Source organism: Vulpes lagopus, chromosome 15 (assembly GCF_018345385.1).
Source record: "Vulpes lagopus strain Blue_001 chromosome 15, ASM1834538v1, whole genome shotgun sequence".
NCBI classification, from domain to species: Eukaryota; Metazoa; Chordata; class Mammalia; order Carnivora; family Canidae; genus Vulpes; species Vulpes lagopus.
The window spans coordinates 8,553,068-8,697,246 of record NC_054838.1 but is presented as its reverse complement, the minus strand read 5'-3'; the positions used below and the strand labels follow the sequence as shown (position 1 = coordinate 8,697,246).

General features: G+C 43.1%; 4 protein-coding genes across 5 annotated transcripts; 1 reads left to right on the top strand and 3 right to left on the bottom strand.

Annotated features, from left to right (window-relative positions):
* Positions 1-11,233: 11,233 nt before the first annotated feature.
* MRGPRX2 (MAS related GPR family member X2) lies at positions 11,234-12,437 on the bottom strand. Its single transcript, XM_041730651.1, has 2 exons — positions 12,382-12,437; positions 11,234-12,248 (listed from the first exon to the last, which is right to left on the bottom strand). The coding sequence occupies exons 1-2, from the start codon at positions 12,435-12,437 to the stop codon at positions 11,234-11,236; spliced, it is 1,071 nt and encodes a 356-aa protein (XP_041586585.1).
* Positions 12,438-14,161: 1,724 nt separating this feature from the next.
* CYSTM1 (cysteine rich transmembrane module containing 1) lies at positions 14,162-14,911 on the bottom strand. Its single transcript, XM_041730245.1, has one exon. It carries the CDS (start codon positions 14,852-14,854, stop codon positions 14,546-14,548), a length of 309 nt encoding a protein of 102 aa, XP_041586179.1. The 5' UTR covers positions 14,855-14,911; the 3' UTR covers positions 14,162-14,545.
* Positions 14,912-59,406: 44,495 nt separating this feature from the next.
* Positions 59,407-108,781, top strand: ZDHHC13 (zinc finger DHHC-type palmitoyltransferase 13). 2 transcript variants are annotated; one of them, XM_041730648.1, is made up of 17 exons: positions 59,407-59,526; positions 74,107-74,252; positions 76,838-76,960; positions 78,822-78,899; positions 80,320-80,464; positions 81,904-81,968; positions 83,486-83,648; positions 84,087-84,212; positions 86,478-86,611; positions 89,850-89,950; positions 95,674-95,798; positions 96,621-96,683; positions 97,388-97,481; positions 99,082-99,165; positions 102,852-103,009; positions 105,558-105,655; positions 108,234-108,781. In XM_041730648.1, the coding sequence occupies exons 1-17, from the start codon at positions 59,500-59,502 to the stop codon at positions 108,370-108,372; spliced, it is 1,869 nt and encodes a 622-aa protein (XP_041586582.1). In that variant the 5' UTR covers positions 59,407-59,499; the 3' UTR covers positions 108,373-108,781. The 2 variants fall into 2 exon arrangements, with proteins under 2 accessions (XP_041586582.1, XP_041586584.1); XM_041730650.1 differs by having other exon boundaries at positions 59,429-59,526; positions 74,112-74,252.
* Positions 108,782-116,767: 7,986 nt separating this feature from the next.
* CSRP3 (cysteine and glycine rich protein 3) lies at positions 116,768-133,900 on the bottom strand. The gene is made up of 6 exons (XM_041730701.1): positions 133,755-133,900; positions 125,195-125,334; positions 121,621-121,789; positions 119,846-119,978; positions 118,595-118,688; positions 116,768-117,096 (listed from the first exon to the last, which is right to left on the bottom strand). Exons 2-6 carry the CDS (start codon positions 125,304-125,306, stop codon positions 117,020-117,022), a joined length of 585 nt encoding a protein of 194 aa, XP_041586635.1. The 5' UTR covers positions 125,307-125,334; positions 133,755-133,900; the 3' UTR covers positions 116,768-117,019.
* Between the last annotated feature and the right edge of the window lie 10,279 nt (positions 133,901-144,179).

Here is a 144,179-nt window from a genome sequence, read left to right as displayed (position 1 = left end):
ATTCATGAGAGACACACACACACACACACACAGAGTGAGAGGCAGAAACACTATCAGAGTGAGATTAAGGCTCCCTGTGAGGACCCTGATGCAGGACTCTATCCCAGGACCCCGGGATCACCACCTGAGCCAAAGGCAGATGCTTAACCACTGAGCCATTCAGGTGCTTCCCAGAATAGCTATATTTCTATTTTTAGTTTATTAGCATCAAGTGGATCAAGTGACTTCTCTTATAAAAAATGTAAAGAGTTCAGCACATATAACATATTCTTCTTCGTACACTCCATGAAATGTTTTTTTTTTAAAGATTTTATTTATTTATTCATGAGAGAAAGAGAGAGAGAGAGGCAGAGACACAGGCAGAGGGAGAAGCAGGCTCCACGCAAGGAGTCCCACGTGGGACTCGATCCCGGCTCCAGGATCACGCCCTGGGCCGAAAGCAGGCGCTAAACCGCTGAGCCACCCAGGCTGCCCTCCATGAAATGTTTTCTTTTTTTTTCATGAAATGTTTTATATTTAGTTTTATTTGGTGCAGATATTAAAAAACTTAAGTCTTACATCCCATATACTTCTTTTTGTGGGCCTCATGCTACAAGTCAAATTAAGCTACATATCTTTTTTAAAAAATATGTCATTTGAATTAGAAACTATTTCAGATATTCAGAAAAATTCTTCAATGGATATATTCAAGCACATATTTGATAAGGATCTTGTTATGGGCTGAACTGTGTCCCCTCCCACCCCCCTCCCCCCGACATTGTGCAGCAATCTGTCTTGCAGTGGGCTCCTTCCTTCCACAGACTGTGAGCTCCTTGAAGATGAGTATGTTGCCTTTGGATCTCCAGTGCCTGGCACAGGGGCTAGAACATAGAAGACGTTCAGTTATTATTTATAGAATCAACAGAAGAATGACTGAGTGACTGCTATGAAAAGCCCACTTAACGATATATTCAAGCCTGCAAGTGGATAGGTTAATTGCGAAGATCTGTTAAATGGCAATGATAAAAAAGGATACATTTGTATAAATATTTTATTTTTACCTAGAAGTTCATTCACCGAAAATGAAGGAGAAGGACTTCCCTTCGAATGTGGATTAGCAAATAGAGTTCTACTGTCTATCTTGCAGAAAGCACATCCATTAAGCATTGTCTGGGATTTGCGGTTGGATTTACTAAAGTGGAGAGCATAACATCTTATGTATAGCATTCCGCCCAAAGATATTTTTCAATATTGCTAGATTTATTTTCAATCTAGTATAGTTGTCAGGCTAATTCAATAACAATAATTTTGAGACTCGCTTTTATTGCCCTTTCAAACATTCATAGTAATTTTCACTGAAATCATATTTCTCCTTTCATTCTCTTATTACATTGATTTACATTGTATTTTGCTAAGTTAGGTAATTACATGAACAAGTCCAACTGGCATAAGAAGGATTGGAAACAGACCCAGTTGGTTCTCATGAAGCAGGTAAATCAGTGCTCCTGTGTCCAGGTGTACTAGAGAATTAGTGAATGGCACCGAGGGCTCAGCATTTACTGGACATGTTCGAGGTAGAATGAACAGGACTGGTTAAAAAGATAGAGTCTGTTAAGCAGAGGCTTATTTAAAAGATTTTTACACAGAAATAGCACAGTGCTTGATAAAGTAGGTTTAAATCATGTTTGTTGAATTTGTGCATAAACAGTTGTGGATGTCAGCTCCCAAAGGTGACATGAGAGACTTTTCTCTCTCCCTGAAGGGAACTCCTGGATGTCCTGCATGACCCACCCCAAGGTGAAACTACAAGGAAAATCATCATCAGCTTTGGGGAGAAGGGGCTCATGAGCAGACACACTTTCCTTCCCTCATTCTTCGCTTCCCAGAGGCAGCAAACAGACCTGCAATGAAAGGGAAGAGCCCTTCAGACTGACCGCCTCCAGAGGACACTTTCTGTTCTCCTGAGCATCTCCCACTGCAGTGGTGCCTGGTGACAGTCTTTTCAAGAAGCTGGACAACACCATGATTTTCAGGGAGGAGTTACTTGAGAAAATAATTGCTAAGCATCTTCACAATTGCAGGACAAACCCCATGCACTAGGGATTCAAAGACCTGCTATCCGTTCTTAAAAGATTTCGCAGTGTGGTGGAGGGGGAGACATACAAATGAATCATCGCGGCACAATGTTGTAAGTGCTATTATAGAGAGATGTCAGGGTCAAGCAAGTTCAGTGTGGGCTGCAGTGGCTAGGCTTAAGCATCCAGGAACTCTGTTTCCTTGCAACCAATAGGAAGAGGAATGCCACTGACAGCAAAAGAATCAGTTGTCTAGGTGAAGGCCAATAGTCTTTGATTCACACACTAGATGAAACTTCTCTATAGACCTCCGGGTGATGGATGGATTTAGCCAAAGCTGTGCAGTTGATGATATCACAAGACTCCCAGGACTGACCGTCATAGGAACCCTCAGTATAAGTCAGTGGCATCATAGTGGCACCTGTCTGGTGCATAGGCTACAGCCATCTCTTCCTACCTCCTCCTGCTACCCTGCACTCTAGCTGAGCCAAACCTATGACCAAGCCCTACTACCATGTTTGGAAATCAAGGAATGCACACAGGATGCACAATCAGCTGGGTGCTGGACAGAGAAGAGCATTGGATCTGGAGTCAGGAGCCAGAGTCCTGAGTACTGAACTGCATTTCAGTAATGATTGATATACGTGGTTGGAAAAATAGAAAACTGTGGTTGGCATCATTTTCATAGCTACCTTGTGCTGTCTCCTGAGTACTCAGTGTTCATTTGTTAGCTCCTCTCTCTGAAGGTAAATCTGAAGGCAGTCTCACTGTGAGGAGACATCTCCTCTCCCCACCATCTCATGGTGGCACCTCCCTGTCTGCTGAGTTCTATGAGGAGTGAGTAACCACTAGCAGAGAATAGTCCAGAGTTCTGTACTGAATCTAAGTTTTTATCAATACGACTGACGTGACTAAGGAAGGATCAGATGTTTTCAATCCTGCTCCTTATGGGGACTGGCCATGAAACTGAGTAAAAAGCCATAGCCAGAACAACTGGTTCAAAACCTTGAGGTTTACAGAGTGTTCCCAAACTTAATATCTGTAAGCTAATACTAAGTGGTTCCCAAGATAATTTCTATTTTGAAATCAATACAGGTTGCAATGGCCAAATTGGCCATTGACTCTACACTGGTTGAGGCCAGAGCTGAATAACCATTTACCAATTCTCAAGGGCAAAAGCCATGGTTTTCTTTATTAGAACCTAAGGCTAGCTGTCACCATGCCATGGACAAGTGCCACCAGATGACTTCTCATAAACTGAACTACCTGGACTATTCTTACGCAGGTGAGAGTATGCTTCAAAGGACATCATTTACCCCAAACCCAGAAAATCCAATGAGGTTAAAAATAGCAGAACTCACTTATTCAAACTTTCTACCTGCAGAGTGTCCTCAGCCATGGGACCAAATGTGAATCTTAGGGGAACATAGTCTGAGGGAAAAATAAGGGTTCTTCTTTTCCTATACTATCAGAAAACAATTATGAACAAGGGTTTTATGATTTTTGGACAGCGATCTCTTCCAATGCAGGGAAAATTTGCCAAAAAGAAAAGAAAAAGAAAAAGAAAGAAAAAGCATTTGATACGGAAGATTCAGAAGATTAATGCTTTCTCTGAGAAAAACTGGAAAAGCCATATTAAAAACCATCAATTTGGGCAGCCCTGGTGGCGCAGTGGTTTAGCGCCGCCTGCAGCCCGGGGTGTGATCCTGGAGACCCGGGATCGAGTCCCACGTCCGGCTCCCTGCATGGAGCCTGCTTCTCTCTCTGCCTGTGTCTCTGCCTCTCTTTTGCTCTAAATAAATAAATAAATAAATAAATAAATAAATAAATAAATCTATCTTAAAAAAAAAACTAAAACCATCAATTTGAAGACTTTGAGGAATCACTGAGGCATTCTGGAGGCACGAGGTTGAGAGAAGAGTGGGTGGTTGCCAAGTCTGACAGGGCAGCGTTGACTCTCAAAGTCATTTCTGAGACTCTTCATCACTGACCTGAATGTACTCCCAGGGGCATCCTCCACTGACATCCCTGGGAAAACAAACAAGACTTGAGGACCTGCTGTATGCTCATGGATTCTCAGGGCCACCCTAAGACATGGAAATTACTGCCTTCATGTTACAGAGGAGAGAATGAAGGTTCACAGAGATTAAGATACATATTGAAGGCCACACAGCTTTGGAGTCTTGGAACCTGAACCCAAACGCAGTTCTCTCCAACTTTGAAGCCTGGGCTCTCTACTGCAACACAGACCTTCTACTGACATGGAAATGTTCTGTGATCCAAATATCCCCACTGACTGCCCTAGGCCATGACATGTCCCCTGGAGGCAGGAGGAGATATATCTGGACAGGCTGTGTGGGATGACAACAGGAATCTGGGCCCAGCATTACTTCTGCTCTGGAACAATGGCTTCTGCGCAGGGCCAGGAAGTCAGAAGGCTTAGGCATGAACAAGGGATAATCTCAGGGACTGAAAGAGAACCACCCATCAAGGAGAGAGGAAATCATGCTTTAGGTCATACTCTGTAGAAGCCTTAACTCAAATTCAACTGATATGGTTCCAGCCTAGGAACAAGCAAGGCCTTGCATTCCTTACCTGAGATAAGGAGCCTAGGACCCCGTCCAGTTTATACTGTCTCTCTGAGCTTGCCCATAGCCCTTTCCCCTTGTCCTAAGATAAGTTCCTGAGTGAGGGGCTGAATTTTGCTTCTTTCAGATGTTGTTTTCACCCCAAAGTGAACACGGATGTGTTACATTGTTTGCTCAATGTGCATGCTCCACCTCTCCTCATGAATAGTCATACATTTCTCAACCCTTTTCATCAATATGCATGTAATCTCCTACCCTGAATTTCCTCTTTAAAAACCTCACTCAAGGGGATCCTAGCTGGCATAGTCAGTTGAGCATTAGACTCTTGATTTTGGCTCAGATCTTGGTCGTGGGGTAGTGGTCTCGGGGTGTGGGATTGGACCCCCTGTAGGTCTTTGTATTGGGCAGGGAGTCTGCTTGGGGTTCTCTCTCTCCCTACTACTCAAGTGTGCATGAGTGCTCTCTCTCTCAAACAAACAAACAAACAAACCTGCTTAATCCTTAGCCCAGAATCTCAGGGATGATCTTGAACATCAGTTCTTGATCTCCCCAGGGTGCTGGCCTCCTGAATAGAGCAACATTTCCTTTTCAACCAACACTTACCTCTTGAGTACTGGCTTTCCAGTGGCAAGCTGCTGACCTTGGATTTTGGTAACAAATCCAGGTAGAGGTCTGTGTCAAGTCCTTACCCTTCCTAAGCCCTGCAGCCCCACGACCAGGGTGGTGTGTCCACTGCATATGGAAGGTAGTGCAGGGAAGAAGCAAGCAACTCTTAGGGACAAATCTAGAATGGCAACTACTTGTGTGTTTTATTAACTAGAATAGGCAAACTGCGTAAACAGCAAGGAAGTGAAGCCCTCCAATATGGAAAAAAGAAGAGTGGGTAGAGGACAGCTTAGAACCAACCACAACACCCAGTAGGCCCTTTTTGCCTCTAAAAAGTCCCCATCAGTCCTGACTGGCCAGGGCTACACAGGGCAGGAGTAACAGCATGGAAGCAGGTGGGCCGCCCTGGGCCACAGAGTTAGCATCGTGGACTGAGTTACCCATCACTCTTAGTTCCTGCAGCCCTAGTTGGCCTGAGGAGATGGAGGAAAACCACAAGCTCCGCTGTCCTCCATCAGGGCACCATGGTGTTTTTACTTACGGAAATGGGCACAGTTTGAAGCTCTAATTTGTTTGTCTTTTTATTTTCTTCATCTCCCTTATTAAACTCAAAGCTTGTAATGCCTAGACCTGCTTAGGTTTCCTAGTTTCATCAAACAAGGTTGATGTTGTTCACTACGATGTCCCCAGCATCCAGTGCATGTCCCTTAGAGACCATCTTTTCTAATATCCTCATTTAACACAGGAAAAAGTTGAGGCTTAAAGATTCAAAGGGATTTTTCTGAGATCACATTGTGAATAGCAGGGCTGATATCAGCCTTGGTTTCCCGGAGTCCTGCCTGAGGCTTTCCCATCATTCTCTGCCACATCAGGCATTATGACAGAAGCTCCTCCCAAGATACCCCATGTGAGCTCAGAATGTGAGACAGATTCAGGGGTATAGAAACTGCTAGTTGATCCAAATATCCATTTCCCTCCTCTTTCACATAAGAATTCTGTGAGTTTTAGACTGGAAAAAGGATCCTAATCCCAGCCCACCTTAATGCTGGATGGCATCATGGAACTTGGCGTTGGCCAATGGGAAGTGAGCAGAAGCAATGTCACCAATTCCTGGGTTGCGTCTTTCCTTTTGCTCACCTCTGGGTGGAAAACTAAAATGTCCAAGAGCCATGTAGAGCCACCTCCAGGGATGCGTAGCATTAAGTGTGGAACACCCTGTGTCTGGTGCCGTGGAGTCACCAGTTCAGTCCTGGTAACTTCTCTCTTGCTTAAGTCACTATTATAATGGGTAGCTTTCTAAAGCAACAAAAATCATAAGGTCAAAGCACTTATAAATACCTATGTACCCCCATCTTCTTAAAAAAAAAGCCAATACATTCCATTCTCAAGTCATCTATGTTGATAATTCCCAAGAGAGATTATTCCCAAGAAGTGACATTAGACAATCAAACTCTGAGGAGTACCACGAGGAATCGATCCAATCACACACAGAGAGAAAGTCCCAGGAAATGCCAACTGTGAGGAGGCTATTAGAAGAGATGGATTTTCTTCATTTGCCATCAAATCTCATTTCCATCTTCTTACCTTCCTCTGCGTCCTCAGAGTCCTCATCCAGGGGCTCCCTCTCTCTCTGTGTTGCTTTCAGCCAAAGGGAGACACAGACTGGAGCTGGAGGGCAGGAGGAGGGCGATTGGGGGTTTGTGGCTTTCTAGCTTTTTCTCTCTGCCAGGCTGTGAGTTAGCAGTGGAGGTGTTACCCTGCCTAAGGGCTTCACCCTGGTCTAATGGCCTTTCCTAGAGCCACAGCTCCAACTACACCTACAGCCACAGCCCTCCCGAGTTCTGGTAACTTGTCTGAGTTCTGATCCCCTTGTCTTTCAAGCCTAGTGATTTTAAGGCTCCTCCTATTACTTTCCTTAGGGGGTGGTGGTCACCATCTCATGTAATCTTCTCTAAATCTGTCCGTATTGGTAGATTGTACCTTAATTAAACTCTTCTGAATTATCCCATTTTAAGCCATCTGTTTTCTGCTGGCATCCTGAGAGATACTGAAAGGAACGTAAATTTCAAAAAGCAAGTAAAACAGATGACTAGGTTATTCACAGCACTTTAGCTTTGGGATGCGTGCATGTTCCCAATCTTGCTCCCTATATTAAGGAAAGCAACAGATTTCTCACCATGACAGCACAATTTGAATTGTTGGGATGGAGGAGCAAAAGGAACAAGGGTCTAAGGGGGAAACAAGGTGGATGTACTAATTCCGATTTCCACAGTTGAGGCTGCCCGGACACAAAGTGGCAGAAGGTCTTTTCCTGCTGGAGCCTCTGAATGCTTCACTCCCAGATCAAGTTACATGGATGTGAACTAGGAGAAAAAGCCTAACAGTGGTTTTAGGAATAAATACTTGACCGAGGTGCCTTTCCTCCATTCTTTTTGCAGGAGGCGACAAGCTGATCTGTGCCGAAGAGAAAGCGGCCTGCGACTGACTGCCACTACGGGACACTTCTCTGCCGTGGAGAGGTGCCAACGGGAGCAGGGGTGAAGCCTGGGGCTGTAGTAAGGCTTATCGAGGTGCCTCGAGGCTTATTGAGGAATCACAGCCCTCGTGATTTCCTGTCCAGGGATCTGCTGGCAAGTGAGAGTGTGGGGTTCTCTGAGTCATGATCGCTCATGAGATCTTTCTCAACATTTGATCTGACTCTACTCCTATCTCTCAACTTCTGCCCATCCCAGCCCATCCGGTGCCCATGCCTACAAGGGAGTGTTGTTTTGTGGCATTTGCTGCCAACTGTGTGCCTGGGTAGCAATGGCAAGCAATATGAGCCTGTGCGAGGAGGTTTCATAACTAAGAATAAAGCATACTCTCCTCACTTGTCATTCAAGGCCCTCCATGGCCCATTCCACACTTTTTCATTGTCATAGTTAGTGACACATGTGGATTTACATTTTCTTTCCAGTTGACATAGAAGTGTGCCAAATAAACCATAAAAGACTTCCTGGATCCTATTCTCCAGAAGCAATGATTTATTTAGGTTTTTCTTCTACATTTCTTCCACATCTTTTATTAATTATAGATTTGATTAGTAAACTAATATTTCTGTGTTTTAACTTATCAGTATTAACAACAGGATCAACCTATTCCTCATATAAGATGTAAAGAATTTAGGACATGGCCAAGAATCTGGAATTATAAGATTGAGAATTTAAAATAACTGTGATTAATATGCTAAGGAATCTAATGGAAAAAGTGGGCAATATGCAAGAGCAGACGAACACTATAAGCAGAAAGATGGAGAGTCTAAGAAAAAGGAAATGCTAAAAATAAAAACATTGTGAAGAATGAAAAACATAAGTGAAGAATGCCCTTGGTGGTCTCATCAGTAGACTAGCTACAGTTTTTCAAAGAATCAGTGAGCCTCAAGATAAGTTACTAGAAACCTCCCAAACTGAAAAGCAAAGAGAAGGAAAGACAAAACACGGAAAGGAGTGTTTGAGAGCTATGGCATGATGACAAAAGGTATAGGATATATAGCATAGGGATCTCAGAAAGAGGAGAAAGAAAGGAATGGAAGATGTATTTGAAATAATAGTGGCCAAGAGCTTTTTAAATTATTTACAGGCACCAAATCACAGATTCGGGAAGCTCAGAGAACCTGAACCAGAATAAATAATAATAATAATTAAAAAAACCTTATTCAATTCATTTCTGGGGCAGAGAAACTACTCTATATGATACTATATATTGTGCATTTGTCAAATCTACTGAGCTATACAAGAAATCCCAAGTCAACTATGGACTTCAGTTTATAATAATGTATCTGTATTGATGCGTCAATTTTAATAAGTGTGCCAAATTAATGGAAGGTTCTAGTGATAGGAGAAACTGTGTGTGTGGGGGGGGGGTATGGGGAGAGGGAGTATATGGGAACCCTCTGTACTTTCTGTGAAAATTTTCCATAAATCTGAAAGTGCTCTAAAATACAAGATTCATTAAAAATGAATAGGCAAGCCACCAACCGGGTGAATATTTATAACACACATAATTAAGGAAAGACTCATTCGGCACAAATAAAAACTCCTACAAATCAATAACAAAAAAGGGAAACACTTAAAAAAAAAAAAGGAAACACTTAATAAAAGTGGGCAAAATTTAGACACTTCAAAAAAAAATACAAGTAGCCAACAAGCACATGGAAAGATGCCAATTTCATAAGTCACTTTGGAAATGCAAATTAAAACACAATGAGCTACCACTTTATACTCATTAGAATGACTAAAATTCAAAGGACTGGCAATGTTTGTTAGGAAGGATTTGGAGCAACTGGTACTTTCAGACATGGCTGGGGGGATGTGCAATAGCACAGTCACTTTAGAAAAGAGCTTAAGAATTTCTCAGAGTCAAGCACACATCTTTCTGTGACCCGGCAATACCACTTCAGGTTATTTATCCGAGAGAAATAAAAACATGTATCCAGAAAAGGATTTGAGTAAGAATGGTCGCGGTAGCTTTATTCAGAATAACCAGTAACGAAATACTACACAGACATCTGTCAATATGAAAGTAAACAGTGGTCCACCCGTATAGTGGAAATAGTACTCAGCTTCATCAAAAGGACAAACTCCTGAGAGTATGCAATGCCGTGGCCTGGGTGAGTCCTAAAAATATTATGCTGAGTGACACCAGGTAGGAACACAAGAATACATTGAGCGACCCTAAGTATATGAAATCAAAGGTCAGGAAAAACTAATCTTTGGGGATAGAAGTAGGAATTTTAATTGCCCCTCGGACAGAAGGAATGGCTGAGAGGGACATGAGAAAACTTTCAGAGGTGATAAAAACTGCTGTGTTTTGCTTGGGGTTTGAGTCACATGGGTGACTCAAATTCATTTCATTCAAATTCAATTCATTGCCAGAACTCGCTGCACTGTACACTTCCGATCTGTGCCATCACTCTCTCCTCACTGTCCCTCAGTTAAAGGACTAAAAAATTATCAGACGAGGCGACACTTAAACTTTACATATTCTTTTTATAGAACATGTCACTTTAGAAAGATTTTTCCATAATCAAATTCACAAAATAAATATTGCAAGCTCTGTGGAGTAAGAGGTAAATCTGACGAAGATCCTGTCCTCGGGGAACACAGAGTCTAGGAAGGCCCATTGGAAATGTGCCATGATGGGTCAGAGAGCTCCAGAGAGGGAGAGCCGGGGCAAAGGCTCAGGGGGCAGGAATGAGAAAGCATGCACATGGGGTACCCCTGGAGGGCGTGGGACAAGAAGTCACAGCAAGACAACCTGCTTCAAACCTTAAGTGCGCTTTGACATCGATTTGTCCGGGTACATAACTCAGCTTTGTGCTTGCACAAACTGGAAATGGTGCAAGGAAGAAACAGACGGTGACTCAAATCTGGTAAATGGATGTTTAGCACAGGCTCGGTTTAAAAATCCATCATTTATTTATGCATTAAGTCATTTATTCAGTAAGCATTCATTAAACTAGGGAGATATTCTAGGGCCTTCCCAAATCAAAGAAGATTACTCTTTGGGGCCAGACTGCACTTTAATTCTTTTAATTTTATGGAGACAGATGACAGGAGGGTGACCACAGACACTTGTGATGGAATGTTCTCCTAATCCGTCCTGAGTGCAGTGACCAAATAAATTTAGACCTTTCCTGCACTGCTTTCAGCCTCCACTGAAGGTGGGATTCTTCAGAAGGGGACCCCAGAGTTGACAAAGCTTGGGATGGTGTGAAGGCCCTGGTCCAGGCGGTCCTTGAGCCGCTGCACTCAGTGCCTGCTTGACGGGTGCTGTCCCAGTCCTCATGCAGAGGATCGTTACCTCAAACTTAAGCTATATCTGAAAACCTTAAGGTCTTAAGATCGGAGTGCCCAGAGGCTGAGAGAAGTCAAGAAAACCCTCCAAACTGATGGGGAGAAAGTTGGCTCTCAAAGCCACCATTTATCCGACGGAGGCGGTTCTGAGTCAGAATACCAGACTGTTTCGCGACATCTCCAGATGTTCCTGAGGGCTGCTGACTTCACTGTCATCCCCTCCGGTTACGTCCTGCAGAGCCCGCTGGAGGACCATCTTGAGGGTCTTCTGTCGCCGTGGCCACCGCTGTCTAAAGGAGCCAACGAAGAAGTAAATGATGGGGTTGGCACAGCTGTTGACAGAGGACAGGACAAGTGCAACCAGATAAAGATGCGAGAGGATGACATGAGACTTCATCTGAATCCAAAATAAGAGGAACCAGTGAATGCCAAAGGGCAGGCCGCAGAGGAGGAAGGCCAGTACCGTAAGGACCACGGTCATGTACAGCCTGGTCAGCGGCACCCGCTGGGAGCCGCACAGTCTGGTCAGCAGGGCCAGGCTGGAGCCAGAGAGAAGCACAAATAAGAAGATGAGCCAGGTGGCGGTGATGAAGTCAAATACCCGACACCAATCATAGTCCAAATTCAGAAACAGGAAGCCACAGTACTGCCCCTCCAGGATGCTGAGCAGCAGAGACAGGGCCCAGAGCAGGGCGCACATCACAGCTGACATGTGTTTTGGGCGGTGGCAGCGGTACCAGATGGGACACAGGGCCGACAGGCAGCGCTCCAGGCTAATGGCACTGAGAATGCTCAGGCTCGCGATGTAGGCCAAGGTCCACACGGTGGTGAAGAAGTTGGGGATCACGAGGGGCATGGAGTGGAAGTTGACGAGTTGCTCCAGGGAATATACGGTCTGGAAGGAGAGGTAGAGGAAGTCGGCTCCTGCCAGGTTGAGGATGTAGACGGAGAAGGCGTTCCTCCGCATGCGGAAGCCCAGGAACCAGAGCACGATCATGTTTCCTGCCAGCCCACCTAGGGCAAACGTGAGGCTCAGCGAGGCCGTGATCACGGTCTGCACGTTGGGGGTTTGCAGAAAGGGCTGGTCACTTGCATTCTTTGGTGTGAAGGTGCTCTCCCAGGCGGGGTCCGTGGGATCAATGCTCAGAAACCCCCCACTGGTATTCCTGGGAACACAAAAGAGACTTGAGCACCTGCTGTGTGCTCACTGATTCTCAGGGCCACCCTGCTACGTGGGGGATTACCGTGTCCACGTTACAGAGGAGGGAAAAGGAGGCTTGCAGAGACTAAGATACTTGCCGAACACCACACTGCTTTGGAGTTCTGGAACCTGGAGTCAGACCTTCTACTGACATGGGGATATTCTAGGGTTCAAACACTTCTTAACCTCCCAGACCATGTCAGATCTGCAGGAGGCAGGAGGAGAAAAGTCTGGACAGGTTATGTGTGGTGATGACGGGACTCTGAGCTCCACATTCATTCTGCCTGGGACTGAGCTTTTCCTTTTAGGGGCCAGGAAGTTGGAAGACCCAGGCCAAGACCTATGGACAATCTCAGTGACTGAAGGTGGTCCATCCACTGCAAAGGAGATCATGAGTTAGGGTTATGAAGAGAATGTGACCTTTTGCAATGACAGGTAGGAGTATGGCCAACCCTCTTGGCCAGAAATGGCCCAGCATGTCAGCTTTATGAGGACAGGAAATACTTTCCTCCTGTCCGTTAGTGTGTCCCCAGTGCCCTGCTCTGTTGCAGGGGAGACACTCTAAGTCACTCTTACAATGGATTTCTTCCTAGAGCAGTCAAAAATCATAAACTTAAAATACTTATAAAATATTTGTGAAAAAAAAAATAAAATAAAATATTTGTGTACCCCACCTTTAAAAAACAAACAAAAAACCCTTCACAAAACTATGTTCCATTCTCAAGGCATTTATTTATTTATTTATTTATTTATTTATTTATTTATGGGGGGGGGGCACCAGCAGAGGGGAGGGGCGGAGGGAGAAGCAGACTCCCTACTGAGCAGGGAGCCTGAAGCAGGGCTCTATCCCAGGACCTTGGGATCATGACCTGAGCGGAGTCAGACACTTAACTAACTGAGCCACCCGGGCGCCCCCATTCTCAAGGCATTTATGATGGTAATGAGAGATCATTCTGAAGTGACACCAGATCCGTGCAGAGGGTCAAATGAACTTCCTGAGGAGTACCATGAGAAATTGATCCAAATACACAGAGAAAATCCCAGAAAATCCCAACTATGAGGAGGGCATAAGAAGAGAGAGATTTGGGGACACCTAGGTAGCTCAGTCGATTAAGTGTCTGCCTTTGGCTCAGGCTGTGATCTTAGGGTTCTCGGTTGGAACCCCGAGTAGGGCTCTCTGCTCAGCCCTTCCCCCGACTTCTCCCTCTACCCTTCCCCCGACTCCTCTCTCTTTCTCTTTCTCAAATAAATAAATAAAATCTTAAAAAGAGAGAGAGAAATGGATTTTGTCCATTTCTCCATCAAATCTCATTTCCATCTTCTTACCCTCCTCTGCATCCTCAGAGTCCTCATCCAGGGGCTCCCTCTCTCTCTGGCTCAGTGTTGCTTTCAGCCAAAGGGAGACACAGACCAGAGCTGGAGGGCAGGAGGAGGGCGATTGGGGGTTTGTGGCTTTCTAGCTTTTTCTCTCTGCCAGGCTGTGAGTTAGCAGTGGAGGCGTTACTCTGCCTAAGGGCTTCACCCCGGTCTAATGGCCTTTCCTACAGCCACAGCTCCAACTACACCTACAGCCACAGCCCTCCTGAGTTCTGGTAACTTCTTCCCCTTCACCCTTCAGGCTGTGTCCCTGGGGTCTTCAGTCAGTACCCTCTACAGATTTCCCTTAGCTCTGCCCATACCTGTGTAACCAGGCCTTTCATTACTCTCCTCAATTATCCCAGTAGACTGTGCCCTATAGATTCTGCTTGGACAATGTCACATACAAGGATACAAAGGGGAGAAAAACCACCTTTGGATAGCAAGCAAATTTGTGGATCCTGATATTATTAAAACAATTTAGCTTTGGAATGTCTTGTCAAGATGCCATCTTGCTCTCTATTTTTTTTTTTTTTGAGGTTCAGACAAATTTATTGAAACATACAGGGTGTAAGCAAATAAATCATTCAGTGGTATTACATTATGTCACTACCGTGAACGTATAATCTTATAAATATATATTTTATAGCTAAGCCTTTGGCCAAAAAAATAAGTCATTTAGCACATTTGTGAAAGGCCAATAAGAAATGGATTTTGAACATTAAAAAGACAGTCACTGAATTAAACGCAGCACAATCCCTGCTAATCTAGAATCCCACTGTGTCGAAGGTAGAAGTATCTGTGCAGAGCTAGTCATTTTCATTTATTTCAGCAATCAGAAGAGATGGGGCAGGCACACCTGTTGAAGGTGGTGGCCGAACTGGCAGGACAGGAAGGCCGAGCTGGTCAAGTGAGCATGTCCCAGAGACAGCAGCAACAGAGTGCAGTCCAGCATGCTGTGAGGCAGGTGGATGGGCCCAGGTCATCCCGTCTTTGGTCTTCCACTACATACACTGTGGTTTTAGGAGGCTCCTGAGGTCCACCCTGCCAGCCATACTGTGGATATCCTTGGTAGGGGTACCCCTGAGGAGGTGGGTAGGGTCCCCCCATAGGTCCTGGAGGGTAGGCCCCTGGTCCCATTGGTTGTGGTGGATAAGGTGGGTACGGGGCTGTTGGACCAGGGCCCGGATATGGTGGAGGGTTCCCTGGGTTCATCAGGGACCTGCAGAATGTATCTCCCCTCCTCTCGAATCCGTACGGCACTGGTTGGGCCTGGACCTCATCTTGCTCTCTAAATTAGAATTAGCAACATACATCTCTCCATAGTTGCGGATTTGAAGTTTGGAGAGAAAGAGGGAGTATACGGAGATAGGAAAGAAGCCAAGAGAGCCTGGTGGACCCTGTGTGGCTCTCCCACAGCCCCAGTTCCCAGCACCCAAAGGCTCCCATGAGGGAGCTTCGTGCCTCTTGATCTGCGGTGGGGTGGCCCTGGCTTCCTGCATGCCCTACCTTAAGATGAATTCACAAGTGTGTGGACTAAGAGGAAGGAATCAAAACTGCCTTTGAAAGAAACTCTTACCTGAGCACCATTCTTCTTGCTGGAGGTAGAGAATAGAGAAGGAAAAGCTTTCCTGAGAACTGAGGAACAGCAGAGAATGCTTCTCTACCCTCTGGAAGGCAAGGGGTCTGCAGCAGCAAGCCTGTAATCTGGTGACCGCCCGGGGCTTATCAAGATGCTGGCCAACCCCTGTGATTTCCTGTCCCCAAAATGCACTGGCACATGAGATCCTGGAGACTTGACAGACAAGAAACTTCATGAGATGTTTCTCATTTGCTGTGACTCCAACCCCTTATCTCGGCCTCTCTACGGTCTACCCCAGCCGGCCCCCGTCCTTGTGAGGAACGGCTGTCCTGGAGCCTTTTGCTGCCCTCTGTGTCTAGGCAGTAAACCAGCCACCAAGCAGCATGAGCTTCCTCCCATAGCTTCAGAATTGTTTGCTTGGCATTCAAGGCCCTGCATGGCCTGGCTCACTGGATCTTTTTAAATTTAAGCACGGAAGCACTGTATGCACATTCATTTTATTTCAAATGACGCTGGGGTGTAGAAAGTGAAATGTGGAGTCTTTCCTAATCTCATTCCCCATTAGCAACCAGTGTTTCTAGTTTCCCTTCTGAGTTCTTGTACGCGCTAATACTATAGCTTTGTATAATAAAGCTACACCTCTGCTCTTGGCTTGCCAATAACAACAGCAGGGAATATCGAGTGCCCTTACAAAAGATAAAAGTCAAGCTTGATCAAGCAATTTCTTGGTGGTTTATTTCTCACTAATGAGGAATACACTAAAGGTTTAGTCTTTGGAGGACCCAACTTTTCATGGGGGCGCTTCTTGTAGATTTCTGACCTTTGCCTTGTCTTAAAACTCCATCTTCTAGAAGCCATAATAGGAAATATGAATCTCCTTCTGAGAGCAGAGGGCATTCCATTAAAGGAAGTAACTTTATCAGCTCTGTGCTTCAGGAAAGTCTCTCAGGCTGCCAAGAGGAGAACATATAGGCTATAAATGAAAATATAAATCTCCGCTCATACTTCTACAATAGAAACAACTGCACAAACACTTTGGTGTATGCACACAAAATATACAACTGTTTCTGCTGCTTTGTAAGGTGTAGTATATTTCCAATTTAATAATTATTAATTATGGAATCTCTTTGATCTCGGGTCCTCATCTGTAACATGAGATGACTCCCAGCTGTGATGAATCTACAGCTAAGAAATCCCTGGGGCCTGTGGAGGCCTCTCTCCTCATGTGCCCTCCTCCACCCCCCTTGGATCTGTTCTGTACCAAGGAGAATGGAGACCTCAAACAGGGCTCTCTCCCAAGGCCAAATCGGATCCCAAAGTGACTCTCATCTATCAGGTCCTTAATGGTTCAAAGAGGCTCCCCTCTTCATCTCTCAGTGTTACACTCATCAGTCTAGGCACCCTCCACACCCCAAAATTTTGTGTTATGAACTCTTTTCAGTAGAGTTGAGCATGCAGGGCAATGTCATTTAGAAAGTCCCTGTAAAGAACGGTTTTGTTGTCTATCGTGTCTGTGTGTGTGGTGTGTGGAAGAGTGTGAGTATGTATGTGTAGCTGATTTCACTATGTGAACTCGCAGTTATATTTTGGGAGGGTGTGGCTCATCCCTGTATCAGAGCCTCTTCTCATTCCATCCCACGCAGGTAGCACCAGAGCTGAAAGCCAAGCACATGCAATGAAACCAAGGTGGGGGGTGTTGTGGGGAGGGATGGCAGGGGGGGGCACATCTTGATGGTATCATCAGAACTCTGAGTCCCACTATGCCTGGAGCCAGGTTGTCTTGCCACCTCTCAGTAGTTGGAACCAATAATGTCTATTTTTGCTAAAAATAATTTAATTTGGTCCTGTTTTTTGCTCACACAGCCACAAATATGCCCATATTAAAGCATTGATCACATAGTACTTTCAGCATCTGAGGACATATTTCTCTCCTATTGCACTGTGAGTGCCTTGAGAATAATGAACCTGTGTTCGAGTCGCAGTGCCGGGGACAGTATCTGACTCAACACTCAGCAAAAAAAAAAAAAAATAATAATAATAATTTAAGTGTATGCATTTGGATCTGCAAGGATGAGTGAATTCGAGACTGAACAAATGACCCGGAGAAGTGAGGATTGCGAAGTCACTCGAGGTGGAGAATTTTAAAGCCCAACTTTGGGGCTTTAAACACTCGCCCATAGAAGAACAAAACAAGATGCAGATAAAAAAATATTTGACAGGGTACAGTCCGCTTTAAAGCGTACACAACATTTAAGAAGCCCAGTTCTTGTGGGAAACAGAACTCATCTGTGGTTGACTTAGATTCTCTTCTCTGTGACGGTCCCATTTGGGAAGCGGCGTTCTGCAGGAATGGGGGAGCAGGCCACTGTGACACAGAGAATCACAGGGGAGTCCAGGAACGTGGGAGCAGAATAAGCTGGAGTTGGGAGTGGGGACAGGACAGTCACCCGGTTACAGGATCCTTTTTACAAAACCCCCACTGAGGGTGGGCCTCACCAATCTCTTGCCTCGTCTCCACCAGGGCTGGAGGACTGTGACTGCAGCGTCAGAACGATGGCGGCCTTATGGTGGCTCAGGGGTGGGGTGCCTGCTGGAGGAAATGGGTCAAGGTCAACCCGAACTGGCTGGATGGAGGACAGAACAGTCCCAAGGCTTCAGAGAGGGAAGAGAAGCCATCGGGGAGAGCAGAGGAGCCGGGAAGGAGGGGCCTCCCCAGTGAGGGCCTGTGCTGCTGTCCTCCACGTCTGGGGGTTCACAGTCCTCGCATAGGGAATCACCCGGCTTCTTAGGCCCTTGATGACAGGCAGCAACTTCATTTTAGAGTCAGGAGCTCCAGGAAGGACTTCCTGCCTGCGGGCAGCTCTGAGCTCACTTTCTACTGGAGTAGAGGAGACGGAAAGCAAAAGCTATTGAATTCTTCCCTTTCCATTCCTCCGCCTCATGAGGTCAAACTGCTCTTGCTCAGACAAGGGCTAGTTCTTCAGAGGATCAGAGGATCATGGAGATAGGAGTCCCGGGCTCCTAGCAGCTGTGTGGTCAGGGAAGCCCGCGGCCGTTTTCGTCTGACTGAGGAAAGCCAACCTCTTTCTCCGTCTGGTTCTGCGGTTCCTTCAGATCTGCTGTCAGGAAACATGAAATATGGGCCTGGGGAAGTTTCTGGAGCTAAAAAAGTTGGGACGGCCAATGCTCTTGTTTTCCTAGTTGATATTTCTTTTTCCTCTAAGGACGGCTCACGTGCACTCACCAAGAGTTTATCTCATGTCTACTTTGTGCCCAGTAGGCCCTGGGAGTAAGAAGGCGGAACGTCAGGAAACTCAAATGGAGGGATAAGGAATGCGACATTCCACGTGGCGCCGCTAGGTGGTAGTCAGTGATTACTGTGGGGATCCTGTAACCCTTGGCTGGCCAGCAGGAGGCCCCGGCCCTGAAGCTGGGGAAGAGGTGCAACCTAAAATTGGAAGAGGGAAGGGGAGCCATGTTATTTCTGGATGGTTATTCATGGAGGGGGGGGGCAGTGTAGGGCAGGGTCTATGAGACCAAGCTCTGGAATGGTCATTCCTGGTCTTAAGTCCCAGTTCCAACAGGATTACTAACGACCTGAACCTTACTAACGGTTAAATTGCTTCATCCCACTAACCCTCAGTTACCTCAGTGAAATGGTGATTGATGTCTGCCCACAGAGTTGCTGTGAGGTGCTAACTCAAAGACACGAGTGAGGGCTTGGCATGTGGGAGGAGCTCTAAGACTGTCAAGAAATGCTCATTGTTGGTCATCAGGATCCTCACGTCCTTCCTTGGAATCCCACAAGCTTGGTCTGAAGCTTGGTCTTGACCTCCCAGTTCCCCAGACCCTCAGGGTCTGAAGCTACTCAGCACACATCGGCCAAGGCGAGCTCTGGGGGACTGGCCCAGGCCCTTCCACCTGCCTTTGTGTGACTGAGGGTGAACCCCATTTCCACTCCTGTCGCTGGCATCTCTCTGAGAGTAGATACCTCATGTAAGCAGGGGCTCTGAACTAATAAAGCCCTATAAAAATGTAAAGGATCATTATGGCTACAATAACTCTCTTAACTCTCACAGGAACGTTTGTTGGGGAGCAAAACAAGGCAAGACTCGCTGCTCTTTAGCTTGCAGCAGACACCAGCTCCTCTCTGTGTCTTTCTGGCTTCAGGGAACCCCAGTGACCTCCATGTCACCCTCTTCTTCCTGGCTGTCACCTGGTGAGGCCTGCTGGTCTGGTTTTCTCCAGCTTCGGCTGCTGGTGTTTGGCCAGGGCGGGGTGGGGAGAGGTGGTGGCATTTTGCCAGGGGGGAACAGGGAGAGGCAGTGGGCCTTGCTGCCAGGGAGTGGGGAGGGTTATGCGTAAACACCCGGGTTGGGTTGGGCAGCCAAGGAGGACAGAGGTCCAGGCCCAGACCTGGCTTCGGTTTAAACCTGCAGCTCCCTGAGGGCTGGGTTGGTCCCAGGCCTTGTTACAGTTGCTGGATGGAGAAGAACCTTGGGGCCTGGGAGTTGACGGATCTCTGTTTTATTTTATTTTTTAAAAGATTTTATTTATTCATTCACGAGAGACACAGAGAGAGGCAGAGACGCAGGCAGAGGGAGAAGTAGGCTCCCTGTAGGGAGACTAATGCGGGACTCGATCCCAGGACTCCAGGATCACGACCTAAGTTGAAGGCAGACGCTCAACCACTGAGCCACCCCGGCATCCCCAGATCTCTGTTTTAAACCAGCTCTTTGTATGAGGCCAAACTTCAGAAAACCGGCGCTGGGGAGCTGGGCACATGCCCGATTTCCAGATAGCTGCACAGTTGGGAGCTACGCTTTGGGAGAATGGAAGGAAGGGGCGAGAGCGGACTATGCTGCAGGATAGAAGGATCGCACGCTGTCTCACATGCCTTTCAAATACTAAACTGCCCCAGCCTCTGTGCCTCTGCGTACAGGCTGCATGGTCTGTGCTCTTCCCCTCCTCTGCCTCCCGGAAGTCTCCTTAGCCTTTGGCCCAGTCAGGTTCCCCTGTTGGAATAGATCCCAGTTCACAGGGGCAATTTCCCGGGGCTGAACCCACAACCCCTGTGGTCTGCCTTATAGGTTTGACACAGCACAGGCTGCTCTATATGGACACTTATGAGCATGTTCTCCAGGTTGGAAACCCTCTGAGAGCAGGGACCCTGTTCGTCATTCATTGGTTCATTCATTCATTTGATCATAACCATGGAGCACCCATTGCCTGGCAGGCCCTGTTTTGGGTGTCAGAATTTGCCCAGGGAGCCTGCCCTGAAATCCAGGTCCTGATTCCTGGCCCAGTGCCCTTTCCAACAGACCCTCTGCTTCCCGCCCACCTCACCTGAAGCCCAGGTTGTACTTTAGGAAGGAGTACTCAGGGCCCCCCTTCCTCTTAGAGCCCTGACAGGTGATCCCCTGTGGCATTTGTGGGCAGGTACGGGTGACTGGGAGGCACCTCCCTGTGACTTCCCTCTTCTTCCCCAAGAGTATCAATCAGGTAACAATAGAAACATGCCCTTCCCTTCACCACCTCTGCAGCCTCACATGGTAGCCCCAGGTAGCAGGCCCAGGCTCCGTGGGTCACATCTGGTCGCCACTCCTGGCCACGTGACCTCAGGCAAGTCTTCCAACCTCTCTCAACCTTGATTTCCTCACATCTAAAAAGGAGGTAATAAGAACACCTTCTCCCTGAGGTGTTGTGAGAATTCCCTGAGCTCCTGCACCTTCAGTAAATGGGATTCTTGTCCTTCCTGCCCCACTCCTCCCACCCCTGAGGCCTGAGGGCTGAAGTCAACTCCCAATCATGGCAAGTTAGCTTCCAATTTAGCAGACTCAGAGCTAGGAAGCCCAGTCTTCCTCTTCTAGCAAGCAGCCCCAGATAGCGTAAGAAGAAAAACGAAATAATAATGACAATTATAACAATAGCAATGTCTATCTTTTTTATGATTCTTATGCTGTGCCAGGTCCTGTTATACATACCCTACATTTATTAACTCATATAATCCTCACTACCACCATATGAAGTGAGTGCCATTACCACCCTTTTTTCCAGATAATTAAACTGGGACACAAAGAGGTTGAGGAATTGCCCAGGATTGCACAGTAGTAGCTGTCAGAAAGCAAGAGGTATTCTGTGCACCTGTTGTACAGCTGGGTTACCACAGTATTGGCTAAATTTAAAAGGTGAGCCTAGGATATGTGAAGTGGGGCATAAAAGATTTCCAGCATACCTAGGAACCTTTCCAAGGATGCCCAGATGCCCTGCGAACCAGGCCTCTGCTGGCTCATCCTCCTACTGGGCCCACCACATACAGTCATGTTTTGTGGGGTGTGGTTTTGTTTTGTTTTGTTTGAGAGAGAGAGAGAGAGCATGTGCCAGGCAGGGAGGGGCAGAAGGAGAGGTAGAAAGAGAAATTTTTTTTTTAAGATTTTTTTACTTATTTATTTAGAGAGAGAGGGGGAGAGGGTGGGGGAAGGGGCAGAGAGACTCTCAAGCAGGCTCCACGTGCAGCACAGAGCCCAACACAGGGCTTGATCCCAGGACCCTGAGATCACAGCCTAAGTGGAAATCAAGAGCCCGACGCTTAACTGATTGACTGAACCACCCAGGTGCTCATGTTTTGTGGGTTTTTTTTTTTTTTTTGAGAGTTAAAAAATGTTTATCTGTGGGACTTCAAGATACTACCTGGGGACGGAAGGAGAGGAGACGCATGGGGACCCTGTCTTCCTTCCCTGGGTTTAGGCCTTTGTTGGAGAGAACCTGTACTTATGTCTCTATGGACTACAACCAGAGATGGATTATCTTCAGAAATATGGAACGTAAATTAACATTTCCTTGAGCATAAGTCCGCCTTTGGCAATGACCCAGAGATTCCCCAATCAACTGGGTAAGAGTAAGATGTCAATTCAGTTTGAGGAAGGCTGGCAAGGGTTCACCATAATGAAGGAACAGACGGGTACTGGTTGGTCATCGATCACTGCTGAGTGGATGAGCTGTGGACGAGAACCAGCCCTGGGCCACAGTACAGGCATGGGGGCGAGGCCTGTTTTGAATTCTGGTTCTGTAGATTTCTAGCCGAATGACAGTAACCCTGAGCCCGTCTCCTCCATCTGTGAGGACAACAGTGCTCTTGGGGACAGGAAAGGCGCTCTGTAAACGGGAATGCGGGTTGTGAAGGCAGAATGGGGGGGATTAGGGCCGCTGCTAGAGACCCCTGCCTCTTAGACTGCGGGTGCCGTCCTGAGACAGGGACTCGTGTGCATTTGGGAGGGGGAGTGTCTGGACACGTCACCTCAACAAGGAGGAGGGCCAGAAGCTGGGAACTGGAGGAGAGAGCCAGGGTACCCCAGAGTGAGGAGAAGTAGCACAAGATGATGAAAAATATTTTTGATAACATTCCCCACTGCAACACAGGGCAGACATGGGCAGCTGGCTTAGTGGCCAGGGATGGGGCGGACAAAGTTCCCAATGTTTTTCTAGTAGAAAATGCTCTGGGGCAGATAGGGATACTGATTTATCATTAGTAGGCATTTTGATCATTTTTTTCAAAACTACCTGTTCATTTTTTACACCGTGATTCCCCCCACCCCTTATCTGTGGGGACACGTTCCAAGATCCCCAGTGGTTGCCTGAAGCTGTAGATGGTACTGAACCCTATACATGCTGTGTTTTTTCCTACACATCCACCGTTACGATGAAGCCCAGTTACAGATTGGGCCTGGTAAGAGTCACAACAACAGTAATACAGTGGAACAATCACGCCACCGCAGAGTGATAAACGTTACGTGAGTGTGGTCTCTCTCTCAAAATATTTTATTGGACCAGACCCCCCACCCCTCTTCTTGTGATGATGCGAGATGATAAAATGCCTATGTGATGGGAGGAAGCGAGGCGAACAATGGGGGCATCGTGAGGTACCGTTAGGCTGCTACTGACCTGATGTCATGGGCAGGGGGGGTGGTTGTCTGCTTCTGGGCCTCGACTGACCCCTGGGTAACTATAACTGTGCAAACCCAGACTGTGGATAAAGGGGGGTTACTGTGGTCTCGTGCTCTTTACTCACTTTTTATTCTTTTATTTCTCCAAACACATTAAATATAATTGTCTTATGTTTTGTATCCCAGTGTCTGACGTCTGTGAGGGCCTGACTCTAAGGTTGGCAGTTCCTGCTGCCTCCCATTCATGGCACTCTGTTGCCTTGTATGCATTGAACTTTCAATTGTGAGCCCCTATTTTTAAAAAAATCTTATAAGAATTCTATATGGCCTGGTTTTGAGGTGCATTCCTGTAGGGAGGATTTTGTGATTGTTTCGGTGGGGCATCAGGACATGCTGATAACAGGCCAGGGCCCGCTTTATTCTATTTTATTCTATTTTATTTTTTGCTTTAGATTTAAATGATCATTTGGGGGGGTTTTATGACCAAGCTACCAGTGTCATTTCAGACTCTCACATCATGCTAGGGTCATCCAGTAGCTCTAAAATCTCAATGACCCTTTTTTTTCCCCCAACTACTCCAAATCAAGGCTGACATAGACACTTCTCTGTTTTCGTTTTTATTTATATTGATCACCATTTTTTTCTCAGCGTATAGACTTTCCTGAGTTCTGGCTTTATGAGGAGGGTTCTCCAGTTTGACCCCCGCCCCCTGCACGGGTACAAGAACTAGTGCCAAGCATCACCTTCCTCTTCCTAGCAAAGTTCTATGCATAACGAGTCTAGGCCACAGGACTGTGCAGAATTTCCTAGACGATATGACCATTTCTTTTCACATGTATCCAGTTGGACTGGCTTCTGTCTTCACTTCTGGCTCCAGGTTTCCCTTCTTTCAAGTCTCTACCATTGGCTGAAAAGCATTTTTTATAAGGATTTTTTTCCTGGGACACCTGGGTGAGTCAGTGGTTGAGCATCTGCCTTTGGCTCAGGTCATGCTCCCAGGGTCCTGGGATCGAGTCCTACATCGGGTTCCCCACAGGGAGCCTGCTTCTCCCTCTGCCTGTGTCTCCGCCTCTCTGTCTCTCATGAATAAATTTTGAAAATCTTAAAGAAAAAAAAAGATTTTTCCCCCAACATTTTGATATGTTTCCTAGACAGAGAGTTTCAGAGTTCCAGCCTCACCTGGAAACTTTTCAGACATGCAGAATTTGGGGCTCCATCTAGATCCACAGAATCAGAATCTGCATGTTCAGCAGACCCCGGGTGACTTACAGGGGTTGAGAAGCATGGCTTTCCTTTATCATATTGCCTAAAACAGGAGTAGAATAGTCACTCCATTAGAAACATTTTTTTAAAAATCGGGATATAATTGACATATAACATTATAATAGTTTTAAGTGTACAACATAATGACTCAATATTTGTATATATTTTTAAGTATCGCCACAGTAAAGCTAGTTAGCATCCATCACCATAGATAGTTTCAAATTTGTGTGTGTGCGATGAGAAATTTTAAGATCTTCTGTCTTAGCAACTTTCAAGTATGCACTACAGGATGACTAAGTGTAGTCACCAAGCTGAACAGGACTAGGATGGGCACTTTGCTCAGATGTTCTAGGATAGTGACAAAACCAAACCTATTCCTTTCTCCTCCATATGTTTCTCCGGTGGCTCAAGTGGAGAGAAAGATTAGGATTTGTGGTGACATCTCTGTCAGCCGCTGCCTTCCTCTGCCCCACAGAGACCCCGAAATGGCAGACTAAGCCCTGGGCAGATCCAAGCAGGGCATGACCGCCCAGAGGATGGCCCCAGAGGTCCGTGCTGTCCTGCTTGCAGGCCCAAGGCCTTGCATTAACTTCATTATGTATTCAGTATCCTTGACTCTTTCAATAAGGTGGCCACTTACTGAGTCCTCATACCGAACCAGGTGCTGGGCTCAGTGTTTGATATGCATCACCTCATTTAATCCCCACAACATCCCTTTGCAGATAATGAGACGGGTAAGGCTCAGGAATACCTGTGCAGGGATGAGACGAAGAGCTTCACTCAGTCCATTGTCTGAGATCACAGGATTGATAAATCTGATAGAGTTTGGATTAGAACCCTGGTCTTTGACACCACAAACCATTCTCTTTCTGCTCCCTTTTGGGCAGTACCCAAAGTGCCTGGCACAAAGTAAGCCCTCATAAATGTCTTAAATATGAATGAATCTTGCCGTATAAAGACTGCTGCTTGTTGAATGCCTACTATGTGTGAACACTTTCTATACGTCAGTTCAAATCCTTATAACAATCCAGAGAGGTATTGATAATTATCTGTTTGAAAGGTAAGAAAATACAGTTCAGAGAGGTGAAGTAAATTTCCCAAAGTCATGCAGCCAATGAGTTGTTGGACTGGGATTTGAATGTAAGCCTTTCCTTCTGATGCTTAGAGCCATGCATTTTTGTTTGCATCATCCCATCCCTCTAACATGGGAAATCTAGTCTTGGGAAGGGGTGTCTCAGGGATGACACGTAACTAATGGTGTCGGAGAGGGGAATATCTGTTCCTGTGACTCCAGAGGGCAGACTCTTGAGCAGTGAGAATTACATGGAGGTAGATGGTGGCCAGAGATAGGGAACATTTAGCAAGTGTCTGACAAAGTGAAGGAGTGTGCACCCCATCACTGGGGGTGTTAGATGACCGTCTTTCCAGAAGGCCCAAACATTATCATTCTCTTGTTCAGCTCTAGAAATCCCTAGAGAGGATGACTCAGAGCCATCCATTCTGAAAGAATAGTACAGAAGAATATAGTCCTGGTTATTCTAGTTTCGAGAAGATATTTGAAAAAGGTTTGATTGATGAGGAAATCATGGGGAGAATGACTCAAGGTCAGCTTCTTTCCTCTTTTGCTGGCCTTACCGAGCAGCCTTTCATAGGGGCCATGTTTCTTCTTCACACACAGAAGTAGAAAATGTGACAACAGGTTTTGATTTTGGGATTCTGGTAGGAAAAAACTTCATTCTCAAATAAATGGAACCTATTATGATTTACAATTGAATCTCAAAGGACTGGTCCCCTAAAGTGCTCTCTTTCAACCAGATAATCTGAGCTTAGTGCTATGAATGCTCTGAACTGTCTTTTGGAGACAGGTACTGAGTCAGTTTTCTTGACGTCCACTGGCCTGGGACTTGCAACTACCTCCTCCATCACTGTGAAAACTTTCTAAATTGTGAATAATACAGTAACGATTTACATTTGTAAAGGGCTGCAAAGTACATCTGTGTTCATGCCACTTGAGCCTCTGAAGATTCATAGATTCATCCCCATGCTACAGACCAGGACCATGAGACTCTGAAGATAGAGAAGTTAAGAAGCTTGACCAAAGGCACATGTTTTCTAAGGAGGTGAATCTAGATTTCTTGATTTTAAATTCAGTTACAGCTACTGTTTTTCTTGAGGAAGGTCATTTAACTTCTTGCATCAGTGCAGATGCTCAAAATAAATAAATATTAGATAAGGAGAAGAGTTTAGTTTTCATAACCTTGAAAACAAAAATGCTTCAATGGATATTTTAGGTTATACCTGTTCCCTGATGTCCTCCATCACTTGTCTCCAGTATCACAGCAGAAAATCCTTTGGGGGCTCCATTGTGGTCATGACAATGGTCATGCTTCTTTTCACAATGGTAGGCAGTGTTCATTGTGGCAGACAGCATGGGTTCAATTCCTGCCCCTTCTTCAGCTACACGGCCTTGGATGACTTAGCTAACCTCTCTGATCCTCAGGTGCACAAAACTAACCTCATGGGGATATCATGGTGATTAAATGAAATAAAGTCCTGGAGAGCTTAGCCCAGTGTTCAGCACGTAATAGGGGCTCATTAAATATAGGCTGAACTTAGGTGTGTAAAGCAAGGACTGTAGGTCAAACCCTAGCAATGCCAAGACTCATTCTTGCAGCGCTCATTCAAGCAGCATTGACTGAATACATGCTCCATGCCAGGTGCTTTGGCATGCATTGCTCATTGGTTCTTCCCAGCAACCCTCTGAGGCAGGTATTATTACCCCATTTTACACATGAGGAAACTGAGGCTCACTCACTAGGCACTGTATCAGAGCTAGGATTTTAACTCAGCTTTGTCTGACTCTTTTGCAATGCTCTACTATGCAATAGAAGGTCACCAGTACGCACAGGTTGGATAAAGTACAACATTGATTAGGAGTGGTGACAGAGGTCCCCTCCACGACCCCAACTGGGGTGTCCAGGGACTGGACTTCCAGAGCTGTGGTTGTGTTACACTTGCTGTGCAACTTTGAGTCAGTCACATCACCCCTCTGGGCCTCACTAGCTTCATCAGCAAACCAAGAAAGTTGGACAGATTATCTGAAAGATCTTTTCCAGCTCTGGACTGCTGCGATGCTCCTCCAATTTCAAAAAAAAGATGCCAGTGCGTGATCCTGGAATGGAAGAAGCATAACAGTGGCCCTTGACATCTCAAATCTGTTTTGCCTTTTGAACCCGTGTGTTTCTGCACAGATTCAGAATCTGCCAGAAGAAAACTCTCTAATTAACCTACAGGGACTAACCCAGCTAGTAATTACCCCTATTATTTTTAATTGTATTTTATAAGGTGCCTTTCATCCAAGATCTCAAAGGGCTTCTCAAACATTCATTAGTGAAGCCCCACCCCCTCCCATGTGGATATGAAAGGCAGGGACTGATTTTAATGTCAGAAAGAAGAGGTGAGGGGCGCCTGGGTGGCTCAATTGGTTGTGTATGACTTCAGCTCAGGTCATGATCCCAGGGGCCTGGGATCCGGCCTTAATGGGGCTCCCTGCTCAGCGGGGAGTCTGCTTCTCCCTCTGGCCCTCCCCCTGCTTGTGCTCCCTCCCTCTCTCTCTCTCTCTCTCTCCCAAATAGATAAATGAAATCTTTAAAAAAAAAAAAAAGAAAGAAAAAGAAGGAAGGAAGGAAGGAAGGAAGGAAGGGAGGGAGGGAGGGAGGAAGGAAGGAAGGAAGGAAGGAAGGAAAAGAAAGAAGAGATGGGGGCAGAGAGAAGGGGACTGAGATCCTGGGAGCAATTTCACCTCTGAGTTCAAAGGAGAGAAGAGACACATGCAAGAGAAATGTTCACTTTCAGAAGGAATTCAAGGGCTATTCAGTGAAGAGCAGATGGATCAGGGAATGTTCCTCCTTCTTAAAAGATCACCTTCTGTCTGTGAGTGCCTAAGAGAGGGCCATTCAATTTGGCTTGGTTCAATTTGATATGCTTCATTTCACTTTAGACTTTTTTATCAGGTGTCCTTTAGGCTGATCCCCAGCACTCAGGCCTGTGCTCAGTGATGGAAGAAGCAAGGTCTCAGAGTGTACCCATTGCAGGTTTGGGCACACTGGTGCAAGCAAGGGGTCCAGGAACCTCCCAGGAGAGCCCTGATTGGCTGCCTTAAATGAATGGCTGAAGCCAAAGCTAAGATGCCCCAGCATGTGGCCAGCTGCTGCCCCAACACCTCCCTGGCAGTTGGAGGAGAGAGGATGAGTCTGGGTCCATATGCTAAGTCCAGGGACCTGACTGATGAATGACATAGAAGAACTGTTTTGAGCAGTTCCCCACGAGGGCCACTCCTCTCCTTTCCTCCGCAGTCCCCTGCACCATAACCAAGCCACTGTGGTACTTGTCCCAAGTTCCTTTCATCCCCATTCCAATGAATAGATAGAAGAGATCACTGCGGATGACAAGAAACTTCACTGTCCCAGGGTTGGGTGAGGGGCCTACAGTCTTTCCTTCTGGTCTGTGAGATCATGGAGGGCAGAACCCTGCCTGCCTGTTCACCAGTTTCCTCACCACATGTTCTGGGCACAGAGAAGTGGATGCTCAGCACATATTTGGTGACCAACAGAGCAGATCATGAAGCTGCCACCCTGTTTCTAGCCTTGCAGGACGGTCAACAGAGGCTAGAGAAGGATGCTTTCCTTCCTCAGCTTGCGGATGGCTAGATCCAAAGGACAGCCAGGGCCACGCGACTCCAATGACTTTAGAAGCCAAAGACAGAAGACACTGTTAAGCTGGGGATAAGGGTGCCAGTGATGCGGTGGCCAAGGACCCCAGAGCAAGATGGTGTGGGAAGCAAGGCACGTGGTATGAGGCATCAAGGAGGAGGACTGACCTGGCTGCTGGGAGCATGGGAATCCTTTAGCACGAAGGTGGAGACTTACAGGGAAGGATTCAGATTTTTCACTGATGGGAGCTTCAAGGGCCCATGAGGGTACTCTCAGGATGATACAACCTGGAGGGATATGAATGACCTGAGAGAAGGAGGACGCATGGCCTTGCTCACAAGGAGCCAGCAGTTTGTTGTAGAGATTAGACTTATACACAAGAGCTATTAGAGAACAATGCAAAGAGATTTATCACTGACTAGATTGGGAGTTTCCCATGTTGAGAGAGAGTCTTATTCATGGCCATATTTCTTGTTGGGCCTGCTGAAATTGTAGGTACTTTTTACTGCTCCAGATACACTTGATGATTAGTTGTTACATTGGATGGCATGAAAGGTTACATGGCCTAGATCAGAAAAGGAAGGAACCTGGAGGCCAAGATGCCGGGGAAGGCTTCAAGAGGGAGGAGGAGCCATGGTGGTTACTCATAAATGATGAGTGAAAACAATAGCCGCCCACCTTGTCAAAGGGCTTTCCCATTCCATGAAGCCTGTGCGGTGAGGACAATCAGGGGAGCATAGTTATCTAGTGAGAGGGCATATTCCTGGGTTTTGCCGGCCCAGTGTCCATTCCCTTCTCTTCTGGGAATGCCACCTTGTTTTCTCTCTCAGTCTGTGTGTTTCATTGGAGCTGCCATCACCTCTAGACTCAGACCCAGCGAATCAGAGAGCTGCAGCCTCCTGGCCACAGAATTTGCTCAGGGATGACTAGATGACTCAGCATGGGCCAGTGAGAACCCTCTTAAGGACTTCTTGTAGAACTCTTGGGGGAATGGCACTCTTTCCTTTGGGATTGTAAAGCTAGAAGAATATAAGCATGAAGCTGCTGATTGTGAAACTGGCTACCAGGTGGGGGAAAGACCATTTAAAGTTGAAGCTCAAACACAAGAAACCAGAGCTGCAAAACAAGTGGGACATTGCTACTCTTGATAATTTCTCAGATATGTAAGTCAGCACATTTCTTTTCAAAAATTTCCTCTTGGGATCCCTGGGTGGCGCAGCGGTTTAGCACCTGCCTTTGGCCCAGGGCACGGTCCTGGAGACCCAGGATCGAATCCCACGTCAGGCTCCCGGTGCATGGAGCCTGCTTCTCCCTCTGCCTATGTCTCTGCCTCTCTCTCTCTCTCTCTCTCTCTCTCTCTCTGTGACTATCATAAAAAAAAATTCCTCTTAAACTACTTAGATTAAGTTTTCTGTCACTTGTAACTGAAAAAATTCTGGCTCATATGCCTATCTGGTGAGTAATATTGTGAACAAGATCCTGGGTCTTCTCAACCATCATCCATCAATCTATCACCCATCCATTATCCATCATCCACCCATAACCCATCCATCCATCCATCCATCCATCCATCCATTCATCTATCATCAGTCTATCCATCCATCCATCCATGATCCATCCATCCATCAATCCATCCAATACACATACATTTAATAAATAAAGCAGTTGCACCATGTATTTTAGATGAATTAACAGATGGCTAATTATCATGATATATTTGATGACAAAGATACATCCACCTCCCTTTAATCCTACTGGAGATTGGTCAACAAAGTACAAACCAAGTTTTGAACTCAGAACTTGGAATTCAGTCTGGAACTCAGTCCCCCAAGGCAATGCTGAATTTCATTAGTGTCATCAGCACATGGACAGACATGACCCTTCTTTTGCTAAACAGGATTCAGTCACGCTGGTGGCACAGCCCAAACAAGAAAGTCCAGAGTGTCATTGACAAGCATGTGGATTTTCCTGTTGGAGCTGTTGGAAATACTCTGAGCTCTGTGGTGATGTCATTGTGAATTGCCAAAGAGGGCTTACTTACTCTAGCCTCACTTTTGTTCCTTGTATCACAGAGGCCACATTGAACACAGAGCTGCCCAAGAACCATGGAGGCAAGTGCCAACTCTTTCAGGATGATTCTGTAGCTTTCAAGAGTCAGAACACATATAAATACGTCAATCTTCTATCTTGACCTCCCATTTTCCAAGAAAAACCAACTCAGAGAAGAAAGCGTGTGTCAAAAACACAAGGGCACATAAGGAATTACAAGGAGAGACTAGATCCAAACTCCTGACCCTCGATCTGGTTCTTTTTCTGTGATGCCACTCTCCCTCCTTGGGGCACATTCCAAAGCAGATAGAGTTTGTTTCCAGGGGCTCATTTTTCCTCTTTGATCAGTTACTGGCATTGGTAGGTCAAGAAATACTTCAGGCACTGGGCCATATTGCAAAGATTTTTTTCACATTGTCTCCTATTATCTGCTTGTGGGTCACATGGCACATAAAGATGGATGGACACGGTGGTCACAGAATTGGTGGAAAGGGCTCTTAGTAGTTGGGTTGCCCAACCTCCTCCTGATATTGAGACTTCCTCTATAGCCCCTGGTGATGCACCTGCTAGATGTGTAGGTGGTGGAGTTGAAGAGGTTATGCTTTTAGTCCTCTCAGAAGAGAGTCAGAAGACTCCTCCAAGATGTCAATCCATCAATGGCCTCTTCTACCCTTCTCCAAAATCTTTAGTCCCTCTCCTTCACTCCTTCCTCTTGGATAACAAATATTTTGGCTCTCTCTCCTTCTCTTTTTCCTAAAATGAAGAAACCAATAAACAAGCAGTAATTCTTCTTTCAATGTTGTCACATGCATAGAGACCTTCTTATCTTTCTCTGTGCTTCCACTAAATTTCTTGACTCCTTTATGCTTGCTGTCCACACTTCATGACTCCCCCACTTCTTAACTTTTGGCTGCCTGATTCTTTCAGAAGACACCAATGACATCTTAATTATGAAGTTTGGTACCTTAAAAAAGAGTTTGTTTGTTTATTTATTTATTTATTTATTTGAGAGAGAGAGAACATGAGCAGGAGGGGCAGAAGGAGAGGGAGAGAGAATCCTTAGCAGACTTTTTGCAGAACCTGACTCAGGGCTTGATCTCACCACCTGAGATCAGACCTGAGCCAAAATCAAGAGTCAGACACCTAATCAACTGTGCAACCCAGCTGTTCGTGGTGTTTTTTTTAACCTAAAATTTTATATTTCCTTTGCATTATTTGAAATGTTGGCCACCCAGTACTCAATCTCCCTTAATACGATGTTGACCTGATTCTCTTTCTTCCCTTTTTACATTATTCTGCTTCTTCTGATTATATCTCTGTTTTCACTTCCTTGGCTCATTTGTTTTAAGTTCATCTCTGGGCAATCTTGTCCATCCATTGATAGCTCAACACATAATTGAGTGCAAGGTGCTGTGCCAGGAAATGGAGATTCAGAGATGGATTGCAATCATTCTTGGTCTCAGTGAGGCTACTTTCTATTGATGCAGACAGATAAGTTCATCTCAACACCAGGTGATGACAATTGCTGGACCAGGATTTTGGAGATCACCTTGTCAATTCTCACATTTTACAGAAGGGGAAACTGAGACATAAGGAGAGGAAATCAGTTGCTTGTGGTTCTACAGAAAACTTGCAGAACAGCTAAGGAAAGGCCTGAAGTCTCTTAAATTATATCTTTGTCAGAGAATGGCTAAAGGTGACTTTTCTAGTGAAGTTGTAAGGTATTAGGATACAGAATGGTATTAGGAGTTTGCTCTGAAATACAAATGCATTTCACTGAGATTTTCCTACAACCCCAGACTGATCATTGGTGCCTGTATCTTCTTTCAAATACTCTGGCAAGAAGCCATATGGTAGAGATCTTACAATTGGGATTTCTATATGGAAGGAAAGAAAAGCAATACTTACTGAACTTAATATAAGCCACAAAACTAAGGTATAAAAATGACTCACATCCATCTTGAAGCAAAACCAGAATTAGAACTCAGATATCCTGTCCTCATCTACTGTTCTTTTCATGAAGCTAACAGCTATAAGTTGACTGCCTGGGCTAGAATGCTGGGCTATCACCTGCCCAGGAAAGAGAGGGAAATGACTGCCTGTGGGCCTTCTGAGTGTGGGAACCACTTGCATACCCATTGCATGCATTTGGGTAAGAACTTGCCCTCATCTTTGTCTTCAGACAGAGATAACATCGTGGGCATCCAACCTGTAAAGTTGCACAGGATTCTATGCTAGGAAAGGCCTCATGTTTGGTTTAGTGTTGCCACCTTGAAATTCTTAATAATTTGTAAGCAAAGGGGTCCCACATATGGGTCTCCTTCATATGTATAGTTCACTGTTCTCTCTGTCTTTATCCCCGTAGGAAGGGCCATTGGAAAAATTACCTGAAGACAATCTTCTAGGCCAGCTAGGTGCTTCTCTGTATTCCCTGGACTACTTCATGGAGGGGTTTTATCTTCCCCAGATATCATGAAGCTTTGTCCTCCTGGGTCACAGCAGAGTATGCATTCATCTATCCAGCTTCACCAGATCAGAAACCAAACCATCAGCCACTTCAAACATCTCCATCTCTGGTTCAAGAGCCTTTGGCAGATACCGTCCTAGAGGAAACCCAGCTTCTATAGCTGGCATCTCAACATGGTTCCAGCTTACTTTTGCAGGATTTTCTCTCAATGTTCACATACATAGTCTGTACTTAGACCACTGTATGTTTTTTCCCCCAGGTCCATCTTAGATACTTTGACCTCTGCATTTCTCCTTTCCATCCTAGTGCACTGCCTTATTTTTATCATCAGTTGATTTTTCTTCTGTCCATTAAGACCTAGCTGTGGCCCCATCTCCTCTGTAAAAGGTCTTCTCTGACTGCCCATTCTGTATCCTCTTTCCCTACAAAGCTGTGTGGTTCCTGAAGTCAGAGCTGGTGTCCCACATCTGTTTTCCTCACTAAGCCACACATCCAAATGCGGTCAGTGAATTGTTGCTGGTGTCTTGTTTTCTCAGGAGAGGAGAAAAGGCAGGAAATCCATTTCCAGGTAAGGTTGGGTCATGTGCTCCCAGACCCAGTTTGCCTGCTGTTGGAGGTGAGCCAGTGAGGGGCTCATTAAACCTGTTCCCCAGCTGAGGCTCTGAGCTGAGCTGGCCCCAATGCCCATGGTGACCACAGATCTCACCAGGGGATATCAGCTCAAATGTCCAAGGAAGGGAGGCAACTTTCCCTACAAGGGCAGAAGTATGTGGGGATGGCAGGGGTAGAGTGTCCAGGCTCCAGAAGGCAATGCTTACTGTTTTCTGGCTGACCAGACTCTACCCAGAGTGTAGACACCACATGATTAGATAAAAGGCCAGAGGTGGAAGGATTACCAGGAAGAGGAAGGGTTGAGAACCACTGCCAAATGGGAAGCGGTTGTAAGAACTAGGCACGATTTCTCTTCTTCTAGAAGAATAGAAATCTTGAGGGGTGCCTGGATGGCTCAGCCGGTCAAATGTCTGCCTTTGGCTCAGGTCATGGTCCCAGGGGCCTGGTATCAAGGCCTGTGTCAGGCAAGCTACTCAGCGAGGAATCTGCTTCTCCCTCTCTCTCAACCCTTCCACCCCCACTTGTGCTCTCTTTCTCTCTCATTCTATCTCAAATAAATAAATAAATAAATAAATAAATAAATAAATAAATAAAATCTTTTAAAAAGGAAAGAAAAGAAAGCTTGAGAGAATGTGACCCACATCTTTAAAATGGTCAAAGGCTAACATTGACTAGTGAAGATGGACTCCTTCTGTGTGGCCCCTCAGGGCTGAAGTAGGGCCAGGACAGGAAAGTTATAGGGAAGCAGAGTCCTGCTCATGGAAGAGGCTCAAGGGGGAGGGAATAATAAGTTCGCTCTCCCTGCTCGGAGTGCCCACATAAAGTTTCCTCCCCAACTGATCTTCAACTCAGCCACTTACCTCTGTTTTTCCATACAACTCTTTCCCCTCATTTCTCAGAGTGATCTTTAAATCTTCATCTCCAGCCCTTAAGCCTCAGATCCTACTCTGATGTAAACACGTGGAACATTCTCCACTGCCCCCATTCTGGTCTCATCACCTCTTCCAACAGTCTTCTAACCAATGCCTCAGTCAGCTACCTGCCTCCATGTTGTCAGAGTGTGACTTCTAAATTACAGATGTACATCCCTTACTCCCCTGTTATACTCCTTCCGGTGGATTCCTGGTATGAATGAAATGAAATGACTGGATCCCTTACTATGACTTGGAAAGCCCTTCGTGGTCTGACATAGCAACTTCATCCCTTGCGCTTTCCCCTTGCACTTTACACATTAGCAATACTGGATGCTTTGGATCCATGCCCCAGCACACTCATTCCCACCTCTGGGCCTTTGCATGTGCTGCTCCTCCTCACCTGGAAGACTCTTCTTTATTCCTACCAACCCCCCCTCCCCCCCTCCCAGGTCTAGGTTAGATGTTTCTGCCACATATTACCTCTGCATCCTTCCACTAGCTTTTGGCATACAGAATTGTGTATGTATAATCACCTATACTCCCCTCCTCTTCCCCACCTGAGGGAGGGAACCATATCTGTTTTGTTCACTCTGCATCTTTCTTGTCTAGTTCCTAACACATAGTAGCTGCTCTGTCCGTATATATTTGTTGAATGAAGGGTCATCCTTTCCAAGAGACTATAGAAGGGATTTCCTACTTTGGGCCTTTTCCACCTCTGGGACCATGTTTCTATAAGACACGCCCTTTCCTGTCCTTACACATAATATGTTATCATGTGCAACAGGAATTTGCAAACAGGAATGCTTACTTCCTGCTTCAAACAGAAACATGCCCCAGGCTGTGATGCAAGAGGCAGCAGGACTCTCCTCAGGGATCCAGTATGAACGGCATTTAGTTGCACAACATGGTTTCTGAAGACTCACTGGTGAAGTGTTTGGCTTCTATAGCATCAAGCTCATTGGGGTAATTAATCTTCTGCAAGAGATTATGTTCAGATATTCCACCTCCTTGGATATCGTCTTTACTTCTATGACTCCAGAATCTAGTGCTGTTATCTCACTTGATAGAAACAAATAGAACATTAATAGCTGATAAAATGAACCTTGACCTACACCTCACACCTTGTACAAAATAAACTCAGAGTGGATCACAGGCCTAAGTGTAAAATGTAACACCGTAACACTCTTAGAAGAGAACATAGGAACAAAATCTTCATGAGCTGATAGAAGAGGTCCGAGATGCATGGCCCATGAAAGAAAAGAATAAGTAACTGGACTTTATTAGAATTCAAACCCTTTGCTTTGTGAAAGATTTGGTTGAGACATGAGATGATAAGTATCTACTGGGAGAAAACACCTGCAAATTACTTATCTGACAAAAAACTAGTTTTCAGAATAAAGATCTTTCTCAACTCAATGGTAAGAAAATAATCCAATCAGAAAATGAGCAAAGGACTTGGACCCTTCACTAGAGAAGATCTATAGATGGCTAATAAACACATGAAAAGATCTTCAACATCACTGATTATCCAGGAAATGCAAATTAAAGCCACAATAAGATTCTACTACATACCCATTAGAATGGCTAAAATAAAGAATACTGATAAAACAAATGCTGGCAAGGATGTGGAGAAACCAGATCTTGCCTATGTCCTTGGTGGGCATGTAAAAATGGTATAGCCACTCAGGAAGTAGGCAATTTCTTTAAAAGTTTAACATATACTTGCTATATGACCTATGATTCCCAATCCTGGACATTTCAGAGCCATTAGAACTTATAGTCACACAAAATGTTCATAGCGCATTTTTTCCAGACAAACCTGTTTCAGATAAAATGTTCACAGAATGTGTTCACACACAATGTCTTACCCACAAACGGTCATAGCAGCTTTATCTGCAGTAGCCACAAACTGGAAACAAGCCAGGTGGCCTTCAAGGGGGTGAAGGTTAAACACCTTGTGGCACCTCCACACCCTGGAACCCTCCCCAGAAATAAAAAGGAATGAGTTATTGATACATGCAACCACCTGGATATATCTTAAAGGTGTTCTGCTGAGTGGAAAGAGCCAATCTTAAAAGGTTAGATATTGTATAATTTCATTTATAAAACACTCTCAGATTGTGGAGAAGAGATAAGTGGGTGCCAGGGGCTTGGGATGGGATGAGGAATATGACCATTAGGGGAAACATTAAACAGCTGTTTTGTGGCGAGGGGCAGTTCTGGGTCTTGCTTTGGCAGTTGTTCTACAAATTATACAAATGCAAAGACAGATCAAAAGAAAGGTGCATTGCAGAAACTGAAGCTATCATGCCAGTCGCTTGGTCGTGCTTTACAGGCATGTAAAATGTCACCACAGCAGGTAGTTGGGTGATGGGTATGTGAGACCTCTCTGTACTATTTTTGGAACTTCTTGTGAGTCTGTAACTATTTCAAAATAAAAAAGTGAAAAACGGACTGGGAAGGAAGAGGCAAAGGAACCTCATACTTACTAAATATCTAGCTTGTACTAAGTGGTTTTAGCTTACTCATTTATCCGACGCATCTATATACCGATACAAAGGTAAGCACGTGGTAACTGACTTTTTGATATTTGCCGTCTAGCTCAGGAAGATGGAGTGACTTGTCTAAGATCACACACTGGTAAGTGATGGAATTGGAATCAAACCTACGGCCACTGACTTCAAAGCCGATGTTGCCTCCAAAATTTTTTAAGTACGATGTGGCCATCGTGTTTACGTTATTGGTTTTGCCACTTACCAAAAAAACTAGCTTCAAAGCAATTATATTGGGAGGTGACTATGAACCAAATCTTTAGAGGATGTTTTTACTCTATTGGAGGATTTGCCACAGGGTTTCCTCATTAAAAAGACACTGAGTTATAGAGAAATTTATTTATGTCATCCTTTTTGTTGTGTTAAGACAAAACAGAGAGAAAGAAAGAAGTTCGAAATAAAAGGGTGGGGGGTAGTTAAACTTTCCTTTCTCCTCCCAGGAAGTTCCTTTGGGGATTCTGTTCTCAGTTCTGGGCTCCTCTGACCTGGATGGTTCTCGGGAGGTGATGGCTTTTCTGTTTCAGCTCCGAGATGTAGGGGGCAGGTAGCTGGGTCCATCAGAGAGGGTAGAGGCTTTGAGCAACCAAAGTAAGAGGAGTGTTGGCCCAGCCTGGGGGAGCTGGGAATACAGGATCGGGATAACTGGAAGGCTGGGAAGCCCTCACACCCCCTCTCCCCACCTCCCTGGAGGTAGCAGGATTTTTAACAGTGAGGAGGGCTACAGGGCTGCCCAAGTACTAATCACAGGACACTATACCCTTAGAGCCACATGAGGCCCAGTGGCCAAGAGTGCCTGAGATGGTACCAGTGCCACTAGTAAAGCCACTGCCCTGAAATGCACCACACACACACTGGCTTGGTCATCAGCGTCTGCATGGCTGTGTGAGAATCAAGCTGCCTCCTCAGAATTCCTGGACTGTGCAAGTTCAAAATGCATGTATGGTCACAAGCAACAGGGCACAACCTGATTCTATCTCCTGACTCTGCCAACCAGGCAGTGGGAGCTGAGCAAGAGTTAGGTTGATTCAGAAAGATTTCAGAAAGATTTAAAAAGACTCAAGTGTTTGAGTCTAATGGGTTACATTGATTTTATGTGTGTGCATAGGATAGAGAGAGGGTGCGTGCCCTTCATGCATTTGACTCAGCATTTGCTCTGCGTGTCAACTCCAGGGACATAAAGTTACATAAAATGACATATTGACTGAATTTTAGCATAAGTGCCCTCCAACACCCCCTCTATTTGAATTGGTTTTAAAAATCTGTGTTAAAGAACTCATGTGTGGTAGAGCCAGGATTTGAATCTCAGTCTGGCTCACCCCAAAGCCCATTGCTCAGCATCAGAGTGAAGTTAACTCACCTAATAGTGCCTGGAATGGGATTGCAATTGCAGCTCTCATCCCAGACTGCGAAGTGCCTGCACTCCTAAGAGCAGGCTGGAAGGGCGGGTGATCTCCACCTCCGCCCCGCTCCTCTGGGCACGGGCAGGCCTGCGCCAGTCGCAGCTGGACCGCGAGCAACGAGGACTTCAGTGTGCTTGTGTGTGACCCCTGCTTTGAGCACCCATTCCAAGAACAGCCCTGAATCTTTTCTCTTTGAGCAGCTGCTAAATTCCACCTCCCCAGAATTTCCTTGCATAATGAAGAATCCTATTGCCAAGGGCAGGACGGCAAACCTGTCAGGGTTTCTTTTTGTCTGTCCCACGGTCCCAGCCTTGCCAGCGCTGGAGCAGAGTGTATCATGCAGAGATGTTGGAAAGAGAACACATTTTTGTTCCCATTTGATGGTGGCTGTTCTTTTAAAATGCAAGACTTTAGGGATGCCTGGGTGGCTCAAGGATTGGGCTCGGGGTGTGATTCTAGGGTCCCCAGATTGAGTCCCATGTCAGGCTCCCTGCGGGGAGCCTGCTTCTCCCTCTGCCTGTGACTCTGCTTCTCTCTGTGTGTGTCTCTCATAAATAAATAAAATATTTTTTAAATGCAAGACTTTGAAAGACTTTATTATAATTTTGAAATCAGTTATTGATAAAAACAAAACAAAACAAAATTCAACTCAGTAAACTTGAAGATCTAATTGGCTTTACTAAACAGTTCATGAACTGGAGAGCACCCCATCCAGCAAGTAGAGGGGAACTCCAAAGGGCTACTGAAAGGAGAAGGTTTTCTAAAGCAGGACAAGGACGTCGTAAACAGAAAAAGGAATATTTCAGGCAAGATCATCTCCATCTGGGGTCCAATGGGTCCTTATAGGTGGGATATCTCATCTTCATTTTGGGGATAGAGAGGGCCCATGTGATAGGTTATCATGTTGGTGCTGGCCAGAAAATTCCTGACTGACTGGTTAAGACTACATTTCTGGAAGAGCTTAAAAGTGCAATTAAGTCTTAAACTCCGGTTTGGTGACTTGGCCTACGTAATGCCATTTGGGGTCCTGTGGGTTCCCTTTTAATATTAACATAGAGTTTTATTTTCAACAAATATTTCTATAAGTCAAGAATGAAGAATTATTTAAAAGTTTCTATGGAAAGAACATAATATTTATAAAAAAATAAAGATGAAGCTGTTGGGCTTTTTCATATATAAGGAAGTTGAGCTCATCTTTGTGCAAGGCTGCATCTTAAGCAACTTGCTGTAATCTCTGTGAATGACAGTAACTTGAGGTGCTCAGGACTGTTGCCCTCCGTTTTGCATACTGATTCTGGTCTGGCTTATTCATGTGCCCCCCACCCCCAGCCTGGCTTGTGTCACCTGGGGATGTCCCATCTTTCCTCCCCAGACCTGCTCTGCTGGAGTCCCTGAGCCCCCTTCCCATAGCAATTAAGTGTATTGGGATGTCCAAGTGCTGATGTCAACCTGACCCTCGGGATAGGGTGAAACCAAGGAGTCACTCATGATCACTATCATGATTTATAGCAAAATAATCCTACCAGCTCCAGTCATCAGAGGAAGACAGACGGAGGGGGGGGGGGGGTTTCCCCAGGGCACTCTGTCAGCATCAGCACATCATTCCCTCATCCTGAAGTTCTTCCTTCTGTTTTCCTTTCTCCAGATAGTGATGGCTTTATGGTATTTTCTGATTTTTAAACAAGAGGTACTTTTATATTTTAAAGTGTAGAAAGGCACAGGAGTAAAAATAACCATAATCTCACTATAATCTTCCAGATACATCATTATATCCTTCCTTTTTCTAGACCTATGTACCAGAAGTCTTTTCATCTGATATTGTTGAGACATTGCTTAGTGGGTTAAGCAAAAAAGTTAGTTGAAATAATGAATGATAATTAGCCCCAAGATATATACATCCTTTAAATCTTTTATTTTAGCTTCAAATTTATCAATGTTTTAATATAGCCTTTTATGTTACTATTGCCTTTGTCTTTCTTATAGACACCATGATGGTTGGTGTCTCTGAATTCCTGTTTTGGCCTCTTTGAAGAAGAAAGCATTCTGAGAGCAGAATCTTGAATTTTTCTGACCCCCCCTACTCCACCCTGCCAATCCGTTGTAACTACATTAATTACTACAAGAGCGGTTGAATTCTTCAAAGCATTCCGTTCAGTTTTTTACAGGATCTTTTTTTCTGCTTTCACTCAGTTTTTTCAATTTACATAATATTTAACTATGAAATTCTAGTAACAAGGACATTGAAATAATGAGGCTAGAGAACCATAAAACTGGCACTTGCTGATGATGTGAGCTGTCTAGTGGGAGCACAAGTGGGGAATAAAAAGGCACAGCCTTCCATCCAGAACCTTCAGTGAATCTGGGCATCAGTCCTAGGGGTTTTCAGGTGGAAGGGAAGGGTTGACTCAAGTGGGGAGTCAGCTAAGTGGTTGAATGCCAACCAGGAGAGATCACAATGTATATACACACACGAATATAATTTATTTACAAAAGATGAGATCATACTACCCATATGGCTTATTTTTTGGTTGGTCATATTGTTTATTTACGTAACAATAAATATAATCCAACATTATCCCTTTGAATGATTACATAGTATTTCATTGTACAGATATGCTACCTTTGCCTAATCCCTTACTAGGACTTTTTAGACCTTGCTTTCTTTTTCTTTTCTTTTCTTTTTTATTTTGCTCTTGTTTGTATTTTTATATACTTGTTGGATTATTTCCTCAGGATAAATTTCTAGTAGTGGAATTGCTGAATCAAAGCATATCCATATTATTAAGATTTTGGTACATATTGCTACCAACTCTCTAGAAAACACATACCAATTTATACATCTCCAGCAATGTAACTCTCAATTTTTCAATCAGCCCCCAAACTGCTCCCCTCCTCTCTCAGGTTCCAGATAAGCTGTAAGACTCTCAGGAGGAAAAGGTTTGCAGGGTGAGATGAGGCTCCCCCGCAGACATACTACTGACCAGTGATATCAAAGCAGTAAATCCAGTAGAGACAGAAAATGCTCAGAAAGGGGAGAAAGTGAAGTGGGTCTGCCCATTTCTCTCCTGGAATCGCAGGATAGCATCATGTAGCAGAGAAAGCCAAGGGTGAGACCTCAAAAGACCTGGAGACGATGGATGGCTCTGCCACTTAAGGGTTGTGTGACCTTTAGGCAAGTCATTTAACGTCTCTGAGTCTTGATTTCTTCATCTGTAAAATAGCACCGTCTTCTGTGAGAACACTTACCTCTAGGAAACATCCAGGTAGACATGCTGGGGCCTCACTTTCACCAGGGCATTGCTGCCTTAGTGCTGGACTTCCACGAGTATAAACGGGGTCTTGTTTAGCTCCTAAGAACAAGTCCTTGCTTACAAGATCCAGTTGGGATCTTCACCTTGTACTTGATAACCATGTTTCACATATTCTGAATTCCTATCAGGCTGGGTCCCAGAAACACCTGGAATCTTGAGTGGAGGGTAAGGGGAATGGGAAGAGAGTTGCCAATGCCTAGGACAATTCCATCATGGGTGTCGATTGTTACCATTACAATTACTTCAACACAACCTGCCTGATCTTGAACTTCAGACTAAAGATCCCCCTTCCTAGACCTGCCTGCTCCTGCCTAGCCCCAGATGCCTCTCTTCTGCCTAACTGTATCTCTACTTTGACAACACCTATCTTCCAACTGAAGCAGTTTCTTTAAAATAACAACCCTTGCTAACATGCGTTGAACACTTATTAGATGTCAAGTACTGCTAGGCATTAAACAGGTATTATTCTCACTAATAGTCCTAGAAGGTAGGCATTCCCATTTTATAGGTGAAAAGAACTGGCTCATCGAGGTTTAGCAACTTTCCCAAGTTCCCACCTGGGATGTAAATGTAAATGAGCTGGGATTTGAACCAGTCTGTATGCAACAAAGCCTGTCTTCTTAGTCAACCCTGAGAGGCAGGGAGGGCAGTGTTCCACACCTTTCTCATTTTATAGAAGAGCAAGCTGAGTCTCAGACCTTGTCAAGATCACGTGGCTGGGCTGTAAGCAGAATAAAGCCTACAGCCAGATCCCAGGGAAGGCAGGCCAGCTGGGCCTGGCATCCGAAGAAATGACCAAAATGTTTAGAGGTAGTTTTCTGACTCCAAAAGTGGAAAGGAAGAAGAGACACTTTAATGTTCTGGTTGGGGATTTAGGGTCTTCACTTAAAAGCTTTTTGGCAAGAGCCCATGAAACATCTATGCAGACAAGAATGAATTGTCCCTTTCTCCATCTAAGGGGACCTTAAAATGCATATGCAAAATGACAAAAACGTATGTGGAGTTGGGAGAGAGCCCCTTCCGCCATATATCAGGGAAAACTTTCTGGAAGGGTACAACCCTGGAAGGGTTGATATAATTTGAAAAGAGTTGGTGGTGCTGGATGCCTAGTAAGTATATAGCCCTGACTTTAGGCTGACACATACCAGACAGCTATTGTGAGCCAAGGAGACACTAGTGTAAGATTTATGTGCTTGGTGACGTTATTTTAAAGCTATCCTTACTGAATGCATAGGCTATGTTTGCTTATGCTATTTTATTGGATGAAAAAGCAGAATGAACATCTATCCTCACTACTCTTGAACCTGACCACCGTAATCTCCTTGCACTGAGAGCCCTCTACCTTTCTAGGCAAGGCTGCTTTGACACTCTCCCCATGAGTTCCTGTTGGGGACATATCTCTTTTAGTCACTTACTTTAAGCATTTATAAGTGCTTTCCCACCCATTATGTCATTTGATCCTTAGGCTGTCCTTAGAAAGTAGATGTGCAGAAAAGTACTCCCATTTTACACACGAGAAGACTGAGGGTTCAAGGTAGGGGTGACAGATAGCTTTCAATTCACTTTGACTTTCTGCAACATTGCATTGAGGGCTCTGAGGTCAAGTTCAGGGGTTTGGCAAAAACCAGTGCTGTGATCAGTTAGCAATGTCTGCCCTGGGGACCAAAGAGGAAGGTGATGGCACTCGTGCTGGTGTGTTAAAGAACCTGTTTTCCCAGGGCACATGGGTGGCTCTGTCAGTTAAGGGTCTGACTCTTGATTTCAGCTCAGGTCATGATCTCAGGGTCATGAGATTGAGCCCCGTGTCAGGCTCCACACCGCAGGGATTCTATCCCTCTCCCTAGGCCCCTCCCCCTCCCTTTTTCTCTCCCTATCTAAAAAACAAGAACAAAACAAAACCCCCAAACAAACAAACACCTAACAAACTCAGATTTCCTGACTTGCAGTCCCAGATTCTTTCCCTGCTGCATGTTCCCCTTGTGGAAGGAGATGCATGCAGGTATAGAGACACAGGTAGAAAATAGCACAGAGTAAATGCTCAGTTGGTAGGCTGCAAAAGGCCAGAAGATATCCGTGTCCTAATCCCTAGAATCTGTGAATGTTACCTTATATGGCAGAACAATAATTGGGGGATGGTCTTTGCAGATGTGATTAGTTAAGGATTTCAAGGTGGGGAGATTATTCTGGATCATCCAAGTGGGCCCTAGATGCAATCACTTGTGCACTTATTCTAAAAGGGAGGCAGAGAGAGATTTTGCACACAGAGGAGAAGGTGATGTGAAAGAGCTTCAAGAGATTTGGAGATGTGTCCACAAGTCAAGGAACACTGACAGCCACCAGGGGTTGGAGGCAACAAGGCATGGATTCTTCTCCAGAGGCTCTGGAGGGCGTGCAGCCCTGCCAACACCTTGATTTTGACCCAGTGACACTGATTTCGAATCTCTGGCCTTTAGGACTGGTGGAGAATACATTTCTGTTGTTTGAAGCTGCCAAGTTTATGGTGATTTGTTATGGCAGCCCCAGGAAACTAATATATGGAGTAGATACTAATTTTCCCTCTCTTCAAAGTCCTTCTGAGCTCTAGAAAGTACACATGCACATGTATTATATAATAAATAACATGTATTTCCATATTTATTTCATTGCCAGGAAGGAAGACCTCCATTACGAGTAAATATGTTCAAGGCAAAATCTAATGCCCATTAGGACCACGTAGATGCTTCCGGCACAAGGATGTTTACTCTACAAGGATGCTAATTAAAAAGTAATCAGTCCGCTCCATTTCCTACCAGAGCAGTTATTTTTCTGAGATTTTATTCAAGGGGCCATGGACAGTAGAAGAGCATCCAGAACAAATGTGAGCTCTGTGTTAAGGGAAAGGCGTGCCTCGACCTTCTGGGCGTGCTTTGGTTGGTTTGTTTTGAAGGTATTAGGTGCTGCAGTTTTTCCTCCTGTGGGAAGAAGCTGGTCAAGAAGCAGAAGTTCAACCTGCCACAACATTCATACCAGGCGGAGCTGGAATCCAAGGCCTGCAAAGTGGAAGCAGTCAATCATGTCATCTCGGCGCCTTGCCCGTGGAGCCCACATTAGAAAAAAAAAAAATCCATTGTGAGAAATGGAATTTTTAATAATGAAATCATCTTCATGATGGATGTGTGTTGGGGAGGTTATGAAATCGGACTCGGGAGAGGTTCGGAATGTTAATATCTGAGGATTCAGAAGACGGCTGTCATAGATAATCGCAATGCAAATATTAAAATGTGAGTCACTGTGCCACTTTTTTTTTTTTTAATTAAATATTCTGCACATGCTGCGCTCGGGAGAAAACACCTGCTGCCAGAAGACACAGAAGAGCCATTGGGAAAATCGTTGTCAAAAGAGCCTCAGGGAAGATTTTCCACCAGACTGGACATCCTGGTGGCCTGGTGGCCGGCCAGTAGTTCTGGGTGCTCTCCTGTGCTGAACGTATTTAATCCAGCCCCTTGTACCCCATTTCACAGATGAGGGGCCTGAGGCTTGGAGAGCCCAAGTTGAGTGGGCTACAGTGAGTTACTGTGTGGTAGAAACTGTGCTCCTAAGCCTATGCCCCTCCCTAGCCACCACGGGCGGCCCAGGGCACACACTCTGCTTGTCCCATGAAAGCCAAGGTGGTCTCGGCTCCAGCCTTCCTCACACCCCTCCGGAATCGGGTTAATCTGTACAGGCGTTTGCTGGGTACGATGAAGAAACTGGCCGCTTTATATTTGATGGCGTAGGGAAAAAAAAATACCGTTTTGAGTGTGCTGATCTGGTTCATTAGGGGCCAGCAGTTACCTTGGGGAAATTATGTTAGGGCACCAGAAGCCCTGGGAATGAGCAGCTTCAGTAGCCTTTTAGTTAAGCCAAATCTTCTCTGGCCCAACATACCTCCAACCAGAACTGTCTTTATATTCAGAAACCCTAAAGGAACCCCACTTGGGCTGCCCTCCTGGAGAGATCAGGGAAGCTTCCAGAAGTGCTATTTACCTGGTAGTGGCAAACAGTAGAGATAGGGAGGGTATAAGTGGGGAAACAGGGTTGAGTAGAGCTTTTAACTGTCTTGGCTAGCTCTCTGGCATATATATATCCTATATATCTATAGGAGGTAAAGCTCAAAGAAGACAAGCACCTTTTTTTTTCCCTTTAAGATTGTATTTATTTATCTGAGAGAGCGAGCGAGCGAGCGAGCGCACACTAGGTGGGGAGGGGCACAGGGAGAGGGAGAAGCAGACGCCCTGTTGAGCAGGGAGCCCGATGTAGGGCTCTATCTCAATTTCAGGACACTGAAATCACAACCAGAGCCACAGACAGATGCTTAATCGACTGAGCCACCCAGATGCCCCACTTTTTTTTTTTAAGACCACACAGTGAGGGGACCCCTGGGTAGCTCAGTGGTTGAGCGTCTGCCTTTGGCTCAGGTCATGATCCTGAGTCCTGCATCGGCCTCCCTGCAGGGAGCCTGCTTCTCCCTCTGCCTGTGTCTCTGCATCTCTCTCTGTGTCTCTGATGAATAAGTAAAATATTAAAAAAAAAATCACACAGTGAGTTACCCAAGCTGGAACCTGAAACCAGATCATCTCAGTCCTTATCCAAGTCCTGTGTCCCACAAAATACAAAGATAGTTTCCTAATTAAAGGAATCCCTTTTAGTTTGTCAATGGACAATGGAGAAATAACTATTCCTCCCAGGAGTCTCTGTTACCCTCTGGAAATAAAATAACATGACCTTAACAAATAGATAAAAGAAATTCCCAAGCGTTGAAGTATGTGTATAACTTGCACCCACAACCTTCTCTGAAGGGTTGCCTGGGAACCGACTGATGCATGTGTACAAAGCCCAACTCCTTTGTCTCAGGCACCGCAAAGTCTGTGGTGCAATGTATGCTCCAGAGCTCCCCATGACATCCGGCTGAGACCACATCCTTGTTCTGTTTCTCCTCCTCTCCCTTGCCACATTAGTCAAAATTCCTCAGAGAAACAAAACTGAGAGAGAGAGAGAGAGAGAGAGAGAGAGAGAGAGAGAGAGAAGGAGGGAGAGAAATATCTTAAGGTGGCTCACAATTGTTAGGGCTGGCTGGCACTCTGAAATCTGTAAGGCAAGTCAGCAGGATGGAGATTTAGGTGAGTTGAGGTTGCAGTCTTGTGTCTGAGGGTTAGAATTTCTATATTTAAGTCTGGAGGCAGAGTTCCTTCTTCAGGAAAACTCAATCTTTGCTCTTAAGGCCCTCAACTGATTGGATGAGGCCCACCCATACTATATAGGATCATCTCCTTCACTTAAAGTCAACTGATTATAAATGTTAATCCCATCTAAACATATACCTTTAGAGCAACATCTAGACTAGTGTTTGACCAAACAACTGCTTACCACAGTCTAGCCAAGGTGACACATAAAATTAAGCATCACGTCCTCTCGCCTTAACAGGTGTTCCTGAGAGCGTGCCCTTACTGAATCACTTTTATATTAATCCTCATCTCATACTCTGCTTCCAAGGAACTGTGCTAAGACCAACTGATGCTTTGGGTCCTGCTGTACTACTTCGTTTGCTTTTGGCTTGCTTTTGTATTGTCTACCCTCCCCCTCTAGAAGTAAGTTCCTGGAGAGCGGGGTGTTTTCTGTTGTGCTTACTGCTGTAACCCGAGTCCCTAGAACAAGACCTAGCACATAGCACTACTTTGTAGTGCACTTTGGCTGGTGCTTTGCCTGGTTGTTCTCAGACTCCATGTCCGCTCTGCTTTGTTCTGCTGTGTATCTTAGGGGGGCTTGGACGCCGTAACCGCATTTTCCAGACTTTCTTGCCAAGAGGCTTTCAGATCGTCTCTATCAATTAGGCAACGGTGGAAGTTTGGCAGAAAGAGTTGACGGGGAGGCTCTTTTCCTGCTCTGGACTTGCGTTAGTGTCTCCCCAGCAGGCACGGAGTGTAATAGGGAATTTTTGGCACTTCCAGCACCTGCATGTGAAGCTTCTTCCTCGGAGCCCGAACATGGTTCTGGCACCAGCCTGCAGTGTAGCCCCATCATGATCTCAGTTCTGGCCACCTTTGGGAAATCTTATGGTTCAAAGCACCAGCCCAGCCTCCCGTCCTCCCAGGTTCTGGACTCCGCTCACACCACATCTATCTTGCTGTTGTTCCACTCTTAGGGCTGGCAGCTTCTTTCTGTGTCATTAAGCTCTGGATTAGCTCAAAGTCCCTTTTTTACCTCCTGGGCCCTTCCAACATTATAGAGTCCCTTTTCTATATTAAATTCACTCTGTTTAATATATCCAAAGAGAGGTATATGTCTTATATGTCTTATATATCCATATGACTGGATCATCTCAACTCTGATTCAATATTTTGGTCCTCAATATATACTTGTTGAATGAATAAATTGTATTGCCAAGCTAATGTTCTTAGAGCTCATAGTTCAAAAGAAAGAAAGATCTTCTCCAGCATCCAACGATCAAATTAAATGGAAGGATTCTAGTTGGCCCTGGCTGGGCCACATGCCCCTCTGTGCCTTGGACCAATCTCTCTGGACAAAGGACTGGAGCACACTGATCACGGACCCAGCCCTATAGCTCATCACAGGCAGGGTATTGACACTGTCCCATGTGAACTACTCGGAGTGAGGCAGACACACTCCCCCAGTGAAAGAGGGAGCTGGGCAGAAAAAACCCCCAACATTTTCCCACTATGATACCTTTACAATCTTCAGAGGGAAATAGACATCTTGACAAATTATTGTCATGTGATGAGGTGAAGTATCAAGTGTTCTAGGAGCACAGGGGAGCATTTATTCTACGAAACACATTCACATACACCATGTAATTTGTTCCTCATGATGCCAGCCACCGCGAAGCAGGCATTTTCATCTTCACCTTATAATCATCTTTGGCCTCCTGGTGACCTGCATGTTCTCTCCGTTTGGACTCAAAGCCTTGTCTGCCCAACTCCCTTTAGCCAAGTCACATCAGCCTTTGTTTTCTTTCCACTTCTAAATATCTCAGCTCCATTCCTTTTTGATGTAAAATCGTCCTCAAGGGGGGGTGATCACAAGCAAGTTTTCCCTGGTCCCATAACAACCTTGGCACATACAAAGCACCCACGGCGAGGCAGACACCATGACACCATACCAGATGTTTTACACACATGCTCTCATTTACTCTTCTTCACAACCTTACAAAATAGCAGTAGTGTCCCAGAAAGATTGTGTCACTTGGCCTAGGTATGTAGCTACCTTGTGAAAGCCGGGATACAAAGCTACCTTGGTTTGGCTCCCCCAACAGCAGCATCTCCCCCGTATTGTCTTCACACTAGTGGGGGGATGGTTGAAAGAACTAGAGATGTTAACCAGTAGGACAGCACACACAGGGGTGTCACTGTTCATCTAAATATCCAATGGGCTATGAGGTGGAAGAGAGAATTCACTGGAATTTTTGTGGCCCCAAGAGCCAGAAACAGCACCAACTATGTAAGTTACAGTGAGCTGAAGCTCTGCTCAATATAACCCAAATGGTAGAAGGTGATGTGAGTGTTCAAGGAGATGGTGATGGGGCAGCTTTTGAGGGATGTGCAAGAGCGAGAAAATCCTGACTCAGGGAGCAGATTGGGCAGAGGGATTTTAAAGATCCTACAGCCATGAAACCCCTCCTTGCTTTCTGCTCACCCCATTTCTTGAAGTTACAGTTTTCACGAGGCTCCCCCGAGATTCTGGGTCAACTCCAGAAGGTAAATTGACTAAAAAAATTAGGTAACTCAAATGTGTCAAAATGACACATTGGTTGTTTAAAAACAAACAAACAAACAAACAAAAAAAACCCCCACAAAACCATATATTGGTAATATAGACACACCATGGGGACGTTTTGCAAACTTTCATGCAATTCAAGCAATTTAGTCTGCCTGAGACATCTCCAGACTTTTAAATTTCATTTTGTCATTTAAAACGTACTTTATGCCTATCCAGTTAAGACTAGACTGCTTGTCTGAAAATTTTTTACTAATTTTAATACTCTGCCTCAGACTCTACGTGAATTGCCTGAGAAAAGGACGCGATGGGACTGAGCGCAGAGCCCGTGTCTTGTCTGAGAGGCATCTCAGGGAGCTTCCTTCTGTGCCCCTGGGTCCATTACTCCAGTGTTGCACTAAAGGAATGATGGGGAACTATTTCTTCCTTCCCAAGGCAGGAGTCTGGCTTGTTTCACATGAAGAGAATCAACCCTAAGTGTCCACAGTCCCATGTTTGGGACTGGAATCAAACTAACTTGGCCTTGGAAATTCAGGACTCCTTTTTTGTCTGTGGCATATGACACACTATGCAGATATTTCCATGGCACATACTTCTAAGTACTGCTCAGGTGTGCTGTGGCCAAAGTTTCATTTGCAGGTCGGGAAACCTATAGAGGATTGATGTCTTGCCAGAGACCTCAGCCGATAACTGACTGCTTGAAAGCTGGCCCTCCTGATTGCTGGCCTGGAGGGCCATGCCCCTGAGCACTGTCCCACACATCTCCTTCACCAGCTGCTCAGGGGCATGGCTGATGGAGGAGGAAGCCAAGCAAGGGAAGGGCCAGGCTCTTGCCTCAGGATTTCTGTGGGTCTGTGACCCAGCTCTGATCACAGCTGGAGGCCTGGGCTTTTTTTTTTTTTTCCACTGTGTACAAAAGGTTTAATTTTGACAAAGGGGTTAAGAGGCTGGGCTGACCCTTCTACAACCAGTGGTTGGGAAGAGTGCTCCAGGGATACTGCTCACCCCACAGCTCCTGTCTTCAGACTCCATTCTACAATGGGGCCTGATCCTGCCCTTTGCAACTGTGCGGCGATCCCTGGTGAGGACCCCCATAACTATCCCCATAAAAGGGCTCAGGCGTCCATCTTCATGAAAACCTTGGGGCGAGAAAAGATCTCGATGGCTTCCTCTACCTGTGCCAGCTTCCAGTCCAGCTCAGCACGATGGCCCTGGGCCTTCAGTGAGTCGGCCCCAGCAGGCAGCAGCACTAGCTCACGTAGCAACTGGCTCTGGCTCTGGAGCAGATTGCTCAGTGTCTCTAGCCGCTGGTTCTCCGGCATGCGAGTGTGGTCAGGGGGCACGGCAGGGTCCTGTATACAAGTCACCAGTCTTGATTCTCTTTTCTGATCTGTACCCTCCCCTCCACACCTTGGGTATATTCCGGCCTTGAGAGCTCTTCCAGTCGGTGACAAGCAGGTAGCAAGTGCCGGGCCTGTAAGATCTTGTAGAGTCAGGGATGGAGTCAATGTCACATATAAGCAGAAGTTGTGGAAGTGAGAGTTGTGAGTACAGAGTACACAGAGGACCCCACTCTACAGGGAGAGATGTCCAGAGGCACAGAGACAAGAGAGAGAAACTATTGACCATGCCTACTTTGGTTCTTTTTTTTTTTTTTTTTTTTTTTTGCCTACCTTGGTTCTTAAGGGTGCCTTACTGCTCAACTCCAAGTCTGCAAAGGACTTTGCCACAGGCAATCAGGAGCCACAGAAGGTTCAAGGGAATGGGGGAATTTCATGTTATCATTTTATTCGGTGATCTACCTCTCCTGCCATCCCACCTACTACCCTGCTGATAAACTATTCATCTGGAACTCAGATGGGGAATGACCTCAGTGCCTTCAGCTTGGGAAATCCAGATTTTGTCTGGATTCACCATCCATCCAAAGCCCAGGGTGGAATTCTTTCATTTAGAAACTGTGATGACAGTTAACCAATTAGGCCTCCCATGGTCCCTTCTATATCCTCAAACAACTTGCACCACAGCAAGCCAGCTTGGCCCGTTACCATGGACACCACTGTCACTATAATTGGAGCCCGCTGGGCAGCAGCTAACAGCAGATTTAACTGGTTTCTTGTCTTCTAGTGAAGGCACAGCTGACGGGAATGCAGCTCTCCTCATCAACGCAAATAGTTTAGTGTGTAGGGCAGGGTGGTGATGGAAAGGAAAGAACAATTACTCCTATAAAATGTCATAAATCAACGTCCTTGTCGGAACAAGGAATAAATGTTGACCAGTGGAACTGTGGTCATTATATTTCCTGTGAAGTCATGAACATTTCAAAATTAGATCATAATCATTGGTAAGGCTGAGTTTTCCCTAAGATCTCAGCTTTTCTAGTTGTCTTAGTATCCAATGCTGACCAACATTTACAGAGCACTTATTGTATGTACATTACATACATTTTTTTCATTTAATCCAGACAACTATCCTATGAAGTAGGTTCTCTTACTAGTCCCATTTTACAGATGAGAGCATGTAGGCTCAAAGTGGTAAGGTCTCTTGCTTAAGAGCACATGAAAAGTGAGCCTCTACACATGAGAAAATGCTCTGCATCACTTGCCATCAGGGAAATACAAATCAAAACCACAATGAGATCCCACCTCACACCAGTGAGAATGGGGAAAATTAACAAGGCAGGAAACAACAAATGTTGGAGAGGATGTGGAGAAAGGGGAAGCCTCTTACACTGTTGGTGGGAATGTGAACTGGTGCAGCCACTCTGGAAAACTGTGTGGAGGTTCCTCAAAGAGTTAAAAATAGACCTGCCCTACGACCCAGCAATTGCACTGCTGGGGATTTGCCCCAAAGATACAGATGCAATGAAACGCCGGGACACCTGCACCCCGATGTTTCTAGCAGCAATGTCCACAATAGCCAAACTGTGGAAGGAGCCTCGGTGTCCATCGAAAGATGAATGGATAAAGAAGATGTGGTCTATGTATAGAATGGAATATTCCTCAGCCATTAGAAACGACAAATACCCACCATTTGCTGCGACGTGGATGGAACTGGAGGGTATTATGCTGAGTGAAGTAAGTCAATCGGAGAAGGACAAACAGTGTATGTTCTCACTCATTTGGGGAATATAAATAATAGTGAAAGGGAATATAAGGGAAGGGAGAAGAAATGTGTGGGAAATATCAGGAAGGGAGACAGAACATAAAGACTCCTAACTCTGGGAAATGAACTAGGGGTGGTGGAAGGGGAGGAGGGCGGGGGGTGGGGGGGAATGGGTGACGGGCACTGAGGGGGACACTTGACGGGATGAGCACTGGGTGTTTTTCTGTATGTTGGTAAATTGAACACCAATAAAAATTAATTTATTAAAAAAAAAAAAAAGAAAAGTGAGCCTCTAAAACCCATGTCCCACCTTGATTCCTCCAAGTAGGTGGAGGGTTTGAAAATATTTCTGAGAAAAATGCCAGTGTGAAATTTGAAAGTTCCTGAACCTGTAGATGGTTCCTAGTCTCCAAACTTATTTCTTGTCAGTGTCTGTATTGCCAAGGTCACAGCCTTGTCACAGGAAAGACAGCCCTGCCCCTGTCACCCGAAGCTCTCAGCCTGGGCTCTTCCGCTGCCTCAAGCCTGACACCCTGGGGCAATTGCTGAAGCTTCCTGAATCATAGTCTATTAAAGTGCAGTGTTAATCCCCGCTCTGCTCACTTCACAGGGATGTTATGAGTCTCAAACTAAGTAAAAGCAGACGTGTTTTGCGAACTGTATGAAGCCATAGATAGGATTCTTCAACTCAAGCCAACATTTTTTTGAGCCCTTAGCCTAGGTCAGGAAATGTGCTAGGTGCCAGGGATATAAATAAAAATTAATTAGTATAAGAAGTTATTCCACAACTGAATATTGAGCTGAGTTCCCATGGGCCAGGTACCACGCTATGCACTGGAATGCATCTATGTCTGAACCAGGGCTCACAGAACTGGTGTGCAGAGAAGATAGATGTTCAAAATGTGAATTCAATAATGTTCCATGGGTGCTGTTAGAAGAACTGCAGGTGCTATGGAGGCATTTACCAGGGAGTGCTAACCTGATCTAGGGGTCCAGGACTCCCCGAGGAAATGATATTTAAGTGTTCTCTATGAGCACGGAGACTAAGAAGGAAGTGGGTATATAAATCAATAAATACAGAGCTATGATAGATGGATAGAGAAGGTACGGGGGGCGAATCTTGCCACACCTATATTAAAGTCAAGGTAGATTTATTACCCAATCCCGAATGTTGCTGTCACACTTTGGAAACATTCAGAAAAATTTCCATAGGAATAAATATTTAAATATGTGACTGCAAGTAGGCGACTAAGACTCAAAATAGCAACCAAGAAAAAGTAGTAGGAATACTTGCTGCTTTACCTCTTCTCTCTCTCTCTCTTTTCACACACACACACACACACACACACGAATCTGGTTAATGTGGCAAGTAAAATATAAGATGTACACCATGGTCTCCTAAGCCAGACCATATTGACTTAGAGTACCTTATTACCAAATCTTGATGGTTTTTCCCCTTTATTTTATATAAAGGGGGAAAGTCACTTTCACTTTTTAACTGTGAAGCTTTTCATGCATAGAAGAGACCAAGCCAGACTTCTAAGCAATCCCTGCCCCATCCTGCAACCCCCAGCCCTGAAAATCTGTGAGGTTGGTTACAGTTAGAAACTGAGGCTCCTTGAGGGCTGGTGAGATAGCCTTGAGGCGGGGTCAGAAGAGTCGCCCTAATCCTATCTTCTCCACTAACTTGTAGAATGGTCCTGGAGAAGTCATTTCCCTCTCTCAGCCTCAGTTTCCCCATCTATAAACAGAAGAAGTTGGGGCAGTCTTCTTGAACTAGTTTTATGAATTTATGGAAAGTATTCTTTACCCTATGTCCCCAGACTAAGGTGGGTCCCTGCGTTATATTTCCTGGTTAGCACTGATTTTTGTCTCTAATTTTTCTCTTAAAAAAAAAAAAAAAGGGCAGCCCCGGGTGGCTCAGGGGTTTAGCACCGCCTTCAGCCCAGGGCCTGATCTTGGAGACTCCAGATCAAGTCAGGTTTCCTCTGCCTGTGTCTGTGCCTCTCTCTCTCTCTCTCTCTCTCTCTGTGTGTGTGTGTGTGTCTCTCATGAATAAATAATTAAAATCTTAAAAAAAAAAAAAGATTTATCTAGCTCTATCAGTATTTGCCCTCCCCCAGAGACTTGACCTTCAGGAGAGCAGAGACTCTGCTGTTTGCCACTGTACTCATATGTTTTAGCCTGTACCTAGCACATAGTAGGAGGTCAGTAAACATTTGTTGCCCGAATGTTCTCAGGGAGCACTCATCCCCAGCCCAGCTCTGCTGGCTTGATACCAGTGAGCACTGGGGTTTTCTAACTGGTGTCTGTGAAAAGATGTGTAGAGGTTTGTGACATTCCAAAGGATCACTACAGTGCCTTTGAAATAGTTACAAACACAAGCCCCTGTTCCAAAAAACACTTCTGTCCCTTCCAAGGTCACAGAAGAAATGAGGCCAGAGTCAGAAGTTCAGTCAGAATGAAGTTACTTGCCACCCATAGTGTGACAGTGGGGATTAGCAAACCCTAATGTGGAATTTTTCTTCATCGCCAAGAATTGTTAGACATTGTGAAACCAGCACTTCTAACAGTGATTTATGGAGTGGAACCTTTGATTGCCTTTTGTAAACCGTTACTTTAGCTGTGTTCATTCATTTGTTCATTTGTTTGGACAGCACTTCTTTTCAAGATTTACCATGTGCCAGGCCTTGAGGAGCCTGGTGAGGGCATGAGGATGGCTGTGCGCCAGGAATCCAGGGGCCAGTAGAGGGAAGGACATCTATCCGAGAGCTGCAAAGCTGATCAGTTTCTGTGAGCCCATTTGATTAAAATCTGTGAATGCTACTGAACAGTAAGCCCCAGGAAACCAGAGACTCGTTTTTTTAATTTTCAGTCTTGCTCAATATTGAATGATGTGTGGTACATAGTAAGAACTCCATCTACAGTTGCAGAATGAGTATGAGTATCATCTAAAAGAGATCCAAAAGGTGCTATGGGGATTGGAGAGGTGGTGCTTAGTCTCAGTGGGGGAAATTACATGATCAAAACTAAGAGGGACCATTGAGGTTAGTGTTTCCTGCAGCCAGGCTCAGCCTCATTTTACAAATGAGGAAACTGTCACAGAGAGAGAAAGAAAGTGATTTGCTCAGGGTCACACAGAGTTAGGGGCTGAATTTTGTCTTCCTGTCCCATTCCTATGTTGGAGTCTTAACACCCAGTAGCTGAGAATGTGACAGTATTTGAAAGGGGGGTCTTTAAAGAGGCAAGTAAATTAAAATGCAGTCATATGTGTGGGTCTTAATCTATATGACTCCTGTCCTTATAAGAAGACGGGATTAGGACACAGGTACATACAGAGGGAAGACCTTGTGAAGAAGACACGGAGAGAAGATGGCTATCTACCAGCCAAGGAGAGAGGCCTCAGGAGAAACAGTCCTGTTAGTGTAACACTGTGATCCTGGACTTTTGCCTTCTAGAATTGGGAAAGAATAAACTTCTGTTGTTTAGCCCCTTCCCCCGACATGTGTGGTACTTTTCTATGGCAGCCCTAAGAGACCTGGTACATGTACATGATGGCAAACTTAGGATGAGAGGCCAAGTCTGCTGAATCTCTCTCTACCTCTCTTTTAAAGATTTTATTTGTTTATTTATGAGAGACACAGAGGCACAGGCAGAGGGAGAGGGAGAGGGAGAGGCAGGCTCCATGTAGGGAGCCCGACGTGGGACTCGATCCAGGGACTCCGGGATCACGCCCTGGGCCGAAGGCAGGCGGCTAAACCGCTGAGCCACCCAGGGATCCCCCTGGGTTTGCTTTCAAATAGTCATCAGTTGTGGCTATACTAATCCCAATCTGAAGTGGTTCAGTGGAGGTATGAACCAAGCGGGCAGAGGGGAGCAGGAGCCTTACTAAAGAGTGTTAGCATTTATTTGTTCCAGAATCTTCCCATGTGTTAGGATATCAATGCAGAAGCTCTGAAATAGCGGACTTCAAGAGCCCCACAAGTTCCAAAACACCTTCTAATTCACTCTTTGAAAGTGAAACCAAACCACTTCAGTGAAAGCACTTCGCTGTGAGAGACCGAGGTTTGAATCCTCTTTCGACCACTTACAGCTGCATGACTTGAGGTTGATATATTGAATGGGAACGTCAGTTTTTTCTTCTGGGAGATGGGAAAACGAACACTCCTTTCATGTATTAGACACAATATATGCAAAAACACTGTCCCAGGCACCAATACATAGTGATCAATAAACACAGCTCTTAATTAGTTAAGCAAAATGACCATACCCAAAGGCTTTCTCCTCTTTGAAGCCTTGCCTAATGTCTCCAACCTAGCTGGTCCGAATTAATTGCTCACTGCTCTGGCTCTCACAGGAAGTTGTTTACACTTCTATTTGTCCTTCCCTACGTCATAGAAGTTGATGACACACTTACCCATCCGTCCGTCCATCAACAAAATTATACTAACCATTGTCCAATCCCAACAAAATTATACTAACCATTGTACAATCTCAGTGCTGGGCCCTGAGAGTTCAGACATGGATGCCTGGGTACCCCCTTTTGCCCTAACTAGCCCTGGTTTAGCTCTTGTTCCCACATCCTTGCCTACTCCTTCAAAGAACTGAGGCTGTTAGTTTAGGCTGGGGGAAAGGTGGGTGGAAAGATAAATATGTGATAGCTCTCTGCAGAACCCCAAAGGACACTACTCTGTGGAGCAGATACTACCAGAAGCCAGGTGTAGTTCCAGAGAACAAAATGGGCCAGTGGGGCATATTATAGGAGATAGCAGGAGGGTGTTCCAAAAGATCGAGGTTTTTGTCCTTTTCGCCTATGAACTCAAAGAGGTTGGGCTTTGGGGGTAACTCAGGGCTGCCGTGCCCAACAGGCAGGGACACTATAATTATAATAAGAGTAATAAAGATAAATTTTTAAAAATAATTATATTGTATTATGGTATTTATTGTGGGAAAACCTAGCACTTTGTTGGATTTCTAGACACTTATTTTGTGATTAAAAGTATTTTTATAGAATAAGGGAGTCATAATGTTTTCTGTTCCTTTCCAGCTTAACCCCTAAAGGTCTTAATCTGGTTCAGTTTGGCAACAGATACATTAAGGAATAGTTAAGCACTTGGCTAGAAAACTCCAGTGTTTTCTGGGGTGTGAGGTAGGAGAGCCCCATGGCCCCACTGGAGCTACCCAAGCGCAGGGAGCTGGACGGTAGATGCCAGCTCCTTCAGTGCAGTCCACAAAGGTGCTGGGGAATGCAGGTAGGGGGCTCTTGCCCAATCTTCCATCAGCCTGAGCAATGAAATTCAGTTATTTTCTCTTCTGTATGAAAAAAACAGAGGCCCAGATGGTGAAACGGTTCACTCAAGATCACAAAAGTGGAGAGTGACAAATTATTTTTTTAAAGATTTTAGTTATTTATTTATTCTGATGCATATAGTACGTGATGGCAAAGTTAGGATGAGAGGCCAGGTCTGCGGACTCTCTCTTTCTCTTTCTAAGATTTTATTTATTTATGAAAGACATAGAGAGAGAGAGGCAGAGACACAGGCAGAGGGAGAAGCAGGCTCCCTGCAGGGAGCCCGATGCGGGACTCGATCCCAGGACCCCAGGATCATGCCCTGAGCCGAAGGCAGGTGCTCAACCACTGAGCCACCCACGTGCTCCCACCTGTTTTAACAGTTCACATTTACTGACTCATTACTGCAATTCAAACATTGGCTGAGGAGCTTTACACGCTTTTCTCTCATTTAATCCTGACAATCCGTGAAGTACGTACCCTTATTTCGCCCCGTTTCACAGACGAGGAAAGGAAGAAGAAGAGGCTTTCGCGGGCTATCCAGCCGCTGAGCAGCCAAGCCTGCACCTGCTCTCAGGCGGCGGTGGCGGCGGTGGAAGCGCAGCTGATAGGGACCCGCGCTGGGGCCGGGGGCGCGGAGCACAGGTGCACGCCCAGCCGCGCGGGCGCCGCTGGGGGCGGGCCTGGGGGCGGGGCCTCGGCCTCGCGGGCCCCCATCAGCCTCGGCGGCCAAGCCCCGCCCCCAGCCTCGAGGAGGGCAGGGATTGGCTCTCCCGAGGGCCGCGGCGGCCCGGGGCGCGACCGCGGCGGGGGCGGGGCCGCGAGCAGGAAGCGGTAGTGAAGGCGGCGGCAGGCGCGGGCCGGCGGGCGGGCTGCTGCCTCCGCTTTCCCGGGTGGCGGCCGCCGGTGCCGAGATGGAGGGGCCGGGGCTGGGCTCGCAGGTGAGTGCGGCCGGCTCTGGGCGGCGGGGGGCGGCGGCCGCGGGGAGAGGGGATCCGCGGGGTGCGGGAGCCTCGGGGGCGGAGGGGCCTGGGCGGGGGAGGAGGAGGCCGGGGGCCCCCGGGAATGATGCTGGGAGTTCTCCCGCGGCGGCCGGAAGGACGGGGCGAGGGCCCCTGGCTGGGTGCCCCGCGGGCCCTCCAGCTCCTCGGCGGCGGCACCGGGCCCGGCGGGGACCGCTCGCCCGGGGGCTCGCGAGCGCGGCGCGGCCGTTCCCGGGAGACGCGTCACGTGACGCACCTGAGTTGGACCAGCCCGTCTCGATTGACCTTGGCCTGGAACCCGTGCGGTTCCCTTGCGAGCTTGCTTTATTTTTTTATTTTTTTCCCCCTCGACGGAGTTGCCTGGACACCCGGCTCCGCCCCACCCAGGCCTGTCGGGTTCCCGCATCCCCGGGCGTGCTCCTCCGGAGAGCCGAGCCGAGGCTGCTGGGGGGGCGGTGGGCAGGTGCGTGCCGGCCGCCGGCGGAGCCCCGCTGGACGCCCTTCTGGGGAGGAGGCCAGGGAGGTAACAGGACGTTCCAAGGGGAAAAGGTTGCGGTCCTCTTGGCTTATGGCCCTTTTCCAGGTCCCGGAGTGCAGACAGCCCGGTTGTAGCTGTTCACTCCGTATGTGTGGAATGAATGAAGAATATCCAGTGGGTGCTTAGTTTATGTCAGATGCTTTTACATGCACTATTTTATTGAGGGACTGCAGCATCCTTAAGAGGATGGTATTAGGGGATCCCTGGGTGGCTCAGCGGTTTAGCACCTGCCTCCGGCCCAGGGCGTGACCCTGGAGACCCAGGATCAATTCCCACGTCGGGCTCCCTGCAAGGAGCCTGCTTCTCCCTCTGCCTGTGTCTCTGCCTCTCTCTCTGTGACTCTCATGAATAAATAAATATAATCCTTAAAAAAAAAAAAGATGATATTATCTCCTTTTCACTGATGGGGAAACCGAAGCTGTCTCCAGTTGGACTGCGTTAGGTGGTAGATGCGCTGTCTCTAGTGGGATCCAAGCAGTTTGAGATGATTGGATGAGTCGGCCTCTTAAAAAAAAAAAAAATGTCTTTCCCATCCTTAGGGTGTTTCTCATGCTCCTCCCAATCCTGTCCTCCTTTCAACAGTTTGATGTAGGTTCAAGAGAAAGAATAAAGTAGCGGAGAATCTGTTAAGTCATTCTTATATTAGGTATTATTGCATTTTGACAGGGGAAAAAAAAAAGCTTTGCAAGCTGACTGGATTTTACAAAAGGGTGTAGAATCTTCGCATGAAAACTCTGTCGCATTGTTTTTCCCCTCAAAGAATCTCAAGGAAAAGTTGATAACTAGCACATCTTAATTACTGCCACTCGTTTGCAGAAGCCTTCAAGTACTTAAGGTCCACTCCCTCGTGCTGAAGGGAAGATAGCCCTGCCCCAGTTTCATGACGGAGGGAGGAAAGAGAATGATTCAGAGGTTGAAATTAATGGGGCAATGTAGAGTAGTCATTGTTAATAATAATTGTTGTTAATAATATCATAATAATAATTGTTTTCCAGTAGTAAAGATTTCACCTGTATATGGTGCTCTACAGTTTGCAAAATATTTCCTCCTTCTTGATCACTGTGAGGTGGGGAGAGATTGTTACTGTTTTTTTTTAAATTTTTAATATTTTATTTATTTATTCATGAGAGACACAGAGAGGCGGAGAAGCAGGCTTCCAAACAGGGGCCCGATGTAGGACTCGATCCCAGGACTTTGGGATCACGCCCTGGGCTGAAGGCAGCGCTAAACCCCAGAGCCACCGGGGCTGCCCTGTTACTCTAGTTTTAAAGATTGGAACTGAGGCTCAAAAAATCAGTCTTTTGTTAAAAGTCAAACAGCTGCTGAGTGATAGGTCCGAGATTTCATTCATTCTGCAAGATGTTGTTACAGGTGTTGGAGAAACATTCCTGCTCCAGTTGGATTTGATTCTCCCGATTTCAGTGTTAGATATTGCTAGAATTTGCTTATGCCATCTGGCCCCCAGTTTCCTCTCTGACCTTGTTTTTTTGTTTGTTTTTAAACTACTATCTTGCTTGCTTAATCAACCCCAGCCACACTGGCCTCAAGACTCTGTACCTACCCTTCTACTCTGTCTGGAGTACTTTTTCCTCAAATACCTACATGGCTTATTCCCCTACCACTTTAGGGCTTTGATGCAGATGTCCCCTCAGTGCTGCAACCCCTCCTCATCGTTGCCACTACTGGCAACATTCCCTAGTCTCCGTTCTTGTTTTATATTTCTCCTCAGCATTTAATACCATTTAATATACTTCTTGATTTCATTTGTTGTGTCTTTGCTTCCACCGCATGTGAGTTCTATGAGGGCAGTGATGTTTATCAGTTATGTTGACTGCTGTGTGTGCCTAGCATCTACAACGATCCCTGGCACTGGTGGGTACTCTGTAAACAATTGTCCAATGAATGAACTTGGAAACTGAACTCGTACTTCTGATGATGTCACAACAAATTTTAATAGTTATCTGTTGGATCTCTGTTTCACATGATGATCTGGCATGACAGTGACCTTCATCAGAGTTTGCATATGATTTTTTTAGATCTTGGGCTTGTCTTCAGTTAATGCCCACTTCAACAGTCCTTTTTTAATATTTAGAGAAATAATATGATTCATGATATCTACATTGAAAAAATATATGATCCCTTATATCTTAAAATTGTTCTAGTTTTCTTTCTTTCTTTCTTTCTTTCTTTCTTTCTTTCTTTCTTTCTTTCTTTCTTTCTTTCTTTCTTCTTTCTTTCTTCTTTTCCTTCTTTCCTTCTTTCCTTCTTCTAGTTTTCTATTGCTATGTAAAAAACCACCCCAAGACATGGTAGTGTAAAACAGCCATTGTCACGTTCATGGACTGTGTGGGTCAGGAATTTGGACAAGGTATAGCAGGGATGGTTTGTTTCTGCTCCACTGTGTCTGGACCTTTTTCTAGAAAGATTCATAAGTTGGGATACTTCATAGCTGGGATTGGTGTCATCTGGTGATGTCTTCACTCACATTCCTGGCAGTTGATGTTGATTTTGAGCAGGGACACCTACACGTGTCCTGGGCCTCTGCATGGCTTGGTGGCTGGGTTCTAAGAGTGAACATCTCAAGAGACAGAAAGAGGAAGAAGCTGCCAGGTTCTGAGGCCTGAGCCTGCAAACTAGTGGCACCTTACTTTTGACGTATTTTACTAGTGAGACAGTCACAGAGCAAGGGACGCAGACCCTCTCTTCCCGATGGAAGAGTATCAAAGAATTTAGGGACTCTGTTGTAAGAACCACCACAGATGTATCCGTATCTCTTTTACATAATTTTCATAATATCTTGTTCTCCCCTGTGAGGGAGGGTATTCATCTAGCTACATGTTTCTTTCTTGAAATCTTGCCTGTTGTGTTCACTGCCATATCCTTGTGTCTAGAGCAGCGCCTGGCACAAAGGGCATTCAGTAATATCTGAGGAATGAATGGATGAATGGATTGCAGCAGGAATTGTGTCTTATTCCCTAATCATCTCCTACAGATCTTTGCCAAGTTACAAGGGGGTTATATCCATAAACCCATCCTAAGTTGAAAATACATTTAATACACCTAACCTACTGAACATAGCCTAGCCCACCTTAATTAAATGTGTTCAGAACACTAACCTGAGCCTGCAGCTGGGCAAAATTATCCAACACAAAGCCTATTTTATAACAAAGTGTTGAATATCTCATGTAATTTACCGGATGCAGTATTGAAAGTGAAAGAGTGGTTGCGCTGGGTACACAGTGCTTGCAAATGTATTGGCTATTCACTCTTGTGAGTGAGTGGCTGAGTGGGAGCACACTTCTGACAAGCACCGCAAGTGCCATACAACATATCACTAGGCCTGGAAAAAAATCAAAATGTGAAGTACAGCTTTTACTGAATGCATATTATTTTCACACCATCATAAAGTTGAAAAATCCTAAGTTGAACTATTGTAAGTTGGGGATCATGTTGTGATTGGTATATAGCAGGTGTTTTTTACATTTTTTCTGAATGAATGATTAATGAAAACTCTTATGAGTTTGCTAGTATCGTGAGAATTTGAGAATTTGCTTGGTCTCTTCTGTTACTTTTTTAAAAAATATTTATTTTAGAGAGAGAGAGACACAGAGAGGACAAACATGGGAGAGACGGAAAGGGACAAGGGAAGCAGACATGGGGCTCAATCCCAGCGCCCTGAGATAATGACCTGAGCTGAAGTCAGATGATTAACTGACTTGAGCCACCCAGGCGCCCCTCTACGTTAATATTGCAGGTAACCATGTAGCGGTTGAACTTCTACCACCATAAAGGGTTTATATGAAATCTTTGTCAGTGCACATTTTTAAAAAAATTTTTTAAAAGATTTATTTATTTATTTATTCATGATAGACGGGGGGAGAGGGGGGGGTGGCAGAGACACAGAGAAGCAGCAGGCCCCATGCTGGGAGCCCAACCCGGACTCCATCCTGGGACTCCAGGATCACGCCCTGAGCCAAAGGCAGGCGCTAAACCGCTGAGCCACCCAGGGATCCCTGTGAGTGCACATTTTAATAATGCCTGTCGGATCAGCTCCTTTTAGACCTGTACAGTCATGGAAGGAATGTGGAAGGAACATTATAGCTATATTGACCTGCTCCTTCCATTTTACAAATGTAAAAACTGAAGCCAAAAATAGAGTAGATGATTAATCACCATCATTCAGCCAGCATGAAATCTGAGACTTTGGCCTTGTTCTCAAGGGATTTGCATTTCAACATGGTAAAAATGAAACTAGAGAATACTAAAAAAAAAAACAAACAAAAAACCCAAAAGAAAAACACTTTTTTTTTTGTAACTAGAGACTAATTTCTAAGAAGGATTTAGTATCTTGACATAAGTTTGCTTCGGTCTTGGTGATGGGAATGTATAGTTGTTTTCCTTACACATCTTTATGTGTCTCTCTCCAAAGTTGACCTCCCCAAAAGCAGGTCATTCCTTTTCTCACCTGTAGCTCTTGTAAAGTTTTGGGAGGGAGTGATATCTAGAGCAAATTGAGATAACTTAGAGCTGTGGTCTTGAAGCTGTTTTGATCATGCAGTTCTATCAGTAAAACACTTTTGAGCTTATACTCTTAGAGTAAAACCCTACTATAATGTGAAAAGTAGGATCCTAAATTTTCATTTTTGTAAAACATCATGTATTGTGAGATTAACGGAAGAATAAATGAAGCCTGCAGTGCATGCTGGCCGGGAGCTTGGCTGCAGATGCATAGTCCAAGTTATCCAGGCACTGACTGCAGTTTGTCATCACTTGTTGGCAATTGGTCACTCTAACTTATACATTGATGGGATGGTTTTTGTGTCAATGTGGTCAGCTGGGACTTAAAAAAGTTTAGCTTCCATCTGTTTGATGTACACGGGGCTGGGGACAGGAGCCAACTGCCAAATTTGTATTGTCACAGGGCATGTTATTATGAAGTATGGCAATGTTTCTAAATTATATTCCTTGATTGATAGCTCAATATATACTCAGTGGTTGGGATGCCCAGGTGGCTCAGCGGTCTAGTACCTGCTTTTGGCCCAGGATGTGATCCTAGAGACCCGGGATCTAGTCCCACATTGGGCTCCCTGCAGGGAGCCTGCCTCTCCCTCTGCCTGTGCCTCTGCCTCTCTCTCTCTCTCTGTGTCTCTCATGAATGAATAAATAAAATTTTTTAAAAAAGAAATATACAGGGATCCCTGTGTGGCGCAGCGGTTTGGCGCCTGCCTTTGGCCCAGGGCGCGATCCTGGAGACCCGGGATCGAATCCCACATCGGGCTCCCAGTGCATGGAGCCTGCTTCTCCCTCTGCCTGTGTCTCTGCCTCTCTCTCTCTCTGTGACTATCATAAATAAATAAAAAATTAAAAAAAAAAAGAAATATACATATGTGTGTATATATATGTATATATATATATATATACACATACAGTGTGTATATATATGTATATATATGTACACATACATACTCAGTGGTGAGGTTTTGAATTAAAGCTAATATAAACCTGTTTCAAATTAGCCTTTTTGATAATTCTCATTTTTTTATTTTTAAAATTTTATTTGTTTTAAAGATTTTATTTATTTATTCATGAGAGACACAGAAAGAGAGGCAGAGACACAGGCAGAGGGAGGAGAAGCAGGCTCCATGCAGGGAGCCCGATGCCAGATTCCATCCTGGGAATCCAGAATCAGGCTCTGAACCAAAGGCAGACGCTCAACTGCTGAGCCACCCAGGTGTCCCTTGATTTTTTTTTTTTTTTAATTAAAAATTTTTTTTTTTAGAGGGAGGCTGGCTTTTTGTTAGATCACATTGGATTGTTTTTACTTCAGGTGATACTGAAGATACTATACATAGAGGTGTCAACTTTGCCATCTTGTTTGCTTGTAGTTATGCTATTATTGTCCCATTTTATGCTTCTCTGTAGGAATCAGTTTAAGCAGCTTGCTTATTTTGAGAGGGGTAACAGTTAAAATTAGATAATGTAACTTGAAAATAAACTTAACCTGATGTATACGGCAGTCTGCTGAAGGTCCCACCGTCAAGCCCTGGGGGTGGTAGAACTTTGACTCTGTCCCCAGGTCACCTTATAAACAGACTATAAAAGAGTGACATGCTTGACATACAAATCACAGAAGCTGGCAGTGCTAAAATTAGTAAAGCTTAAAGAACTGTATCTGTAAATTTTTGTGATGTTCCCTTTTTAAAAAAAAAAAAAAAAAAAGGATAGAAGTCATAGTAAGAGAAGCTTGAACATATTCTCCTGTTACCCAGTGGGTCACTTCATATGTGGCCTCGAGTGGCCTTGTCTAACTTTGGAAACCGCTGACTTCCAAAACAAGCTTTGAGTTTATATAATCATTTTTTTAGGTTCTACTCTGATTTGGATTTTGGTAAAAAATGATGATGTGAATAAAGGGTACCTCCTGTCCTTTAGTCTTTACCACCCGTTTTTGCCACTTAATCACATGTTGCCTTTCATTGTCACTTTAGTCTGTTCATCTCTATTAGACTTTATTATAAACTCCTGGAGGATACACACCTGTCTTCTGTGCCCCTAGCATAATACTTTGTACATTGTAAATACACAGTAATTAATTGCTGAAAAATGCTCTTATAGATATTCTTTACATCAAAAGATGTAATCCTCCTCATCTTTCTACATGAAAACTGAAGCTGATGTCCTTAATGCCTTAAGGCATTATAAGAAGCAACAAATTGGTATCTGTGGAATGCATCAATTTCCTGTGGTAAAAAATCTGTATAAAAATAAGGGTTAGGGGATCCCTGGGTGGTGCAGCGGTTTGGCCCCTGACTATGGCCCAGGGCGCGATCCTGGAGACCCGGGATCGAATCCCACGTCGGGCTCCCAGTGCATGGAGCCTGCTTCTCCCTCTGCCTGTGTCTCTGCCTCTCTCTCTCTCTGTGACTATCATAAATAAATAAAAATTAAAAAAATATAAATAAAAATAAGGGTTAATCTTCCTAACATACAAATGAGAAAAAATATACAATCCAATTAGAAAAACAGTAGACTGAAAAGGGAATCCAAAAAAGAAATATATGAGAGCCAGTAAACATAACAAACACACTCAGATTCGTTAGCAACTAGGGGCATGCAAATGAAAAACAAGATGCCATTTATTAGCCATTGAATTAGCAAGATTTTAAAATGATTGAGAATGTTCAGTTATGGGGAGGCTTGTAGGGAAAGAAGAGCATTTACATACTTGGTGTTTGGTGTGTGAAATGGGGAAAGTAGTTGCTCAGTATCTCTTTATGTTTAAGTGCATATATTTTCTGACCCAGCAATCCTACTTTGGGGAGTCAATGCTGTACAATGGACAGGGTGTTGGTTGTAGAGCTCTTTATAGAGGTGAAGGCTGAATCAGCCTGCATCATTGAACAGCACCAGTTTGGGGCACTGACCGCCCCCCCCATGCAATAAAAGAATCCATGTGTAACTTTTGACTCCCTAAAAACTCAACCACTAATAGCCTGCTTTTGACCAGAAGCCTTGCTGCTAACTGAACCGTTGATTAATATGTATTTTGTATGTTAGATAACATATTCTGTATCTTAAAGTAAGCTAGAGAAAAGAAAGTGTTAAAATCATAAGGAAGAGAAAATACATTTCAGTATTATACTGTATTTATTGACAAACATCTGTGTGTATGTGGGCCTGTTTAGTTCAATCCTGTGTTGTTTTTAAGGGTCAACTACAGACACAGTGAGATTAGATACTCCAAACTGCTCATAATGATATTTCCGGTTCAGCAAGATTGAAAGGAAAATAGTCCAGATTTGTTTACCCTTTGCTCACTTTTATATTGCTAGATCTTTAAAATGGATATGAATCATTTTATAATTAAAAAAATTAACGTTGATGTAAAAAAGTAGACTGATTGGTCTGTCAATTTTAACTACATCTGCTATTTACTGACACTGTAACTGATTTAAGTTCAGAACTACCCAGACATTTTTTTTTTTTACCCAGACATTTATTAAAAAAATAGGTTGTCCTTGATCCTCAAGGTAGAAATTTAAGAATTAAAAAAAAAAGTTGAAAAAGATGAATTGTCACAAGGGGTGGGGATGACTGTATATTATAGTAATTCCAAGTATAATTCAACTCTTCCTCAACAGTTCATCTTCTTCCAGTTGGATATAATTATAATTGCTGTGATATGATGAAAAGAATCCTATAGTAATGTTCTTATTTATGTTTTCGTCTACCTACCTATATGTTTATTTTTAGCTGTGTGGGAGTATGCTCGTATGTAAAGAGTATCAAGAAGTGAGGTTGAATTCACCAGATAAAGCAGAACTTATCTATTCAAAGAGCATTTGTGGTTCTGGTTCTGAGTAAAATGTAGTAAGCACACTCCACCCTGCCTGTCCCACTGAAGGCGCTGGGCCGAATGTAAGTAGCAGCTACTTAAGGATTTTGAAAAGTAAGTTATTGGGGTGGGGAAGACCAGAATTCAAGAAACCGCTGAACCAGGAGCTAATTTACGTGGGGATTTTTTTCCCCACTGGGCCCCCTCCACTGTTCACTGCTATGCCTGAACTTGAACCATGAGGTGAGCATCAGTGCAGACAGGGTTCTCCAGGAGTAGCTTTCTAGTTAAGGTTTCAGGAGCAAGAAGGAAGTCTCCTGGCAGCTCAGGTGCCTGAAACTCTGAGAGGAGAACTTCCTCTTTGAACAGAGGAGTTGTGGTGCCAAGACAGCTGTTCTTAGAAGGGACACCAAAAGTATGATATAGATAAAAGTGAAAAATAAACCGGACTTCATCAACATTACAAATTTTTATATGTGGAAGAGACTTTTAAAGAATGGGAAGATAAGTTACAGACTGGGAGAAAACATTTGCAAATCTAGACACGAAGGACTTGTGTCTGGAATGTATAATGTAAAGAATGCTCAAAACTTAATGGTAAGAAAACTAATAGCCCAATTTAAAAATGGGTAAAAGATAATTCCCCGAAGAAGATACACAGATGGCAAATAAGCACATGAGAAGATACTCAACTTCAGCTATTAGGGATATGCAAATTCAGACCATGATGATATACTGCTACGTATCTATTATACTGACCATAACAGGGGCCAGTGAGCATGTAGAGTGGTTTGAACTCTCATACGTTGCTAGTGGCAATGCAAAGTGGTACAGCTGCTCTGGAGAATAGTTTAGAGATTTCTTATAAATTCTACGTATACTCACCAGATGGCCAAGCAGTCTCACTCTTAGAAGCAAAAACATATGTTCATCCAAAAGCTTTGTACAGGAATGCTTATAGTAGCTCTACGTAAAATTGCCAAAGCTGGAAACAACTTACATAGGTTGTTGGAACAGATAAACTGATACATTCATATAATGGAATACTATACAACAGAGAAAGAACTATTAATAACACAAAAACCACTTGAGTGAGTCTCAGAGGCATTATGTTAAATCAAGCCAATCTTAGAATATTATATGGTGTATAATTCCATATGTGACATTCTGAGAAAGATGAAACTAGTGATGAACATATCAGAGGTTGCCAGGAGTTGAGGTGGGGGAGAGTGTGACTACAAAGCAATATCCTAGGGGAGTTTTTTGAAGTTTTGGAACTGTCCTGTATCCTGATTTTGGTGGTTGTTACACAACTCTATACATAATGTGTTAAAATTCATAGAACTACCTACCAAAAAGTTAATTTTATTGTAAGTTAACTTAGAAAAAGCATTTGCCCCTTCACCAAATCCATTGAGGGGTTATAGACTTCCTTCAGTGAAACTATCATTTCTTAAACCTTTTTTGGAATTCCTGGGGAACTGACTTAGGCACATTATTTCACATATTTTCAACTTTTCTATTCCTAATGTATATCCTTTGAGGATGGTGTTTTTGTTTTATCTGATTGTAAACAGTGAAAAATTGTTTTCAGACAGACAGGTCTGATGAACAAGGTGGGTGAAGGCTGGGTAACAGCTTCAAGGTAAAGAACAAGAGGGAATGATGAAATAATTAGCTCAATTTCTAGGAATGGTTTGCTAGATATTTGATCTGAACTTCCCCCCCTTGAATGTAACTAAAAATAAATGCTAGATATGGTATTTTATTATTTTTATTTTTTATTAAAAAGATTTTGAGAGCATGCACGTGTGCATGAGTCGCTGGCGGGGGGTGGGGGGAGGGAGAGAATCCTAAGCAGACTCCCCACTGATCTTGGAGCCATATGCAGGACTTGATCTCAGGACCCTGAGATACTGACCTGAGCCAAAATCTAGAGTTAGGACGCTTAACAGACTCAGATACCCAGGTACCCCCCCCTGTATTTTATATTTTATATTTTTGATGCTATTATAAATTTTATCAAAGTTTTCTTAGGTTTCTTTTATGTGATCATGTTATCTGCAAGATGGACTTGGTTCTTTCCTAAATCTTGTGCATTTTACTTCTTTTCCTTACCCTATTATTCTGTCTAGGACTTCAGTACAATGTTGATTAGAAGTGGGGCTCCTGGCTGGCTTGGTCAGTGGAGCATGGGACTCTTGATCTTGGGGTTGTGAGTTTGAGCCCCATGTTGGGTGTAGAGCTTACGTTAAAAAAAAGTGATAGCATCCTTGCTCTGTTTTCAGTCTTTAGAGTTGAAGTATGCAGTCTTTTACCACAGATTGTGTGGTAGCTAGATTTCTTACAGTTTACTCCTTTATCAGTTTGAAGAAGTTCTCTTCTTTCCCTAGGCCAAGAATTTTTATCCAAGAGTTTTTATTATGCGTGAGTGTTGAATTTTGTCGACTCCTTTATTCCACTGAAATCAGTATATGATTTTTTCCTTTATTTTGCTAATATGATTTGTTTTAGAATGTTTAAGCTTGGCCATAATCTGTATTATTCTTTTTACGTGTTACTGGGTACGCTTTGCTAATATTTTGTTTAAGGATCTTTGTATCTGTGTTTATGAAGGATATTGAATCTAGAGTTACTTTTTTATGTAATACCTGTTGATTTTAGTATCAGGATAATACTGCCTTCTAAAGTGAGCTGAGAAGCATTTCCTGTAATTTCTGAATGAAGTATTTCTTTCTTAATTATTTTGATAGAGTTCACCAGTTAAAAGGTATATGGGCCTGTGGTTATTTTGTTTTGTTTCTTTAATGGGAAGTTTTAAAATTATGAATTCAATTTTTTTAATAACTAGAGCATGACTTAGGTCTTTTTAAGCCCATTTTGATAACCTGTGTCTTTTGAGATATTTTTGCGTTCCATCTAAGTTGAATTTATTGACGTAAAGATGTTCTTGGAATTATTGCCTTATTACCCTTTTAATGTTCATAGACTCCTTTAACGATGTCCCCTTTTTAAGCCTGCTACTTGTCATTGACTTTTTTCTTGATCAGTTTGACTAGAAGTTTATCAATTTTATTGATTTATTCTTTCCAAAGAACAAGTTTTTGATTTCAGTGATATTCTGCGTTGTTTTTCTTCTTATATTTCATGGATTTCTACTATCTTTATTTACTGTTTTCTTCATTCTGTGTTGAGTTTAATTTTCTTTCTCTAGATTTTTTTTTTTTTAAGATTTATTTTCAGAGACAGAACAAACGTGCACACAAGAGAGGGGAGAGGCAGAGCGGGAGGGAGAGGAAGAGCATCTCTAGCAGACTCTGAACTGAGTGCGGAGCCCAAGGTGGAGCTCCATTCCAGGACCCTGAATCATGACCTGAGCCGAAATCAAGAGTCGGATGTTTAACTGAGCCACCCAAGTGTCCCTCTTTCTCCAGATTCTTAAAATGAAAGCTTAGATGATTTATTTTAGATTTTTCTTTTTGCCTGTTGGCCATTTAAAATAAAAAATTTACTCTGAATGCTGCTTAGACTGCATCCTACACATTTCAATATATTTTCATTCAATTCAAAATATTTTCTAATTTTTTGTTTTTTCTATGACCTATAGGTTATTTTGAAATGTGTAGTTTCAAATCTTTGAGACTTTTCTGCATCCCCTTTGGTTATTGATTTCTGATTTAATTTCATTGTAGTGAGAGAACATACTCCATTGGGTGGAGCTTTATGAAAATGTATTGGAGCAAGCTGGTGAATAGCTTTGAAGGTCTTCTCTATCCTTTTCTCTATCCACTATGATTTTCTGTTTACTCCTTCAAGTTACTAGAAGAAGTATTGAAATATCCAAATGTAATTGTGAAAATTTCTATTTTTTTTTTAGTTCCATCAGCATTTGCTTCACGAATTTTAAAGTTCTTTATGCGTGCATACACATTGAAGATTGTTATGTCTTCTTGATGAATTGGCTTTTAAAATTATTTTATTTATTCATGAGAGACAGAGAGGAGCAGAGACATAGGCAGAGGGAGAAGTGTAGGACTCGATTCCAGGACCCTAGGATCACAACCTGAGCCAAAGGCAAACGCTCAACCACTGAGCTACCCAAGTGCCCCATGAGTTGGCTTCTTTAATGTTGTGAAATGTCCTTCCTCATCTCTGGTAATATTTCTTGTTTTAGTGTCTACTTTGTCTTATATTAACATAGCCACTACTTACAAGTATACTTCTATTTCTCTACTATCATCAAGAAATTAAAAAATGAGAAAAAGTCTGTTACGTTTACCCACATAATTATACATATTTACCCATGTGGTCTGGCACTCTGTTCCTTTGTATCATTTCAGATTGCCATCTGGTATTATTTTCATTTAAGACTGGCGGACTTTTATCATTTCTTTGAGTATGAGTTTATTTGGCAATTTTCTCATCTTTTGTTTGTCTGGAAAAGTGTATATTTCATCCCATTATTGAAGAATAGTTTTGCTGTGGTGTTTCCAGTTTGCAGTTCATTAATCTCTTTAAAACTGCTGTGTTTTGTTTTCTGGCTTGCACTTATGATAAGAAGCCTGAATTCATTCTTTGTTTTTTTGAACATAATGTGTCTTTTTCCTTAGGCTGCTCTTAAGATTATCTCTTCAACGTTGGTTTTCAGTGATTTGATTATAATATGCCTTCATGTACAGTTTTGAAGTTTATCCTGCTTGGGTTTATTGAGCTTTTAGGAGCTGTGGGTTTATAATTTTCATCAAATTTGAAAGATTTTTGCTAGTTAGTCAAATATATATATTTTTTAGATTTGATTTATTTATTCATGAGAGACACAGAGAAGCAGAAACACAGGCAGAGGGAGAAGCAGTCTCCCTGCAGGAAACCCATTGCGAGACTCAATCCCAGGGACCCCAGGATCATGACCTTAGCCAAAGGCAGACAACCACTGAGCCACCCAGGCATCCCTCAAATATTTTTATGTATTATATATATATATTTATATATATGTATGTATTATGTATTAAATATATATATATATTAAAAAATATATATATTTTTAGAGAGAAAGCTTGTGCATGCAAGCCGGGTATGGGAGAGGGAAAGGGAGAGAGAGGATCTTAAGCAGGCTCCATGCTCAGCACAGAGCCCAGTGTGAGGCTCTATTTCACGACCCTGAGATAATGACCTGAGCCCAAATCAAGAGTTGGATGCTTAACTAACTGAGCCACCCAGGCGCCCCAGTCAAATATTTAAAAATATTTCCTCCTCCTTTCTCGTGAGACTCCAGCTACACATATTCAAGAACTTGATTTATTGGGAGGTTAGGGGGTATCCATAGGCTATGTCTGCCACAACTCCCCAAAGCAGAGGCTTGGCAACCTTTCTACTGTAGCAGTAGCCATAACCTTCCACCTACTATAGATAATAGGGTCCATTTGTGCTTTTGCAGATGACGTTAGTTTTATGACAAAAATATCATTTGGAATTTTCTCATAATAATAATCTCATCTTAGTGAATAGAATTAAGATGAAAATCTTCCGTAGGATATACTTTTTAAAGACTGAAAGAAATTCTAATTCAATAACATGGGTACTATTGACAAGAGCAGATGCTTCATATGTAATTGAGTGTGACATTAATTCTCCTACTATGCTTTGTCAAATTACTCTTATTCTTCAGTGCAGGAATCACAACCATGGCCCCCACCCTCCAGGATTTGGTCGACATGGAATCTGTGCATATGAAAGCAAAGAACTTGCCAAGGCGAGAGAAGCTCTTCCTCTTATAGAGGACTCTAGTAACTGTGACATCGTAAAAGCTACTCAGTAAGTCTCTCCAGTGCTTCATTTTATCCTGTGTTCTGTTGAATTATAATGTTTGTGCAGTTCATGGCACCCCAGTATATACCTTCCTTACTTCATACTCTAGCGCTAGTGTGTTTGCCCTGCCAACATCAGAGCACTTAATACAGTGCACCTCATTAGCTGTTTATTACCAGTCTCTCTCATTATATCATGAGCAGCTTCTTAGCAAAAGCATGTCATTTTCATCCTTGTCACCGTGCTTTTGCATAATTCTTGTCTTGTATCAGGTGCTGAATAAATGTTTGTTGAGTGAATGAATGATTATAAATGATACTAAAACTAGACTATGAGTATGAAACACAAATCTGAGTTTTTAAAAATGTACTACAACCTAAATAGGTCCATGAGATGGAAAAATATCAGCTTACACATTTGTGGATATTTTAAACAATTATTTATTGAGTACTTTCTATGTACCTATTGTGCTGGGTACACTGGAAGACTGCCAGTAAAGTAAAATAGGTTTTCTGACCACTTGAAACAAAAAGGTAGGTTATTTGCTTCCGCTGAAAATGAAAGTCTGTTTTGAAGGTTTTCCCTTAAGATCTTCATATGTGTCTATTTGTGTTAAATTGTTTATAACATTTTCACTCTCAAGGATCTCAGTGTTCATTAACATCTACCCCACCTCTTGCCATTGAACATATTTTGAAATATTTTGTCTACCACACTACATTAATTGACCACTACATTTTCTTAGTAATCATATAAATCTACCATCAGAGCTTCTAATCAGCATGTTAAGGAACTAATGTTATCACACTAACTTGGTATAATTTCTGTCAAAAGCAAAGATATTTGGTGATTAATTAGCCTTTTAGGCCTTAACAAAGACGATGTATTATTTATGTCAAAAAATAATCCACAGTTATTTGAGTATTCTAATTACTAATTTATATGAACTCTAGAGGCCCTTGGCACTGCTACTTTAGCTGAATATTTTTTTATATTATTTATATTCTTATTATATGACGATGACAGTATTCTTAAGGTAAATATTTGCTTTAATTAGCATAAAAGCATTTAAATGTTTCTCTGTTGCCAGTAAACATCATCTGTTATGATAGTTGTAGGAAATTAGGCTACATTCACAGGGAATACCAGTAAAAACTCACATTTTATATGTTTTGTAAAATTTCCTTCAGGTCTTGGACCTTCTTAAGTGGTTGTGGGTCTATCATTAGGTAGTATTTGGAAAGGGCAAAAGAGAGCTTAGGACATATTCATTCTCTAAATTACCAAAATCCTAATTAGTGTGTATTCTTACATTTCTCACACAAAAGGAGTATGTCTTTTTCAGTAAAATGTTAAAGTTGACATTTAAAACATGGGGAATATAAATATGTATCATTATCTACAGTTCACTGTCTTATTATTTTCACTTAACATTGTCAAATAAGTTATTGCCATCTTATAAAAAGTGCCATAAAGACAGACTGATAAGGGCACACATTTTGGTGAGGCAGAAATTATTTAATCTAACAATGTGATTTTGACCCTTTAGGACCTACTGAAACATTCAGGTCCCTCTGAATAGAAATAAGTCTCAAAGAAAGTGCTAAATGGTCTGTTGGGGACTTAGTAGTTGCTGTAAGAAAGAAATCTAATGAATGATTTTAAAATTACTATAGCGTTAAAAAGAGACATTTCTCATTCTGATAGTTAATTAAATAACCTCTTAAATATTCCTTAAGTTCATTCCCTTTTTCCATCTCTTAGTTTAGGTTCTCATTGCCTCTTACCTGTATTTCCATACAAGAGTCCCTCTACTAATTAGCTTCCATACCACCACTAATGTGATCTTTCTTAAAACTCAAAGTGTGTGTGCTTTCCTCTTTAAAACCTTCAGTGGCTTCCCTTTGAGCCATGAAGTCTAAACTGCGTAACATGGCATAGAAGGCTCATGTAGTCTTTGCCTCCCTCTTCTAGCCTTGTCTCTTGCCATGCCCTTTCTTTAGGCTTTATGCTTCTGCTGTGCTAACTTGCTTATATTTCTCTGAACATCATGCAATTTCACATCTCTAATTTTTGTCTATGCTATTTCCTCAGCCTCAAATGCCCTTCCTTTAACCTATTAAACGGCTCATACATATCATGCTTCATCTTCAGGAAGGTCTAATCTTGCTTTTCTTTGCTATAGCTATACCACGTCCACATTGTATCGCTGAATTTATCCCGTTCCAAGTTTTCTATTAGTCTCTCTCCCTTATTAAGGGATAGGATTGTGGTCGGGCCAGCAGTATGCCTTCCTAGCATATAGCAGAGGATAAAATGAAATTTATTAAAGGGACCACAAATGTGAATGTTGAAGTTTAGTTAAGAAAATCAAGTTCAACTCCAAGTGGATTGATCTGATCAGTTAGTAAATAAGGTTTACTTTTGTTGTTTGGCTTAACAGTATGCCCTCGGTGTATATCTTTGTTAATTACTGTATTTCTATGTCAGCTGAAAGATTGGATAAAGACATAGTAAAAGGAAGAAATTTTGGTATTTGGAATTATTTTAATGGTATCAATTTTGCTCCTTTTCCCCCCCCCTTATCTGAGATACGGGATTTTTGAACGTTGCAAAGAGTTGGTAGAAGCAGGATACGATGTCAGGCAACCAGACAAAGAAAACGTGTCGCTTCTTCATTGGGCTGCTATAAACAACAGGCTGGATCTTGTAAAGTAAGATGTGTATTAGTTGTGTGTTTGTTATTCTAGGCCTCTCCTCGTTTGTCTTTTTCTTCAAGTACAAGAATGAATGTTGTACCATCTGTCATCTCATATTGTGAACGAATACCTGAAACGTGGTGCCACACACATCGGTTATCATAGTGTTGAAAAGAACCTTAGTTATCATTAGTCCAGGACTCTTACTGGCCCAAAAAGAAAAATTAAAGATAAAGCCATGGGAGCCCATTGTAAAGATAGAGTTCAGGCAGTGAAATGGAACTTTTTTTTTTTTTTTCTTTTCTAAGTAAGCTCTAGGCCTGATGTGGGGCTTGAACTGATAAGCTAAAGGTCAGGAGTTGCATGCTCTATTGACTGAGGCAATCAGGCATCCTGAACCTTTTTTTTTTTTTTTTTTTAAGGTTTATTTATTTTAGAGGGAGAAGGAGGAGCAGAGGGAGAGAGAGTCTCAAGCAAACTCCACACTGAGCTCAGAGCCCAACTCAGGGCTTAATCTCATAACCCTGAGGTCACAACCTGAGCGAAACCAATAGTCAGACGCTCAGCCAACTATGCCACTCAGGCACCCATGCTGAACATTTTTTGAAAAGGAAAAGCATAGCATAAACTGTTCTCAGGATAGAACAGGAAGAAACATTGAAATATTTTACTTTGTAATAATCCCAGTAGTAATGGACAAATAGGGGAATGATTTATTTATTTATTTATTTATTTATTTTTTTTTAAATGGTACAGCCACTCCATTTTTTTTTTAAATTATTATTTATTTATGATAGTCATACAGAGAGAGAGAGAGAGAGGCAGAGACATAGGCAGAGGGAGAAGCAGGCTCCATGCACCGGGAGCCTGACGTGGGATTCGATCCCGGGTCTCCAGGATCGCGCCCTGGGCCAAAGGCAGGCGCCAAACCGCTGCGCCACCCAGGGATCCCTAGGGGAATGATTTAACCATATTTTTAACTACATATGGAATATATTTTTAAGTACACATGAATTAGATTGTATAAAGTATTTCTCCTTCATAAAGCACTCCTGTCCTACCCAGGGTTTTTTTGGTTTGCTTATTTTATCCCTTGGCATGTAAAATATATGTGTGTGTGTGTGAATGTGTATATATTTTGTATCATATAATATTTAAAAAACTTGGAGTTTAAGAGAGTATGTACTAACATTTAAAATAATACTAATAAAAACACTCATACTCACAGGCAAACTCCTTTTCTGTGGAAATAAACTAGAATATTGTTTAGATAATGATATATGAAGCACGACTTTAAAATAACGAGACTAATTTCATATAAACCACAGAAGAAAATAAGTTTATTGGATGCAGTATATCACACCTGTGACCCTGAAATAGAAAGCCAAATATGCAAAATGTTTAACTTTCTGAAAGGGAAAGGATTTTGATTTAATTTTTTACTACTTACTTTAGAATTCAATCCCACTCAGTAACACTAATTCTGAACTGTTAAAAGTGACATAAATCTGCCTTTCTTCTTGCAAGTTAAGTAGATTATCTGTGTGATCCTAAATGTTTTGAATATAAACCATTTTAAGAGTGCTGGGTGATTAGAATATGTGAAGAATAGTTATCGTGCGTTTCGTATGTTGGTTGTAATGGAATGCTCCTGACAGCAAGAGTAATTACTGATATGCTGAGAATATTTCATCGGGGATCTGCTTGATGCTATGATGTGAATCTCAGACTTCTGTAAGTCTGAGTGCTTTTAGGGAGAGTTAATTATTATAATTTCTGTTTTCATGTATTTATTACTAAGAAAAATTAATGTTTTCTTTCTCAATATAAATTTTAAGTTTTAAATCTTATTTTCATTTATGTCTGCTTTTAATAGGTATTATATTTCAAAAGGTGCTGTAGTAGATCAGTTGGGTGGAGATTTAAATTCGACTCCTCTTCACTGGGCTATCAGGTAAAGATCTTTGAACATTGAAATTGCTATTCAGAATCAGAGTGACTTAGGTTCATTTTCTGAATCTTGTAGACTAGCATTTTCTTAAAGAATTTTTTTGTAATGATGCAAATGTTCTGTTTTCTGTTCTCCAACGTGGTGGCCAGTAGCCACATGTGAAATGTGGCTAATGCAACTAAGGAAATGAAATTTTAATTTTATTTAATTTTAACTAATTTGAATTTAAATAGCCACATGTGGCTAGTAACTACCATATTGGAAATTGCTGTTATAGACCATTTGAAAGACTTCTTTTTCCTTTTTTCCCCTTCATTTAAAAAATATATATATTTATACATCTGGTATAAACTATACATACATACATACATATACTGTATACATATGTAGTAAGGAGTTGGAGTTTCCAGAGACAGTGTTTTTTTTTTTTAAGTTAGGGTTCCATTATGATGTTAAAATTCAAATATGTGTATTACGCCTTCTTATAATCACAATAAGTCTTTTTTATATTTGATCACATGGATGAAGCAATAGTTCAATGAACTGTAAACTCAGTTCTTTTTTTTTTCTCACATTTTTGTTTAAATTCTAGTTAGCTAACATACAGTACAATATTGGTTTCAGGAGTAGAATTCAGTAATTCTTTACTTATATATAACACTCAGTGCACATTATAACAAGTGCCTTCCTTAATACCCATCTCAGTCAGTTCTTTTCTCTGGTATATATTGGCCATTTGAAGCTGAAGTTAATAACCTGTCTGTCTTGATACTTAACAGTTTCTTCATATGTCATTTTAACCCCAGTCTCTGGTTGGTGGGGTTGGCATGAACCCAAAACTAAAATGAATAATGGTTCATTTAAAAAAAAGGAGTGGAAACTTTTCCATAGCCAAGAATTTTGAAGAATCTAAGGTTAACTCATCCCTTTTAAGCTAGCAAGGTAAATGCTTTACATGGAAAATGAGCCATATTCAAGTGTAAAAGTGTGCAGTTCCTAAGAATAATAATACCGCGGTATACCTGTAGTCTGTGAATGTTGTACTTTAGTGTATCTGGCTCATGATTATTTCTTGTTTTTAAAATAGCAAGAGTGAAGTCTAAGAGGTTTTAAAGTTTTAATTTTGGGCATTAGTTATGTAAAATTATTATTTATACATGGTAGCAACATCGGGTTTATAGTAGATTGAGAGGTTATTAAGTGTATTACCAGCACTCAAGAAGGACTTTCCAGATAGCTCTAAGTTTGGAGCATCAAAGTGAAATATGTTGAGAGAATCTCCAGTGTTTTGAGAGTCTATTAGGAAATACTCTTTATATTGAACCAAAATCTCTCATGTCTTAAGGATATCAGTTTCTCCCTGAAGGTTTTCTTTTTCTGCATGCTACAAAAAACAGTATAATTTTTTATCCTCTATTTACAGACAAGGGCATTTGCCTATGGTCATATTATTACTACAGTATGGAGCAGACCCCACTCTCATTGATGGGGAAGGCTTCAGCAGCATCCACCTGGCAGTATTATTTCAACACATGCCCATCATAGCATATCTCATCTCAAAAGGACAGGTATGTTTTGAAACCTATCTTAGACTCCAGCTATTATGAATCAGAGATGGGAGGATGATGAGTAATAGTATGTCCTCATTTTTAACATAGAAGTTACAGATGCCAAAATATTCAAATATTAGCCTTAGTAAGTCTAGCTATTGAATGCTGCTGCTTTTCTAGCTTCATTGCTGCTGCTTTTCTAGCTTCTGTCCAAAAAGGACAGGTCATTTAGCACAGTAACATATAATAGATATTTTTGAAATTTGTAAGCCTGTAATAGTTTTCCTTATGATCCCAGTAATTTGCAGAGTTTTTAAAAAACATGACTTCAAAAGCCTGTATTTTTCTTCTGGTTGAATGTAGAAATGGTAGTCAGATCACTAAATTAACCCATCATTTGGTTTCATTATTTGAGTCCAAATGGGAGACCAATTTGAATGTGTGCTTCTTATTGTTCTCTAAAGTAATCCCATGAAAAATGACTTGCCTTAAGAGACATCCATTTATGGCACAGGTTAAATTATAGGGTGTTGGGGGTGGGAGTTTCACTGTCAGCTGTACTTGTCTGGGATGTGCTTTCTGGTAACAAAGTAGTTTATATATCAGCAGACTCTCCAGGCGTGGAAACATGTTTGCACAAATGCTCTCAGAATGATTGTGTTCTTTTTAAATAAGCACTTTCTCTCACTTAGCCAACTGAAGTAGAATAATTATAACCTCTTGGGTCTCATTTTGGGAAGACATTTGAGGAGGAGCCTTGTCTGCTTCTCTTTGGGGTCTTTTCCCAAGTTGTATTCCTCCAAGTCCAAAAGACTTCCTCAGTAACTGAAACTCTTTCTTTGACTTGGATGGAACCATTTTTGTGTGCCTCTAACCTGGGCCCATTTTGAAAAAGGAGTGTAGCCTTGTGGAGATACAGTTTCCTTTTTTCTCCCTATATTCTAGAAAATAGAAAAGAATTTTTCATTTTTCACTCTTTGAGGTATAAATCCAAAAATCCAGTGAGTTACCTCAGAAAAGATAGACATTTCACTGTCACTTGAAGTGTTTAAAGAGTGGGTGCCTTTGTGTAAGACAAGATAGTTTGAATTACTGTGTCATTTAAGGTGTAAACTGGATGATTCCTAGGGTCTCTGTAGTCTCTTATAGTTGATGGACATTATCAGTGTTTTTCCCTTTCCCTTAGCGCTCTTCCATTCACATCATACATTTTAAACCATATATTCAGATTTTCTCTTCAAGAATATTTTGTAGAAAAAAAAAGAATATTTTGTAGAAATCAATAGATTTTTACCCTGTGGATGTGAAGTAGGACATTCTTTTGTTCAAATGATATTTGAACCCTTCTTGTATACACAATGGTAATGTTGAATGTATTAGAGAGTTACTTCTATGGAGAGAAGAGAGAATTTTGATTATGTTTACAGTAAGCCTAGTTGACTCTTCTTTTTGAACAGAGTGTCAATATGACAGATTTAAATGGACAGACGCCTCTCATGTTATCAGCTCACAAAGTACTTGGGTAAGTCTGTTTAACTGAGTTGCCTCATTTTGATTCTTAGTTCTAATTTTTGCGTGCATAATTTTAAGTATCTTAGTCTATGTTGAAATACTACATTCTGAAGAAGAAAGGAAGATTTTCCACCCTGTGATTGATAGGGACTTTTAACGTAGTTGTGGTTAGAAAGGCACCACTGAAATAAATTTTCTCTTTCCTGATAACTTTGGGGAAAAGTTTGAAAGCTACTAATAAGAAAAAATTTTCCTTACAGAACAAGTAGAGACTCGTAGCATATACTTGTTAATGTGACTTATATTACTCAGTTTGCATTTTTTAAAAAATGGCTCCAAGTGTAACTGTTTTCATAATTTGAAATCTAGATGATAGAATCTTTTCAGAAAACAGTACATTTTGATGTTCTCTGACAATGTTGACTGCCCTGAAAATATTAACATATATTATTAATATTATAATATTAATATTATATTATAATATATTATATATAATTTATTTATATATTTATTATATAAATATATAAATTTATATATTTATTATATATAAATTATATAATATTATATAATATTATAATATTAACATAATATATTTATGAATATAGTCTCTTTATATGTTTATATCAAGTTTTTCTTTAAGTTTTTCTGTGTATTGTATAAACACACATGATTAATGACCAGCATATAGTCCCAATTTCTGGTATTCTTTCTTCTCAGATACCTTTATGGATTTGTTTCCAATGTTGTACTTAATTTCTGATTCTGCTTTTACTTAGGACCTCTCTGCTAGGAACTAAGTTAGTTGTGATGCCATTTCCTTTTTGTTTATGGAGTGCTGGGGCTGGGGGCTGAATTTGTTAAAAAGCATTTCATCTTTTTTGTTGACAACTCTGAAGTCAGATAATAGCGTTTAAAGATGTTGATAGAATAAGTAAAGTAGAATACTGCTTTATTAAAAGAGTCTTTGAATAGTCATGAAGGAAGGGAAGGTATTGACAGTAAAGTAAAAATAATTGAATTCTGCCTTCTAGTCAATAGGTTTCTAAGATAAATAAATACTTTAGGACATTATTTATACCTGCTTTATTTAATTGGTTAAAGGGAACATGGAAAGTCAGCTTTGGTTTATCTCCTCAAATATAATGTTCATTTAGTGTTTAATTAGGTAAATAACATAGCATTGCCCAAAGTTAAATTCATAATTTAAAAAATATATATTAACCGATAGAACAACAATGTGGAAGAAAAAGTTTGAAAAACAAAAGGCAGTTTTTCCACTCTATTGATGTTGAAATTATATTATCTGTGTAACAGCCTGTCAATTAATAGATGTCTTTTTTGGGGGTGCATCTCTCCTGTTACCCCTGGACTAGAACTCTGCACAAAGAAATTTCTCGGTTTTCAGGTTGCTTAACTGATTGGTCAATTTATACATTTACAATTTATACATTTATTCATTATTTTGCATTTACCCTTGAAATCATTCATCTCTCTAATACTCCAAGGTACTTTATTGTTTTGAGACAGGCCAGAACCAACTGGATTTCTTTTAAAGTTTAATCCTTCTCTCAATGTGGTTGATAAAACACACCAAAACACTCCACTCCACTGGGCAGTTGCAGCTGGAAATGTTAATGCAGTCGATAAACTTCTGGAAGCTGGTTCTAGACTGGATATCCGAAATGTTAAGGTATGACCAGGTATTTATCTCTCTTAGTTTATTATGTCTTCAGTTAGAAAATTAGAACATCAATATAAACATAAGCTATATATACATTTTCAATTACAATGAAAAATAACCATCCACAATAGCTGGCTGCTCTCAGGATGAATACATTGAGTCTACGATTCTGCTGATTTCTTTCTTTCTTTTTTTTTTTTTTTTAAGATTTTGTATTATTTATTCATGAGAGACGCAGAGAGAGGGGCAGAGATACAGGCAGAGGGAGAAGCAGGCTCCATGCAGGGAGCCCGATGTGGGACTCCATCCCAGGACTCTTGGGCTGAAGGCAGGCGCCAAACCACTGAGCCACCCAGGATCCCCCTGCTGATTTCTTATAAAATGTTTAGCACCCATACTCTATGGGAAATATAATTGAACTTTCTCTTTCTCTCTCCTTTTTTTAAGGGTGAAACACCTCTTGATATGGCTCTACAAAACAAAAATCGGCTCATTATTCACATGCTAAAAACAGAAGCCAAAATGAGAGCCAACGAAAAGTTCAGACTTTGGAGGTGGCTGCAGAAATGCGAGGTATTTTCATATGGGTCCTGTTCTGCGGGCTCTCTAAAAGAATTGTTTTATTCGTTTGTGTTTGTTTTTTAAGGCAAATAGGGGAGGAAGCCAGGGCAAAACCAGGAAGTTGGCGTAGTGCTGCATTACATCTGCTAACCACATCTTTCCTCGCACAACCCATAGCCCAGAGTCGGAAATTTGGCGCGTTCATTAGCAATTTACAATTGGTCCTCAGCTAGATGGCTCTAAAGCTACATGTTATCTTGTGAATCTCCTAACATACCTCCACACTTAATGAATGAATGAATTGAAAACGGTTGGTTTAGATTCTTAAAGAAGCAAAAGGGAAAACACATTGCTGCAAGGAAATTTGGTTTTCTTTGAGAACTTATTTTTATTGAAATTTTTTTCAAGAGGAAAATGGTAACATTCAACATGGAGGAGTTAGACTAAAAATAACAGTGTTGCAGACTTTCAGCATGTGATGGCTCTCCACAAAATGAAAACTGGAATTTCAAGAGATGTACCCCAAGTTTATTCTTTAACCTGACAGTTCTTCTGAGTGATGTTCTCTGAACTTAAAAGTGAATTAGTAGATAAAGGTAGGAAGTTCAGCTGTTCTCATGAAGGCCAAAAAAATCTAAGTCATACTAGTGAATATGATTTCAGGTTGTTAAAATGAGGTATTGAGTTGATTCTACTATTTATAATGTTTTCGTATATGACAGATGGCATCATCTTGTCTAATCACAATTAGTAATTATATCCTCAGCATGATTCTAGATTCACAGACACCAGATTTCTATGCAGAGGGTCATCACAAATATTGCACCTATTTTGCACGTATTGGCTGTTACTCCTCAATATTCTTTGCCAGCTCCTCTGCTTCTCCTCTACCCCTTATTGGTAGGGTGCCCCAGGATTTTGTTCTTGACCTTTTTTTTTTTTTTTTTAAGATTTTATTTATTCATGAGAGACAGAGAGAAAGGCAGAGACTCATACAGAGGGAGAAGCAGGCTCCTTATAGGGAGCCCGATGTGGAACTCGATTCCCCAGACCCAGGATCATACCCTGAGCCAAAGGCAGATGCTCAACTGCTGAGCCACCCGGGCGTCCCTCTTGACCTCTTTTTTAACCCTTGGTGATTTTATGTACTTCTATGTTTTTTTGTTTTTGTTTTTGTTTTTGTTTTTTTTAAGATTTTGTTAGAGAGAGAGAGAGAGCGCACAAGCAGGGGGAGGGGCAGAGAGTAAGGGAGAAGCAGACTCCCCGCTGAGCAGGCGGCCCAATGTGGGGCTCAATCCCAGGACCCCAGGATCATGACCTGAGCTGAAGGCAGACGTTTAACTGACCAAGTCACTCAGGCACCCCTAGACACTTCATTCTTACTTTGCCAGAATAAGCCTGAATTATTAGCATCCTGAGGATTTATTTCAGTATTGGCCTCTGGGTGATATTTGACAACTGAGAACTACTCCTTTTCTGGCTCCACTGGGACCTTTCTTTCTCTTGGTTCTCATCCTGCCTTTCTGGTTACACTGATCATTCTTTCTTAGTTACCCTTGATAATTTAGCTTTTTTCCCCTTAAATGTTTGTGTTGGCCAAGATTCTTCCCCTTTCTACATACATAGTCCTTGAGATGTTGTTCATTCATGGCTTTCCAGCCTATATACTGATGAATACAAAGTTTTCTGAGTGGTAGACCTGCTTTTCTGATTGCCTCTTGGGTATCTCCTAGGTACCCATAGGTATCTGAAATTTCACATGCCCTAAACTGTCATCTTTTCTGTAAACTTTTCTCTCTGACCTTCTTTAATAGGGGATGGCACCATCTGGTGTCCAGACTGGAACTCCTATACTCTCCTCATTGAGTCTTGAGTGCATTGATTTTTCTGTGGTTCTTTTGTTTTGCTTTATACTTTCTGACCTATAGTTACTGTTTGAAAGAAAGTATTTTTAAAAACGTCAGCTCTCATTAGCACTTTTCTAAAAGACCACCACTTCTTAGAGGGGAAGAAAGCAAAACCAGAAACAACAACAACAAAAAGACCCCGAAACATGTTTAAGCAATATTTTTTAAAATCTAAAGCTTTAAAAATATTGTTTCCAAGATTGTGATTTCTCAGACTTCAAATTTATTGATCATTAATTTCAAAGAAAAACTGTATTCTGTTGTGTTAATTGTTAGAAATTTAGGAAATAGTTCTTTTGTTGTACTAATCATTGTTAGAGACATAGGATGTAAAATCCATAAGGTTCTAAAATTCTCAATCTCTTAATAGCTCTTCCTGCTGCTGATGCTTTCTGTGATTACCATGTGGGCTGTTGGATACATACTGGACTTCAATTCAGATTCTTGGCTTTTAAAAGGATGTCTTCTATTAACATTGTTTTTTCTGACATCTTTGCTTCCAAGGTGTGTATATTAGTCTTTGCAAGGCTAGTTACTGCATCTCCATTTGATTGCCTATTTCTGCTGTTGACTAGCTGGAATCATAGATTTTTTATTGAGCTATGAATGTTACTTACCACATAGAAACCTCTTCAGGGGTAGTGGGAGGGAAAAGCTTTGGTAGCATACGATTTAGCTAAAAGCAAATTGGTCAACCCAGTAATTTGAATTGATAATTGGTGGAAAATAAAGTTTCTAGCTCACTGTCTGAGTTGTTGATTTTGTAAATAATGAGAAGATTTTTGTAACTGTTTTGTGTCTTAAGGCATTTTTGCCCATTTTTCAGAAATTTTATTTTTTCCTTAATCTAATTTCATTTTAGGCTCATTATATTTGCTCCTAATGCTTTTTAGTTGAAACAATCTAATTAAATTATAGGAAATTATAAAATAGTGGCTGAGGTACAGTTTTATTTTTAGGAAAATATTACACATGATTATATATAGTCATGGTTGAGAGTCAGGTTGGTGGGTTCTAGTCAGGTTTTACCACATGGCAATCTGACCTTGAACAGATTGCTTTAGCTCTCTGGGCCTCACTTTGTTTATCTGTAAAATGATGATAATAATTGTGACAGTGTCTGCTTCATGGCTAATACATATACAATGTTCAGAATCACGGACAACACACAGTTCTCAATAAGCATGTTATACCACAATCTCTTCTCGCTTCCCTTTTTCAGTAAAATGGCATCCAGTTCCCTGTGTGAGTTATGAGTATCATCTTTGGGTTACTATCATCCTCGATTCTTTCCTTCCCACATCCAGCTCATCATCAAATCCTTCCTGCTTTTTGTCTAATCCACTCTCTCCATCTACATGGCCAGTGCCCTAGACCAGGATTCCTAACTGCTCTCCTGACTTCAGCTCTTCAGCTTTTCTCTCTTCATAGTTCCGCCCTGCTTAGCAATTAGTATGGTCTTTTAAAGAGGCAAATAAATCAGTTTCTGTCTTTTCTCCCTACTTAAAGCCCTCCTGTGCTTTTTCTGTGTCTTCAAAATAAAATCCAAACTCCTTGCCTGTGAGGTATTATGTGATTCGATCTCCTCTCTGATTTCATCTCTTTCCTCTCTTCCCTTCTCTGCTCTCCTACCTTCTGTTTCTAGAACACATCGAGCTCATTCCCCACACCCCCAGGGCCTTGGCTCTTGCTTCTGTCTTTGTCAGAAGTGTTCCAATACCATATCGTTGTATAGCAGGAGACATAACCAATCAGTCCTCGGGTCCAGTGTCACCTCCTTAGACGGTCCCTGACCCACTCTCTGTGTCACCTATTCGTTTTTCCTCATAGCATTTAATTACCATTTCCTGGAGTGTTAGGGCCCATACAAGCAGGAAACTTGTTTCTCCTGTTCATTATTTTCATTTACTGAATGAAAAAAAAAATGTAATGATGATGATCCATAGGAAAGGATCTATAAGGAAATATAGTATCACTCTCTTCAGGGTGTGATGTTGAGTATTCCTATGCCCACCCCCCCCCCCCCCCCCGCCATTTTTTTGCTTGCCAGCATTTTCTGGAATAAGGAAACATGACTGCTTAAGCTGCTTGAGTCATAAGAAAAAACAAAGTATTAGAGGAGTCTTACCTCTTGGTCATTCAAGAGCAGGACGGTTGGAAATGAATTAGAATATACATGTAAAGTAAAAACTTATATTTTTGAAAAATAGCAAAATGCCTAAAATTGTCTGCTATTCAGAAAACTTGTAACTTAGAGATTTTTACTCATTTTCCACTAATTTGATTGACTCTATCGCCAAAGAAATTTTAAGCCAAATCACCAGGAATTTCAATCATCACTTTGGGGTTTTGGCTTTTGCTTTTGTGTTTTCAGAGGGAAAGCAAGGGCTGGCAATATCTACCCACCTAGGATAGGAGCATTTGAGATTTTGTTTATTTTAGTAGGAACCCACATTATAAAAAAGTTACATGAAACTTTTGTTTTTGCTGACAGTGAGTTGCGGGCTTCGTTTGCTAGGCTTGGCATGTGGACACAATTCAAATGGGAGACATGCGTATGGCAGCTTTATCCATACTGCTTTTATTTCTCTCATAACTTTCTGTAGAAACTCAGTTTCATGGAGCGAGGCAGCTGCAAACTTCCACTGTTATTTAGGCTCCAGAGGCAGTTGCTTATTGATCCAGGCTGTTGTCTGATGCCTGTTAGAAGTAGACAGGTCCTGGTAGCAGACACTTACAAATTAGGTAGTTCACTGCAAACTACTTAATTAGGCCAAACACATTGGTGCTGCAAAATCTCAAAACAAGTCATGCTGTGGAGGTTACATGGGCTCCATTTGGCCTGCTCTGGCAGCATTTTATATGCCTGAAGTTTGGGATCTTTAGTTTTTCTGAAATATTTTATCATATGCATAATTATAAAAGCTTATCAGTGAGTTGATAGCTTTTTAAAAAATCCTTTTCCTACCTCTCATCAACCATTGTTTTTTTCCTGGCATAAATTTTAAAATAGATCCAGGTAAACTCTATTCATGCACAGATTTTACTATATTGATTATTTAACATGAAAGAGGTTTTTTTTTTTTTTTCCTTTTTGAAACTATAGTATTAACATTTGAGTAAATTGTATATGGACTTCCATGTTGCTTGTTACCCAAGCAAGAGGGTTAGAGTTCTGACGACTTTGCCACTTTTAGGCCTTATATATCTTTTTATATCACGTGTCAGCTTCTCAGGCTGATTGTGGGATGAAACTACTTAAGGTTGTGTACATCTGTTTTGTTTTAGAACTATGCTGCTAGTCCCTGGAAGGAAGTTTGTTAGACGTGGAGGTCAATCTCCCATATATTTAAAATTTTGCATTTTAGAATATTTGAAACCTGATATGCCAAAAAGAGAAATACAAATGTGATACATCTCAATAGAAATAAAGATTCATTGCAAATAGAAAGTTATGGAGAATGAAATAATGTAGAAGTTAGTTATAAGAACTAGAACATGAATCTCTGAGTGCTTTACTTTTCTCATGAGTCAAATGGGGCAAGGCGGTGGCGAACTCTTGATTATACCACTTGGAAAGAGGCACATAGGAAGCACTCAGTACTGAAAACCATTGTTGTTACTTGGGGGTGGGGTGGGAGTGTTATTATTACTGTTATTATTTAAGGGGGTTTAGAACTAAAGTTAATATGGACCATACTTGTTTTCACTAAAACCATATGTTTATCCTTTTTTCTTCTAGGTTCTTGGTCGGGTATAAGAGCCTTATATACTTACCAACAGTCTTCCTGCTGAGTTCCATTTTTTGGATATTTGTGACTTGGTTCATCTTATTCTTTCCTCATATCCTTCAAGCTGAAATTTAAACACGTATTTCATTTTGCCTTTAAATAGTAGTAATGCCAGTATTAGAAATTTAGATATTAGGAGAGATCCAGGGAATACAACTCATATTTGTATTCATTTTAATTATTCTGGTTGCCGATGTTTAGTGTTGAAAATCTTTTCAATTCTGAAAATAATCTCAGAGCACACCATGGAAGTGGTAATGTCTAGTATTACTCACAGGAAAGAAACAGTAGCATGAATTATTGTTTACGTGGATCCATAAAAATTTGTTGTATTGCCTTGAGATACTCTCTTCAAGGTCAGATGGTTCTTTTAACTTGGTTGGCAGTTACAGTTGATTAATAAATCTTCTGGGTACCAAGGTGGCCTGTATGGGAGGTATATTGGGGGGAAATATGCCCTCCTCAGCAGTGGTCAGTGCAGTGCTGCCGTCCACAGCAGTGAGTCTCAGTCCACAGTAAAAAAAACATTTACACTGCCACCCAAAACATGTGAAACAGAAGACAGTACTCCTGATGTGTGCTTTATTCTGAAATTGTGTTACTCTATCCTATTCTCTTTTCCTTTTTAAAAAATGCTAGTCACAGCCCACTTAATTCTTATATGGCTTACTAATGGATGGCAGCCCATGGTTTTAAACAAAAAAACTCCTCTAAGAAATAGGTTTATCACTTGAGGAGCCGGGCTTAGGCCAAGACCAGTGTAAGGGTGTGTTGCACTCTTCGGGTTGACCAAACCTCGTCACCAGAAGTGGGGATAGGGGATACTTCTTGGTTTTATAGCTATTTATAGCTCCCATTAGGAGGGAGGCCTTTTTATCTTCCTACCTCTTTTCAGGTTCCTTTCTGGAGATTCTAGAAAGCCATTATAACCTTATTTTCTTTACAGGGTAGAGGGAATGTGATGGAGAGAAACGGACCTGCAAACATTCCTTTAACTTCTGTGTTGTGTCTCTTTTTGGTAATGGCAATTTTGAAAAGAAAGAGTAGTGTTTGTAGGAGAGATGCATACACTTAAGCAGAAATATTTTTTTCGTGGGAATCAGTGTAAAGTGAGAGGGGCATATGAATTCTCAGAGTGCATACATTTCGTTATAGCATGTTTATACTTCAATGATGCTTTTTGTTTCTGAGCATTATTTTTAATATTTTCAGTTTCCTGTAGTGTAAATGAATGGTGCAGCATATCATGGAGTTCATTTGACTTCTTTCACAGATGTTATTATGTATAGCCTTTGTCTTATGATTACTGATTTGGGAGCAGCTTTTTAAGCACTAGTCTTACAACCACTACTTAATGAAGGCTTGGATGATATGTGATATAAAAATACTTTATAACTAACCACGACTGTATAAAACAACAGCACAATATACAACACAAACCACTCGGAGAAATCTCAAGGCTGGTAAATTCTAGGAAAACTGACATGATTCTAAGGGATGGCTCATATTTTTGTTTACTAATCCACATGGCAGTGGAGTAAACACAGTTTTAAAATTGTTCCTTGATGAACTTTTAAATTTTGAGAAATTCACATTATTTCGCTTTTTGCACAAAAAGTGAGATACTTTTTATATTGCATTATTTCAACGTTGCAGAAGCAGTATCAATAGGATTGTAGCTCCACTGTAGTCTGAGAGCCTCAGCTACAGAACTTAGTGTTCAAGTGAGTTTCATCGCAGGCAGGTCACCCATTTGTGAAGATGCCATTACATCAGAAGATTTGATTTCCAAAGCTAGACAGATTCTTACGATGTCAGAGTGGACAAGATGGGGTATTTTACTTGCAGGTACAGCAGAAAACCCTTTGATCTGGGCACCCATATGAACCTGCTACTGGCAAGCGCACGTCAGTCAGTAGGTGGCACACTTTGCCTTCAGATCAGTGTTTTTAGAGCCTGAATGTTAAATGCTGTTAGAACGGCCCTGGGATGTGCCACCCTGTAAAGACCCATCCTGAGTATTTAGACTAATCTTGTCTCAGGTTGCCAATCCTGGATCGTGTGGGAGCTTCCCCTCTCACAGTCTGTTAAGAGATGAGTGTCTGGGGCACTGTGGAAAGACTACCATCTTCGAAATCAGACAGAATGAGTTTGAGTTTGGCTCTTTTTCTTACTCGTCAGGTACCATTGGCTACGTTATTTAATTTCACTGAGTCTCAGTTTTGCTATTAAAAAAAAAAACCAAAACTGAGGGATAACCAACCATACAAGTTCACAGGATGGCTGCAAGGATTATTATGTTATGATGTCTGTAAAATGCTGACCCCATTGCCTAAGTGGCATTTTATAAATAATAGCTATTTCATTGTTATGGATAAAATCTGTGTGGAAGGCCGCATGTTGAAATTAATTTTAAGGGAAGCTCTAGATTGGTTCCTCAGAAGATCACTTCTTTTTGGTGCCTTTTATATGTTAGGCAATTAATATATTTGGCTTTTATGAAGCGGGATCAAATAGAAAAGGTATGACCTTCCTGATGTGTCTGGAGGGAAGATTAAAACTCAGAAATGGTGAAGCACAGAAATTATGTCTGTGGTTCTGGCCTGCTGCAGAGGGAGTAACACAGTTTCAGATCAAGTTCAAGAGTAAGCTCTTTGGCCAAAAGCCTCAGGGAGGGAGTGACACAGCTGCCAAGGAAGCCACTGTACTCCCCACAAGGGATACAAGGATTTGAATGTCCATGTGAGGGACAGCAGCAGTCACACTGTCTCTGGCACTGGTCAGGACCACCCTGAGGTATGCTTGCTGTGTTTTGAATTCTATTCTTTTGAGAGAGGCATTGACCAAACAGGAGCATAAGGGAACTGTGCTGTATAAGGAACAAAGTTGCTGCTTATCCTGGAGGTGTACTGGAGCACTGCCTTCCAATGTCAAGGGTTTGGAAGTCTATCATTTGGAAGTCAGTGTACTGTATGGAATGGACCTTCAATAAAACTATTGAACAGATGAGAAATAGGATTCTGTAAGGTAGATCTAAGGACAGCTGTAGTGTAGATTTTCAGTGTAGAGCCAAAACCACCTAGAGGATGAAAAACAGTCCAGGTTACAGAAAGGCAAACTTCAGCTCCATATTGAGAGACTTTAACTGCAGAGGGTCACAGTTAACTGGGGAGGCTGAGGTGTGTATAAGGTCCAAGTACCACAGAACAGGCATTTTTAGATTCAGGGAAGGGAAAGAATTCTCTATAGGGAATCAGGAAAGATCTTTGGGGCACCTGGGTAGCTCAGTTAACCATCTGCCTTTGGCTCAGGTCATGAGGTCCTGGGATCAAGCCCCACATCAGGCTCCCTGCTCAGTGGGGAGTCTGCTTCTCCCTCTCCCCCTTCCTTTGTCCTTCACCTTCAACTCATGCTCGCTCTCTCTCTCTCGCTCTCTCTCTCACTCTCAGATGAGAAAAGACGGAAAGAAAGAAAGAAAAAGAGGAAAGAAAAGAGACTTCAAGGGGAAGGAGAATATAAGTTAGGTCTTGGGCAGCCCGGGTGGCTCAGCGGTTTAGCGCCGTCTTCAGCCCAGGGTGTGATCCTGGAGTCCCTGGATGGAGTCCTATGTCGGGCTCCCTACATGGAGCCTGCTTCTCCCTCTGCCTGTGTCTCTGCCTCTCTCTTTCTCTTTGTGTCTCATGAATAAGTAAATTTAAAAAAATATTTATTCATTCATGACACACACAGAGAGAGGCACAGTCCCGACATGGGACTCGATCCCAGGTCTCCGGGATCAGGCCCTGGGCTGAAGACAGGTGCTAAACCGCTAAGCCACCCAGGCTTCCCAAGTTAGGTCTTAAAGGCAGTTAGGGCTTGGACATCCTCAAAGTGTAGATGGGGGCAATGGGGAACATTTGAGTTACCACACTAAGCAAGGGCATGGAAACAAGGAATGTTTGACTTTTATGTGAGGGGATAGAATGCATTCATTTTACTCAGAGAGAGAAGCTCCAGGGAACCTCCTGGGATTTCTTTGGAAAGTTATTCAGAACAGAAGCCCACAGTTCAGTCGTTCAGTATGTGGAATCATGATTCAACTGAATATATTTTTGAGGATGTGTCATGTGTGTTGATCAAGATTCTAGAAATCTTCAAGATTTCTAAGGAAGAAAGGATGTGTTTCTTTAAAGGTCTTGACTTATGTACTCTGTAACAGTATTCTTAATCCATTCTAAGTAAGCTTTATTTGTTGGAATTGAATGCCACACAACTCTTCTAGATCCTATCTTAAAGCCAGACCTTTCTGCAGGCCAACTGATACATTTAACCAGGATTTAACCTACCTGAGCCAGATGTGGTTGTTGGCTGGTTTTTCTGGGGTCAGATCAGTGCTTCTCGAACTGTATTATGTGCATGGATCCCCTAAGGATCCAGAGTTTGGTTCTACAGATCTGGAGTGAGGTCTGAAGTTCTGCCTTTCTCATAAGCTACCAGGTAAAGCCATTGCTGTGGTTCCACGGACCATACTTTGAATAGCAGGGGTTTAGAGTCTATTTCATGGCCACCTGTTCCAGTCCAGAGTTTGGCTTAAGACCGTTCTACAGGCACCTGGGTGGCTCAGTTGGTTGAGTGCCTACCTTCAGTTCAGGTCATGACCTCAGGGTCCTGGGATCAAGTCCCTCATCAGGCTTCCTGCTCACCAGGAAGCCTGCTTCTCCCTCTCCCTCTGCCCTCCGCCCCCTCCCTGCTTGTGCTCATGCTCGAGCTCTCTCTTTTTTCCTCCTTCAAATAAATAAATAAAATCTTTTTTTTTTTTAAAGATTCACAGAGAGAGAGGCAGAGGAAGAGGCAGAGGAAGAAGCAGGCTTCATGCAGGGAGCCCGATGTGTGACTCGATCCTGGGACTCCAGGATCACGCCCTGGGCCAAAGGCAGGCGTGAAACCGCTGAGCCACCCAGGGATCCCCTCTTTTTTTCTTTTTTTTTTTTTTTTTAAAGACAGCTTGATAAGTCCTTGGAAGGCAGATAGTTACTGTGTTGATAATGATTTAAATTGGGCAAGGAGAATTGGTTTACTACTGGTGCATTGGCTTATTGCTCAGTGCACCTTCATTCTTTCCCTGGAGCAAAATTTTACATTTTATACAACGAATTTATACCATTTCAAAATGGGTAATATTTATCCTTGAAATACTTATTATCTTAATGTGCCCGTAATGTATTCTTTTCCCCAAATATAATTTGATTTGTAATTACTTTGCAAAAAGCAATTTTTTGTGTGTATTTCTAAATTAATGCAGCCTAAAAGATGACAAGGATTCATTATTAAACTTTCTATTAGGAAATTTGTGCAAGCATTAATCTAATGTGTAAAGAAATATTTTTAGTTGGAATCTGAATCAAGTGGTTTGTTTCTTCGAATTATTTTGTTAAAATGATAAAATATTCTTTTAGATGCTTACAGGAGAGCCATAGTTACACTGTCAGAGATTACTTTATTTGGATCTAGAATGGTTTTAAGCCCTCAGGATGTACCTCATAGATTGCAACTATTCCTATCAATATTTCATGAGTTTCAGCTAATCAGGAGGGATTAATTATTAGCCACTATGAGCAAATTCCTGTAGGTTTAGAACATAGGATGGGGCCAGGTTTGGGGGCAGGGATGTGTATAGATAATGGAAAGTGAGGATAGAATGCAGAGAGATTCTTAGGCACCAGTGATGAAATTTGCTTATGTCATAATTATACTGTTCTTAATGGAAGCTGATATATTCCTTAACGAGGCTTTCACATCTAGCAGGCACTCCTTTCTATTTTGCTTTCCTTCTCAGCATAATAGGCTTCCTCTACTTTTTCTACAAGACTTGGGCAACTGATCCAGGCTTCACCAAAGCTTCAGAAGAAGAAAGGAAAACGGTGAGCTTTCTTTGTAATGTTACTTTTTTTTTTTTTTTAATTAGTAACGTTCATGTTTGCCATGGCTGCCTCTCTAGTGCCCAGCATGTAATAGATGCAACATGTGTCAACAAAGTTGAGATTTGTCCACTGTTACTCTTTTACTCTTTCATTTATTTATGTGAAAGTTTTAAAACATTTTTATTTTCTCTTAAAGTCATACTCACCAAGACTTCTTCAAATGTAATTTGTTAGTGAACCTGATCTAAATTTCTTTTTAGTAACACACTTAGATAATGATCATTTCAGTTCCTCAGTAAAATACATGGAGAGTAACCGAGCAGGGGCAAGAGGGCGCCTCATTGACCTTTCTCTTCCTCAGAAATGAAGGTGTCAGTTGACTATTATCCTTTGCTTGCAAAGGTTTAGAAATTGGGGAGAGCATCGTTGTCTGTGTTCCTCTAGCCAGTGTTCCTGAAAGGACGAGTCCATGGTGCTTATAACCATCAGTTCTGATGTATACTGATGGGTTTTGTTTCTTTTTTATGGGTATATATGTGTGTGTTTATTTTTCCCTAGCAGATTATAACTGGAAGGTGCTTGCCATTCATGGAGAGAAGGGGAGGTATAATTTTTGTGCATTCTAATTTATTGGCTATGGTTGAAAATGCAGCCTTGAAAAGTCACATTATTTTCAAGTACAGAATGATTTGGTGGCAAGTATTCCAAATTGCTTTTCTGGCTGCCTCAGTTTGGAGAGAGAGCTGTGAGAACGGTATATAACCATGCATTATATATTTCTTAGCAAAACGAAATCATAAGGTCAAATTTCATGCCTTTCAGAATATCATCACCCTTGCAGAGACTGGCTGTCTGGACTTCAGAACATTTTGTACATCATGTCTTGTGAGTCTTTTTTTAAATATTTTTTTCCTATAGTAAGAAAGCAAATTCTTGGTAGCATTTGTCATGTAAGCCTTTGTTAAATCTTCATGGTATATTTGTACACCTTTGTTTCTACCAGGTTCTAATTTTGTATTACTATCAGGATAGTTTTCTGCCTTAAGCATATTGAGGGAATGATGTTCATAGTTCTTTAAAGTTGCCTATGGTTAAATCTGTGATCTGTAGTGTGTTTTGATTGCTTTTTCCTGCCATAAAGCATATATTAAAACTAACTTCAAGTCAGAGGCTCACAATGACCCTAGAAACTACTTACTGAAACCTGTCATTTTGCAACTGATGAATCAAGGCCTAGAGGGAGGAATTAACTTCCCCCAGATTATTGGCAGAGCTGGAAATGTAACTGGGTGTCCTTTTTCCTTTTTCTTAATCCAGTGCTCATTCTGCTGCCTGGTACTGCCTCACTTCCCCTTCATCAGTGTGAATAGGTTCTGGAAGTCCAATCCCTTCTAGTGATGGCCTAATCAAAATCAGATACATGGAAGTAAATATTAACAAGGCATGCCAGAGCCTCTGCGTGAACTGATGATCTATTTAGGATTATTTGTGCCCATGTCTTTATGACTTAGGAGTAAGATTTTGTTTGTGATTTGTCACCACTTTAAGACACTGATTTTTGCTTGGACCTGTCTTAATTGCCCACTTAGATAAGGAAGCCATTAAGGTCACTTCATTGCCACGTGTGTAACTCTTGTGTCGCTCGATATGATCAGCATTGTCTGTGGACTGGACGGTGCATAGGTGAGAGATTGAATTTTTTCAGTTAACACTATGAAGTTAAGTGTATATTTAGCTATGTTAATGATTCATAGAAAAAAATGGAAGGGCATCTAAGGGGGGGTGCGTTTTGTAGCTCTTCCTTGCCAGAGAAGCTTCATGGTATAACACTTTTGGAAAGCTGTCAATGTTGATAATAATAATGTCATTTGTATAGTATTTTAGAATTTATAAAGCACTTTTGAATATAGTATCCTATTTGATCATCAGGGCACAACCTGTGTGGTTGATATTACTATCTGCATTTTAGAGGTGAAAAAATAGAAAAGGTAAATTATTTGCTTGAGGTTATTTTAGTAATGTCAGTCTTCTATACCAAATTATCAGGTTCTTACCATGTCTTGTGACTTGTCTCTCTCATTTACTTCTCCACTTGTCTCTTTCAAAGCTCAGGTAGGAGCCAGAACCAGAGATAATAGGGAGTATTCCTTGTCGTGGTCTGTAGCCCCAAGTTTCCTCTGAGTGGTCACTGTAAAACCAGGGGTTTATTATGAGGAATTTCGGAGGAACTGTGGTAATTGTCTTCAGCAGAGGATATTCTTTTATAATCTTGAACAAAAGGTGGCTTTACTCAGGTTTCTTTGGTGCATTTGATGTTCTCTACTATTCTAGAGCTCCAAGCTTTGTGGACCTCATCCCACCGTAAAGATGGGATGGTTAGCATTATAGCAGCTTGGAGTGAACATGGAAAAAGCAACAGTGTTGAGCCCATGTATTTTTATTACGCTACATTTAACTTAGTGGTCTCACATGCATCCTCTTATTTGGTTGCCATAGGCCTATGAAGCAGGCAGAAGAGATCTTATCCCCAGATTAAAAACAAGAACACTGGATCAGAGAAGTTTAAGGCATTAACTTAAATACTTAACACAACTACTCCTCTTTGAACCTAGGTCTTCCCATTGCAGTGGGCATTGCTCCTTCTGCTAGGCATTGCTGCCATAGAAAGTGGGGACGTGGTGGTACTTCTGTGTCATTAGCATCAAAGTGCTCTCAACTCCAGCGTCTAGAGAGCCACATACACAACAGTGAGACTTGGTTGCTTGGCACCCTCGCCCTTACTTCACTTCTGTACACCTTAGCCTGCAGGTTGACCCTTTTTTCCTGTGCTTAGTCTTCAGCATATCTTTTTGCTGCTCTTACATTCATTTTCTCTATTACCCTTATCAAGTGGATCCTTGATTTACAGAAATTATACTTCTTAAACTTGTTACATGGAAGGAAGGAAGAGATAGGGTATGATTTGCCCAAAGTCCCTCCTTCTCCCCTTCCTCCAATGCAGTATAGGCCATCCTAGAACTACACATGTTTAGTAAATCTTGTTCTGTTCAAGAAAGATGTCTTTTAGGTAAGCAACAAATAAATATTAGTTCAGTTATCACGGACAGTTGACCATGACGTAACAGAGCTATTTGGTTTTGGTTTAATATTATTTAAAAGCAAAGCATAAGCTTATTTACTTTTTACTTTGGTGAAGGCTTTTGACAGGAAAGTGATTAATAAAGTCTTGATCTGGAAAATCATTGTAAGAAAGTATTAAATATGTTTTTTCTTTTTGGTATAGGTTTTGGCAATCATCGCTATTACATATTCTTCTTATTTTTTCTTTCCATCGTTTGTGATTGGATTATGTATGAGTCTTTCATCTGTAAGTATAATATTTTCATATAGCAAACTCATAAACCCGTACCCACATGAATTTTTCTTGGTAAATTTTTGTATATTCACATTCTGACTGGGTGACTATAAAACATACTCCTGATAAAAGTAAGATGGCTGCCTCTGAGACTCAGCAATGGGAAGCTGCAAGAAATGCTTGACAGAGGTTTGTCCACCCTTGGGAAAAGATTGTACCTCACCTAAAGTGATAAATTGAGAAGTGGTCAGCAATACAAATTCATTTGAGGCAAAGTATAGATTTATCACCTAGTGAAGTGAGGAAAAATTAGCTGTTCAGGAACAGAGCTAGGGAAGTGATAAGTAAATAAAATAGGAAAAAGAACAGATTGGCAGTGGAGAGGTTGAAGGTGGGAGGAAGTGGTCATGGAGAGAAGGAACAAAACCCTAAATGTCTGTGCCATTTGATAAATGTCCAGTCACAGCTTAGAGCTTATGGGCCAACTAATAGTCACTGGAAGTTTGGAAATAATGACTTAGAAGAAAACCTTAGACCATTTATTCTGCATCCCTAAGAAGGGAAAATAACTTCTCAGTAGCAGCGTGAACAGGCATGTAGGGGGCTCATGTAGGGAGTGACATCTGACTATCCCAAGGTGATTAACCCAGAAGAGCAGGGTTTAAATTGAAGCAAGAAGGATTTTAGCTTAGCTCTGAGCAATTATATGGCTATGCTTTGCAAATCTTGAAGTGGGTTACCTATCTGGGAAAACCTGTGGCGCTGGTAGTTTATTTTGGCCTTAGCTGTTGATTATTTATTTATTTATTTTGAAGGCTTTGGGAGAATTTGGCCTCACTATGAATCTGCTGACCGCTTCTTATAATCCATGTTACATTGATGTTCTGGTCTTAGGTTTTGCCAGTAGAATACTGTTTTAGTTCCTGAACTAAACCTGGGATGATTCAGGAAGATGTTAGAAATGTTCTCTCTACTTTATTTTCTCTTTCCCTTAGCATCCTAAGTACCACCCCTTCTTACCTTCCCCATTTCTTTGGTTGAACTTCTGTTTAGTGTTTGAAAAATAAATCCTCCTACTCTGCCTGTAAGCCTCCCAGTTCCCTTCCCCAGAAACCTCCAGTATTAACAAGTTTTGGTTTGTTCGGGGTTTCATGTTTAGAGATTCTTAATAATATCTATGTGAAATGGTTTCTTTTTGCCCTGCCACAGGCATGGAGAGGGCTTCATTTACCTTGCTAGCTCCTTTCCGTCTGGCACTTTGGGCATCTGTGATCAGTAGGGAATGCTTTTGTAGCTCAGTGTTACCATCACCATCTCAAATGGATCTGGTTGTCAGAGATCTAACTGATCCCTGATCTCTTTTCTCATCAAAGGCCATCTGTAATCCTGAGCTCTGGAATTCAAAAACCTCTTAAATTATATCCTGTGGGGTAACGAATAAAGATTTCTTGATGGTGCATCTTTCTGATGAAAGAGCTGCCCTTTTAAGGCCTCACAATAAAGGGTATTCCTGGAAAACCTTTTTAAGCTGGCCCACGGACCAGCTTGTCCCTTGGACTTGATCCTCAAGGAGAGGAGCCAGATTTTACACCACTCTTGTCTCTCCCGCTTCTCTCTTCACTAAAAATAGTCACCTTTGTTTGATGGCTGTGTCCAGTGTAAGACTGTATTATTGAAAAGGATAAAAGGAATTTTCCATCACTTTCATTCTTTCCAAGTTGCTTTCTTATTAAATGCATCGGTTCTTCCCTCTTCTTTCTCTCTATTCTCTGGCTCTGATCCAATTATATATTTTGTTTCTTAGGAAATGGCCCCACTTTATATTCGCGTGCAACCATGTAGACTGGCTGAACATGTTTTGTTACCTTTATCCCATTTGTCTCCTGACAATATTTCTTTACACTCAATGAGTACATTGTGTCATTTATCATTATTTCACAGTTGGAAAAAAAATGAACTTGTGCTTCATTTTTCTAAGGAGGTCTCACTGCCATCCCACCCTTTTTGTTTACCACTCACATTGCTGTTGCCAAAGCCCTGATGTGCACACTCTTCCCTCATGTGAGCCAGCTGCAGCTACTTCCAGCTCTGGGCAGCCTCCATCCATTTCATCATTTGTGAGGTCTACTTTCAGGGTATGGACACCCAGAAAGTGTCAGCATCCTACAAGGTACAGGGAGAAAGATTTTAGATCAGTGTTTAGAAAGACCACATCGTAACTGTCAGATCTATCTGAAGATGAGAACGGTCAGCTTGGAATAGTATGAGTCCCCTGTCATTAGCCAATGACCACCAGACCAGAATGTGTTATTTGTACATATTACAGTTTTACATTGCATAAGATTACGTACGTGGCCATTTGCAGCCAAATCTTTGACATTAAATCTGAAATCACTCCTATGAAAATTTCACTTTGAGGTCATGCTGTATTATCACAAAGATTCCCAGAAGAGAGCAGTAGAAATATAAGCTGGGAGCAAATAGGTGTTCTTTACCATGCAACAGCCATTTCCTCTGCCTGCTGTTGGGAATTATATTCTTTTTTTTTTTTTTTTTTGTCACATCAGGTGCATGGGATGCATCTTTGTCTGCTCTCCTAATGAGAAGCTCTAAAGAAAGCATAATTTGCCTTAACTTGTTGCCTTGATTGTTACTTGTGATGATTGCCCTTAGTATGCTTCTGACATACAGTCATGAAAGATGGTTAGGAACCAGATGAGACTCAAGGGGAAAGCATAGATTTTTAAGACTAAAATGGACAGACAGGTGATAGTAAAAGTCAGGGACTCATTTTCTTTCTGTCCTAGGAGCTCTTAAAGTGCTGCTTTGGGAAAATGTCTGAAATTACTTATCAAATTGTCAGAGGCATATATCGAACCTCAAGGTGCAAATTTACAGAATTCTTATTTCAAAAATAATTCACCCTTTGTAAATGGTCGTGGTGCCCACAAAAGTCATTGGCTTTACAAAACCTTGAAGATTGACTTAGGGGTCATGAAGGCCATAGGGAAGTCCTCTGTTTGAATTGACATATGGGTTTTCTAGGGAGAAACTGACCACATGCATCTTGGTCTTTATTCTTTTCCTAGGATGTCTCATGATTCCCTTACCTGGACTTTTTCTCTCTACAGTGTAAATCATGGTGCCAACGCAGAAATACACCCAGTAACCTTATGCCGTTAGGTTGTGTTCTGATGGTACCTGGGTGCTAACAGGATTTCTTGTGCCTACAGCAATGGCCTGTTAATACGAACCCTTAGGAGTTTATTCAGTGCTATAACAGACTCCTGTCTTGCTGTGTATCCTGGATAAGATGATGAATTCTCTAAGATATTTATTAAATATAGCTATTCTCTGTTATCAAGTCCTTGAAGAGTTAACTTTGGAGAGTTTATTTTATGCTGATTATGATGGTTTTAGTGGTGGTCTTATGGACCATTTTTGCTTTTATTCCTTTATTGCCCACCCCACCAGTGCGGTGCTGTCATAGCTCTTATGAGCAGTGAGGTACTGTTTGTTTACTTTGCTGGTTAAGCTGGCATTTGGAAGATAAATTCTTAAAATTTGGGTTCTAGTGTGTGTTGTCATGTCTTCTTTTCTCCCCGAATAGAAATGCAGTGGTTTTATCTTCTTGAAGAATGATCATGAGTTTGCTGCCTTTTTAAATAATGAGTTCCTTTTTTTTTTTGAATTCACAGATTGGTCAAATCATTGTACCACAACATTCAGAGAAGATGGACTGTGGACCTACCTCAATCAGATTGTGGCCTGTTCCCCTTGGGTTTTATATATCTTCATGCTAGCAGCTTTCCACTTCTCATGGTCAACATTTTTATTATTAAATCAACTCTTTCAGGTATTTATTTGTCTTCCTATAATGCCTTTGAGTAAAATTTTCAGTAGCCTGTAATAGAGAGACTTGAATTTTAAGTCGGAAGCCTTTTGGGTCTTAGTTCCACCTCTGTCACTTACTCTTTTGGGTGTAGGTATGTCATTTGACCCTTGAATTTCAGTTTCCTTGTCTGTAAAATAGAGTTGATAATGCTACTCTCACAGAATAGTTTAAAGGTTAGCATAAGTTGTTAGCATGTCCCTAGGAATGATCTAATCTCACCTTTTTATTTTACGGATAGAGTTGCAGAGAGGTGAATTGGATTGCTCAGGGTCACTCAGTGAGTAGTGAAATCAGAACTGGAAGGCTTTTTTCCAAGGCTTTTTTCATCATATACTTATATCACATGGTGTGTGAAAACGTGATATAAAATATAAAAAGCATTGTGAGATGCTTTTAAAAACATTTGTGAGGTGATTATCTTCCCTCTTTTTTTCCAACCCTGTGTGTTATCCTGTTTATTATGAGTGCTTAAGTGGGTAGAAGGGGAGGGGGAACGCAAAATCCATCACCAATTAGTGGACATGGTAATGATACTTCCAGAGAGGGTCACGGCCATTAGAAGGTTCATGCTCCAGGGCAGTAACCACGTTCAGCTTCCCATGAAGCTGCTGTCCTTTCCCTGTTGCCTTCCTTTCCCTGTGAGCATAACCCAATTCTAGGTGTTGCCATAGCCTGCCCTCATGGTCTAGAGAGGTGTGATCAGTCTGAGCCAATCACCATGACCTCAGATAATTAGAATGTTACTCATTGAAAGCCAAATTCATTCCACTTTTATAGGGAAGTAACCAATTCTACAATAATAATAATAATAGCAAATAAAGATGGACAAAGGAAAAAAATTCTGAAGAAAGGAATGGAGCTGGTAATACTAACGCATTGAGGCTTCCGAATGTTCATCTTCAGCTATTGCCCCTCTGGTATCTATGAATTCAGGCAGGAAGAATAAGTATTAGCATCATTGATGGTTATTAATATCTTATAATGCCTAATAGTTACATACGCGTTACATACTCCAAAGCACTTTCCTGACAAACATTTGAGGTACAGACTGTGTCAAAGCAGCATCTCCATTTTGTAGATGAGAAAACTAAACCTGTGAGAGGTTGAGTGCCTTGTTTTGGCCATAGGGTGGGTGAGAGGTGAAATTAGAAGTAGAGCTGAAGATTTGAGACATCAAGTCTAATTCTCTTTCTACTCTTCTGGACTCTTAGAACAAGTACAGATGTATGTGAGACTATAGCTCAATTTTTTAAAGAAAGCTTAGTGTTTTTTATACTTTCTAAGGTAGGAAAATGAACTTACAGTTTTGGATAGTTTTCAGATACAGGAATTCAGAGTAAAGTTGCTTTCTTAGTAAAACAGTTCGGTTTGAAGCCTTTCATTTGCTGACTGTTCTAGTGAGTCATGGGTTTGACTATGTACGGCAAGTCAAACTGAGCATAGACTGTGGTAAGGACCATGAACTTGATTCTCACACCAACTGAGGTGTCCATCTCAGTTCTGCTACTTTCAAAGCTATGTGACCTTGGACCAGTTACTTCACCTCTAGAAGCCTCTCCACTGGGTATTTAAATATATTATGTCAGATCCCTCAACAATCTGATGAAGGAGGATGGTGTGGTAATTTCTGTTTTATGAATAAGGAACTTGATGTTTGAGTTGTTTTGAGGATTAAATGGAGTAACGCAGTGAATAGTAAGGTTTTAATGATTTGGGAGTTTTTAAGTTACCTTAACTTTTACCCTTCTCCAGATTATGGATTTAAACGTCCTTCACTTCAGATTAACCTTTTCATTTGGCCCTTTCCAAAGAGATGAGAAGCAGCATGTACAAGTTGAGATAATTGCAGTAATACTGACCTTATATAGTTGTATTCATCTAAAACTTACATGCTGAATGTGTTGAGAATCTAAATAGGCTTGTCAGCCATGGCTTGAATTGCCAAAGCAATTATTTCAGGACTGCTTTGTTGAAGGATAATTAAAAACAGACAATCAAAAAAATAAGTGCTCGGGGCACCTGGCTGGCTCAGTTGGTAGAGCGTGGGACTCTTCATCTTGGGGTTGTGAGTTCAAGCCCCATGTGTTGGGTGTAGAGATTACTGAAAAATAAATGAACTTTTTTTTTTTTTAATTTTTATTTATTTATGATAGTCACAGAGAGAGAAAGAGAGAGAGGCAGAGACATAGGCAGGGGGAGAAGCAGGCTCCATGCACCGGGAGCCCGATGTGGGATTCGATCCCGGGTCTCCAGGATCGCGCCCTGGGCCAAAGGCAGGCGCCAAACCACTGTGCCACCCAGGGATCCCCCAAATGAACTTTTTTAAAAAAATGCTCAACTACTAGATTTACTTAGTCTCCTTTGGAGTTGCTGAGTCATTGTCCTCACTGTGGTCCTGGGCTAGAAGGCTAGGTCATACTGTATTTTACTGCTGTCCTGTGATGCACTAATTGTGACAGACCCTCAGCAGAATGGGATTTTTCATGTACCTTCCAACCTTCTTTTGCAGATTGCTTTTCTGGGCCTGACCTCCCACGAGAGAACCAGCCTGCTGAAGCAGAGCCGACATATGAAACAGACATTATCCCTCAGGAGGACCCCATACAAGTAAGTCAGAGGTATTTTGGCCACTGTGTCCTATGGAGGATGCTAGCCTAGCCGTTGGTTTCCCAGCCTACTGCCAGCACCCAGGCAGTGTTGCTCTCTGACCTGCTGTCTGGTGGAGTCTTGGAAGCCTCGGTGACAGGAGGTAAGAGGCAAGGTCATGAGCCCCGAGGTGGTGGGAATTTAGGACTTAGTCTCCTGGGCTCTGCACAAATAGTTAAATGACTTTGAAGTTTTGCCAAGATGGGGAATCTCTCAAGTCCAGCCACATGGTCACAAGATTGCATGTTGCTGGCACGAAGTCAGTGTGAGATAATCAAGCACGTGGCTGAGAATTCCAGCCACAAGGCTCTCTGCAGAAAGCATTAGATTGTGAGCTTTGCCAAGATTTTCAACCTGCCTTTCTATCGCCATAATTCTTTCAGCCCTGTGCTTAATGTGCCCACCTGTGTCAGGGAGAAGCTAGTGTTTCAGGTTTGGGGTGTGTTTTCTCCAGAGTACTGGTTGTATAAAACCTGTCCTCCGTTGAAAATGAGAATGTTTGTAGGAAGGCTGTCATCTTACGATATGAATGATCGGGCTTTGAAGCTTATCTCCCTGTCATGTATATCGGGGTCTTGGAGGCTGGGAGTGCTGCAGAGGTGACCCTGAGCCCTCCAGGGATTTAACGCTCACTTGCATATCTCACGAGCAGTCTATTTTAAAGCACACCGGTGGTACAAGATGAAACTGTTAGGCTGTTAGACAAGGAAATCAGAGCCTGGGATATGACTATGATCTGTGTTTAGAGAGGAGAGGAATTGACTTAAATGGGAAGAGATGACTAAGGTGATGGAGGGTGACCAGTGGTGCTAAGCTTGTGACGATTGTTTCAGATTGGCAATGATAATAAAGTCCCTTTTTCCCTAGTTTAACCAGAGGGATAAATATTTACTCCGTTAAAGGATGAAAGCCTTTGTGACTGAGTTGGAATTTTCAGCTGAGCCCTGAAAGATGTGGGGTCGGACTTGATGAAGAGGGACTGGAGGGTATTTCAGGCCCTAAAGAGGGAACTAAGAGCCTGAGATGAGAGAGCTGGGCATGTTTAGGGATTACTGAGTAATGGCAGCGCAAGCTGGGGGAGCCTTAGAGCTGCTTTGCATCTAGCTTCCAAAGACCTGCCCAAATTGAAGATTTGTCTTGTGTCTCTTACCATAAGTTACTCTTACTCATTCAGTAGCTCTGGAGCCGCTCTTCCTAGGAGTGATGATACTTTCCTGATGACTCTCACAGCAGCAGCCATAGCATAATCATCCTCGTGCACAGCTATGTTTTAATGTGTACAGGGGGGTGGGTTTTGATAAGGGGTTGTTGGGTTTGGGTTTTCGAGGACCAGACAGTGTCCTATAGATAAGATTAATTGGAAGGAGCTCCTTCCTTTTGGCTGGAATCACCATCTTCCAGTAATTCGCCAGCACGGCAGAAAAGAAGAGAGGCACCCACCATATGTTCTCTAGGCCTTTCAGAAAACATGGAGTTGTTTCCTTGGCCACATACATGTGAATCTACAAGAAAGGTGATAACATAGACATCAAGGGAAGGGGCGCTGTTCAGAAAGCAGCGCCCCATGAATGTTACCAGGGCAGAACCATGAGAGTCTACAGTGTCACCCAGCATGCTGTTGGCATTGTCGTAAACACACAAGGGCAAGATTCCTGCCGAGAAAACTAACGTACTTATTAGTGAGCATATCAAGCACCCTAGTTGCTGAGATAGCTTCCTGAAGCATGTGAAGGAAAATGATCAGAAAAAGAAGGAAGCCAAGGGGAAAGGTACTCGGCTTCAACTGAAGCGCCAGCCTGCTCCACCCAGAGAAGTGCTGCACTTTGTGAGAGCCAATTGAAAGGACCCTGAGCTGCTGGAACCCATTCCCCCTGAATTCATGGTATGATGGGTCTGAAAAAAAGACAAAAGACTTGGATTATTAAAAAATAATAATTGGAAGGAATTAAGACAGAGCCATGTTTTACTTAGGAAGTTTAGGAAAGGGCAGCCCGGGTGGTTCAGCGGTTTAGCGCCGCCTTCAGCCCAGGGCGTGATCTGGAGACCCGGGATCGAGCCCCACATCAGGCTCCCTGCATGGAGCCTGCTTCTGTCCCTGCCTCGATCTCTCTCTTTTCTCTGTCTGTCTCATGAATAAATAAATAAAATCTTAAAAAAAGTTTAGGAAAAAAACCATTTTGTTGACTATAATGGCCTTTGAGATTATCAAAATCTGAATCAGGGCAGTGGGAATGGAAAGAAGGACACTTATTGATGCCAGCCACTGTTGCAGTGAGTGGGGGACTCAGAAGGAAATTAATTTGCTGGGCAGAAGCCAGGGAATCTCAAAATAGGGATTCAGGTCCAGAAATGGAACTGGGCTTCAGTTTTAATGGCCTGTAAGCTGGGGAACTCTGATTCATCTCTGGATTCCTGCTACAGGATCTTCAAAGGACGTTGTATATTCTAAACTCTCAGTGAATGTTTCTGGTTTGAATGAATGTTTGTCAAAAGGTAAACAGGAAATGTAGTAAGATGTGTTCTCTTCCTTCCTTGGCAGCCTTGGGTTCACACAGAACCTCGCAGATTTCTTTCAGTGTGGCTGCTTTGGCTTGGTGAAGCCCTGTGCAGTAGATTGGACATCACAATACACCATAGTCTTCCACCCGGCAAAGGAGAAGGTCCTTCGATCAGTATGAAGAAAAGCAACCCCAAACTCTCACTCTGACTGGCTTGTGTTTATGTTGATGCCCTGTGGTCTGCAAGTGACATGAAGATTCAGAGTTCACCTAAGCCCAAAGGAAAACGCAAGTGGTTTTTAAAGCTATTTGGTAAAAGCAGAAGTTCTCAATAAAGGCATTACACTTTTAGATTTAGCAAGATGGACTGTTGCTGAACAATCTTGCCAGACATCTAAAAAAAAAACGTATATTTTTCACAAGAAAATAGAAGTTACATTTTTTTGGAGATAATATTAACTAATTATGGATAAAATGTGGTATTTTCAAATACTTTTATTGGTTGTTTCAAAATAGTACTATTCTTTAAACTTGTAATTTTTGATAAGTTATTTGTGTTTGTTTTATCTATAAATATGTAAAAAAAATATTTAAATAGATGTACCTGTTTTGTTTTCACACTTAATAAATTTTTTTTTGTAGTTGAGATTTCATTTCTGACACTAACACTTTTAGAATCTTAAATTGAGAAAAGGTGTATATAGGTCGTAAAGAAACTGACTCACGATTCCAGGAATGAGTTGAGCTCACTGTTAACACCAGTAAGCAAGATTTAATTTAGTTTTCCATCTTACTCAGGAAATTAAACAGAGGAAGTCTTAAAGATTACTGTTTTTACTTAGTACTCTCAAAATATTGGGCTGATGCGATGGTAATTACTAATTTCCCTTATTCTGGAGGAAAAACTAATTCAGCTTTAACTCATGGTATTGTATTTAAATACCCCTGGGCATGGTACCTTCCTGCTGAAAACCCTTCCTTAAGGTTCCATTGCTCTTAGGTAAAGGCTACAATCCTCATCATGACTTCCAAGGCCTTGAATACTATATCCTTATTTTGTACCAGTCTCATTCTGGACCACGCTTTGTACCCTAACCACACTGACCTTTCAGTTTTCCAAGGATCTGTTCTTTCCTTTACAGAGCCTTTGCAAATAAGGAGACTAAAGCCTAAAGAAGTTCATATCTTCTTCTCCAAGGTCACTTAGATACTAAATGGGGTAGCCATTCTAGAATGCCAAGTTACCTTGGATACAGCCTGATACATTGTGTGTTCAATAAACATTTAAATTTGTTGAATGAATGAATGAATGAATGAATGAATGAATGAATGAATGGTTTTTAAGCAGGATGTGATGCGATCATAATCGTTTAAAGACTGATTTCTCAATTGGATGACAGAAGGACTTTCTCAAGCTATATCCTTTCCCTTTCTCTCTCTTCAAACCCTGCGAAGTATATATTCTCAAATTGTGGTCCGTACACCATTTAATCAGAATTACAGGGATGTGGCAGGGGCTCACTTGTTTAAAATTCAAATACCTCACTTCACACCTTCCAAACTATTACATTCCAGTACTTCTAACTGATATGTGACAAGAAAAAGCACGTTTCATTAATTTAAATTATTCCACAGGTATTTATTGAGCACCATGATAGGTCTTTTAGGCCATAAAACATTTAATTGGGCATACTAATCACCGGGCTTGCAGTCTAGAGGGAAAGCTAAGATAAATGAACCTACAGCATAATGTAGAGAATATTAAAAGCCATAAAAGCAGTACAAATAAAATATTGTTAGAGGATGGAGAGGGCCTCAGTAGATGTGATCAAGTAAGTGTTTATGGACAATAAGGCATTAAAAGGGTCTCTCAATATTGAGTTTGGAAATACAGAATTGGAAGTCAATGACTTCCTCATGGAGAGTACTGTACAAGGAAGACAATGGGGGAAGTCTGAAGTATAGTTGGAACCATGAGTCTATAGGGTGTTTAAAGTGGGGAGCTTGGTTCGTAAATTAGACTTGTTGATTAGGACTAGATCTCCAGGGGCCTTGAATGTTAAGCTAAGTATTTGAGCTGTATTTAAGTGAGCAATGAGGCGCAATTTCTTTACTTACTTGTCAGTAAAAAGTCCTTGAAGACATTATGTATAGTCACTATCTCCAATTCCTCTCCTCCCATCTTCCTTTTACGTCCACCACAGTCAGGTTTTCACCCCTGCACTCCAGGGAAACTGCTCAGCAGCATTTGACAGTGGCCACTCCCTCTTCCCTAATACACTGTCCTCACTCCACCTCCAGGAGACAGCACCCCTGAGTTTCCTTTTAATCCCACAGGTTGCTCATGAGAAGTCTCCTTTGCTCTTTTTCCTCTCCTACCATTTAATGCAGGGATGTCCCAGTGTCTAGTGCTTAGCCTTCTTGTTCTTTATCTAAACTTCCTTTCTCTTCCTTGATAATCTCCTCCAATTGTGTGATTGGATATAAGGTCTATATGCCAAAACACCCCAGATTTTTTACTCCAGTTCAGACTTCCATCTCAGACTCTGCAGACTGTGTTCCTGACCTATCCACTTAACTGTCTAACAGACATCTTAAACTTAACATGTCCAAGATTGAAACTTCAGATTTCCACCCTACCCTCAATTATGAATTAAGTAAAACATGTAATAAATTTAAAGATAAATAAAAAGAACCCTATTCCCTACCATCAGTCTTCCTCATACCAGTTTATTAGAAACTCCACCCTTTCAATGACATCAAAACTTTAGAATCTTTTCATGATGACTTTCTCTCCTCACACACCAGATTCAGATTTCTTTGAGAAATCCCATGGCTCAATCTTGAAGATACATCCAGAATTGAATGCTTCTGGCCACCATGTAGTTCTGAGTTACCGCCTCTTGCCTTGATTACTAAAGCCTTCCTGTTGGTCTCCCTGCTTCCACCATCACCCTGCTACAAACACCCAGAGTGATCCTTAGACAAATTGGATCATGTTGTTGCTCTGCTTAGAACCCTCGAGTGGCTCTTCAGTTCACCAGAGGAAGAACCAAAGTCCCGATAGTGGCCTGCAAGGCCCTACAGGATCTGACCACTTCTGCTTTACCTCTCAGGGATGCCTCCACGCTAGGCGTGCTTCTGTCTCAAGCCTTTCCCTGCTCCTCTCTGCCTGGAATGCTCTTCCACCAGATACCCACAGGGTGAAGTGCCTTTCCCCTGAGTTTTTTTTCCCAAATGCTAACTTCTCAAATGCAGCCTGTGCTCACCAACTTCTGGAAAGTTATCCTTCCTTTGCACTATTCCTCCTCTTTGCTACCCTGCATTTTCCCCTAGCACTCAGCTGCTTTTTAACATACTATATAATTTAGCTTGTCTGCTGCATACTGTCTCCTTCCCCAACCCATAGGATATAAGGTCCCTGAGGCATCACTGATTTGTTCACTGATGTACCCCAAGTACCCAGAATATTGCCTAGCACATAGTATGTGTTCAGTAAGTATCTAAATTAATCTGTTGCATGAGCTTGTTGAATGAACTGAAGGGATTTGAGGCAGGGCATGATGTGATCAGAATTGTGTTTGAGGACTGATTCTCAACTGAGCAATAGAAAGACTTTTTCAAGTTCTATCCTCTTGTCTGCTCTCATCAACCCCTGCCAAGTAATTATTCTCAAACTGGGGTCCGTTGACCATTTACATCAGAATGATTAACGTGGGGTGGTGATGGGGCTGATGTCTGGGGACCACTTGTTTAAAATTCAAATTCCTCTTCCCAGACCTTCTAGATCATTTTCTGAGGAGTGAGTCTCAGAATCTCAGTTTTTTCAGGATCCCCAAATGATTCTTACATTTACATGATACAATTTAAGGATCATTTACATAAAGACTCTTACCTCCACCATTTTACTGAGGCTTTTTCCTCAGGTACACATTGATGTGAAAGTTTCAAAAAAAATATTGAGAGCCAGTGTTTTATAGCTAGGCACCCTGGGTCTGAATCCTGGATTTGCCGATTATTATAAGTGCCTTTTACCTCTGAACAAGTGACTTAACCTTTATAATGCCCCAGTTTTCTCATTTGTATCATGTGGATAATACTAGTAATACCTCTAAATGTTGTGATGAGGATTAAATGTATTAATCATATATAAAGTGCTTAGAATTATACTTGGCACATAATAAATGCTCAATAAATGCTGTAAATTCAGAGCTCTTTGGAAAATTGACTAGGGGTAAGGCAGTGTGCCATATTCACCCTTCCATACTCTGTGTTTGGGGGCTAGGATTCTCAAAACTACAGTTTTCCTTGTTGGCTGATTTTCCATCAAATTCTGCCAGTAGAGAAGGAGGAGGGGCGAAGAGACTTCACTCCTCTTGCCAGCTTTCCTCTCTGTGTTGTTCCCACAGTGGCCCTTCACCCTGTTGCTGGGAGCTGGAATCACTGTCCATAGCTTTCCTCCCACATTCCCCAGACCACCTCCATCGCCCTCCCTTAGAAGCCCCAGCAGGAAGCAGGCAGGGCTCTCAGTTCTGAGGCCTGACTCCTTGCCCTACGAAACCTGCCCTGGAGGCATCTAAATGAGGGTGCTCCCATCTCTTCTCTTCGTTTTTCCAGCCCCAGGCGTTTCCTGCGTTTACCACATCTGTGCCAAGTCCGTATGCTCCTCTTTACATTTTGAAAAATATTAGCACCTGCTTAGTCAATTCCCTCTATTATTTTCTCTCTGTTAAAAAACAAAAACAAACCCAAAAAACCTAGTGTGGTTTCTGTTTTTCTGGCTGGACCCTGATGGATATAGAATGTTACGGATAAGCATAATGGCCTAGGCAAGAAGTAATGAAGGCCCAGATTACTGATCGAATGTGCAGGAGAAGAGAAGGGAGAGTCAAAGACGACTCTGAACCCAGTGAATGAGAGGGTGGCAGTGCTCCTCTGAGAAGTAAAGAAAACTATGGGGAGACCAGGTGATGAGTTTGGTAGTTGGGGGCTACTGAGTTTGAGGTATTGCAGGCTGTACAGTGGAAAAGTCTGGGAGGCAGCTGTAAAGAGACCAGGATGTAGATGGGAGTCATGAGCACAGATGGATGAGGTTGTCACAGGACAGAGGTGGAAAAATGAGATGAAAAAGAGAAGGGGAGTTGCCCACCTGAAATGGGACAATCAATTCTAGAAAGAGACCAAAGATGACAACCCATGCAAACAAAGAAAATGTGAGGGGGACGGGGAACAGGAACAGAATTTGGATTAGGGAGCTGGAGAAGAATGGGAGGGCCCAGGGAGGAGGCTGGATGGGAGGATACTCGTGAGAGTACAGTAGCATAGAATTCAATATGAATTCTTGTGTTTGGGCTTTGTTTTGTTTGTCAGGGCCCCAGGGAAAGTGAGTCTTCTGCGGTGATGCCAGAACTTCATTCCTTTCCCCAAATATCTGTGTAGTCTCATCAGAGACCGTGCATTTGAATCCCTTCCACAGCTGTTAGGCAAAATCCTGAGGATGCTCCCTGTGACTTAGCAGACTGGCTGGACACTGAACAGTGAGAAGGGGAATATCTTGGCTATAGCACATCCAGTATTGCAGCTGGGAGTATTTCAGCCCAAGCAGCTAAGGCAGTAATCACCACCCCCCAAATCTCACTGGCTTAACACAACATAAGGCTTATTTCCCCCCTCTTGTTCCAGTCTGTTCAGCTGTTTGTAGACAGTCTCCCCTGCAGGGATCCAAGCTACCTCCCTCCTGGCTGGTGCTTCCTCCATTTCCTAGAGCCTGGGTGCCCAGTGGCCCTTCTGCATCCACAGATGGGGAAAGAGAATGGAGACCATCTTGGAGGTGTTGGGGGCCAGGGCTCCATTGGCCAATCTCAGCCCTGTGTCCTAGTCAGTGACGGGCGAGCCTGGAAAATGGAGAGAACGTTGCCCAGGAAGTCAGGAAATGCAGAGACTGCTAAAACAACAATAAGCTTCTTTCTTTGTTTTTTTGTTTTTTTTTTTATTTCCAAACTCCTCCACTCCATGTATAATAATCTCTTCTTTTACATTCTTGCAGAATTTGCTTTTAATACAGCCTACGCTCTCTCCCACATCACTCACTCAACAAATGTTTACAAAGTGCCCACCTGTTCCTAGACACTATGAATACACATATGTTACATTCTAACAAGGAAGCAGATGGGAATTCAGAATTTTAAGGTAAAGAGAGCAGTACTATGTCATTTATATGATGGCAATGGAAACATGGAGGTGGATTAATTCTGCTCTGGAAGTTCAGGAAAGATTTTGCAGAGGAGATGGCATTTGACCCATGACTTGATTACAGGAGTTCGCCAGGCTGAGAAGTTGGGTTAGGTGCTGAAGATGGAGTGGGTGGCTTCATCTTCTAGATGCTTTAGGCAAAAAGCAATTTCAGCAAAAGCATGATGGGCGAGGATACTTGGCCTGTTTGGAAAGCTTCAAGTCTGTGTGTGTAGCTGCAGCTCTCCTGAAGAGATGGTCTAAAGCTGAGTTGAAGGCTAAGTCCAAGATCAACTTGTGAAAGTCCTTATATGACATACTATTATGGACCAAATTCTGTCCCTCCCCTTGGCCCCACATCTCTGTGTTGAAGTCCTAACCCCCAGAACCTCAGAATGTGATTGTATTTGAAGATAGGGTCTTAATAGAGGTTATTAAGTTAAAATGAGGCCTTTCAAAGTCCCTGATGCAATGAGACTGGTGTCCTTATAGGAGGAGGAAATTAGGGCAGAGACACACAGAGAGAAGGCCATGGGTTGCCACAGGCAGAAGGTGGCCATCTACGAGTTGAGGAGAGAGGTCCTCAGAAGAAACCAACTCTGCCGACACCTTAATCCCAGACTTCTAGCCACTGGAAGTGTGCCAATGTAATTTCTGTTGTTTGAGCCACCCAGTCCCTGATCCTTCGTTGTGGAAGCCCTAGCTGACTAATACATATGCCGAGGGGGAGGAATGGAAGGGGTGTATTCTAGAGACATGTTGGAGTCAGAATCAAGGAGGCTCGGGGAGTGAGGCAAGGGAGGGTGAGGGACAGGGTAAAGCTAAGGATGACTCAGGTTTTTAGCTGAGTCTCCTGGGTGGATGGATGGTGGGGCTGGTAACTGGGAAATGTGGTAGAGCAGGAGAAGGTTGTACTGTCCAGTGATAATTTTTCATGTGTGTATCTTTTTTTAAAGATTTTATTTATTAATGAGAGAGAGAGAGAGAGAGAGAGAGAAAGAGAAAGAGAGGCAGAGACACAGGCAGAGGGAAAAACAGGTTCCCTGTGGGGAGCCCAATGCAGAACTCAGTCCCAGGACTCCAGGATCACAACCTGAGCCAAAGGCAGACGCTCAACCACTGAGCCACCCAGGCATCCCGTCGCGTGTGTATCCTACCCCTCTGCAAGCCTGGAAGTCTCTAGGGTAGGGGACTTCTAGTGAAGGCCAAGGTACTATGTTGCTTTTAAAATCCGTGCAGGTTAAAGGGGACTCGATTGACTTAATTCAGTTATCACTGGTGTTATTAATTGTTTGATTGGCATTGATGGAATCCCATACAGCTGTGGCCAAAAGCCTACAAATTGAAAAGAACTGCCCTATACCACCTTCCCCAGGGAATGTAAGATGTACAGTATTTCGACCCTCAGGTCATTTTGGTGGAGCTCTGTGGCTCAATTACTCCGGCAGTGGTCCCCGGACAAATAAGGCACACTTCTCCGTTGTCTCTTGGAAAGTGGAACAGGCCACAACCTCTGAAGCTGTTTTCCTCTGAGCCATTCTACTAATGCCAATCAAATTGAAAAAATGATAAGATGTAATTGCATTTTGAGCATCAAAAAACTAGTAGATAAACATAATAAAGGCAGTGTGGGGCCTTGTCCCTGACAGCACGTGTAAGCAACCCCGAATAAGCGCTCGTTTGAAAGAAACCCTTCTTGAGACTCGGAGCATAGAAGAACCCGGGGTTTGGTCTCGAGAGTCGCTTGCTTTCATTGCCTCCAATAACTCAGGATTGCGCGGGGGAGGGAGAGATGCGGCGGTGGTTAAAAGCGGAGCCCCAAGAAAATCCGCACGCCTGGGCTGCTGAGAACTTGCTGAGGAGGCAGCGAGACACCCTTAATTGGCTGCATTTCATCGGTGAGGCTGGCAATTTGACGTAGGAGAGGTTTTAAGAAAATTGCTAAACCCTAGGGAATTTTCCCAGAATAAAAGAAAATCATCCTCCCGTTGTTCCTAGCACAGAAGCAAACTCCGCATTTTGTTGTCGTTTCTGGGTTTTCATGAAATGTGTGAAGATTGCAAAGCCCCTCGTAGGACAAAAGGACTGAGTCTTCAGCAGTTTCATTAGTTTTGATTTTCCTTCCAGAATTTGCTCTCCTGTTGTCTGCTTCCTCCAGAACCCCGTTTCCTTCCCCGTTTGTAACAAGAAGGAAGCTCAGCGGACAGGTCCTGGAAGCCTGCTTTCCCCTGCCTCCCCCAGGCCACACCAAGATCCACCACCTCCTCTGCAGTGAGTTTCTCGAAGCATCTCTCTAGTTTTTTAAAAAATTTCCCTCTAAAGAAAAGATCTGGAGATACACCAGTTGCCGCTAAAACATTTATTTATTAAATGCCTCTTCCGCCCCAGGGATCGGAAATCCTGACGCATTTGTTACAGGGCTGAACTTTTAATACTTTTCTTCCAAAAGCGTTTTTCTAACTTTGGGTAAAGACTGTGAGCACTTCTGAAGAGAAATAGTGCCCGACCACCCCACGAGAGGATGTTCGGGCAAGGGTTTCCGTCTGGCAGGATGACGTGGCCAATGCTTGAGGCCGGTGGAAGTGTGGCATGGTCTTCACTCTTTCTTCTCCACTTGTTGTGTTAGGCCTCCAAACCCAATACCCGTAGGGCCAAAATTTTTGGCGTAGCAAACTGTGAACGAGAGGGGGGGAAGGGGGAGAGACAATGGGTTGGTTAGACGGTGATTGCACTTCCTTGCCTCTGGACACCCGTGGGAGGCATCCTTGTGATAAATGTGCTCCTAAGTTAACTTTTAAGTATATTGAACTTCATTGACTTGGGATCTGCTGATAAGAATTGTTCATACTTCTGGCCACTTAGCAGTAAGTGTTCACAGGCATTTTCCTGTTTGAGTCCGCATCATCTGGCCCCTGCGTGCCTGCTCAGCCTCGTCCCCTGCTGCCTCTCTGCCTCCTTCCCCGACACTCCGGGCATGTGGAGCTACTCTCAGTCCCTGGGATGAACCACGATGGCCTGGCTTCGGTGCCGTGGCACGCACTGCTCCCCGCTCCCGGAATGTCCCCCACCAAAGCCCGCAGTCACCCTTCCAGACCCAGACGAGGCTTGTCTTCTAAGAAGCCTTCCCTAATACCCCAAGTTGGTCACTTGCCCCTTCGTGTGCTAGGGCACTGTGTACTGCAGAGCTTTCCCCCCTTGGCATTAGTTACTATTCTTCATGTTGATCTCTCTGTTGGCTGCAGCGACAGTTTAGGGGTGTTGGGCCTGTGAATGCTGAGGACCCTGTGTCCTCCACTGTCGGGAGGATGCACCTCCTGTTGGGTCATGTGCTTATTCACATTCTGTCTCACCGTGGGCACAGCTGTGGCATTTCCCCTTTCCCATCTCTCTTCTCACTCCATACCAACACACACACGTGGAGGCCTGGAGACACCATCATTGCGTGGAAAGGTGGGAGGACCCCACTGAGAAACTATAGGCCCAGGAGATGCTCTCAGGTTGAGGACAGTGATCTTGGCCCTAATGCATCCCTTCCTTTTTGTAGCATCAGAAAGGAGCTAAGCTCTACTGCTTCTCCACAAGACAGGGGGTTGTGGAGGCATCTGGGGGTAGAGCTGTGAGGACCAGAAGGAAAACCTGTTACTCAGTTCTGTCCCTGCGATCACTAATGTAGCATGAGAGACAGAAATGTTGGGATGGAAGGGAGGGAGAGAGGAGGGATGGGAGCAAGGATATACATATGTCTTGGTAAACCAAAGAGAGGTCGTACTCCCCCAGTCACCCCTACCACTCAGGCAGACAGAGGGTATTTGGGCTTCCAGAAGGCGATGTGATGCTGTTTATCAAGGCTTGTGGCCTCTTCCAGGACTGGTGCAGGACACTGCTTCCTCCTCATCCTCTCTCCGCCCAGGGTGCCCAGCTGCCTTGAGCCACTGAGCATCTGCAAGCATCCAGTCCCCCCACCCCACATGCTCCAACAGAGAGGGCCAGAGCTGGGTTGGGGAGAATTCTTTCCCTTTGGCAGTTTTTCTCCCCATCCTGAGAGCCCGAACTCTGCTCAGGCCGGGCAGTCATGCCTCCTGGCAAACACAAGCCTCTTGGCTGGACACAGCTTACCCTCCAAGGCTCCTCCTGGGGAAGACCTCTCAAGAGGGTCCCCAGAACCACTCACCTTTGCAGTAAAGTTCCCCATCTTTGTCAGTGACGTTTGTGGACTCTAGACTCTTCCCACAGATGGCGCAGCGGAAACAGGTCTTGTGCCAAGGCTGGGGGGGTGGGGCGCAGGAGAGCAGGAGAGTTACATTAGGGTGGCCGGCACCATAGTCTGTTTCCATGTTAAATCTCACCAGCCGCGTATACAGGAGTGCCAGTGTCTTACCCATGCACATATCTAATTGACCCCAGAGTAAGTTTTCCAGGGGTTTGGAGAAAATGAGATGCTACGGATTCGGCCCCCAATTCTCAGAACCCCTAAAAATGAATTTATCAAAGTAATCACCAGATGTATTCCTTCAGAATGGACTAAATAGAAAAGGGCTTCCCCCTTCTAGAAGATCAAGGAATAGAGTAGAGAGAAAGGAACTCAGATGCAGGGCAGTGAATACGTTCATTTACATTGGATATAAAGTTAAGAGAAGAAGTAAAGAAAGAGGGCGATTAGCCAGGTAATTCAGCTTTGCTTGGACTGTGTGTCCTTCTCACGGAGGAGAGTTGTGTGGCTTGGGTCATCAGAAGATGGCCTCTTCTGCGCACCTGGAGGGCCACCAGGCAGGCCTAGGGGTTCTCATCCACCTTCAAGTAGCTGGTCTTGGGTGGCGGCCGCCATCATATTGGAAGTCAGACACTCTCCGTGACCCTTATTTCCACCCACCCCCACTCCACTGAAGCATAATCAGGTTTTTCTTTTCCTTCGTTGGGCCCAAACCCTTTGGTGAGTACCCTGGAACCAGAGCTTGTAGAGCAAGTGTGCCGTGCTGTCTCCGGCACTGGATGACTCCCCGATTGCCAAGCCTTGTGAGCAAGGATGCTTCTCCCTGCTGTAAGGTGTCTGCTCTGTCCATCTGTGGTGATGCCAGCTGCAGATCGAGCTATGCGGTGGTGATGGGCTCGCAGGGCTGATACCTTTCTGGAAGGATTATGGACCTTTGTATCTCCAGAGCTCCCAGCTGGGTACCTTCCCCTAGCGGACTAAGACTTGTTGCATCGAATTGTACCAGTTCTAGTTTCCAAGGGCTCTGCAGAGTGACAGTCACAGCCCAGGAAAGTGGGCGAGGATGGGTGGCTCTAATGTGGCTCCTGGGAGCAAAGGAGAATCAAGGGCCTGGCTCCCACCTGCCCACACTTCCTCATTTCCTCTCTCATTCCTCCCGACTGATCCTGTGCAGATGAGCAAGTCCCATCTGGCCCGCACGGCAGTCCTTACCTTACCGCCTCCCATCACCTTCTCGGCGGCATAGACTGACTTTCCGCATCGGGGGCACTTCTCCGACTCTCCAAACTTCGCAGTGAACTTGGAAGGGTTGCTGGTGGTGGCTGAACGTGCAGGCTTTGGGGACCTGGTGGGAACAGACCAATGAATGAAACCTACAGACCTTGCTGGCAAAGAGTACTTAGCTGTGTGCCCTTGAGTGAGTTACTTAACTTCTCTGTGCTTCAGACTCCTCATCTGGAAAATGGAGCTAATCATGGTGCCTTCCTCAACAGGGTTGATGAGGGGACGTGAGTAAAGCACTTAGAAGTCTGACCGTCACCTGGCACGTAGCAAGGGTTGGCAAACCTGGCCCTAATTGGCTTAAACCTTTCCTTTCTGTCCTGAAGCATTCAGCAAGTGTTCCATGTGTGTTAGCTTGTGTTGTTGTCGTGTTATTATTGCTGCTGGTGTTTAGATTTTTCTGTACCATCTTGAAGCTCACTGGTCTGCTTCACGGGGTGAGTTGTGAAGATGTAGTGCAAGATGGGATCTTGATGGTAAACAAACCACAGTCCAATAAACGGATGCATTCCTTGTCACAGTTCAGGTTGTCATCCTGCACGGAAAGGTCACCTGTCCCCCTGTGAGCTACGTCCACGATAGAGGTCAGGAAAGCACCCCATTACCTCCATACCTTTTGGTGTTTCCGTGCATGCTTATCACTGGCATCACATCATAACCTCTAAGGTAGGCAGGGCTGGGTGGAGGGGAGCAAGGGTTGAGGGGTAACTGCCCAAGACCGGGCAACTGTCCAAGGTCCTAACTGGTGGAGCTGGGACAAAACCCAGGTCTGTGGACTCTTGTCCCTCTCTGGGCGGCATCACCAGAAGGCCCTGGGTAATGCGTGGCTCTGGGTAATGCGTGGCTGAGAACACGATTGCTTTCATCCTTCTTCGCTAAACAGTGTCCGGTTGGGATGGAGTAACGAGAAGAATTCAAATGGCTAATCGTACATCCGTGCACTATTTGCCCAGCGCCGGCCATGGGCCGCTCTCTCTGCAAGGGGCCAGGTGACGCCTCGGCTGGCCTAACTATGGCTCCCTGGGGGAGGCCTTCCCTGGGCCACCGTGGCAGGTGGCAGCCCCACCGCAGAGCTGAGCCCGGATCCCCGCTGGCCACACAGCAGCTGCGGCCTGTGAGCTCAGGGCCGGCCTGGAGGTCCGCGTGAGCACGTCGTCCGGGGAGGTGGCAGGGCCCGGCCCGCTTCCCTCCATAAGGCGGGGCCCACGGCGTGGCAGGCAGCTCGGGAGTGGCATTGATCGCTTACTCCCGACCCCGGCCTCCCGCAGCCCTGTCCCCGGTGATGGGGACATCCGTCCTCTTACAGCCTGCGGGAGGACTCCTTACGTGACCAGCCCACAGAGAACGGCCGTCACTTCCCTGCCACGGCTGCGTGATTTACACAGAAACGCTCAAAGGGGAAGGAAAGGGACTCCGTGCAGTTTAGCAGAGGTCAAACAATGGGAAAATCTGTACTTTCTGGGTTTTCTCTTGACATGCAAACCAAGAGCCCGGCCTAAAAGTAATTGCCCTTTAGGAAGGCGGGACATTCGAAGAGTCTCCCGAGAGATGGCACATTGTTCGACCTTGGTCAGACTGCGCGGCCGCATTGTTGGCAAGTAACAGTGGAGTCCGTTCTCCCACTTCCAGAAAACGTTGCTATGGGGACGGGATGACCTGTCCTGATAGCGGGGCTCTACGGGCGCGAGGAGCGGGGAGTGACTCACTGTTGGAACTGGAGGCCCAGATGCTCGCCTGTGTCCGTGCTGAGGCAGCCGGCGCCTTGGCCGTACCCGATCCCCTTGGGGCCGTACCTGCGCCCGTAGCAGACCTTACAGTAGATCTCCGACTCGTGGGCGGCAACCGTGGTGCTGTCCAGAGCCTTCCTGCAGGCCACTGCCAAGGAAGGGGGCCGGGGGGTCAGGGGGCTGGGGCCACGGTCCCTCCCCCTTCCCTGCAGCCTTGATGCCACCCATGCTCAGGGCCAGGAGACCCAGGAGGGGCGGTACTCACTGCTTATAACAGTGAGGTCGTGGCCCCAAAAACGAGTAATGCGCATGCACTCAGTTTATTTGCTTCCTTTTTTGTTTTTAACCAGTTCAGGTGATCTTTATAAGCAATCCAGCATTGAATGAAGTTGTTGCAGGGTAATATGCCTTCCTGAAATAGTATTTTAGCTAAAAACATAAAGTAATTGAATATGATAATGGGGGGAAGACAAGGTTGTGGATGAGGGGTTGGTGGTTGTGTAGATGGGGAAGGGAGTGTATGGAAATTCATTAAGCAATTATGTCAGCGTTGTATGTATTAAAAAAATTCTCTGTAAAAAAAAATTGAGAGATTGTCCTCTAGCATGAGATACTTCATAAGGCTTTGAACACAAGGCAAACCCTTTTTATGAGGAATACTTTTGAGAGAAAAAATGCCTTACATTTGAGCGTATAACGTATATACCTATCTCCACCTTTCTTGTTACTTTTGCTTCCAGAAAAACATCTCAAATATTCATTGATATTCTAGACTCTGGGTTCCTTGAGGGCAACACTTGTATTTTAATATCCTCAGAACATAGCATGGGGCCTGGCCCAGAGTTAGTCTTCTGTAAACGTTTGTTGAATGAAGGAATGAGTAAGTAGTTGAATGCATGCATGCACATGGGAACGATGGATGGTCAGTGACTTGTCCAGGATTCTACGGCAAGAAGTTGCAGAGCCATGACTGGCCTCAGGTCCCCTGACCCCTGCTCCAGTCCATTGCTCGGGGGCTGTGCATGCCCCATCCTGCCTGGGCCCTTTCTATAGCCACCCCCTGGCTCCTGACCAGTTTTCGTACACAAGCGTGGTAGCGGTGTGCTGGCCACCTCCGTAGCTCCTCACCACCGTGTATGTGATGTGGATAATTTCTTTATACCGTTCTCTTTTTGGCATTTATTTATTTATTTTAAATTCAAATTCAGTTAATTATCCTATAATGTATTATTGGTTTCAGAGGTAGAGGTCAGTGATTCATCAGTCTTATATAACACCCAGTGCTCATTACATAACCTTTCTAAAAATATGCCAAGTAGAAAAGTTAAATTTATATATGTGGCTTGCATTATATTTCTTTTGGACAGCACTGGTAAGGAGGATTAAGATTTGTCTAGAAGTTTGGGAACACTGGCCAGGGGACAAACTAAGGTAGGCTGTGCCTTCCTAAAGCCTATTTAGGACAACTACTGGTTGGCCTCTAGACAGGCAGGTCCTGGAGTGATAAGAAAGAAAAGCATGCTCCTCTCCAGGATCCTTCTGTTCCCTGCCACAGAAACGTGTACTGCTCAGATCCTCATCCCACCCACAAGTTCTAAGGAAAATATGAAAGTGTTAAAAAGAGATGTACCAGCAAATGCTCATATCCTTTCTACCATGGCTCCATTGAACAGGGCATCTTCCTGCTACCTGGGGAAAACGAGACACCCTGACCATGGAGAGCTTCCCTGCCACATCCTGTTCTCACTCAGATATTAAAGTTGATCAGAGGAAAATTAGAGGCCTGATCCAGAACCCCAGTTTTCATCTTGTGACAACCTGTGTGGTGGCTACTGTCATTTCCAGTTTACAGATGGGATAATGGAGGCTCATGATGGTGAAATCACTTGCCCAAGGTCACACCATTGTTACATGGCAGGGTCTAGATTCAAACCTAGTCATTTGTACTTTAATTCCAGTGGTCTTTCCATTATTCCTCATGCCTAGTCTTTTTAAAGAGCATTAGATGTTTTTAGACAAAAGCCAGAAGGTTACAGAAGGGACCCTTGAGCAATGCTTCTGGATAATTGTAATAATAATGATGAACCTGATGGATGTGTATGAGGACTTAAAATAATTACCCATTGGGGCATCAGGCTAGCTCAGTTGATTAAGTATCCAACCCCTGATTTCGGCTCAGGTCATGATCTCAGGGTTGTAGGATTGAGCCCCACATCAAGCTCCATGCCCAGTTTAGGATTCAGTCTCTCCCTCTGCCTCCCATTAAAAAAAAAAATTACCCATAATTAGAACCCAAGGCTTTAGTAAATTGCCAACCCAGTCACTCAGAGCCATGCTTCCTCCTGCTGTTCGGTGAGAATTCAGTTTGCCATGGAAGGTAAGAGATCATGGAAACTCCTGCAGCAGGTAAACCATTACTATTTCTGGTGGCTTAAGGACAAAGTGCCTCCATGCTTTAACAGATGGAGTCCAATCCTTGAAGTTCTGTTTGAAACTGGGGCAATGCGATGCCTTGTAGCCACTGGGCAAAATCATGAGTGCGGTATGGGGAGGTATGAGGGCTGCCAAATGTCCAGCAAAGCTAGCCCTTAAGCCACATTTACTGGAGCAAAACAGGGAAGGTAAGTGGCCAAAAAAAGAGACTGCTCTCCTAGAACTGGACTGGCCGTGGGAAACTCTAGAATGAAGTCATGTTGAAAGGACTGGACTGAGGGTCTGAAGGTACAAGTTCTACTGCTGGCCCTGCTGCAGGTGCTTAGAAATGAGAAATGATTTGTCCAAAGTCATGGGTCAGACAAAGCTAGACTTCCAGGTGGACCCCAAGGTTTGTATTCCCCCTGCCCCCAGTTTCAATGTTTGTGCATCTATGTCCAGCAAGTGGTGGTAAAGATTCCCTTCATCAGGCTACTGGTGCCCAGGCCCCAAACTCTTCCCTTTTCAGCTGTTACAGAATTGGCATCCATTGCCCCTCGCCTGACACAGGTTCTTTTGAAAAGACCAGTCTCAGCTGGCTTCGGTAACGTTGGCCAGTGGGAACACCATAGAGCCAAATCCATCCTGGCTCCAGATAAGCGATGGCTTCCTTTCTCTGCCAAGTCACGCTTTGTAAATGTTGCCACTGGGTCAAGGTTTTCACCACGATGGCAGCCTCAGGTCAGCTTGTTGTGACTTTGAGCGGCAGGGAAATGGCCTTTGAGCTGAGCATGTGGTTGGCAAGAGGGTTACTCGGGAGGATACCATCCTTTCATGTGGGACCCCGAAGTGTTTTTTCTAGTTTTTTTTAAAGTAGGCCCCCAAGCCCCAAGCCCAATGTGGGGCTTGAACTCACGATCCTGAAATCAAGACCTGAGCTGAGATCAAGAGTCAGATGTTTAACTGACTGAGCCACCCAGGCGCCCCCAAAGTGCTATTTCTAAGTTCCCAGGTGATGTTGGTGCTGCTGGTCCCAGGACCAGACCCCAAGGACCACCGATATACAGTATCTGCAGCTAAATGTGAACTTGAAAATGCCCCCTGGATGCTGCGGGGCCCTCATGGTGTTCACCCAACTCACTGCAGTGGAAGCAGGTCTTGTGGAAACTCCTTCCATTGCACTGGATTTCTTCTGCGTGGTAGACTGTCTTTTCACAGGCGCCACATTTCGCTCCTCCGCCCCAGTTTGGCATCTTGAAGACCCTCTGACCAAGGTCAAGTCTAACAGGATATAAAACAAATACCCTAAATGTAGGCAACTTCAGGAGTGAACCAATGCCTAGTAATACTGTGGTCTTAAGACCAGGATCCAGGGGCAGCCCGGGTGGCTCAGCGGTTTAGCCCCACCTTCAGCCCAGGGAGTGATCCTGGAAACCCGGGTTTGAGTCCCACATCGGGCTCTCTGCATGGAGCCTGTGTCTCCTCCCTCTGCCTGTGTCTCTGTCTCTTTCTTTCTGTGTCTCTCATGAATAAATTAAAAAAAAAAAAAGACCAGGATCCAGCGCCAGTGCATTTGATAGTTCATTCATTCATTCATTCATGCATCCATTCATTCAGCAAATAGTTACTGCGAGCACCATCATTGAATAAGCTCGCACACTCAGATGGCTCTGAGCAAGTCACTTCACTATGTAGGACTCAGTTTCCTCTTCTGTTAAATTTCGGTAACGCCTGTCCCTATGTACCTCACAAAGTTCTTGGAAGGAAGAGATGAGCTAATTTTCCGTATATAAAATTATATGCAAATATTAAATATAATATTTTGTATCTAAGGTTTTAAACATTCCATCAGAAGTGGAAATAATCTGTGAAAACGGCATATCTTTTTATCTAGCTCAGTGCTTCTCAAATCACATCAGATCTTGCTGCTACGCAGATGCTGGTTTGGTAGATGTGGAAGACACAGGAAATTCTGCATTTCTAACAGTTTCCGGGCAATGCTGAAGCTACTAGTTGGGGACCACCCTTTGGGTCCCGAAACCTTAGTCAATCTTGCTGATAAAAATCTATGATATATAAAATCTCCTATTCAGGTTTAATCCTCCAATCCCTTAGACCCAAGCAATAAGCTATAATGGACCTACACTAGCTGAGTAGTCTGGAAACCTGCCTTCTGCCCTCAGGGCTACCGCCGCTTGCCGTGTGCAGTGAGATGAGCTGCAGGGCTTCTCTTACGTCTCTCTCCCCACCTGTACTATGAAGAGAGTCATTCTTTCCCTTGCCGCCCCACAGTGTCGTATAGAGGACTAACTGACACGACGTGCAGGAAGGTACTTGGCGGAGTGCACAGTGCCAGGTGTGATCACAGGAGCCAGGTGATGAGGCTGCGTGCCCTCCCACACCCTTCCAGGACATTCCACTGCAAACAGCAGCTGATAGTCACAGCGCCACGCCATCGTTGTCCCCTCACCAGAACATTTGTGCAAGAGTTACCAGACAAGCAGGGCCATCAAAAAACAACTTTCCCTTTCTTTCTGCGTCTGTGCGTGAGTATGGATCCAGTTGTCCGTTTTCCCAGAGCAGAACTAAAATCAGCCATCGATACTCCATGGAATTCCTGAAATCCTGCCCGCCCCAGAGGGCCAAATTTTCTCTGAGATCCTTTGGTTTCTAAGAAGCCTGGTATGTCATCTTGTCATTGACACCAACCACTGTCAGGCCATTCCAAGTGGCTGCTTCTGACCTTCTCTTTCCCTTCTGGGAAGCCAGTCACCTTCTTATAATAGTTGGCGATTAACATTAAGCCCTTCTGGGTCAACTGGTCCGGATTGTGCTTCCAGCCTCATAACAAAGACAGGTTTTGCTAAGAAACAGAAGGTAAATAGCAAACAGACCACTGAACCTGATACCAAGACCAAAGGGAACATCCCTACCTAAATGTTCCTGTGAAGAGCTTTCCCGTTTACAAAAACAGTGTGAGATTAGCCAGGAACATCTTATCCTTCCTCTCAAAGAAGCAGGCTCTTCTTTTTATTCAATAAAATTTTAGAAAATACAATTTTAACTTTTTTAATAAAGGAAACATTTAGTCCTTCTATTTCTATGGTTCAGGTTGTTTAGTATCGAGGGAAATCTAGCGGATTTTGAAATGAAAGCCTTGGGAACAAGGCTACATCATTCCTTTACCATGCATTTACTACCTACCTATCATGTGTCAGTCACTGGACTAAGTACTCGGTGACGGATCCAGGGGAGGAAAGCTTATAACAATAAGTAATTTATGTGACCTAGAATGAGAAGTCCACATTCTAATGAGGAAGAGGCAGGAACCAGAATACTCTGTAGCAAAGACCAGCTTTATGAGTATCGTGGAAACTCAAAGGAGAGTATGGCTACCCACATTTAGACTGGAGGTGAAAGCAGTGAGTTGTTGCAGGATTACAGATGTCACATCCAAATAGGGTTTTTGCATGGTGAATAGGAGTATACCAGAGAGAGAAACAGGGGAAGGACATTCCAGGCAGAGAAAAGATCATACAGAAAGGTTTATCTTACTATCTCCTAAAAGACCCCAAATTGTTTATTTTTGATTCCATTAAAATTTTTAGGTCTCTACAGTTGGAACAGATTTTTAAGATTGATCAACCCCCTCATTTATGAACAATTAAGGCAAAAGAAGTAAACATTTGGGAGTATTTTCTTAGCTAATTTTCTTTTTCTAAGATTCACCCTTCTTTGATTAAAGATGATACATTCTCTGGAAAAGGGTAGAATCACATTATTTTGTTCATGTCCGTTTGGATCCTGGATTTTAATATAACATAAAATAGATGAGAAATGTAATATGTACCTGGGAATAAGACAGTGACACTTGTGAAATTAATGAGATGGAAATTTTCAATGAAAACAAGCCTAGGGCAAATTTCTTATCTCAAGTCTTTGGCGGAGACCTCATTGGCATGTCCTGCAAGTTAATGGTAGATAGAGATGGCCCTGGGGAGGATTGTGTGTGTGTGTGTGTGTGTGTGTGTGTGTGTGTGCATTCAGCAATTGCCTACACATGATATTTTTCAAAGTGAGGATAAGATTACAGATAACACCTTCTTCTCAAGGTAATGGATCCTAGCACAGGTTATTTTTTAAGTGATCATAAAATATCTGACATACATGTATTAGGCCTGGAAATCCATAAGCATTTTATCAAACAGGTGCTGAGTCCCATTTTTAAAGTTGGAGATGTAGCTTCGGAGGCTAAACAATAGAAGGCATCTCTGATTTCTTCTTCCAGTGCTCAAAGCCCAAAAGGCAGAGGGTGATCTAAAGCATCCTGAATTGGAAGACACGGGTTCTTATCTCGTCCTTGTGACCTTGACCTTCGGGTGAAATATGACGGCACGTAAAGCAGTATTGAGGAGCTAGTCAAAGGCAAGTCATCGTTCGTTACCCACTTTCCTTCAGGTTATTCAAGTAGCACCAATCTGCCAATTAAGTCACTGTGATTTGAAAGCACATTTAAGTCCTGGCTCGCGTACATAACCTCTTCAGCCTCCCGCATTGCTTTGGAATTCCTGGCCCAGAATGGGAGTTTATGCTGGAGAGATACCAGCGGATGGGCCATTTGTTTATCGGCGTTGCCTGGCACAGGCAAAGGTCATTGAAGGTAGGATGCCAAATATAGGCTTGCCCGTCACTCAGCCCCATCTGCCACCTGGTCACAATCTCCATCACATCACCTGGCATTACTCCCTGGGGCCGGTCCCGGAGATGGCCGTGTTGTCACTGATGAAGTCGAGGCTCAGGACTGAAACGGAGGACAGTTTGGGGTTCCTGAAGATGAGCTAGATGGCAAGCTCCGCTACATCAGCTGGGAAGAGAGTGGACCCCACACTTCTGGACACCCAGATCCCAAAGAGAGATGGCCTATATCAATTTTCTTCACGAGTAATGCTGTAGAAACTATTATATTGGGGACGTGCCGTAGTGAGCACTGGGGAAAGCTCTGGATCAGATGCAGGAGGCCAGAGTTCTAGTTCTGTGTCGCCTCCTCAGAGCTGTGTGATCTGGGAAAACCGGCAAAGCTCTCTGAACTTCAGGAAACAGTCTCTAAAATGGGCTTAAGAGTCTCATCTGTTCCACTACAGCTGGGAGGCTTGTAACACTTCAAGTACATCAAATCACTCTGTAAACGGTTGAGTGTTGTAAAATGTGAGAGCTAATCAGACCTGCAATAACCATGAACTGTCACATATCGATCTGAACTTTTAAAAGAATAACCGTGCTGTGCATCTTGCCACCATCTTCCTATGCCAGCACTCACGGTTTTTTTGATCAACTATGGAGCTGAAAGGTGACACCTTAGGGCAAAAGTGGGTGGGGGGAGATAAAATGGGCACTTAGTGACTCAGTTTCTTCTTTGTAGGGCTCATTAAAGAATGTGGCCTTGACCTTAGGTCATCAAGACATTGTGCAGAGACTATTAGTGACGATGCCATTTTCAACTCAGTGTTGGTTCGTGTGGTCATCCTATTAGATGCCTGCTTCTACACAGTGAGTTGAATTGTCTACACTGGCCAAGGCCAAGATTTTGTATCATAACAGCATATATCTGGAATGCAAGGGATAGTCATTACCAATCTAATAATGTTATTATCGGAGCTGAAGCATGTGGAGTCCCTCGGGCCAGGCACTGAGCTTTATCTCATTCCATCTTCACAGACCTTGAAGGTAGGCACTATCACAAACATTGCCTTTTGTTAACTTTTGGGGAAATGGAGTCTTGGGGAAATTATGTTGCCCACGCTTACGGCTTACGTGGCTAGATTGGATTTTAGGACTTTGACTCCAAAGCTGTGTTCTTATATTAAGATTAGCTACTATTTATCTATTTATGGTTTACTATGTGTTAGTTGCTTTGTACGTACCATCTGTAATACAACAGCCCCACAGAGCAAATCTCTTCATCTCCATTTTGCAGATGAGAAAACTGAGACTCAGAGAACTTGAGCGACTTGCCTGAGATCACACAGCTAGTAAGTGGCAGAGCCGCAATTCAGACCCAAGTGAAGCTGGGTCTGTATTCCACGTCTCCATTTATAACATGCTGGGGAGGGGAGGAGAGTCAGCACCTCCATTAGCCAAACTTCCTAGTTGATGAGAACTGGGATCTGACTGACCCCGTTGTCTCTCCATGGGACAGAGAGTACTCATGGGTGGGAGTATCAGGGAGCCTGAATTTAATTCAGTAAAATAAGAGCCTCTGTAAGAATCATTGCCATTTAGACACGCAAAGAGCTCCTTTGAGGCTGGAGAGTTCCCTTTCACTCTTGACTTGAGCTCAGCTGGGGATGGTTGTCCATGTGACTGCAACGTTGTGAAGGCCCTTCAAGGATCCTTTGAGCCCGGAGACAGATGTCGGGGTCTGAACAGTGACTGGAGCCTCACCTTGCAGAAATGCTTCCCAGGGGGCAATCCCCTCTCAAGCACTGCCTCTTCTCTACTCTCTTAATCCAGGTAGAAGAGATAGTGTGGGATCCTGGAACAGCGCGGGCTATGGAAAGAACCAGGCCAGGCTCTTTTGGGCCTTGGGCAAAATGCTCAAAATGTCTGAGCCCAGGGTCCTGTCCCCATGCACAGGAGGACAGATGAGAAGGCCTGCCTTCAAAGGTTGTTTCCAGGCTAGATAAGATAATCATAATAGCTAAGGCACTGTATACACAAATGCATAATACATGACAGGGTGTCTAATAATTTTGTTGCTTTCCTTATTACTATTATTATTTTACCTTCAGCTTTTAAATCCATTTTCTTAAAACAAGCAAAGCTTTCCTTGCTTCTTCTCTGTGGCCCTCCTGGCTCAGACGGTGAACCGACTCTGTTTCTCAGTCTTTGGCGTGTGCGGCACGGAGGAGCAGAGGCAGCAGGGAGCCAGGCCAGGGAGAGAGCTCCCCAGGGGGTGGGGGCCAGAGGTGACATGTCAGGCAAAGTCCTAAGCCTGTGCCCCAGGACAGCTGCTTCCTCGCTTTGGCAGCCCTGGTGCCTAACACCCTCTGACCTCGCTGGCGATGGGGACGGAGGAGGGAAGCAGCAAACCTGAGCAGAGTCCTCATGGCCCAGGGAGACCATGTCCTTCAGCTCCTCCATGTAGGATACTCAAGGTCAGTCAGTGGCTTTGCCCTAAACTTCTGCACAGATGCATGAAGTGCCCTATCTATCTGGAGGCCCTTTCCCAAAGTCCGGGAAGCCTAGGCTGCTTATTCCCAGCACAGAACTAAGCCCGAGTATTGACCTCGCCCCCCTTTAAAACTCAGGGTAGAGACACCTGCCCATTGCACTGTAGCTGTGATACTCGGATTACATCACACCATTTCTGAAATTATCTCTACAGTGTGCCCGGGTTTTACTTGGTTCTCTTTTGGCCCTTGCGACGTGTTTCTGAAGACCACGTTGCACCCCGATTTATCACCTGGCTCTACCATGTGACCCTGGGTAATTCCTTTGCTTCCTTGGACTTTTGCTTCTTCCTCTGAAGAGTGACCTCACAGGACTTTTTGTGGCAGTCAAATAAGTGACTACTGCTCCACGCCTGCACAGGGCAGTAAACAACCCACAAGCCACGCTCAGTCCTTTCCCACGACGAGGTGCACGCTGAGGCTCAGAAAAGGCTTCCACAGCCGGTGGCCCTCGTGACCGTCCCTGCTCCCCTCCTGCTTTGCCTTCGCTGTGATGAATAACTACAGCTTTTCACCCCTGAAGCCATCACATTTCTCTTCGGGCCTGAGGCCCAACCCTGGCTACCGTGTTCCCAGACGTCTGAGCAGCAGGCCTGTCACTGGAAGTCGGCCAGCCGCGGGAGTTGTGTGTCCTCGGTGTTGGATTCCCTGTCTCGGTCTTTCCTCCTGTGAAGCAACTTAATCACCTTCTAACTCCTGGGCACCTTGTTATCCACTCTGACCTCTGGGCTTCCTTCATCACACTGGTACTTAGCAGGAAACCCTCCCGCCGGCCGCAGGGCCTGGCCCAGGGGGTCTTTTCTGGAAGGCCCCCCACATTGGTACACTTTTAGGTGGCTTCGCAGAGTACTTCCTATACTTTATCTCATCTGATGCTAACAGATCCCTTTGGGACGGGTGGCCTCAGCCTCATTTCATTGTTCAGAGAATGGAAGCTCAGAGAAGTTCAGTGACGTCCAGAGTGGGGTTTTGAACCGTCTCAATGACAGATGCCTTTCCTTCTATTTCCTTCTTCAGATCCCCAGGATTTCTGAGTGTGGGTTCTTTCAAGATTCTGTCTCCACCTCTTTCAAGAGGATTGTGGCTATTTGCTGGCTGAGTGATCCTGCTCGCTCTTGCCTTCTCTTGCTCCCTATCTCTGCCTCCTTGTCGGTCTCCCCTTCCCCTGCACCCCCGGCCCCCGACTCCCTGCCAATACTTGGGCTCATTCTAATGATCGACTTGTTCAGCAAGGAACAGAAGCTGGAACCAAAGCCAGGGTAGAAGGAATCCTTTACATTCTCTGGGTCGTAAAGCAATTTTATGTACTTTGTAATGAGTTGGATGAAAGCGACATTGAGATTTAGGTCCCAAAAGTAAACTGAGGACACAGGGCTCTCCCTATTCCCCCCTTCCCTGCATTAGTGCTGCCTCGCCCCCCATCCCACTGCAGCCATCCCACACAGACGATGGTCAACACACGCTCACTCAGTTGCGCTGAATCGTGCTGCAGAGAGGCAGAGTTCCTCAGGCCTGTCACCCAGCTGCTCCTCCTCGGGGATGTCACCGGCCCGGGGACAGCAACAGAAATTAGAGGTGGCGGCTCTGATCTTGGGACGGCATCTCCACTCAGAGCATTGCTTAAAACCACTTCTCATTCTCCATCACACTCATGCCTGTCATTCAAATGCTGGACTAAAACTGAGAGGAAACCCTGGAAATCACCCTCCGTGGAGAATTCTCCCCTTGAGGAGAGCTTTTAATGGATTTTTCAGTGTCACCGTGTCTTTTTTTGGGTCCCTTTTTGAGGGTTTTGATTAATTTTAAATTATTAGAAGCAAGCCTGTTGCTGAACATTCTTGGGATATGAAATCTATTTTAAACCAGCAAATTGCACTGAGCATTTCCCACGTGCAAGACCGTGTGGTGAACTACAGAAATCTCCGTCCTTCACCCACACCTTTTGGAGAGCACAGTTCCGTGTGCTTTGAGCATGGGAAAGCTGGCTTCAGCTGTAGTGTATCTCTAACGACCTCTTTGTAACTGTGCCGTACTTTACAGTTTAGAAAAAAATATATATCCCAGCTTCCATCCTGAGCCTCCCAGAGGAGACCCGAGGGCAGGAAGTTTGCCGAAGTCACACATCCAGTCATTATGTGGTGGCTCTAGGACTGGTGTCACGTCTTTGGGAAACACTCCAACATGGGAATAGTCTTAAGTCCAACATAATCCCTTAGTCGTTTCTCTGTGAGGTTCCCTCAAACCCACAAATGCGAATCCCACCCTTAAGAGTTTTTTAAGCAACTAGGTCCACACCAGAATCGCACACAACTGGAGCCTCCTCACACAGACCCAGAGTGGCCACTGGCACCTGGGACGTGACACACACCCTTTCTCAATGGGACCCTTCAGAGTCCCAACCGGCCACCGAGCCAGCCCACCGCCCACACCTACCCCAGCCCCCCACCCCAATGTCTGCTTTGCTCCACGTACCTGCCTGTGTGGTCTCTGTCGGCTCAACTGAGTACGGGGGCTCTCGTCCTCTTTAAATACATGGAGGCCGTCCCCAGCACTGGCCTGTGGAGGGCAGGGCGGGAGGGAGGCCGAGGGGAGAGGGTGAATGAGACATGAGTAACACAACTGCTATCAGAGGCTGAAAATAGCCTGTGACCAAAGCCCTGAGTTTTGTTCCCCCCTACACCAGCTGTGAGGCCCTGAGAGAACAATATTGCTTGGGTTCTGTTTTAATTGCCAATTGCCCATGGCCTTGGGGATCGATCGGTGGAGCATAAATTTCTGATCAAGTGGTTGAAACACCAACAAGAGTGAAGAGGGATTTTTACATCTAAAATCATTTTTCCAGGCTCCTACTCCCCTGACCTTCCTGGAAATCAATGCAAGGTACCTGCAAATGAATCATGAGCCATATCTGGGAGCCCTCTGGAACTCTGAGACACAGGTCACAACACCCGTGAAGAGAACTCAGAGCTAAAAATAAGAGTGATGGGTGTCTGAAATGATACTTAGATAATCTCTTCAAAGAAACCTGGGGAAAGAAAGGTCAGCTAATCATCAGGGTCCTGGCACTTCATGGCCCGCCATCCTATGAAGAAAAGTCTTGAATTACTATGTTCATCCTCTTTTTCCACTTAAGAATTTAACATGGCAGCATGTCATATTTATGACAAATCTTGATAAGCCTCTCTGAAACCATGTTTTCTTTGGAGGCCTAATTTCCCTTTGCCCGATACGTACATATTTTTGGCTTTGATCAAGCATCAAGGACACATGTGAATTATAGAATGTGATAGGTGACAAGAAGTTCGGGATTTCATAGACCAATTTTTTATGTTGCCACCGAGGAAACTGAGGCACCTAACTTGCTTGGGCCAGGTTCCAGGCAGATTGGCAGGCTCTGGATCGAAATTCAGGTCATCAGTCTCTCCGGCAAAGACACTTAACCACCTGCGTTGACCTGAATGTTGAGGTTAGGTGTAGGTAGTACCCAACCAAGAGGTCTATGAAATGCAGCCTTCAAATCAGCCATATTAGCCCTTCATTACATGCCCACAAAAGCAATTGGTTGAGTGATTGAATATTTCACTGTAAAGAAGGTTGGGGTGTAATTTCGTAAATATGGACACAGCACAACCTCATATGAGATGTCCTTGATCTACATTTACCTGCAAAAGTATTCATCATAGAAATGGGGAAAGGGCAAGTGCTCTAGAATGTTGAAGTTAGAGGGGACTTTAGAAGTCTTCTAAGAGAGGAGCTTGCAAACATTTGTGGGTTGGTTTATTTTTTTTAGAAGAATAATACCTTTTTTCTATAGATAATCTTAAATGGAACATCAATATATAAAGCAGATAAAAGAGAAACTTCACTGCTTGAATTAAGTAGGTGGTCTCAGGGTCACATTCACATAGCCTCTTCCTGAATCCCCTAAAGTGGCTTCTCAACTACTTCTTTGTGGGATGCCTGGCTGGCTTAGTCTGTAGAGCATGAGATTCTTGATCTTGGGGTTGTGAGTTTGAGGCCTACATTGGGTGTAGAGATTACTTAAAAATAAGATAAGTAAGTAAGTAAGTAAGTAAATAAATATATAAATAAATACAAATAAAATACTTCTTTGGGCAAGATTTAAAAGTCACAGGTGTGGCCCACCACTTTTATTTTATAAATATAGATATTAAGGTCCAAAGAAGGGATCTCACTTGTTCAAGGGGAAATGCTGTGAAAGACTAAACAAGAAGGATGTATTTAGGGTAAAATGTAAAAGTGCCTTCCAATAATCCCACTCTTTTTCCTAGAGTTAATAACTGACAGTATTTTGAGTTTTACCTAATTTGAGTCATCTTTTAAAAGGAGATTTTAGCCCATTCACATTTATTGTGACTGGATATATATGGACCTATCCCTTTCATCTTATTTTATGTTTTATTTTATTTTCAGATTTTATTTATTTATTTGAGAGAGACAGAGATAGCAAGAGAGAGCATGGGTGGGAAGGAGAGGGAGAAGCAGGCTGCCTATTCACAGAACTCAATCCCAGGACCCTAGGATCATGACCTTAGCTGAAGGTAGATACTTAACCGACTGAGCCACACAGGTGCCCCATATTTTATGTTTTATTTTTATAATATTTCTTTCTTATGGCCTTTTATTGAATTTAATAGTTTTCTTTGTGCCATGTTTTTCTCTTATAATTTAGAAATGATAGTCTCCCTCTAATTTAAAAAACTAATGCCACGATAAATATATATATTTTATTGACATCTAGATTTATTTGGTAGCTCTATTCTGTTTTTTCCATGAGATGGGAAACTTATAAGAACCTCAGCACACTCTCATTATCACCACCTCACCCTCTCCCTTCACATTGGCCTTGTACTTAGACACCTGCCCACCACATCCCGCTTGTAAATCATTTGGGATTTTGCTTCCAGGTTGTGATTAGCTTTGTTCATTATGTATCACTAGTTGTTTAAGCCTAGTTATAAATCTGACTGCTTTTTTCATTCAATACTGTTTCTTGTATATTTTTATATCTTCCATTTTTAATTCTGTGAGTGTATGTGGGATAGAACGCGTTCTTGACGAATTCATTGAGGAAATCTATTGTAAATGAAGTGAATTCTCACATAATTGAAAAGCCCTTTGTAGTAGACTTGATAGACTGCTTTAACAAGTACCCTACACTGGATGGCTTATACAATAGAAATTTATTTTTTCATAGTTCCGGAGGCTTGAAGTCCAAGATTAAGGTGTCAGCAGGGTTTCTTTCTTCTGAGGTCTCTCTTTGGGTTGTAGATAGTCATCTTCTCCACATGTACCCATAGTCCCCCTGTGTGTGTCTGTGTCCTAATCTCCTCTTCTTGTAAGGACACCAGTCATATTCGACTAGGGCCCACTCATATAATCTCTTTCTACTTTTAAAGACTCTACCTTCGGGGATCACTGGGTGGCTCAGTGGTTTAGTGCCTGCCTTTGGCTCAGGGCTGGAGACCTGGGATCAAGTCCCACATCGGGTTCCCAGCATGGAGCTTGTTTCTGTCTCTGCCTCTCTCTCTCTCTCTCTCTCTCTGTCTCTCATGAACAAATAAATAAAATCTTTAAATAAATAAATACATAAATAAATACATAAATAAGTATTAAAAAAACATAAAGACTCTACCTTCAAATACAGCTACATTCTGAGATACTGGAGATTGGGAGCATATGAATTTGGAGGGGACACAGTTCATCCCATAACAATCTTAATTTTGCCTTATACTTGAATGCTAGTTCAGCAATCTCTAGAGTTGTACTGTACAATATAGTAGCCCATGGTCACATGTGGCCATTTAAATTGAAATTATTTAAAATGAAATTAGCAGGGATCCCTGGGTGGCGCAGCGGTTTGGCGCCTGCCTTTGACCCAGGGCGCGATCCTGGAGACCCGGGATCGAATCCCACGTCAGGCTCCCGGTGCATGGGGCCTGCTTCTCCCTCTGCCTATGTCTCTGCCTCTCTCTCTCTCTCTCTCTCTCTCTCTCTCTCTGACTATCATAAATAAATAAAAATTTTAAAAAAATTAAAAAAAAAATAAAATGAAATTAGCAGTTGAGTTGTTCCTTAGTCACAGTCACCATGTGCCGAGTGTTCAATATCCTTATGTGGCTGGTGCCTATACGTTGACACTATAGATATAGCATGTTTCCATCATTGAAGAAGTTCTGTTGGATAGCAGTGCTCCAGAGTTTTCTTCATCTGAAAAATGAAGCACTTTTCTATTGGATTCTGTGAGATTAGATAATATTAAGCATGTGTTGGACTCATAGCAGGGGGCTCAGTCAAAACTAGCTGAATGTTAGCTCAGCAGTAAATGAATGGTAGTATTAGGACTAAGATCCACTGTTCTCACCCGATTGTTGCCCCAGAATAACCATAAATGAGCACACCATGTGAAACACTGGGCAGGACAGCGAGGTGGGACAATGGGGGCAATCTTAAACACATGCCTTAAAACACTACGTTTATACCCCAAATCAGAATAAACGTTATTGTATTTAATACTCTCAATAACTTTGTAAAGAAGGTATTATTTTACCCATTGTCTGAATAAGGAATGAAGTAAATGCAGCTCATGAAAGCTAAGTAACTCCTCCAAGGCCACACAGTTGCGTCAACAGTGAGTCAATGGCAATGTGAGGACTAGAATCTACTGCTTCCTACTCATCTTTCGTCTAGAATAACTAAAACCTGGTAAGCCTTGGGTAAACACAGGTCACTAGGATGACAGGGAAATTTAAATCCAGATCTAACTCCAAAATCCTTCTACAATAGCGGTTCCCAAATTTATTTGATCACAGTCCCTCAGTAAACATGTTTGAGCAACACACACACACACACACACACACACACACACACACATGCACATACACACTTGTAAGTAAATATGTGTATGTGTGTATATGTATATATTTGTTTATAAATTATTAACTATATTAGTCTAATAATTTCTACTTATGAAACATATCCCAAACCACACACTAAAAAAGATAATAATACACATAATAAAAGTTCTGATTCTTTTTCTCATGCTCCAGTATTATTTCACGTGTTCCCTGGCCCGTCTTCTACTTTGGGGGCCACTGCTCTGAACCATGCCACACAGAGCGAATGCGCTGTGGAAGAAATTATAGGCCTGGGAGTCTCAGCTTTCATCTGCTCATCCAAACTACTTTGAAAAGAAACATAATTGGACCATAATGTATTCAATGTCAGCCACATTCTTTGAGTAACTAGGGCTTTTCACTATTTCTATGCACCAGTGGTCTGACATTTGTCATTGACTCTTATTTCAAAGAGAGAATTAATTTTAAACTATTCAAAGGCTGCTCCTGGCCATGTGTCCCATCATGAAAGGCAAAGGAATGGGCAAAGCAACACTTGAGCACATCAAGATGGTTCTTTTTTTCCCAAGAGAGAGAGAAAAAAAACAAATATTATCATTGTCACTGAAATGAAGTGAGACTTGGTGAAACAAACACTTGATTTACTTGCATCATCCAGATTTTTTTATTGGTCTTCTTGTTTTTATAGCCATTTATCACTTGCTGATTATAGTAGTAACAGTGTTCCCTACGTAATGTTTTTCAGCTTAAAAGCATTGCCATATGTTTGATTCTCTTGGGTGTGATATCTTTCCTCTCTCTCTCTCTCTCTCTCTCTCTGTTCCTCTCTCTCTCTGTTTCTGTGTCTCTCACAAGCAGTGGGAAGATATAGGTATTATTATTATTATTTATTATTATTATTATTTTTAGATATAGGTATTATTATCCCACTTTCTAGATGAAGGGTCCAGCTTGAGGGTTTAGGTCACACAGATAGTATATGGCAAAGTCAGGATCTGAACCAGGTTCTCTCTTCTAGAGCCAATGCTCTGTGGGAAATTTTAACTAAGCTGATTGGCTCTATATAGTTGGAAGAGAGGATACTGTAGGTCTGAGAATCACCCCAGGTCTGAGCACCTCCATAGCCCAACTACCAACTCCACTTCATCCTGCACTGAGAGATCAGGAGGGCTTTCCATCAACGGTCCCTTGGGTTTAGTAGATGCTGTCCTACACTTGTTACTTAGCAAGTACAAAGCCAGAAGCAGTACAAGCTCCTGAAAGGAATCACAGGGCCAGCAAATGGACAAGTGCAAATCAACTCGCAGAGGTTCAGAAGTGGATCAATGGGACTCTCTTCTTAGGAGATATTTCCATGGGTTGAGTAGAGTCTATGACTGCTCATCTGTGTCAGCAACAGATATTTAAACAACCCTTTTGAATCCAGCCCTTCTATTTATCCCTGCTCCTCTTACTGTCCGGGTTCTGATGTCCTGCCTAGACTTTTTCAGAAGCCTCTATCTCTCCACCTTTTTTCCACCTCTCACACTGTTACCACATCTGATGATGGCACCTTTAGCCTCAAGACTGCCGTTAGCCTCCCGTTACTATGAGATCATGTTAAACAATTTCGACGTGGCGTTCAAGTTTCTTCATCTTGCCCCAATTAACTTCCACTTTTTTCTCCCACCACCTCACTTCCCTTTATCCTATCTTCCAGCCTTTCCAATCTAATCACTGGTCTCCAAAAATAGCCAGCACTTTCATGCCTCTCTGCTTTGCTCATGTTCTGTCCTGTGCCTGGAATGTCCTCCGCCTCCTTAACCTGCCCCCTCTGGTGGGATCTTCCTTCTCCTTTCAAAAGCGGATCAAATGCTCTCCTTCAGTGCTGACCTCCACACCCACCCCTTTCCACTCTCTGTGCTGGGTTCCCCCCAAACACTTCATGCTTCTTATTACAAAGAACTTGGGCTGGTTGTTCACGTGTCCTTTTGGCTCATTAGGTGGTGGACTCCTTAGGGGAACAGAGAGCATCTTATTTATTTTTGTGTCCTCAGTGTTGGCACCCAGTAGGCATTTGAAGTTTTTGGTTGAATTTATTTATATAACTGAGCAGTTTTGAGAGATCTCACACGGGCTATATTTCTATCAGATCTGGAATAAGCAGCAAAAGACAAAGCACAAATTCAGCAAGAAGAAATTACTTATTTAAGCAATAGCCACTCCATCTAAAATTTAAAAATAAGGATTGGACAGGCGTTTTTAGAATAGCTGGAAGCTTTTTATTGACTTCCCCAAAACGTTCATGCTGTGCCTAAAGTGGAAATAGCAATGGGTTGTAATGGACACATACGAAGTTTCTTTCTAGCCTCAGCTCTGCTCTTAACTGCTGTGTGCCCTTTGACAAGTCAGTTCCCCTTTCTGATGTCTTTATCTGTCAAATGTTCATGCTGAACAAAATGACTTTCAAGCTATCTTCTAATTCTAAAAGTTGATGATTCTTATTTTCTAGTTCGGAAAACCAAGTCTTTATTTCCCTTTGACTGTGATGGTCCCTTAACAGTAAGAGGTGACATTCTATATTGTCATAAAAACACTTTAACTGTACCATGGCCCCATTACATAAAATTGGGATATTAGAAATAATTCAAGGGGTGCCAGGGTGGCTCAGTGGTGGAGCATCTGCCTTTGGCTCAGGGCATGATCCCGGGGTCCTGGGATCCAGTCTGGTATCGTGCCCTGCGGGGAGCCTGCTTCTCCCTCTGCCTATGTCTCTGCCTCTCTCTGTGTGTCTCTCATGAATAAATAAATAAAATCTTTTTTTTTTTTTAAGAAATAATTCAAAATAGGGACACCTGGATGGCTCAATTGTTCAAGCCTCCACGCTCAGCAGGGTGTCTGCTTGAAGATTCTCTCCCGCTGCCCCTCCTCCCACTTACACACTCCCTGTCTCACAAATAAATAAATAAATCTTAAAAGAAAAAAAAAGCAAAAACAACAAATAAAATACTCTTTGCTACTAAAACATCAGGGCTCTGCCCCTTTAAATTTGAAAGACCAGGCATCAGGCTAAAAGACCTCAGAAGAGGAGTTGATCTAATCTTAGGTTCATAAAGATTGAGGAGAGAATAGTGGTCAAGTCATACACGAAAATGGTTTGCAGAGGAAGGAGAAGGTACTTGGATGTTGAGTTTTAAACTCAGGTCTTCAGGGAAAGCATTCTATAATATGTCACAGGTACAAAGCGAATGGGAAGGCTTCAAGCTAGTGAGTGCAGCTGTGTCGCTGGTTCCTGCTAGATGCTGTGACAATTTCCCTTTGTATAACCTGAAGTCCCCCAATATTTTGAAACGCTGTTCTACCCATTTTTAAAAATAAGCCTTATTTTTAAAAAATCAATTTTAGGTTCACAGAAAAATTGAGCAGACAGTAAAGAGTTCCCATACACCCCTGCCTCTACACATGCACAGCCTCCCCCAATATCAATATCCTGCACCAGAGGCTTACATTTGTTAAAATCGAACCTACACTGACACATCATTATCACCCAAATTCCAGAGTTTACATCAGGGTTCACTGTTGGTGTTTTACATTCTCCGAGCTTTGGCAGATGTATAATGACTTGTATCACCATCAAAGCATCACACAGAATAGGTTCAGTGCCCTAAAAATTCTCTGTGCTCTGCCTATATTCATCCCCTTTTGTCCCCTAACCTCTGGAAACCACTGATCTTTTTTATCGTCTTCATAGTTTGTTTTTAGATTTTATTTATTTATTTGAGAGAGAAAGAGAAAGAAGATGAGCAGAGGGAGGGGCAGAGGGACAAGCAGACTTTTCCCACTGGGTAGGGTGCTATCCCAGGATCCTGAGATGAGCTGAGCCAAAATCAGTTGTTTAACTGACTGAACCATCCAGGTACCCTCTTACTGTCTTCATGGTTTTGCCTTTTCCGGAAAGTCATATAGTTGGAATCATATGTAGCCTTTCATGATTAGCGTCTTTCACTGAGTAAGATACAGTTAGGTTTCCTCCATTTCTTTTCATAGCCTGATAGCTCATTCCTTTGAACACCTAACAATATTAATTGGATTATTCATTTTCTTATTGATTCATGAGTTCTTTTTATATTTTGGATAACAGTCTTTTGCAAATATTTTCTCCCAGTCTGTGGTTTGTCTTCTCATTTTCTTATCAGTGTCTTTCACAAAGCTGTTATTCTCATTGCTCATAGACGCACTCAAACAAAATTCTACTTTTAAGTTGTTTTAGCAGAAATATCGCTTAACTAGAAATTTCTTTCTAGCCTATGGAAATAGGCTTTGTTTTACTTATATTTCCTTGACTTAGAAATTAATAGAAATAGAATTTAGAAAAACCATCTGTGGTCAAATTTGAGATAAAACTTGCAATATGTGTTTCAAACATCCATTGAGGGATGTCTTGGGGTTAGCTGACTTCAACACAATTTCTTAAACCAGTTTTTTTCGCTTCTGGGATCATTAACCAAAAGATTTCAACTAACGTTCTATAAACCCACAGGAGATAAAATTTCTTACTGACTGTACATACTGTTATAGCAATGTCTGTCCCCTGAAAGTAGAGGGTGAGATGCCTTGTAAGTGAGAAACAATTTCCTGAGATTTGCTAGAGCATAAGAAAGGTCTCCTATTTCCTGGAAGATGGGAGGACTTGGCCTCGTGAGTATTTGAGAGAATGTGGTCAGGGCAATAAAGACCTCTAGTCACAGAATGACGTAGTGCTGGAGGGGGCTAAGTATATGGTGTGACAACTGGGGATCTTTTTATAGATGTGGATCCTTTTATAGATGCTGAGATATGGTGCTGGTGGTTGTGTTGTAGTTATTGTTGACTTGTTTGGTGATATTTTAAGTCTATGAGTTCCTTCTATTAGGTTGTCCCCAAACTAGAATTTGAAAGTGCTCCAAGAACTCTCAGAGGATACAGAGGCAGTTCAGTTAGACCACAGAACTTGAGGAGCATGAGACCCTGTAATATTTTCAGTCTTCAAAGAAAGATTGCATTATATATTCTCTGTTGGATGTGTGAAGGCAGAAATCATGGGACCATTTTCAATAAAATTTTTTTCTTTGTAGATCCTATGAAAGCTGAAAATTAAATATCATGGTCTATTCTGGAGACTGGGAAGAAATATTGAACATAAAGATCATGTTTCAGAGGACATGAATTTTAAAACATCTGCCATGTGAGGAGCAGCTCAAAGAACCTGACACATTTACTTAGAGAAGAGTTGGTGATAGTGGGAATATGAAAATGAACAGCAAATCTTCAAGTGTATGATAAACTGTCACATATATAAGGAAGGAATAAATTTGTCCCAAGAAAGGGAAAAACTAGGACCAATAAGGGTACACCTTGCAGAGAGGCTGATATTGTTTCAAAGCATAAGAAAATCTGAATTATCTAATAACATAGTGGATCCTTTTTCATTTTATGGAAATAATAGAAAATGGAAGAATTTTACGGCCCACTGTGGATGGATAAGAGTAGTCCAATGACTCCTACATGGCTGAGGACTGAGATATTTAATGTCTTAGCAACCTGTAACCCATTCACAGCATAGTGATTAGGAGGCTCTGTAATGATAGCATCAATGGTCTCTGAAAAGAGTAAATTCCCCATTACAGGAAATCTTCAAGTAGAGTTAGGAAACAACTCAGATGGAGTGTTGTAATGGCAATTTTTAAAAATTCTTTAAAATTGGGATCCCTGGGTGGCGCAGTGGTTTAGTGCCTGCCTTTGGCCCAGGGCGCGATCCTGGAGACCCGGGATCGAATCCCACATTGGGCTCCCAGTGCATGGAGCCTGCTTCTCCCTCTGCCTGTGTCTCTGCCTCTCTCTCTCTCTCTCTCTCTCTCTCTCTGTGTGTGACTATCATAAATAAATAAAAATTATAAAAAATTCTTTAAAATTTATAGACTTTTTATTATATGGTTTTATGAATTCTGAAAAATGCATAGACTCACATAACAATAATAATACTGAATAATTCCACCCCCCA

What these genes read in the sequence shown, in the direction of transcription:
- MRGPRX2 (XM_041730651.1), bottom strand. Translation starts at nt 12,437, where the DNA reads ATGTCAGTAGAAGGTCTGACTCCAGGTTCCAGAACTCCAAAGCAGTGT. An exon ending in CCAAAGCAGTGTGGTGTTCG is followed by an intron (nt 12,249 to 12,381) that starts GCAAGTATCTTA and finishes TTGTGTTCCCAG; the next exon opens with GAATACCAGTGGGGGGTTTC.
- CYSTM1 (XM_041730245.1), bottom strand. Translation starts at nt 14,854, where the DNA reads ATGAACCCAGGGAACCCTCCACCATATCCGGGCCCTGGTCCAACAGCC.
- ZDHHC13 (XM_041730648.1), top strand. Translation starts at nt 59,500, where the DNA reads ATGGAGGGGCCGGGGCTGGGCTCGCAG. An exon ending in CATTTTGTACATCATGTCTT is followed by an intron (nt 96,684 to 97,387) that starts GTGAGTCTTTTT and finishes TTGCCCACTTAG; the next exon opens with ATAAGGAAGCCATTAAGGTC. An exon ending in GTGGACTGGACGGTGCATAG is followed by an intron (nt 97,482 to 99,081) that starts GTGAGAGATTGA and finishes TTTTTGGTATAG; the next exon opens with GTTTTGGCAATCATCGCTAT.
- CSRP3 (XM_041730701.1), bottom strand. Translation starts at nt 125,306, where the DNA reads ATGCCAAACTGGGGCGGAGGAGCGAAATGTGGCGCCTGTGAAAAGACA. An exon ending in CAAGACCTGCTTCCACTGCA is followed by an intron (nt 121,790 to 125,194) that starts GTGAGTTGGGTG and finishes CTTCCTTGGCAG; the next exon opens with TGGCCTGCAGGAAGGCTCTG. An exon ending in CTGGGCCTCCAGTTCCAACA is followed by an intron (nt 119,979 to 121,620) that starts GTGAGTCACTCC and finishes TGTTCCCACCAG; the next exon opens with GTCCCCAAAGCCTGCACGTT.